The sequence below is a fragment of the Megalobrama amblycephala genome, linkage group LG18, assembly GCF_018812025.1.
Source record: "Megalobrama amblycephala isolate DHTTF-2021 linkage group LG18, ASM1881202v1, whole genome shotgun sequence".
Lineage (NCBI taxonomy): Eukaryota > Metazoa > Chordata > Actinopteri > Cypriniformes > Xenocyprididae > Megalobrama > Megalobrama amblycephala.
In genome coordinates, this window is record NC_063061.1 from 9,956,431 (window position 1) to 10,079,787 (window position 123,357).

The window sequence follows — 123,357 nt, forward strand, 5'->3', positions numbered from 1 at the left end:
TCAGCTCAAAATACCCCATCGATTTTTTTTTATTAATTTTTTTAACTGCCTATTTTGGGGCATCATTAGAAATGCGCCGATTCAGGCTGCTGCCCCTTTAAATCCTCGCGCTCCCCGCCCCCGAGCTCGCGACTCTATATACATTGCATAAACAAAGTTCACACAGCCAATATAACCCTCAAAATGGATCTTTACAAAGTGTTCGTCATGCATGCTGCATGCATGCATAGGATCATATGAGTGTAGTATTTATTTGGATGTTTACATTTGATTCTGAATGAGTTTGAGGCTATGATCCGTGGCTAACGGGCTAAAGCTAACATTACACACTGTCGGAGAGATTTATAAAGAATGAAGATGTGTTTATGAATTATACAGACTGCAAGTGTTTAATAATGAAAATAACGACAGTCTTGTCTCCGTGAATACAGTAATAAACGATGGTAACTTTAACCACATTTAACAGTACATTAGCAACATGCTAATGAAACATTTAGAAAGACAATTTACAAATATCACTAAAAATATCATGTTATCATGGATCATGTCAGTTATTATTGCTCCATCTGCCATTTTTCGCTATTGTTCTTGCTTGCTTACCTAGTCTGATGATTCAGCTGTGCACAGATCCAGACGTTAATACTGCCTGCCCTTGTCTAATGCCTTGAACATGGGCTGGTATATGCAAATATTGGGGGCGTACATATTAATGATACCGACTGTTACATAACAGTCGGTGTTATGTTGAGATTCGCCTGGTCTTTTAAACAAATGAGATTTACATAAGAAGGAGGAAACAATGGTGTTTGAGACTCACTGTATGTCATTTCCATGTACTGAACTCTTGTTATTCAACTATGCCAAGGTCAATTCAATTTTCCATTCTATGGCACCTTTAAGAGTGACTGAATCTTCTCGGAAGAATGTCGGAGCCGCCCGATCGCGAATATATTGAATATTTACGATCAGAAATCCTGATGTGTTGGGGGAACACTGAGGACAAACGCGCACACGCTCATGAAATTATCATGTGAAACAATATCCAATTAGAAAGCGAGCTGACAGAAGACGAAAGCATAACAAACACAGTCATGGTGCAGCACAAAGTTAAATGGATTTGGACAGCAGAGATGGAGGATCAGCTTTTCGATTTGTGGCAGCAGCATGAGTGTTTATACAACGTGTCCTGTACCAAAATCATTCCAAACACTATCAATGCAGTTTCTTCCTGCCTATCGTCTATCATGTTTATTCTGAAGTCTTGAGAGATTTTGCGAGATTTCCCGTCTTCACAGTCAGGAATCTTATAAGATTTTAAAAATCTTTTAGTGTGTACCCAGCATAATAGCTGAATTCTTGATGAGAAACTACATTACCCATGATTCTTCAGAGAAATCTCCACCAATCAGAGAACTGCGAAAGGCAAATTGCGCCAAATGAACACTTCAGCGCTCACACACTTCAATGAAGCCAAAAATGACATTGGCTGCATCTGAAATCACATGCTTCCCTGCTATATAGTAGGCAAAAACAGTATGTGAAAAAAGTAAAAACTGTAAAAGAGTAAAAAAAAGTTCAGTGCTCATCCAATGGACATTTTACTATCCCATGAAGGCCATGGGAGAGGATTTGTGAATGGTGCTGATAGGCCACACGACAATTAACAGATGTAGTATGTACAGATTACATTCATAATATATAGAACATACTTTTTAATGGTTGCAAAATAATTACTTATTTGAAAGAAGATGCAATATATTGTTTCACCTTTGTCTTTTTGTCTGATTTTCAACCACTTTTTTTTTTTTTTGCTTCAAATCAAAGGATTTGGTTCACTTATAGGAAAAATGAATGAGAAAAATTCTTCCATGGCCAAGATCGCTGAAAAAGTGAGCCGGCACTATTGCACCTGCTCTCAGTAATACTCCATTCTAATTGGTCAGTGATCTCTCAATCCAGTGGTCTAATACCCTTTAAGTCGAGTTGGGAATATAGGCCCTGTCCAAATTCAACGAGAGCGTAGCATCCCATTTGTCATTTTAGGTTTCAGAAGGGTACTCTCGTCTTGAACACCCTCTTTGCGGTCGATATGAGTCATTGATGTGCACTTTGTGCAGCAGGCTTCTACTGGACAGTCAAAGTGCAGTTACGCCACGAAAGTGCAGTGTTTAAGGTGCCGTTTGGGACAGGGCCAGGGGCATAGCCATCATTTCAGAAGTGAGAGGGACAGAAATGTCAGGTGTAATACAGTTTTTATCTGACCTTTGTCTGACGGATTTTATTTTTTATCGCATCTGTTGTTTTTAATTCAGTAAGAAATCAAATACACTGCTGATATACACAGCCCCCCGCCCCCCCCCTATATTTTATGACAATTAACAGATATGCATTAAGTCCTCATACATTTTATACAATGTAAAAAAAAACAATCACATAAGGCAGAAAATATACCTGGAAACATTACAATTGTTTAATGTTCTTGAAAGAAGTCTCTTCTGCTCACCAAGGTTGCATTTATTCAAAAATGCAGTAAAAACAGTAATATTGTGAAATAATACTACAATTTAAAATAGCTGTTTTCTATTTGAATACATTGTGAAATATAATTTATTCCTGTAATCAAAGCTGAATTTTCAGCATCATTACTCTTCAGTCTTCAGTGTCACATGATCCTTCAGAAATCATTCCAATATACTGATTTGCTGCTCAAGAAACATTTCTGATTATTATAAATGTTGAAAACAGTTGTTCTGCTTCATATTTTCATGGAAACCATGATACATTACGTTTGAATAAAAGTGAGGGTGACCCATCCCCCCGTCCCCCGCGTATTCTACGCCAATGTACAGGGCCATAGTATTTAGTTTAGAGCACATGAATGACCAAGAAAAGTTGTAGTTACCTGAAAGTCACAAAAAGACAAAGATACAATACTGTGCACTTAACTTGTTTAATTAGGAAAATAACTACATTCTATGACGCATTGCGAATTGTAATATCAAATGGCTAAATTTACCTATTAATTTAAAAATGTTGATTATTATACATATAAAGAAACAATATATTTTATATATATTGCAATATGTATGTGTATATATATATATATATATATATATATATATATATATATATATATGTATGCAGCAGGCTAGTCCATTTTGCTGAAATTTCATTGCAGCAACTCAAAATGTTACTCAGTAGTTTGTATGGCTGCCATGTGCTTGTATGAATGCCTGACAACGTTGGGGCATGCTCCTAATGAGACGACGGATGGCGGACTGCCTGTGCAATCTCTGTAGGGTCCAGGTATTGCCTCATGTTACCAGTAGCGACACTGACCCTAGCCAAATGCAAAACTAGTGAAAAACAGAAGAGATTGGTAGGGAAAAAAATGTCAGTGGCCTCCACTATTACAACAGAGACACGGAGGCAGAGATAATAACAATCCAGGTAAGTTTTATTCACGTATAAGCAGAGCACAGGGTAATGGTAAGCAGATAATGGAATGTTGAGAGATGAGGAGAATATAATACTGTCCTGATTATGTCTTGTAGATGCAGATGATGGAAGGAACTGGCGGAGACACTCACACACACAAGCAGGTAAGTACACACGGGAAACAGGAGACGAGGGAGCTGGAGGAGACGACTGGAGCAGGTAGATATGGCGTTGGGAGTCCTTAAGGTAAGCATACATAAGTCGTAGTGCAAACGAGACCGGACAGTGAGTGTGTGTGAGTGTGGTGGCTTTATACTGGTGCTGATTGCAGTGCTGATGAGTCACAGGTGGCGGTGATCAGTATGCTGGTGATTGAGTGCGTGGGTAAGGGAGTGAGGTGGAACCTGACGTGTCTGTGACAGTACCCCCCCTCCCACGGCCCGCTCCTGAGGGCCGCGGACCCCGACGTCGTGGTGGTCTTCCTCTAGGGCGTGGGGCAGGTCTGTCTGGGTGATTGGCGTGGAAGGTCTGTAACAGGATAGGATCAAGGATATCATTCTTGGGAACCCATGAGCGTTCTTCGGGACCATAGCCTTCCCAGTCGACGAGGTACTCTAGCTGACCACCACGCGCCGGGAATCCAGGATTTCATGAACCACGTAAGCTGTGCCGTCCTCCAGGATGAGTGGAAGGGGGGGCTCGGCGGCTGCCACGTCAGGTTCTGTGGAGGGAACAACAGAAGGGTGGTGAGGTTTAAGCAGTGATACATGGAATGTAGGGTGGATCCTACTGTACTGTGCTGGGAGTTGAAGACGGTAGGTGACGGGGTTGATCTGCCGAAGGATGGTGAATGGGCCAATGAAGCGGGGACTCAGCTTCTTGCAGGGCAGACGCATCCTGATGTCCCTGGTGGACAGCCAGACCTTCTGCCCCGGTTGGTATACTGGAGCTTCGGAGCGCCGAAGGTCGGCTGTCGTCTTGCGTCTGCGCAGGGCTCTCTGCAGTTGGTGATGAGCTGAGTCCCAAACCCTCTCGCTCTCCCGTAACCAGTAGTCGACTGCGGGGACGTTGGAAGGTTCCCCATCCCAGGGGAACAGTGGGGGTTGGTAGCCGAGTACGCACTGGAAGGGTGTCAGTCCAGTTGTGGCTTGGCGGAGGGAGTTCTGTGCGTACTCGGCCCAACCCAGGTACTGGTTCCAGGAGTTCTGGTGGCCGTGACAGAAGGTACGCAGGAAGCGGCCTATCTCCTGGATCTTGCGTTCCGTCTGCCCGTTCGACTGAGGATGGTATCCAGATGACAGGCTGACGGTCACACCCAGGAGGGAGAAGAAGGCTTTCCAGACGTGGGAGACGAACTGGGGTCCTCTGTCGGAGACTATATCTTCAGGTATTCCATAATGACGAAAAACATGATTAAACATCAATTCAGCAGTTGCCATGGCGGTAGGTAGACCCTCCAGGGGTATCAGGCGGCAGGACTTTGAGAAGCGGTCTACCACCACCAGGATGCACGTGTGACCGTCAGACTCAGGGAGATCTGTGACGAAGTCCACTCCCAGGTGTGACCAGGGTCTCTCAGGAACGGGCAGAGGTAGGAGCTTGCCGGTGGGAAGATGGCATGGGCTCTTGGAGATGGCGCACTCCCTGCAGCCCTGCACGTACCTTCTGACATCGTTGGCCATGTTGGGCCACCAGAAGCGTTGTTTGAGCAACGAGAGGGTCTCATTGACCCCCGGGTGACCAGTGCCAAGTGAAGAGTGGGTATTGTGCAGAAGTGGAGTGCGACGTGCCCGTGTGACGTATTGCAAGCCTTGAGGGCAACCCGGCGGAGTGCGTGTGGAGGCATTGGAGGAGGGAATGGTTTCTTCGGACCACTGGATGGGGTTCACGAAGATGGACTCCGGCAGGATAGTTTCAGGATCCTCAGGCTTTTCCTCAGGGGAATGGAGGCGAGACAGAGCGTCAGCTTTGGTATTTTTTGAACCAGGGCGGTAGGAGATCGAGAAATTGAACCTTGAGAAAAACATGGCCCAGCGAGCTTGGCGAGGGTTGAGTCTTTTGGCAGCCTTCAGATATTCAAGGTTTTTATGATCAGTGAGAACTTGGAATGGATGAGTAGCTCCCTCCAACCAATGCCTCCACTCCTCGAGGGCAAGCTTGACGGCCAGGAGTTCGCGGTCACCGATGTCGTAATTGACCTCCGCCGGGTTGAGCTTGCGGGAGAAGAAGGCGCATGGATGGAGTCTACTTGGTGTCCCCTGCTGCTGCGAAAGGACCGCTCCCACTCCGGTGGTGGAGGCGTCCACTTCCACGATGAATGGGAGCTCTGGATTAGGGTGGACGAGGAGGGGAGCGGTGGTGAAGGCTCTTTTAAGGGTCTTGAAGGCGTTGGTGGCTTGTTGGGACCAGGACAGAGACTTGGGCTGGTTACGGAGTAGGTTGGTTAATGGACTGACGATGGTGCTGTAATTCTTGATAAACCGGCGGTAGAAGTTGGAGAAACCTAGGAAGCGTTGGAGTTCTTTGATTGAAGATGGAGTGGGCCAGGACTGAATGGCGGAGACCTTCCCCTCGTCCATCCGGATGCCACTGTGATCTATTACGTACCCCAGGAATTGGACAGAGGGCTGGTGAAAGGAGCACTTTTCAGCTTTGAGGAAGAGGTGGAATTGCCGTAAGCGTTGGAGGACCTCCGCAACGTGGTGGCGATGTTCGGCCAAGCTCCGGGAGTAGATGAGGATGTCGTCAATATACACCAGAACGAACTTGTGGAGAAACTCCCGGAGCACCTCGTGTATGAAATCCTGGAATACGGAGGGAGCGTTGACCAGGCCATACGGCATGACGAGATACTCGTAGTGTCCGGTGGGCGTGACAAAGGCGGTCTTCCACTCGTCCCCCTCGCGTATCCGGATGAGGTTGTACGCGCTGCGGAGGTCCAGCTTAGTGAACACAGTGGCACCACGGAGATGTTCCAGGGCCGCTGGGACGAGGGGAAGCGGGTAGCGGAATTTAACTGTGATTTTGTTGAGGGCACGGTAATCAATGCAGGGCCTCAAGCCTCCGTCCTTCTTCGCCACAAAAAAGAAGCTTGAAGCAGCAGGGGAAGTAGACGGGCGGATGTAACCTTGGTTGAGGGCCTCTTTGATGTATTCCTCCATGGCCTTCTCCTCCGGTATTGACAGTAAATGCGTCCCCTGGGCACTGGTTCACCCGGTAGCAGATCGATGGCACAGTCCCATGGCCGGTGTGGAGGAAGCTTGGAGGCGCGTTGCGGGCAGAAAACGTCACTGAAGGGGGCGTAGTCCGGGGGAACATCCACGGAGCGTTTCTCGACAGGGCTTTCGATAGAAGTGGCATTCATGGAGAGAGACTTGGAGAGTGGAGACTTTGGAACAGGAAGCGTTGGGAAGCAATCTGGAAAGCAGTGGTCGCCCCACTTCAGGACTTCGCCCGTGCGCCAAGAGATGGTAGGGTTGTGTTGTTCAAGCCACGGGCGCCCTAGAACCACGTCAGCGGTGGATTCCTCCAGAACCAGCAGATGTATCTTTTCAGAATGCAGAATGCCCACGCAGAGTTGAAGTGGTCCCGCACAATGACGGATGTTCTTACGGCTCAGGGGTTTGCCCGTGATGGAGTGGATCTGATAGTTAACCGGAGACGGGGAGATCTTGAGCTTGAGTTGTCGACAGAGGGCGCCTGAGATGAAATTTCCTGCTGACCCCGAGTCGAGGAGCGCCACCACTGGAACAGAGGTATTTGCAGCAGTAAGGATTACAATTGTCGTGAGTGGTTTCATTTTCTGAATGGAGGGGAAAATAGCACTCACCACGGGCCGAGGAGGACGGGTTGGGCATGTGGAGATAACATGCCCCGGAGATCCACAATATAAGCATAAGTTCAGGGTCAGCCTTCTTTGTCTTTCATTGGAGGTGAGACGTGAATGGTCGATTTGCATTGGCTCGGTGGCTGGTTCTGGGGAGCTGACGGGTTCAGACCGGCGGAGGAGGTTGGTGGCAGACGACTGGCCCTGGTGCTCGAGGAGACACGACTGCATACGAGAACCCACGCGGATGGCGAGTTGGATGAAGCGTTCAAGTCCCATTGAGTCCTCGTATGCAGCGAGATGCAGCCGCACGTTGGGTTCCAACCCTTGACGGAAAGAGGTGATGAGGGCTTGTTCATTCCATCCGCTGGTGGCGGCTAGCGTTCGGAACTGCAAGGCATAATCATTTACAGAGAGATTCCTTTGCTTTAGATTATAGAGTTTCTCACCAGTGGAAGAATCCTTCAGAGGTTTCCCGAAGACCTCACGGAAGTGAGAGACGAACGCCGAATATGATTGGACAACAGGGCCTTTCTGAGTCCACAGGGAGTCTGCCCATTGCAGGGCCTTACCTTGCAGTTGCGAAATGATGAACGCTATTTTTGCCGTGTCGGTAGTGTAGAGGTGCGGCTGCATCTCCAGGACCAGTTCGCATTGAAGAAGGAATCCGCTGCATTCCTCCGCCGATCCTGAGTAGGGCGCCGGTTTGGCCATGGGACTGGCGGTGAATGCTGGCGAAGGAGCGGTGACGGGGGGTGCGGAAGCTGCAGCGGTGGATGGTGATGGTGAGGATGGCTGTGGTGTGAGTGCTCGGCGCAGTGCGTCCACGAGCTCTTGAAACGGGTCGTTGGTGCTCATGCTGTGAAGTTGTTATGGTCCGGTCTTCTGTTACAACACAGACACGGAGGCAGAGATAATAACAATCCAGGTAAGTTTTATTCACGTATAAGCAGAGCACAGGGTAATGGTAAGCAGATAATGGAATGTTGAGAGATGAGGAGAATATAATACTGTCCTGATTATGTCTTGTAGATGCAGATGATGGAAGGAACTGGCGGAGGCACTCACACACACAAGCAGGTAAGTACACACGGGGAACAGGAGACGAGGGAGCTGGAGGAGATGACTGGAGCAGGTAGATATGGCGTTGGGAGTCCTTAAGGTAAGCATACATAAGTCGTAGTGCAAACGAGACCGGACAGTGAGTGTGTGTGAGTGTGGTGGCTTAATACTGGTGCTGATTGCAGTGCTGATGAGTCACAGGTGGCGGTGATCAGTATGCTGGTGATTGAGTGCGTGGGTAAGGGAGTGAGGTGGAACCTGACGTGTCTGTGACATCCACCTGTGAAACCACTCCTGTTTTGGGGGTCGTCTCATCGTTGCCCATCTAGTGCACATGTTGTTAATTTCATTAACACCAAAACAGCTGAAAATGATTAACAACCCCCTCTGCTTCTTAACTGACCAAGGGTGCGTTTCCCGAAAGCATCATTAATCAACTATGGTCGTAAGTCCCATTGAACTCTATTGGTAATGATGGAACTTGCGACCATGGTTCGCTTTGGGAAACGCACCCCAGCTCAATATCCCAGGAGTTTAACTGACTTGATGCTATTCTTTGATTAAAAAGTGTTCCTTTAAGTTTTTTTTGAGCAGTGTATATATATACACTGTTTTCTATTTGAATATATTTCACAAAGTAATTTATTCCTGTGATGGCAAAGCTGAATTTTCAGCATCATTACTCCAGTCTTCAGTGTCACATGATCCTTCAGAAATCATTCTAATATGCTGATCTGCTGCTCAAGAAACATTTAATGTGTACAATTGTACAAAATATTTGTGTACAATATTTTTTTTCAGGATTATTTGATGAATAGAAAGTTCAAAAGAACAGTGTTTATCTGAAATCTAATCTTTTGTAACATTATAAATGTCTTTACTGCCACTTTTGATTGATTTAATGCATCCTTGCTGAATAAAAGTATTCATTTCTTTAATTTCTTTTCAAAAAAATAAAAATAAAAATTCTTACTGACCCCAAACTTTTGAACAGTAGTGTATAATGCTACAGAAGCTTTGTATTTCAGATAAATGCTGTTCTTTTGAACTTTCTATTCATCAAGGAATCCTGAAAAAAAAAGTACACAACTCAGCATATTAGAATGATTTCTGAAGGATCATGTGACACTGAAGACTGGAGTAACGATGCTGAAAATTCAGCTTTGCATCACAGGAATAAATTACTTTGTCAAATATATTTAAATAGTACACAGTTATTTTAAATTGTAATAATATTTCACAATATTACTGTTTTTTACTGTATTTTTAATTAAATAAATGTAGCAAATGGTGAGCAGACGAAACTTCTTTTAAAAACATTAAAAATCTTAGTGGTTCCAAACTTTTGGACTGTACTGTATATATATATATATATATATATATATATATATATATATAGTATCCTGTACATGACTTGTATGTCATTTGAAGTGCTTCATAGGCTTGTAAATGTATTCTCAGTCTTATTTCATTCAATTTTGTTGTGAATGGCAGGTAATTTTCTACCTCATTTAATACTTTCAGGTGTATCAAGTTTTTTTTTAGACTAAAAAAAACATGAAAGGAAGACTGAATTAAAGAGTGAGAAAGGATGTGTCAGACGGCAAATGAATGAATCAAGAAAATAGAAGTAGCAAGGTGCGAAAAAGAAAGAAGCACAGTTTAAGAGACTCTTCACATCACCCTGAAGATAATTTGACTCATTTCTGAAAAGAACTGTTTTTAGATCAGTCTGAATGGCCCTGGAAGAAGAGTGGTAAATGCTTTGCACATTGCCAGCAGGTGTTCAGCCTACACAGAAAAGCAAAAGACCAGGAACGGGTCTGTCAGAATATGCGAGCACAGCGTCATTAATGAAAACCCTGAGGGAACAGGACTTCTTTTGGGTCTGATCTGGTCTGGTTGTTTCCTTTCTATGGATCACGTTATGAAATAGGTTTCAAAATCAGTTATAAAATGTAACTACACCCCCATTTTTGTGTTATTATGATCTTTGACCTACAATAAGCAAATGTCCTTTATAGCCAGTGGACTTTATAGTTATTATGCTTAAGTGTAAAAATGGACTGTAAACCTGAAAAATATGTTCTGTTTATTTTCATAGATATGTTCATTGGCACATTTTATTAAAGTGCTAATTTACGTGATCTCACCATTCACTCATTAGGTTCATAAACAATTAAAGTTTATTAAAAATTAAAAAGGCATGTTTGGACTAAGGAATCTTGAACACTAATCATGTCTGTTTAATTTATAAGAACTGAATCAATACTAATCCATCAATAATCACCTTTATCAATGCTGTTCATTGTCATTTATACATGACACATAATTTGTAAAGCATATGAAAGCTAAAATCATTATACATTATATGTGTTTATTTAATTGAAACACCTTGCTTCAGAATTATGTTTAACATATTGACCTCCAACTATGAGCCTCAAAGGCTTGGTAACCAAATAATTCACACAAATCAAATAACAGAAAATAAATCTGAATAAAACAGACATTATATAATTGAAATGCAAATGGTGATTGTCTTTTAAATGTTTTTAAAAATACATAACACCCATAGACTTGTGTGAGTTTTGACAGTACAAATGTAATAAGTATGCTAAGAAGACAATTATTAATCAATACATAACCCATATTTACACAATAATATGAAAATATAGGTGAATGTCATTTACACATTAGACTTTAGATGGAATTTCAAACATACATTATAAATAATAATAAATTATAATGTTTCTTTAAACATTATTAAAATTATTTTAACATTTTCTGCTTAAAACGTGAGTAGACTGTTAACAAACGACTGCGTTCCAGCTTTTTGTAAATTATGTACAAACTAGGCAACATATTCATAACTGTTCCCCCCCAAAGTATTATAGTTATATGAAAATAACAGTATTAACATAGCACAATTTCAGCTGTAAAGCAGCTCTTTCTATGGCATGTGCTCAAGAATCTCATTTAGTGGAGTACTGCCACCCTGTGTTGGGTCTTTATAGGCCTAACTCATTATAAAGTGCTGATTAAGAACATTTATTCATCAGTGAATCTGTTTAAGATAAATCTACTGGGAGATTTTGTTTGAAATACAATATGTGATGTCAAGAGTCAATTGCTGGAATTTATGGGACTCAAAGGGAGACTCAGAGAAGGATGTGTGATTACGTACTGCTATTACTGTAATAAATAGACAGACAGATGTCAGGGTTCTGTAATGTTCTGCAGGAAATAAGACACAGATGCAAAGGAGCAGACAAGGGGTTTTTATTAACAAGACTGATGACTTGAGACAGCAGGGAGAGTGAGGTGTGAAACCATTCAAACAGTAGGGCAGGGCAGAAGGCACAATGACGGCTGGAAGGATGACCACTGAGATCGTCAGTAAGTTGGCGATGACGCGAGTAGAGGGAGCTCCAAAGGAATGACCAGGCAGGAACACAAGGAACTCGTAGCTTGATGTAGATCTCAGATGTAGCACCAGTCTTGACGCCAGGTAGAGGCTCACAGAACCAGAGGCTTGAAACTTGAGTTAGATAGCTGCACCAGTCAGGCTGCTAGGCAGTTAAGAGTTAGTGGCCAGGGAACTCAGGATACAAGGCAGGAACACACAAATGAGACACAAGACAAGACAGACAAGATATAACAACATTTAAAGGTGAAATATGTAAGATTTCTGTCCGCTAGAGGTCGCTAGAGGCCTATTCAAAACAAAGGCGTAGCTTGATGACGGCAAGTTTGAGCATGGAATCTTGAGACATGTGGTCTTCACATCACAGCCGGTGGAAACAATCGGGATTGGACTCAGGAAGAAATCATGTTCATGGATGCGATTATTAACGTTACTGTAGTATGAAGCAGAGCAGGACCGAGTGTTGTGGGAGCTGAACGAGGCCGCTGGAGCAATTGCGCAACACACGCCTCACTGGCAGTGGAACTTTTATTATGCCACAGTCGTCGGCGCTGCTTCCGCTTTTCCGGTAATGAGTATGAGGTAACGCATCTCTGTTTATCATATTAGATACATTTGAGTGTGTCGACAATGATGTTATAACGTTACTCTGTGCGTTCGCTCGGCAGCTGCTATGAGACACTTGTTGCACACTGTAGTAAGATGGATCGGTTTTAGAATATCATATTAAATGCTGGATGGCTTGTGTTGATAAATGGCATGCAATTAATTTTAAAACGTATTGTATGATAGAAAAAATGCTGTATTACCGTTACTAAAAAATAAAGCTGCATCTGATTATGCTATGTTAGCTACTTGACAAAATAGTGTTTTTCTCTGAGGCATGGTAAAGCATGGTACTCGCAAAAAATCAAGAAAATTAGATTTAAACAATAAGACTAAACGTGTTGAGCTATATAACAACAATTAGTTTTCTGTCTATAAATGTAACTAAATAGTTCATTTGTCTATTAAAACATGTAAATATTAAGGCGTCTTTAGTGTTTCCATGGTTTCTACAAAATAAAACCGGAAACCGAGGGTAATGCGGGTATGACGCAATTGACAGGCGACTCCTCACACGTCCCGGAGCCTTGGTTAAAATTGCAATTTTCTCATGATTTACAGATAGTTGGAAACATTTGGGATATTTTAAGTACTCAAGTGAACAAAATATAACACTGGCCTAGTGGTTTTTGGATATTTTGGTTTTTACTGCAAAAATCTTACATATTGCACCTTTAAGAGAACCAAAAATAAGAACTAAGATCCTAGAAATAAAAAATTGGAATAGCAAAATAAAAGCAGGTCTCCCACTTAACAGGGAAAATAAGAATTGAAGGAGAAAATAAAAATAAAAGCAAAACAGGACTAGAGAAAAAAACAAAAAAGCACCAAGGATACTGGATACTTTGTACTGAAATAGATTTATATAATTAAGTAAGTAAATAAATAAATAAAAAAATAAAAATAAAAAACTACAGTAAGTGCTAAAATAACTTCTAGAGCAGCAAAGACATGAGGAAATGAGGCACAACATAAAGGGCCAAGAGCACATGAGGATCAGGTGAGCACAACTAGTGAAATGAGGTCTGGATAGGGGGTGTTGTAACAGCAAACAAGGAGGTGGAACAAGAGGAGCACATGGCAAACAAAAACAAAGTCATAGCCATGTGCTCAAGCACAAGACAAACAAATACATCTTACATTTTTCTTCAATCGCTTTTGCTCAATTCTCGAATTAGACTTTTATTTCTCAAAACAATAAGTTCTGGTCTCTGAACAATTAGTGTCTTGTTCACATTATATTTGGATTTATTATTGATTTAAGCAATTTGCATGTGTTTTGGCACATGTGTGCAAAAGAATAAGTACAAGTGTCTACAATTTGCACAATAACTAAATGCACATGGCTTGTTGATCAAAACTGATGAGTTGATTCTCAGTGAAACTGTCAAACTCTTCTAAACATTCTTTCATTGTGTGAACCATCACATGCAAAATACCCGTATCCCACTTCAATAGCACCACAAGTGTTTTGCAATACAATATGAACACAATAAGTACACTGTACTTATTTTTTATGTAAGTACATAGTAGATAAGGACACATATAGTGTGACCAAATGTCCATTTTCTTTTTGTGTACTACAGTATTGACATTACCTTTTTACCTACTGCTAAAATCTGTATCTAAAAAGCTGTGTGTGACACAAGAGCTTTCAACTGGACACAAACTAACATTCTTGTATAGTGTAACTAAAAAGTAGAAAAAACCTGCAATTTGTATATAACAAATATTTCCATAGTGAAAAAAACCCCCCAAAAAACATCTAAACATTTTGAGCAGTGTGGCTCACATGATGACAAAAACACTTGCTATTTTGGAGGCATTGGCCAATTTACTGACATGTTTTGAAGTATGAATTAAATGTTTTCAGTGAGTAACATTTCACAACTCACCAAAAGACTTCCATCAGAAACCAAATATGGACAAACTCCCATACCTGCTAGGAGAAAGCCCAGCAAGCTCAAACCTAGCCGCCAGGTATGTGAGGTCCTGTCACGACGAAAGAGCCTCCAGCGGGACAGAACTACCAGCACACCCTCATGCCGTTCCACACCCGTAAGACCTTTGTTAATCTTCGGAACACAAATTAAGATATTTTAGTTTAAATCTGATGGCTCCGTGAGGCCTTCATAGCCAGCAATGACATTTCCTCTCTCAAGATGCATTAATGTACTAAAAACATATTTAAATCAGTTCATGTGAGTACAGTGAGAAGCGATGAGAATATTTTTGGTGCGCCAAAAAAAACAAAATAACGACTTATATAGTGATGGCCGATTTCAAAACACTGCTTCAGGAAGCTTCAGAGCGTTAGCGTAGTGTCGAATCTGTTGTTCGGAGTGCCAAAGTCACGTGATTTCAGCAGTTTGGCGGTTTGACGCGATCTGAATCATGATTCGACATGCTGATTCATAACGCTCTGAAGCTTCCTGAAGCAGTGTTTTGAAATCGGCCATCACTATATAAGTCGTTATTTAGTTTTTTTTGGCGCACCAAAAATATTCTCATCACTTTATAATATTAATATTGAACCACTGTACTCACATGAACTGATTTAAATATGTTTTTAGTACCTTTATGGATCTTGAGAGAGGAAATGTCAATTGCTTGGATGACATGGAGGTGAGTAAATTATCAGGAAAATTTAATTTGAAAGTGAACTAATCCTTTAAGGCTGTTTCGATAAATGTGCCAAAGAGATTGAGAAAAACTGTAAACAAGGACAAAACAGACAAGACTGTCGGGGCAGGATCCTGACAGACAGACAGACAGATAGATAGATAGATAGATAGATAGATAGATAGATAGATAGATAGATAGATAGATAGATAGATAGATAGATAGATAGATAGACAAAGAGACGGATGGACAGTCAGTCAGACAGACAGACAGACAGATAGATAGATAGATAGATAGATAGATAGATAGATAGATAGATAGATAGATAGATAGATAGATAGATAGATAGATAGACAAAGAGACGGATGGACAGTCAGTCAGACAGACAGACAGACAGACAGACAGACAGACAGATAGATAGATATATAGATAGATAGATAGATAGATAGATAGATAGATAGATAGATAGATAGACATAAAAATAGACAAACAGATAGACAGACAGACAGACATAGATAGATAGATAGATAGATAGATAGATAGATAGATAGATAGATAGATAGATAGATAGACAAACAGACAGACGGATGGACAGACAGACAGACAGACAGATAGATAGATAGATAGATAGATAGATAGATAGATAGATAGATAGATAGATAGAACAGCAGACAGACAAACAGATAGATAGATAGATAGACAGACAGACAGACAGACAGATAGATAGATAGATAGATAGATAGATAGATAGATAGATAGACAAACAGACAGATGGAAAGATAGATAGATAGATAGATAGATAGATAGATAGATAGATAGATAGATAGATAGATAGATAGATAGATAGAAAGAACAGCAGACAGCCAGTCAAACAGATAGATAGATAGATAGATAGATAGATAGATAGATAGATAGATAGACAGATAGATAGATAGATAGATAGATAGATAGATAGATAGATAGAACAGCAGACAGCCAGTCAAACAGATAGATAGATAGATAGATAGATAGATAGATAGATAGATAGACAGATAGATACGTAGATAGATACGTAGATAGATAGATAGATAGATAGATAGATAGATAGATAGATAGATAGATAGATAGATAGATAGAAAAACAGGAAGACAGACAAACAGATACATAGACAGACATTAATAATGACTGCCTGTGAATCTATCTGTGGCAGTGTTTTGCAGTGCACACTTTTGTCCACTAAGGTGCGCCATATTACACTGTAGAACTGAAAAACCAAATGTCTGTATTTGATTTTTGCATTATGTAAGATATAATGTAAAACAAACAAACAAACAAAACTTTCGATTGTCAAATAATCATTAACAAAATCATTACATTACTATAGCCTCATTAATTCATCTCAAATCACATATTCATAATTTAGCTTATCTTTAATGTTTGTTGTATAGCCTACCAGATTGGATACCTACTCCTTTATTATTAGCCTACTCCTTTCATAATTTAACGTTAAAGTAATCAGAACTATAAAATATCACAAATGTAGCCTACGGAAATTAGGGTGACCAAAAATGTTCAACAAATCAAAACAGTTTTTTTATTAGCTTTTTCAAATTAGCTGTCTAGAAATCACTTCACTGAAATAAAATTTTAACTTTGTAACCAGGCACAATTTATTTTAGTATACAAAACTTAAAAAAAACTCACCCGTTCTTATTACACTATCGTTTAAGTAGGCCAACTGGCTTAAGGAATAGCTTTTTTAACCCCTCAATTGTTTTAATTAAAAAAGTGCTTTTAAAAGTGATTTTACAGGTCAAATTTGATTGGTAATTTACAGACCATTAAAAGCTGCAACATGGGTTATATAGAATGTGAAAACTTCACATAAGAAACATAAATTCGGTCGTGTCACAAGACCTCAGTTCAGGTCACAACACTTTTTAGCATTTAAAACAATAAACTATATAAAAAAAGAGCACTGACTGTATTCTCTCATTTGCAGTTTCTCATTTAGGCTACTATAGACGATCACCTTGGCCGTGTCTGGAAACCTAGTGAGCTGCCTACCTAGACAGCATTTTGGAGCCCCATATATGCGCGTTCTGATTGCTTTGTGATCAGGCAGCACACTAGGTTTTGAGTCACAGCCGCGTATGCTTATACCCACCCCGCCTCTCTCCAGCTGATGCCCGCGCCCTGTCAATCTCTATCCCAGCAGAGAGAGAGAGGACGGGGGGAAACCGAACCAGAGCGGGTCCGCGGGGGGAAGAGGCGCATGAAAACATCCATGGGTGGCTGTGTGGGCAGTCATCATGATTCTTCAGGCAGTTTAAACGAAAACTCGGACGGAACCGGAGGTAGGAAATGAAGCATATCCAGGAAATGCTGTTTTGGGTCTTGCGCTGCTTCCCTTGTCTCCTTCTCGGCTTGTTAGTGCTTTGAAACATCGTGGTGGGTTTTGCGTCGCTTTGTAAGACTCGATGGCACCTCTCGGACACGCGCCTGGCTGTAGAAACAATTAAGACTGTGATTTCGTGATTATGCAAATGTTTTCATAATTCTCCCCCACCGCTCTTTGTCTTTGGGCAGTGAGTCTTTTTGCATATAACACCTTCCTACTAGCTGGTTAGCTTTAGCTGTGTGTTATATATAAAGAGAGAGTGTGTTAGCTGCATGGCTAGTGAGTCTCTGTTTCTTTTCTTTTTTAGTAAAATGTGGTCATGGTTTTGCCTTGGAATGCAGAAACATCCCCCGTTATTCCCCATCCTTGTCTTTATCTCATTTATTGGAAATCATTTGGTTTCAAACATTGTTTGTTCATTGTTTATTCAGGTAATCTCATATTTAGGAGTGCTGTTGTACTGAATATCTGCATGGCTGTAATTTGGCCATGAAGCACAAGGCCGTGCTGATATTCAGACCAACAGCACGATGCCGAGTGTGATGTTGCTTTTATACAACTTGTATAACTTTCGTTTAAAAAATTAGCTAGTTAAATCATATTTTTTTTCTCCAACCAAAATACTTTCAAAAATAATTTCAGAGAAAACAATTTTTGTGAAACTATTTCCGTGATTGACTGAAAACTTCTGGAACGTGAATACGAGTGGAGCAGAGCAGCAAAGATTCCCCTCCCCCAGAATCGCATTCAGAACAATTGTTTTATATAATTTAAATAATTGTAATAATCATTCCAACTCTGAGAATAGGGAAGTTCACACCACATCTATAATGATAATGACAAAGAGGAACAATATCATTGGAATCACTTCCAGAACTATTTATTTCAAGCTTATGAACAAAAGCATTTAAAATGGCAGACAACATAACTGCAGCGTGAACATTATTGTTCCTTAGTGTGGACGCTAATATATAGTTATCATTATAGTCATCTTTATAAATAGTGGTTTGGTGTAAACAGGCCTTAAAGGGTTAATACACCCAAAAATTACAATTCTGTCATTAATTACTCACCCTCATGTCGTTACAAACCAGTAAGACTTTCGTTCATCTTTGGAACACAAATTAAGATATTTTTGATGAAATCTGAGAGCTTTCTGTCCCATTGACAGCCTATGCAACTACCACTTTCAAGTCCCAGAAAAGTAGTAAAGACATCATTAAAGTACTCCATGTGACTCCAGCGGTTTAACCTCAGTTGTATAAAGTGACGCGAGTGCTTTGTTTGTGCAAAAAAACACAATTTATTACTTTATTTAAAAAATATTAATTTCCAACATGCATTCACGCAACAACGTCTGCTCTCGCGTCAACACAACACGCATGCGTTGTGGTGGAACGTGTTGGAGAAGATCTTAATTTGAGTTCTGAAGATGAAGGAAAGTCTTACAGGTTTGGAACGACACAAGGGTGAGTAATTAATGACAGAATTTTCATTTTTGGGCGGTCTAACCCTTTAAAGGGCCGTTCACCATAGGATAAAACTACAATATCTATGACTATACCATTTTAATTGTATTATGTATAATATTCCTATTCTATGAGAATAGGACAGTCCACACCACAACTGAAACAACACAGAAGAATGATATTGTGTGAATCACTGTCCATCTTTTTATCGTTCGTCAGCTGGAAAAAAAAAACAATCTGAAAGTGATTTATTGTTCTTGTATGTTGTTATCATTATAGCCATGGTGTGGACTTATTCTAATCTACTATTAAACTGTTATAACATAAGTTTGTAGTTATAGTTATTTTTAAAACATTCTCGTCCCTAGTGTGAATGGCTCTCAACTCCACTCAGGTTTCTGCACGTCACATTAATGAGAGAAACCAGCAATGTTGGAGGGAGAGAAAACATGGATGGTTTATTTAAAAAAAAAAATGTTGTTCCCAACTCCTGTGTCATGGGCAAGTCTACTATAATATAATGAAAAAATAGTGATTGATTGCAAAAACATTATTTTGTCACAATAATATGCCACTATAACTAATTTTGAATGGCTCTGTCAGTGTAGATAATTTGTTTTTTTGCTTCATAATAGCTAGCAAGGGCTACTTGGACCAAATGATTCACTGATATTTGTGGTTTGTTTTGCTGGAAGAGAAAGACTAACATTTAAATGTGTATGTTTTTACTACTGTGGAACACTAGCATATATGCTGAATAACTTCAGATATAACATATGTGGATTAAAAACCACAAAACTGACTTCTGTTTCATCACAATGATTGAAGTCTTCTGAGTTTGTTTAGTTGAGTGAGACACTCGTGATTTCCCGCTTGTGTTACAGATGTTCCTGCTGATGTCACAATCAAACTCATGTTTTTGTTCGGAGAAGTGCTGATATACAGGAAGCTTCACTGGTCCTTGTGCCAAAACACAATATGGATGATGTATAAAACAATATATAAGATGTCAGCAATTACTGCTCTTCTCTTTCAGGCTCCCATATGGTGAACAAAAATAGCTTCTAGACAAAGCCTATGGGACTAAATTACTCATCATGTGTCATTATTGTAATGAGAGTGGCACCCTTAGATGAAACCCTGAACAGTTTCTGAAATTGACAGTTACCTGCAGACTTAATGGCTGCTAATTTTCCACAGCTCACGGCGCTTGATTTGGATGTCAGCAATTTAACAGCACCTCGGGGATGGAGGTAGTTGTGGCACAAGGGATTGCAAATGTTTCGAAGAAGTAATGGCTAAGTTTGGGTTGAATATGAAGTTTACTAAACCATACTAAACCCTAATGAGGCTTTAATATATAGGTGTAATATATATAGCATATTCTGCGTTCAAATACACGCATAAAGCTACATAATCGAGAGAGCATTTGTTTTCACTTTGTATTGTTGTTATTGTGGTTTATTCAAATAAAAGTAGACAAGAAAAAGAAAACAAGAAAAAAGTAGACAAGAAAAATGCAAGTGACTGCGCCGGCACCTCCATGTCATGCAGTAAGCGTGCTAATACTTTAGCTTCCACAATCCGCGGGTTAACGTTAGAGCAAGCTTGTTATGCTATGTTAGCTACATCACAAAATAGTGTTTTTCTCTGAGGCATGGTAAAGCATGGTACTCACAAAAAAATCAAGAAAATTAGATTTAAACAATGATTAAATGTGTTGTACTGATGTCTATGTCATGTCTATGCCAAATCATGACAGGAAAAAACGGATGCTGCGTTAAATTGAAAACATTAATCGCATGCATCAACACACTAATTTTGACAGCACTAGTTGTTACTACTTACATGTGTCAAATGATAAGCCATTTTTGAGGTTGTTTGGACTTCCTGCCTATCATAATTAGCACAAAGCGTCACTTTGCACTTCCTGTGGAGGTTTTTTTTTTTTTTTTTGTGACTAACCGACTAATACAATTTTGGTCTTATTGGGCAGCCATAGGTCTAATATAGTTTTATACCCCACTGACTTTCTAAGTACAGAGATTCTGACAAAAACATTCTTCAAAATATCATCTTTTATGTTCCACATAAAAAAGAAAGTCATACCGGTTTGGATTTGTAACAACATGAATTTTTATTTTTGTGTCATTTTTATTCTAGAGTGTTCTTGAGTGGCTACTTGGTGGTTTCTTTCTGGCTTATGTCAAAAGAGTCCATCCCAAAGTTTCTGTGATAATCTGGTCCTCAGATATAGCTCGGTTCCTTCTTGAATCTTCGTTTATGAGATTCGTTTTATCGTCCATCAGGTAAAATCGCTACTTGTAATAGTAAATAGCACTCCTCTTCTCCGCAAACCGCACAATTTAAGGTATCGTTAAAGTTCGTTGCACAGTGTGGGACAAGTTAGACGAGTTCAATTGAAATGAACTCTGGTGCAATTGCTCTGTTAGTGCGGTTCATTAGAATAAGTGAGAACGCTGCCATCCGAACCAAACCAGCGGACCGAGACCTAACTTTTCAGGGGGTCTCGGCCTGGTTCAGCTTCCAAGCGAACTCTGGTGTGGTTCGACTGAAATATGAATGTAATGGATGAAAGACATCTAAAAAACAAACAAAAAAAAAAAAAACAGGATATGATGTAACAAGATGCGACCCTAAAAAGGACCCTCGTCATAGGAGCTATATTTCCCAGTACAGTTCAGTACAGTTTTCTGTTATATCTTTAGGTTCGGTGTTAAAAATGTAGAGTGAACGCTAAGCGAACCATGCATAATTTTCTTTTTTGGTCCGGATCAAAAGAACCTAGAGAACCAAACTACAAGTGTGAATACACCCTAATATTAAGGGTTAGGGGTTTGTTTCAAAACCAACAGTTTATTTTTTTTTTTATCTTAATTCATTTAGCATTCATACATTACCACTCAGATATTTTTGTCATCTTAACACTGTTTCAGCACAGCAGTCTGTTCACTGCTCAAGTCGGGTGTTTTCTGAGCTGTTTGTGAGGTGAAACTTGAGTGTCTTTTCTGTCTTGCATTATGCAGTGTTCAAGTTCTCCAAGCAGGCAGACGCAGCGGTCCTCATGCCAGGCCACGCTTCACCTGGATCATTGGGTCGTCATGGAGATGAATGTGGAACGTGGAGTCGGCCTGACATCTTGGCCTGCTTCCTTTAATGATAATGTCTAGGTTTCTCCTTTTTTACCCTTAAAGGAAAATGTGTATATAGAGAGGATGTAAGGATGAAAAACCGGCTTTCTCTGACATATACATTTTGTCGGCATAAATATGCCCCCAGGCCTTTGTTTTTAATTAAAGTGAAATATGAATTCAGAAACTATAAAGCTATTGGCTTACAGATCAGTGAAGTGACCCATACCTGCCTATGTTAATAACCCAGACAGCTTGCCATTAATTTCCAAGAATTCCTTTCATCTTAGATGATGTTTTATTGTTGGCCAGCTAACAGAGAATTCAAGACAGCTGGAAGTTATTGAGAGGCATTTGCAAGGGCATTTCAGGCAGCACAGAAAATGTGAATTCCATGGCAGAAAGTGTTGAAACATTGATGTTTTCCATAGTTAAAGGCATATTTCACACAGAAATTAAAATTCTGTAAATTTGTAAGGATTAACTTTAAGTGAGCATTAGCAAAGTTAGTCTAAATATAAAATTAGATGAAATTAGCATGTAGAATTGAATATCAAATAGCAGCAGATACAATAAATCTCGAATATTGGCCAACAACGGTGTGTGTATATATATATATATATATATATATATATATATATATATATATATATATATATATATATATATATATATATATATACACACACACACTAGAGCTGCATGATTAGGCCTAATCATTAAAAGATCGCGATCACGATTCAAACAGTCGCACGATGTCCTTCTGAAATGTGTCTAAAATATTTGACAAAATCGCACTGGAACATTCAGATTTGCGTTTGTGCTGCCGCTGATCCAGAGAGAGCAGGTATTGTGTGTAGGTATGAAACCGTTTCACAAACAGTCTTTTCAAGCACACAGTATCGTTATTTCTGTGTTACAAATATTCATATTATCGCAGAAGTACTGGGATAAATGTTTATAATTCGGATAAAAGCACTGATGTCTATGTTAACGATCAAAATTTCAAAATAGAGCAAATCCCCCTTTGGAAGTTTGGTACTTCAAATAACGATTATAGCGATTACATCTTTACGCCACCAGGTGGCTACAGTGACTTAAAAAAAATGTATGTCATTGAATCATTCATTCAAGAGATTCATTCAAAAACACCTATTAATCAGGTAATGAAACATGTATTTATGAGCAGTGTTGGGGTAATGCATTACAAGTAACTTGAGTTACATAATCAGATTACTTTTTTCAAGTAACTAGTAAAGTAACAAATTACTTTTTTTCAATTTACAACAAAATATCTAAGTTACTTTTTCAAATAATTAATGCAAGTTACTTTTTCACATTTATTTACTGACAGCTCTCCTGTCTCCATGTTGAGAGAAATAAAGTGCAGAGGTGTTGTGTGGGCTGTGTGAACATGATGGTTATTGTAGTTCTAGACTAAATATAAACATGCATTTACTCATCTCACTTGCACAAACATTCAATATTCCTTAAAATTAATAAAAACAGTGAAATGCAATCTCAGAATATTATGCAAACCTATAATTAACTATATTGAATTAAACAAATAATCCTTGTATTTAATATCACTTTATTAAAGGATTAGTTCACTTTCAAATAAAATTTTCCTGATAATTTACTCACCCCCATGTCATCCAAGATGTCCATGTCCTTCTTTCTTCAGTCGAAAAGAAATTAAGGTTTTTGATGAAAACATTCCAGGATTATTCTCCTTCAGTGCAGCTTCAAAGGGCTTTAAATGATACCAGATGAGGAATAAGGGTGTTATCTAGCAAAACGATCTGTCATTTTCGAAAAAAAATGTAAATGTATATGCTTTATATAAACAAATGATCACCTTCCAAGTGGTTCCGCCAAAACCGCACTTTAGTATTCTTCAAAAAGCTTATGCTGTGTGTCCTACACCTTCCCTATTCTATTTATGGAACGAACGCAGCGGCAGTTCCATTTTTTCCGTAAGTAGAATAGGGAAGGTGTAGGACAGACAGCGTAAACTTTTTGAAGAATACGAAAGTGCTGTTTTGCCGATTGTTTCGCTAGATAAGACCCTTATTCCTCGTCTGGTATCGTTTAAAGCCCTTTGAAGCTGCACTGAAACTGTAATTTTGACTTTCAACAGTGGAGTCCATTGAAGTCCGCCATAAGGAGAATAATCCTGGAATGTTTTCATCAAAAACCTTAATTTCTTTTCGACTGAAGAAAGAATGACATGGACATCTTGGATGACATGGGGGTGAGTAAATTATCAGGAAAATTTTATTTGAACGTGAACTAATCCTTTAACCAACGTCTTTGCTTCTGACCTTCAATGATTCAATTCAACCATACTAATTAGCAAAAATTACTTTAGATTCGATTCAGAAAGAAGAGTGTTGAAGTTCCTCCTCCTGTATCCTATTCTTCTTTAATCCAGAATGGCAGCACAGCTGAAAGGTTTGTTTGAGCTGCGCCATCTACTGTAAAGGCGTAAATATGCATTTCCTTCGAGAAGGTGCTCACTGCAGAGCAAATGGGTGGAGCTTACGTTAGCTCCCCCTCGCTAGACGTCCAGCGAAGAGGAGCGAATGTACAACCACCCTAATCCTACCCTAACCCTACCCACAACTCTATCTCTCCACCCCATTCGTCAAGTCCAGCCCAGGTGAGAAAAAGTAATGTAACACATTACTTTCCATAAAAAGTAACTAAGTAACGCAATTATTTACTTTTTTAGGGAGTAACGCAATATTGTAATGCATTAGGCCCTACTTTTAAAAGTAACATTTTAACCAACACTGGTGACTCATTGAATCATTCATTCAGACCGATTATTATTTATTTATTTATTTTTTTAATAATTCAGATTAATTAAACATTTTAAATAGACTGCACCAATTAACATTTTGTCAGAACCTCCAGTAAATTACGTTATTTATGTTATTTTGTTTAGTTGTTTGTTTAGAATCATGGGAGAAACTCTGTTTGAAACAACAAATCATGATTCTCAATTTATCCAAAATCGTGTAGCATGGCTGTATGGTTAAGAATCAAATGAGGAAATAAAGTTTCTCCTTGAATTTGCCCTTAAGAGGACAGTTCTCTCATTCTGAGAAGAGGTGGAACCCGAGATGAAGATGGGTATATTTGTCTCCAGAGACTCACAGAGATGCGAGACGCCTCTGCCGGACCGACCAGAGGTTGTGCGATTCGACCCGTATGTCATGTGATCCTGACATACGTAGGCTACCTGAGCATGGCCTTTGAAAGGAGAACCATTCTTCCACTGCTTTCTTTCCACTGCCATCATTTTATCTTCTGCCGTACATGGCGCATCTTGAGAGAAGCCAAATGATAGATGATTTTCTCTACGAGACACAAAGCTTCTGCCAGTCGCTATTGAATTATTGACACCCTGTATGAAGTCTTGCCTGAGTCTCGACAGGCTGATCTCCTCGGTCGATGTTGTAGACTTAATTGCGTCGGGGTTTTCTTTTGTCTCGCCCTTTCCCCCCTCGTTCCCCCTCTCTCTTTCTCTCTCTCTCTCTGCATGATTGTGTATCAGCGGCTCTCACTCCCTCCCATGTGGAGGCCTGGCAGTACCGATAGTTCCCAGATGTCAGCACGCCCTCACACAAATGCTTCTCAGAGAGTCCTGTGGCCGACCGGCCTGATGGGAAATACATAGAGTATTAAATACCTTACGGATGAAGTCGGTTTCTCTGTGTTTTTATGGGGGGTGTGGTGGCTACGGTTTCTTTAATGGGCTTTTGATGCTGACATCAACGAAGGAAAAGATAAAAAAGAAAAATGAGGATGAAATGAAAGAATTCAGGCAGTCGAATCAGGGAAAATCGTGTGGGGGTTGCACCCAAGGAAGCTTTTTACACACACACACACATGCCATCACGAAATGTTCTGCTTTTGGAGCTTAATCCAGATGGTCCTCGTTTGGGATTCTTGTGAAAATGAAATTCACAATCCTGCAGAAAAACTAGGTTGAATCTGTGGTCTCCAGCGTTTCGCTGTGCTTTTAGTTTCCACTCTATAAAACCCATAAGGATTTGTTTGTGTTTAGGTGAAACAGGCCTGTTCAGGTGTTTTAACTCTTGTAAATGAGTCATGTTAGGTTTTGTTATGGCTGTTTCCTTCAACTGTATTTTAAGTGAGACCGCTATGGACTACATCAGGTGACCACATGCAGTCTTATTGCAGTTCTCCACAAGTTTACTTTTCTTGTAAAGGAATTATAGGGAAATAATTCAGAAGCCATTCATGAGCTGCAGCCTGTTTGACCTACTTATACTTTGCAGTATGCACTTAGGGTTTGTACTGTATTATTAGTGTACACTTGTACTGATATGTTCTACCAACACCAGTGTTATAAAATTGCGTCCTGATTCCCCTTTTTTGCACACAGTTTGTATAAATGTTTGCATCACCTTATTTCTGTCATGTTTAGTTTCTAGTCATAGTTTGCTTTGTACCTGTTTTATCTGTATTCAAGTTTAGTTGTCATGGTTTCAGATTAGTTCACACCTGTCCCCTGGTCCGTTAAAGGGTTAGTTCACCCCAAAATGAAATTTCTGTCATTAATTACTCACCCTCATGTCGTTTCAAACCCGTAATGGGGCGTTCACACCAGATGCGACTTGTGCGAATACGCGTGAAATTCACTTCACAACAGACGCGAATTCACGTCATATAAGGGGCTCTCCCTCTCCTTGAAATATGTGCCCCTCAGACTCTTCCACTTCTTTCTGCACACTTCCTCTGAATAATCAACTCGTCAGCGGGAAAGTAGTTGTAAAATACGGCAAATAAGCTCAATTTGCTGGCTTTAGCTAGCTTGTAGTCTCAATATGTATATAGCTCAAATTGAGCATTTTTTTTTTTTTTTTTTTTTTTTTACAACTTACCAGATTCTCCGACCTCCTCACTCACTTTCTTCCAAGTAAGATCCTTTTTATTCCTGTTTCTATAAAAGTATGAAGATGTATCGTACAGCTCCGGGTATCCACATACACCGACAATGATTTTGTCCTCCATTGTTGTTTCGGATTTCTGCCTCCGCTACGTCGTAATCACATCACTACTAGAGCAAGCTCCTAATTGGTTCAGATTTTTTAACTCGCGCGATTCGCGCGTCAAACACCCAAAATGCTCAATTCGCGCTGCAGGATGAAAATTCTGTCATTAATTACTCGCCCTCATGTCGTTTCAAACCTGTAAGACTTTTGTTCATCTTCGAAATACAAATGAAGATCTTTTTGATGAAATCTGAGAGCTTTCTGTCCCTCCATTGACAACTAACACTTTGACACTTTAAAAAGTTCATAAAGAATTGTAAAACTAATCCATATGAATTGAGTGGTTTAGTCCAACTTTTCTGAAGAGACAGATTGAATTTTGGCTTTTATTCACGTATAAACATTCATCAGCTCGCACATCAGTTGTGGTAAACAGAAGCTCAAGCATGCTTGACATGCGAGAACCAATGAAGTTCATTCTCGTGTGTTACACAGCATGTTTCATTACTTTCATTGATTTCAGCCCTCAAAAACTATTTTGGCCAAAACTGAAATTCATTTTTTGTTTTGCCTGAACCTTCGGTTGCTTAAAATTTTAGTTCATCACTATGAAAATTGTTTTATTTAAGTATTGTTTGTATTTTTAAAAAACAGAAGAAAATCTGTCATAGGCTCCTTTTTTAGTGTTTTTTGGCAATATTACTCTGAAGTAAACATGAGCCACTCTTTGACATTATTTACTAAGTACTATGATTTGGGACGCATATTTTAATCACCCAGAATATTTATTTGATCTCATTTGTTATGCAGGAATGTGTTGTTGATGAATGGGAATGGATTACTAACTTGCAGGGCTGCGTTTTCCCAAAGCATCGTAAGCCTAGTAGATCGTAGAACCATTGGCACCAATTTTGAGAAAAGCAGCCCATGTCAGTAAGAGAGTCCTGTTGGATCAGTAACTGCTGATAGATTCAGTGAGTTTGTTCAGTAAAAGATTCCTCAGATACATATATTTCCTAAATATCAGCTTATGTTTATATTTCAACAACGAATTAGAGTAGAAAACAACATATAATTAAAAAGTTGATAGAACAAGTGCCTTATGTGCAGTTTAAATATTTATATAGAACTCATTTTTTATTGGGGTGTTATTAAATACATTTGATTGATTAATTAATTATTAAATAAACTTTATAATACCCACATTACACATTTTTATACTACCCATACTACACATTTTGTCAGGAGTACAGTACTATGTACTGTAGAAATATTAAGAGAAGATATTCCAAACATAGCCATGGGCTTTTGCCACCTCGTCCAACCCACTTCATCTAAATACCCAATCAGCATTCACTGTGAAGGTGTCAATCAAACTTAAGCTCTTTGACTTCTCATACAAGAATCTAATAGAGAATAGTAGATTGATTGATTTGGAATCTCACAAAGGTTCAACATCCACAGCTTAAAGCCGCGTTCGTGCCATAGTAAGACGAGCAGCCGCTCTCCTGGGGCAGACTAACAGCATCATTTTAAATTCCACTGTGCCTTTCTAATGAATTAGATTAATGTGGTCACCCGTCCATTTTACTCTGCCGCCGCTAGTGCATCATTTACTAAACAGGAAATAGAACTGTGATGTTAATCAGGCTATAGATTTTCTGTCTGCAGCATGGATATATGTGCACCCTGAGGGAAGTCCACACGCTCCACAGCCTTCCGAGAGACAATGACAGTTTTTTTTTAAGGAATAGAGGATCATTGTTGCGGCTCTTAGCATATTTACACTGCAATTTGTTTGTATTAAGTCAAAGTGTATTTCTGTTGGAGTCATTGTGCTGGATGAAAGCTTGATCATGGAGAGCGTCTGTAACAATCGTGCTTTGTGGACAGTCTTATTTGCTGTCACAACTCTCTGAATACTTGCATGGTGATCAGCTCCCTCAAAGTAGCAAAATGTCACTGATTTGTTTTTTTGTTTTTTATGGAATATTGCACATGATTCCACGTGACAACTGCTGAATCACAAAAAAGAAATGGCATCTCTTTTGTTGATTTTAATCCACTCAATCTTAATTTATAAATTTCCTTCACTTATTTATGTATGTATCAATTCATTGACTTATTTTTTTAATTTATGTATATATTCATTTTTTACTTAAATTTTTTACAGCATTCATTTTGTTTAATTTTTTTTTCATTCATTTGTTTAATTTATTCATTCATTCACTTTTATTTGTTCATTCATTCTTTCATTGACTATTCATTAGAGATGCACAATATATTGGCCAACATGTTGGTATCGGCCGATATATGTTCATTTTTATTGTTATCATAATCGTCCCGTTAAGAACATTTGGCCGATATATTAAAGATGATAAATAATGGATTATTTCCTTCAGCTGACACTTTAGATGCGCACAGTCTGGCATGCTGGTTTTGATTTGCTTGATATATAATTTAAATCATTTCATAAAGGAAAATACAGTTAAGTGCAACATGTGCAGCGCAAGTCTGTTATATAGGCTACATAATATAATGAGAACATTATAATTGTGTGCTTGGGACATGGCTTTTAATGGTGAGTCTTTTGTTTTTTTAATCAAGCTTTCAAAAAATTATAAAAATTTTGATTTAGATTTATCGACCAATATATTGGTTATCAGCTTTTAAATATAAAGAGTTATTGGTATCAGCCAAAATTTTCATATCTGTGCATCCCTACTATTCTTTCGTTCTTTCACTTTATTCGTTCTTTTACTTCATTCATTACATTTATTAGGGCTGGGCGATATATCGCATGCGATTCTCACGCGCATTTCGTCAGTAAAGCCGGTTCCCTGATTACCGCTAAATCGCCATCACCTGCTTTCAAATGGAGCGGCATTTAATAGACAGAGCCGTAGATCACTGATAAGCCACGCAAAATCGGGTTCATTATCGAAGTCGATTCATCTTCGATACTGAACGCGATTTTGCGTGGCTTGTCCGTGAACTACGGCTTTGTCTATTAAAAGGCGCTCCATTTGAAAGCAGGTGATGGCGATTTAGCGGTAATCAGGGAACCGGCTTTACTGACGAAATGTGCGTGAGAATCGCATGCGATATATCGCCCAGCCCTACATTTATTCATTCAATTTAGTAACATTCATTTCTTTTATTTATTTATTTATTTATTTATTTATTTATTTATTTATTTATTTATTCTTTTAATTTCTTTCTTCTTTATTTGAACAAGATCCATAAGATCCACCCCCCCCCCCACCAGGACTCACTATCTTAGTTTCGATGCTAGTGAACTGCCTGCCTAGACAGTATTTTAAGGCATCATGGCTGCACTCCTGACAAGAACACTTTTCTAGAAAACACACGGCAATGTTGTGCTGTCTTTGTTTTGACCAGATTCCAGTGCAGTCTCCTTCATAGACAAGTGAATCCCACAATGCATTGCATGTACTTGTTTTTTCATTCAGTATCAGTAAAAACTATTTTTGCATTGTTGCTTTTGTAATGGCCTTTAGAGTGTCTCATTGTTAGCATGTGGCTAAGCTAACATCAAACTCTCTACTGAATAGGGCTGTTCTCCTGTCTAGACATGTTTCCTATGTGGAGCGTTTGAAATCAGTCACTTGAGGCAGATTTAAGATGCCCTGTCAGAAAGCTGCCATTGTAGTCCATTCACATGTTATTGACCAGAACTACCGCACCATCTTTTTATGTAAATGGATTCTCCTGTACTCCTTTTTTTTTTTTATCCATTCTTTACAGCTGTCACTAAGGAATCGTGGAAGCCCACGATTTTTCTTAAAGTGCTCCTGTTATTTGTATAATACCTTTCATGTAGTGTCTAATATGGCTGTTTGTATATAAAAAGCCTGCAAAGATCAAAGTGCACGATAAATGTTATTGTCTCCCAAAAGAAAGAACCTATTCTGAACTGCCTGAAACAAGTCATCAGTAATTCCAGTCATACGGACTTCATTGGCTGGCCGTGAACAATATCTGCTTTGACCCACCCTCAAACATTGCAGTTGTAGGCTGCATCCAAAAACTTGTTCTGCAAAAGCTCACTTGGTGCCTCGCTGCCTTACCAGGCAGTAACTTTGTAGGCAGCATTTGCGCATGAAGGTAACTCATAAAATTGATTTCGGACAGACTTCTGAGGCAGCGTAAAGATTTAATGATCTACAGCAAAATAGAACGAGCTTTGATGATAAGTAAGCAAATATTTAACGCTTTAACCCCTGAAGGCATTTTTAGAGTTGTGTTTTTCTGAATGACATTCACAAAAGTAAAGACTCATAACTCCAAAACTATAGCAAGGACAGTCAAAAGGTAGATATCATTTGATAGAAAACTTTTTTTTTTTTTTAATTTTAGAGAAAAAATATATTACATTTGGCGGTTCTCATGCTGTGAAACCACTGATTAAAAAAAAAATAAAATAATAAAAAATTAAAAATTTAATTATAATTGTACATATCTTTCTTATTTGACATGCAATAACTCAGGAAGGAAATAAGGTAGGACGACATTTCTTTTTTTGGTGAAGTTCCCCTAAATGCGGGCTGCATCTGGATCAAATTTTGTGGTGAAATAATCAGAAAGTTTAAAGTAAGTTACTGCATTTGTAACCAAGGTAGTCTATTTGTTTAGCCATTGACACCCCCCTAATTGTCATTTTTAAAATCGTTCCTCCACGATGAATATCTCATGATCAACTAAATGGATTATATTGATTTTGGACTCGTTTCAGTCGGAAGCATCCACTTTAAGTCTACGACCTAAGCATGTTTCATGAAGTTACGAGCGAAAACGTAACAAATACTGCATTCGTATATAATTTACATATGGGTCTTGCAGAGCTTCACGTACAAAAACTCGCTCAAGTTTAGTCAAAGCGCAAAACTATTATGCTTGTTTTTTTCTACTCCATGAGACCTTTCAAATGACATATGACACATGACTATCTGAGCTGTATGTTTTTGACATTGCAGTACATAAAGAAAAACTTTTTTTTTTTTTTATCAGCAAATAACTCAGCACTACTGAGGAATTAATCAAATTGGCTACATTCATTGTAAAGTTCAGACTGTAAGCTTTCAAATGACATCTTGTGTTGATCTAGGCAGTAGTTTTGAAAAATATAATTTTTTCGCAGCTCGGTGGCGCCCTCGGGTGGTTGATTAGAGGGACTACTCAGCACTCGTTAAGAGTTTATCAAAAAGCTGAGTTTATATTTTGTGTTATTCCTGTCAGTGGCTGCTTAGTAATTTGATTGAATTTTTTTTTGCAGGCGTTGGTGTAGCACCGGCGGTACACTTTGAGTTTAAAGGGTTAATTACTACGATAGTAATTTCTTGATAGAAGTGACATCAGAAGTAGAAAACATTAGTCAAAAACTTACATTTACACACAAACTGACCACCAATCGCAACTTTCAGATGCCATCTTTTATTTTTTAGCTAAACTGTCACGGAATGGAAAGCGTAGGATATCAAAGATAGTGAAGTATCTCAGGAGACAGGAAGTGAAGGATTCGGACATGCCTTGATGCCTTTCTACCTTGGAATGCATCCTCCGAAGGCAGCATTTTTTAAATTTCTGAGGCAGCCGCAGCTGAGGCATTGCTGTCAACATTTACAAAAAAGATGCCATTAAGTGCTGAGGAAGCCTCCGCTGCAAAAAAATTTAGATAAGGGAATAGGCGTTTAGTTTCCGACATGGGCAGTAAGCAGTACTCCAATTTCAACAGGCTGGCCCGTCTGACCAATCAGAGCAGAGTATTCTCATGGAAAGGAGGGTGAAGGGGTGCATTCTGGAATCCACTGCCGCTTCAGTGTATATCTTTTAAGTGATTTCTAATCAAGTTATTCTTATCCTTCTAAATATTAAATGATTTGAATGACTTCTTCAAGCAAATGCTAAAGCATTTATTTTACTTTTTATCTTCAAACACTAGAGAATAATGATGAATATTGTCTGAACCTCTCACTGAGAGAAAAGTACAACGTATCTGTATGTTTTGGGAAGAGCAAGAGCTCGGCCAACTTCAACCTCGAAGAAGCTATGTATCTGTGTATGTGTGCTGGTATTCTTGTTGCAGATCAGTATTGGTGAAAGATGAACAGCTGGCACCCTGGATGATGAAATTACTTGGTTTTCTCAACAAACTGGCACCCAGAAACGCATATCTGTGACCTAGGTCACTTCGCGCCTAAAACCAGTGTTCTGGTGTCATCTGGATAATCGCTGGAGATGTGCTTTATGTGTGGACATAAAGTTTATGTATTTCTTAGCCAATCAGAATCATTTAACCTGAAGTAATGACGTAGTTTAATGACTTGTTTAAGGAATAATTGCTGCGGAAATGTGAATACAATTTAACTCCTTGTAATTGTTGAAGCTGACTTCTGCTGATGAAACTGTATACTGCTCTTCAGTAAAATTTTCTTCCTTTTTTTTTTTTTTTTTTTAACTCTGACTCCTGGTCTTCATTTATCATATCTGGTCTTTGGGTCTTAATCCACTTTTAAATAAAAGTTTCCTGATAATTTACTCACCCCCATGTCATCCAAGATGTTCATGTCTTTCTTTCTTCAGTCGAAAAGAAATTAAGGTTCTTGATGAAAACATTCCAGGATTATTCTCCTTATAGTGGACTTCAATGTTCTCCAGATGGTTGAAAGTCAGAATTACAGTTTCAGTGCCGCTTTCGTTCTGTAAGTTGAATAGAGAAGGCGTAGGACATACAGCGTAAGCGTTGTGAAGAATATGGAAGCTGTTTCAGTTGGTTTTTTTGGACCTTAGATGCATGTAAACCTAATGTAGGAGACCTCTAAAACAAAAGTAGGAACATTTACGGGTTAGTTCACCCAGAAATGAAAATTCTGTCAATAATTACTCATCCTCATGTCGTTCCACACCCATAAGACCTTTCATCTTCAGAACACAAATTAAGATATTTTTGATGAAATCTTCAGACATTATTAAAACAGTCGACATGACTGCAGTGGTTCAATCTTAATGTTATGAAGCGACGAGTAGTCATGTCAACTGTTTTAACAATGTCTTTAGTACCTTTCTGGCCTTGAAAGTCGGTTAAATTGCTGTCTATGGATACCTCTTGGATTTCATCAAAATATCTTAATTTGTGTTCTGAAGATGAATGAAGGTCTTACAGGTGTGGAACGACACGAGAGTGAGTAATTAATGACAGAATTTTCATTTTTGGGTGAACGAACACTTTAAAAAATATCATAATAGGGGCACTTTAAATTGGTCACAGTCTCCTATTCGCAACGGAGAGGAAATTGCCTATAACTGGAACATGGTCTGTACTCTGCAGTAAACCAGCTAATATATTCTTTGTTTTCCCTTCACAAATATTTTTATTATTATGATTTAAATGACAAAACAATACATTATACACTGTGGAGCCAGGGGAACAACAACAAAAACACAATCACAAAGAAATAAGGCCTTTGTATCATTCAAAGATTTTGAAGACAGTACACAATTGAACAGTTTTAAATGCTTTTCTGTTAGTGCTATATTGAATAGTACAAAAAATAATTTTAGGAACAAAGTAGTATTTGTTGCTTGCTCTTTGACAACAGGAAGAGGTCATCAGCAACCAAGGAATAGCCTTGCTTCACAATGCAGACAAACAGGAAGTGAACACACATAAATCAAACTTTCCCCCTCTTGCGTTAGTAAGGTGCTGTATCAGACGACATGGATTGATTCTGGGTCATAAAAAGTGCTATACTGATTCATTGGCTGTGCCTGAATTATTAACGGCCAATGGCTGCAGGTTTATTCTTTGACGGTAGTTTTATGCTTGTTGAATGGCTCGTTTTTGTTGAACATCTCAGTGCTGGGTAGCATTATCACAGGCTTTGGTTGTTCTGCAACCTGCGTTCCAGACTGAAAGGTTGTATATAATAGCAGCCAGATGTTTTGCCCTATAAATCTCCTTTTCTCAAAGATGTCTCAGGCGCTCTGATGTAACTGCTTGGATTTCAGACCTTGGTAATTCTGCCAGTGCTATTGACTGGGAGTCTGTGTGTCTGTAGTCTGTGTGCTGGTTTATTGAGAGTTCAATACATCTCAGGGTTTTGCTTACAACAAATGCCATTACTGTGGTATATCTATTCTCAAAGGAACAGACAGGATGGTACAACGTGTGCCGCAAACATCCACTTCCTTTTCAGAGAGGGTATTTGTTGCTCTCCTTTTTGGAGCCTCAGTTTTAGGCTTTGTAAACTCAAACATTTAGGATTCTGTGAGGTTTTGAACATTGTAAATATGTCAGAAAGGTAACAGATTAAGTTTCAAATGCAAAAATTACAATCTAGGAAACTTTAAGGGGTTGAAAATGATGGAAGAAATCCACATTGCATATATCATAATTTTCCAATAAAATTGTATTTTATCTGGACATTTATTATTTAAACCATTTATTATAAAACCATTTCATTTATTATTATTATTATTATTATATACAAATTATAAATATATAATTGGCTTATTTAAAAATATGTTGCTATAAAATGTATATTTTTTTGCATAAAACATGCTTATTTTTAACTGAACTCTCTTATGACACCTATTGGCCTGAACGTATGAAGTTTGTTTACCAACTTCTTTCATATCACATCGAAGCTGTTTTTTTTTTTTTTTTTTTCATTTTTCATCCATGTTATTCTCGGTCATGCTTCATATTCATACATTCTTGGATTCAATCTCAACAGCTTTTCATGCATTGTTGGTGGTTTGTAATGACAGTTCAAATTCTCTTTTTGCATTTTGCAGTTCTCTCTTGGCTGCTGTGCAGCGGCTGTGACCGTCATGTGTTTGAGTTTGGCATTTGATGTTGTGCCTCTAGCAGGGATTCCTGAGTTTGGACATTTTTATTTGTCCAGTTGTATTTATTCTCTTGGACCGGTATATCAGAATGTGTGTGCGATTCATCTCACTGGACTGTGTTATTGGTTCAGGCTCCGCTGCGTCTGTAGAATGTAAATTGTGTCTTGTTATATGGTTTGCTTGTTTTGTTTAGGTACACTTTTATGTTTATACTGTGTAAGGCACCTTGAATGCTTTATAAAGATATATATAAATATATAATATAATATAATATAATTATTTATTTTTATTTTATTTTATTTTGTTTTGCTTATTTTACTGCTTGTCCTATTGTAGACTGATCACAGGGTTTATATTATATTATATTATATTATATTATATTATATTATGTACGTCACTTTAATCGAATTTCTAAAAAAGTGCCATTTTGTCCTTTTATGTAAAATTTTTACAAATTACACCTGCACCTTCATGTGTTATTAACCATGTGTTATTAATATAGTGCAAAATGATATGCAGTGCTAGTGCATTTTTGCTATTAATATGCTACATTGATCAAGACCCATATTTAGCCTAATCCACCATTCAAGGGTCCAATCTGGTGTAAAGCTGATGTTACTGGCAGGCTTCTCCCCAAACTGTTAACCCTCCTTCTGTTTTCACCCCATGTTGATTTTGCGAGCATAGACATTGAGATCAAGTCATGCTGTTTCAGTAAACGCATTCAGTTTCTGCCATATGCTATCAGCTCATCAAGGATAAATAGATATTAAGCCATCGACAAAGTTGTCGTCATTTGATAGCCGTAATAAATGTATTTATTCAACATGTCTTGTTATAGAATAATGCTGTTGTAGCGTTTTATAAAAGCATTAAAGCACTGGGACCCCTTCATTACAGTGCATTAACCACAGCTAAGAGAGTTTTAGGCATTCAAATGTACATAATTAGATTTATTACGTTAATGCTTAGAGCGATGGTACAGATCTTGAATATCTTATTGTATTTTGACGTCTTTGTCTCTGTTTTGCAGTTGCACTGGGGCGAAACCAGCCCCTGAAGAGAGAGAAGCCCAAATGGAAGAGCGACTACCCAATGACCGATGGCCAGCTGCGCAGCAAGCGTGATGAATTCTGGGATACGGCACCGGCTTTCGAAGGCCGCAAGGAAATCTGGGATGCACTTAAGGCGGCTGCCCAGGCCTTTGAGAGCAATGACCACGAACTTGCTCAAGCCATTATTGATGGCGCCAGCATAACGTTACCGCACGGTAAGAGTCACGTCACAGACCAGCGTGCTTTGATTTAAACCAGACACTTATGTTGACAAAAGCATTTGATGGTAAATACTTTGGTTTCCCATTATGTATTTAGATGGTTTTATTGAAATCTATTGAAAATATTCTTTTCTGTTTGTATTCTTCATCTATCCAGTTGATTTTTCTTTGTGCGCCTGCACTTGTGGTCATCATTTTCTTGTTTTAAAGGAATAGTTCACCCAAAAATGAATCTTTTTGTAATAATTTATTATTAACCCATTTATAATAAAAAAAAAATCTTTTCCAAGCTTTATAATGGGAGTGAATAGTAACTGATATTTTGAAGCCCAAAAAAGCACATCCATCCATCATAAAAGTAATCCATACGGCTCTAGCGGGTTAATAAAGGTCTTCTGAAGTGAAGCGATGCATTTTTGTAAGAAAAATATCCATATTTAGAACTTTATAAACTATCATCACTGGCTTCCGTACACAAGTCGATTACGGTGGATTGGTGAACTTTGACCTGCCGCATGACATATTGACGAATGCGGAAGTGCAGACGATGCTGCGAAACAAAACACAAATTAGAAGTCTAAAACAAGAATTTTTAAGGGGGGACACTACAGGCAAAAACCCTTTTTTTTTTTTCAGGCACCTGTCAATTTTGAGAATTTTTTGGCTTTTCATAAAGTGTTTTTTCAGACTGGTGGAAAGAAAACATCCAAAATACACTTTTAAGTGTATGTTTTATAGTACTTTATCTATTTGCGTCTATTTATCCAACATTCAGATTTTTGTTCTAGAAGTTTATGCAAATTAGCGCATATTTAATTAGATAACATCTAATTTGCATATTTAAACAGAACATTTTAGAAAACTTGTAATACAAAAAATTTTTGCAATTTTTAATGTAATCACCCAGCTGGGGAAGTATGGTGATATCTATTAGTTAATTTTTTTACCCTATTCACCTGGGGTGTCTCGCCTTGTACAGTGGCATGAAAAAGTATGTGTACCCCTTGCAGAATCTGTGAAAATGAGAATTATTTTAATAAAATAAGAGGGATAATAAAAAATGCATGTTATTTTTTGTTTAATACTGTCCTAAGTAAGATATTTTACATAAAAGATGTTTGCATTTAGTTCACAAGACAAAACAATAGCTAAATTTATTAAAATAACCCCATTCATAAGTATGTGAACCATTGATTCTCAATACTGTGTGGTTACCTGATGATCCACGACTCTTTTTATGTTTTGTGATGGTTGTTCATGAGTCTCTTGTTTGTCCTGAGCAGTTAAACTGAGCTCTGTTCTTCAGAAAAATCCTCCAGCTCCTGCAGATTCATCAGTTTTCAAGCATTTTTGCATATTTGAACCCTTTCCAGCAGTGACAGTATGATTTTGAGATTCATCTTTTCACACTGAGGACAATTGAGGGACTCAAACACAACTATTAAAAAAGGTTCAAACATTCACTGATGCTCCAGAAGGAAACACGGTGCATTAAGAGCCGAGGGGTGAAAACTTTTGAATTCAAATATCAAGGTAAATTGTACTTAATGTTTTTTCCGGGAAACATGCAAGTATCTTCTGTTGGTTCTGAAGGGCAGTACTAAATGAAAAGCAATTATATTTAAACAAAATAAGAAAAATTGTGACATCTTCATCCTGTTCAAAAGTTTTCACACCCCGACTCTTAATGCATCGTGTTTCCTTCTGGAGCATCAGTGAATGTTTGAACCTTTTTTAATAGTTGAGTTTGAGTCCCTCAATTGTCCTCAGTGTGAAAAGATGAATCTCAAAATCATACAGCCACTGCTGGAAAGGGTTCAAATATGCAAAAATGCTTGAAAACTGATGAATCTGCAGGAGCTGGAGGATTTTTCTGAAGAACAGAGCTCAGTTTAACTGCTCAGGACAAACAAGAGACTCATGAACAACCATCACAAAACATAAAAACAGTCGTGGATCATCAGGTAACCACACACAGTATTGAGAATCAATGGTTCACATACTTATGAATGGGGTTATTTTAATAAATTCAGCTATTGTTTTGTCTTGTGAACTAAATGCAAACATCTTTTATGTGAAATATCTTACTCAGGACAGTACTAAACAAAAAATAACATGCATTTTTTATTATCCCTCTTATTTTATTAAAATAATTCTCATTTTCACAGATTCTGCAAGGGGTTCACATACTTTTCATGCCACTGTAAGGTTCTATCTGACATTTTTGTCAAAATTGAGTTATTCACATATTCATGTACTGTGACAACTTATTTACATTATGTGATGTTTCTTTTTTTAAGTTGTGTACATTTTGGTACTTTTTTGTTCTATCTATAAAGTCGCACTCTAACTTGGTTTTATAAGGTTCTATCTGTGTGAGCCAATCAGCACTTCGAATGCACACGAGGACCAATCAGCGTTCTTTGTCATGTCGCTGCGATAGTGGAAGAGAGCGCATGAAAACGTTAAATCGTTGAAGAGAAGACTAAATAGTTTCACACAACAAGATGTTTATTAGAAACATCATGATGGACTATTTTATTTATGATCTTGTCAATGACGGCAGCCCAAATTCCAGGGAATTAGTCTTTTTGTTTGTTTTGCTGTATCTGTTGCTGAGGAGTTATTTTCAGTTAGACACCACGCTAACGTTAGCCAGCAGCGCTATTGAGAGGATAGGTCCGGGTTTTGTAGTCTCTTTGCTCTATTCCAGTCACGTCATTGTCATATGAGGGGAAAGTTATGTTTTAACCTTGATCCATCCTGTTTACTTGAATTGAGCTGTATAGCTATAAAGCTCTACGCTATGGCATACTGGAAGTGTATACTAGATTAAGTTAGATGAAATGTTAAATTTTACATTGTTGGTACAAAAAATGAGTTATTGCATAGTTGAAGTAATTTAAATATTTTAAATGTGAACTGTTTTCTTGCAGTTTTTTAGTCTTAAAATGTCTTAAATTTAAAAAAAAGTATTCATTTAAAATATGAAATGAATGTCATAAATACCATTAAATTGAGAAATAACTTTCTCATGTATGTCAACACAATGTTACAACACTAATTTTATGTCTTAAAACAAATTATTAGCAAACTGTTTGTGTTTTTTGAAAATTGCTGCTTCAATTAATTTTTTGGCAGATAGAACCTTATAATTCCAAGCGAAAAGTGATATATATATATATATATATATATATATATATATATATATATATATATATATATACAGTCCAAAAGTTTGGAACCACTAAGATTTTTAATGTTTTTAAAAGAAATTTCGTCTGCTCATCAAGGCTACATTTATTTAATTAAAAATACAGTAAAAAACAGTAATATTGTGAAATATTATTACAATTTAAAATAACTGTGTACTATTTAAATATATTTCACAAAGTAATTTATTCCTGTGATGCAAAGCTGAATTTTCAGCATCGTTACTCCAGTCTTCAGTGTCACATGATCCTTCAGAAATCATTCTAATATGCTGATTTGCTGCTCAATAAACATTTATGATTATTTTCAATGTTGAAAACAGTTGTGTACTTTTTTTTTCAGGATTCCTTGATGAATAGAAAGTTCAAAAGAACAGCATTTATCTGAAATACAAAGCTTCTGTAGCATTATACACTACCGTTCAAAAGTTTGGGGTCAGTAAGAATTTTTATTTTTATTTTTTTTAAAAGAAATTAAAGAAATGAATACTTTTATTCAGCAAGGATGCATTAAATCAATCAAAAGTGGCAGTAAAGACATTTATAATGTTACAAAAGATTAGATTTCAGATAAACACTGTTCTTTTGAACTTTCTATTCATCAAATAATCCTGAAAAAAAATATTGTACACAAATATTTTGTACAATTGTACACTTAAATGTTTCTTGAGCAGCAGATCAGCATATTAGAATGGTTTCTGAAGGATCATGTGACACTGAAGACTGGAGTAATGATGCTGAAAATTCAGCTTTGCCATCACAGGAATAAATTACTTTGTGAAATATATTCAAATAGAAAACAGTTATTTTAAATTGTAATAATATTTCACAATATTACTGTTTTTACTGTATTTTTAATTAAATAAATGTAGCCTTGGTGAGCAGACGAAACTTCTTTTAAAAACATTAAACATTTCCATTAACAGTGGTTCCAAACTTTTGGACTGTACTGTGTGTGTATATATATATATATATATATATATATATATATATATATATATATATATATATATTATTTATTTTATTTTATTTTATTTTATTTTATTTTTTTATTTTATTTTATTTTATTTTATTTTATTTTATTTATTTTATTTTATTTTATTTTATTTTATTTTATTTTTTATTTTATTTTATTTTATTTTATTTTAGAAGGTTCTATCTGCTATTTGACCTATTCCAAAAATCCCTGTCATTTTCATGTTTGAAATAAACTTGTTCCCCATATAGTTTTTGCTATATGGAATGCAAAAACTTTGAAGCTCAATATCTCAAAACTGCTCAGAATGCTCATAGAACCTTATAATTCCAAGGGGGCGAAATGTCGAAGGAGCTTGAGGTTTTTACCCAGCCCTATTTGTTTGAACCGCGAGAGTCGTCTACTCTCACCTGAGCTTACACTACTACCTCCTACCTACGTCATACACCAGAACTAGACTCTCTGGAGATTGAACGGAATGTGGAAAATTAAGTATAATGGGACCTTTACAGAGGATTTCTCAGTTTTAAAATCATGAGTGTTTTAATTATTGGCTGGTCAGATTTTGCAGCGCTAGTTGGTCATCTTTTTGGCGCATTAATGAATCTGTGATTACATTGTTTCAATGAGTTGTATTCTTCAGAGTATTATATCTGCTCAGAGGACCAGCACATTTCAACGCCAATCTATGAATCTTCTTACTTAGTAATCGGATCCTACAGACCAGTTGTGATTCATACCAAGAAATATATCGAACATATAGGTCAGTTGTTTCTTTCTGATATCAGTGTCGGATTTATGACAGATTTGGGGGCCGTTTACACGACACCATTTTCAACCAAAAACTGAAATCTTTGTCTGTCGTTTTGGCCATTCATTTACACGACAATGGCATTTTGGGGGCCTGAATATGCAAACTTTTGAAAACAGGTTTCAAAGTGCACGTTTTTGAAAACGGTACTGTTATCGTCTCCGTGTAAAGTACAAAATGTGAATTTGTGAAAATGAAGTTATGTGCATGCATATTGTGTGTTCAGTCTATAGGCTTGTAGCATTCCTTTTCAAAGTGACATCACCAGCTACTGGCCTGGCAGCATAATACAGTGTTTTTAGTCATTTTTTTTTGTGTATCCGTGTGAACAGGTGATCTGCTTTTCCTGTTTCCTGACATCGTTGTCATGTAAACACTTAGTAAAATGTATTTATTATACATAAATGTTTTCAATTCAGCCATTTCCTTTCTTCGCCTAATTCTCTGCTCAAGGTCCATTTTTCACTAATTGCATAATCTCAGGAGCCGGCATATTACGCTTATTAGCCTATTGGCCACCATTCAGACGTGAAACTATCATCATTTAAATGCATGTGAACTTCCCTGTGTTCCTCAGTGTGGTTTTCATTGTCTGTGTCTACATCTGCCTGGGTGCAGCTGGAGATTCTTGCAGGCAGTTGTCAGCGTCTCCTGAGAGCCGGGCTGCCTGGTGACGGCGTGGAAAAAAAAAAATCCCGCTGTTACTAGGCTGCGGTTGAGCTCTCCAACAGGACACATGCAGATCGAATCATCCCCTTCCTGTGAATCAAAACATACTTTTCCCCCTAGTCATTCCCACTTTTATTTTCCACCTAAGAATTCATATTGGTTGAGCAGTAGGTGTTGAAGCCAGAATGAACTGGAGTTTGAATTGCTGCTATGATCAGGTGGAGCAGCATTTCTAAATGCATACATTTACATTTATTAATTTAACAGATGGCTTTGTTACACAGTTCATTCACAGTATGTGTTCTCTGGGAATTAAACCCATGACCTTGGTGTTGCTAGCACCATGCTTGTGTTTTTCTGAATTTCACAGTAAGATATAATGGATGTTTTTTGATCAGTTTTTTTTTGAACGTAGGTAAGATTGATACACTCAAATGTATTCAAGACGTCATAACAATGTCAAGTTGTGAATGTAAAGTTTTACTTTACATTAAATTAGAACATTATTTAAAAAGTTATAAAACCATATGCAACCAACATGAATACAGAGTACATTTTTAGAAATTTGGCACGTTTTCTTCCACGAGTCTCAGTGATATTTGTCATTGACTCATTATCAGTAATGTAAATGGGTGTGAAGTTGAATCAGCTCATAAGAGCCATTCATTTGGGAATCTACCTATATCAATTTTCAATTGTACAGTCAAAAGCAGACAGTCTTGCCTTGCCTTGATACACCTATTATCATAGTTACATTACATGGCTTTTTTGAGTCATTAAATTGAAACCTTTCTTAAAAATGGTTGTTTAAAACCATATGAAACTAACATGAGCTCTGAGTACATTTTTATGATTTTTGCTCATGTACCACCGTAGATATCGAGGGGAACAACCCCCCCAGAGCTCAGTACTGTATACCCCCAATATTTGATATAATTGATGCTGCTCTGCTGTAGACTATTATGCACCGCTCTGTTTGTTTTTATGATGACAAAAATAGTTTTAAGTTAAATTTTTAGGCTGGTCTGCCTCAGTGATCTTAAAGCCTGCAACACACCAAGCCGACGGTCGGCCGACTAAATTTTCTCAGTGTATTCCACACCGTCGGCTGAAGTTGGTCTTCGTTGGCTTTTTTTTGGCCGATTCGAAATGTTGAATTGGCATCAGAGCTCGTGGGTCAGTTGGGCCATCTGATCATTCTGATTGGCTGTTCAGCTACTGCCACCTACTGGTACGGAAAGGCATTTCTTCTTACGCAGGCGCAGAACGGACGTGCTAGTCGAGCGTCGGTTTGGTGTGTCAGGGCAACTTTGGACCCAGACGCTGCTAACGTGAGCCATCCCTGCAGTCTGCTTTCACCGCCACTAGTTCGTCGGCGTCAGCTTGGTGTGTTCCGGGCTTAACAGTGCAGCACTGTCAGAATGAGTCAGCTGGCCAATCAGATCAAAGAAGGCGGGGCTTACTGTTCACAGAAGACGAGTGCGATTCAATGCTACACTTTTGTTTTAAGAGTATATGACCAGTAAATAGCTAAACATTTAATATTTGACGATTGTTTTATGATTAAAATATTCAGCGACCGACAGTAATATCCAGTGATGCAAACTACTCAACATTTTTATGAAATGTTGCTGTTTTGAATGGAAAACATGCTATTATTTGATTAATATATGATTAATGTAATTTATAACTGAATGTGACGAAACAAGAAACATTTTGCGTTTTTGACATATTAGACATACAAATAAGAGTCAATATATTTTTTAAAAATATTATTTGCAAATAGTTTCAATTGATTACTTAATAGACCTGGGACTTTTACCGTGCTTCTTTTTCATTATTCCCTTAAATTCCTTTCAATAAATGAATTACCCAATAACACCCCCGCCCCTAGGGAAAAAAATCATGGTTATGGCCTTGACTCAAAATGGGTGCGAAGTTAATTTATTGTAAACCGCAATGTACAATGTACATTTCCAGGTATGTATTTTTCATAAAACCACCGCTTCCAAAAATGTTCACCCCATAGTGGCCTTTTCAAAGCATAATCTCCCCTAACACCGAATGACCAGGTGATGTCAAACAGTAAAGCGTCCAGCAAGGTAGTCATAGTGCGTCAGCAGCGGGAGAAATTCCATCCACAGAGGTGTTCGGGGGGATCTAGAGCCGCTCTGCTTGTCATGCATATGGCCTGTGGTTGTTTGACATGCACTCAGGAAAGCAGTATAGGTGTATTTATAGCTAAGATTCACCCAGTGAAAAGGTCACTGATCGTAACCATTCTCCACTTTCTCTTAACCTCTGAGCGTGAGTAAACAGAGGTGAGCTGCTCTGAGTATTTGTGGTCAAGTTTATTTGAAAGAGCAGTGCTGCTTTGAGTCTTGTGTTCGTCAGTGGTGTTTTTTTGATGTCCACCTCTTTATTGGTATTGAAACACACGACTCTCATAGCGTAGAGACTGAGAATTTGGTGTTATAGCCCTCTTTGAATGTGTGAAGGTAGTCTTCACCACCGTAGGGCCTCTTTCCTGTAACTGCTGGGCTCATCATATTTCTTTATCTCAGATAATGTAAATAAAGATCTGCATAGCCCAGTTTTATCCTTAGAGGATCAAGTGCAGCTTTTTATATTCAAGTAGAATCACAAACGTGCTATTTCTGTGTTGATACCTGAAAAATTTCGGAATGTTAAATGAGAAAGTTATATCTAACGTGTGTCCTAACTAGCTATGAGAATCAATTTAATGGGGCTTTATTCATGAAACACATCCTTTCAAATTGCATTACTTTAAACTATTTTCAAAATAAGCTTTTTAATGATTTTTCAGTCATATTATAGGAGACATACACTAAATGCCATACAATAACATCCATGGGTTTTATTTAATAAAAAGAAACCGAATTTTACAGTGAATCAGACCAGTTATAACTAAAACCATTAAAAACATTTTTATTAGAAATGCTGATACTATTATTCAGGATGATATCTGCAGATACCCATAGTTTGATTTTCTTAAAGAAAAAAAAAAACTCTCCCAACTAATGTTGTAAATATACAGAGAACCATCTCATTTGATACATTACTATAATATTAGAGGTTAAAATTAATAGCAGAGCTCAAACTATTACATTCAACTGCTATTTATTTTCAGATATAATAATTACAAAATTAACAAAATTACAGTAGTTTTCATAAATGCGTGTCTTAGCTAACTAATGAACTGTGAACATTGGATAACTTTCCTGAGGTAAATGCAACGTTAAGTGACATTATTTACAAGCTGTTTTATTGACGTCTTTCCATGGTTGAAACACTGAGTGATTACATGAGACATGACGCATTTTCGTAAGTTGTACTGTTTCTTTCAACATACCTTTTGATGTTCATGCATGTTTTTTTTTTTTTGTGCTCTAACTTGTATCAAAGTGGAAGAAATGAGCGCTGGCGCTTGAACTGAGACACTACAGGGATCTGTCACGTCACGTTTAGGAGAGTCAAAATGACATTTATTGTTATTTTGACAAATAATGTTTGGTGTAGGGAAAACCACGGACCTGGCAACGCTGGCTTGAACTACGGGTGGTTCATAGGGTCTAATTAGGCCTTCTTTAATGTCTCTCTTTTTTTTTTTATACTGTTAATGCTTTATTGTTGCATTACCTTCGACAAACCTAAATTCAACATGAGAGATTTTCACACAGAGTATAAGTTGCAGTCTGACACGTTTTTCTGCCCCCTTTTGATTGACAGGATATAATCGGCCCTGATCATCGGCTGCCGATGGCCGATAGTGAAAATGATTGCTCTTACTTGTGACACACAAAACCGGGTGTGCCTCATACGTCCTGAAAAGTGAAGCTGCGGGCTCTTCGATCGCCCCCTGGAGGCTGGATGCAGTACAGGTCATAAACCCCGCCCGCTCAATGCAGACGAATGAGACTTAAGTTAAAACATAAAAATAAATTATCCTTCGAATAAAATTTTCCAAAAGATGGTTTTGGTCATTTAAGGTAGTTGTTATCATGCTGATTTATATTCAATTGTTCGTTTTTGTGATAAGTTTGATTTTAGCTAGCAATTTGGTGCTATCCGGTTGTTAAGTCTGACGTCACGCGGCACCGCTTCCGGGTCCTAACGCTCTATTTCATACCATAAGAAAACAACAAATGGTGCTAATATACACACATGATGTGGTGTAATACTACACAAAAATTATAATCATAACCTTTATCTCCATACCAAAATTCCAGATGGCCAGACACGAAGACTGTTGTGTAGACTGTAAGTATTTAAAATGTTTAACTTTTTTAAATGATTGATGTTTAATATGAATAAATAGCGCTCATAAACGGCCGTCGATGGCATTCTCAAGTGAAACGAGTTGAGGCTTGGTCCCGGAAACGGCGCAACTTAACAAGCGGATAGAAACGGGGCGTGTCATCGTGATTCACAGTTGATTGACAGCTTGTCTGAGGACTGTCGGGGCTTCGAGGGGAGAGTGAAGATAAATAAATAACTATTAATTTTCAGTTTCTGTGTTATTTCACACCGACAACATGAGCTGTTCAGCAGTAAACTGTACTAACTGACCTACAGGATCTGATGGATATCTGAGATTTTCTCGGTAACGTTAAATGTGGGCTTCATAAGCTAATTAATAAACGTTATTAGTTAAGATAACACGCCTAACGTTAGCCATGACAGAAAAAAGCAGGTGATCGTTATCTGGCAGTTACTAATTATTTTTATGGGTATAAAATGATAATTAGCAGGATAAAACTAATGATAGCCTACTCTAATTAATTATAGAGCACTGTCTACAGCAATCGATCTCCTGTAACGTTAGTTTAAACCTTTTATTTAAAATGGCAGGACCGTTTCTGACATTTTAGAGTTATTTCTAGTGGCATATTATATTGAGTTTATCTACTGAATTTGCTGTTTCAAAAATATTATTGCTCTAGAAACAGAATAGCCTATTATTTTATAGGTAGAATTTTAAATTATGTATAATTTATATAGCCTATTTAAAATACATCAATGATGACGCAGCCGTCTGGGCGGAAGTTTGATACCGCGACTCCGCTTCCGGGCTCCACTGACGATTCCTTCTGCGCATGCCCAGGTTCCAAACTGACGTTTTTGCGTAATCGTTTTGGCTTCAGTTCAATACAATGGAAGGAAGCGGCGTCGCGGCGTCCATCTTTTTTTACAGTCTATGCACAAAACTCATTAGAGTCATTAATTCGGGAATATACAGTACTGTGCGAAAGTTTTAGGGATGCTAGTATTTTCACACACACAAAAAAGTTTGAAGCCGTTTGCTGTAGCGTGTCGGTAGGAAATATCAGTTTACAATTTCCAAACATTCCTTTTGCCATTAATTGTAATGATCCAGTCGAGTCCATCTAGGATTACATGAAGAAACACAAAAATCTCAGACATGTGTACAAGACGCTTGAAGAAACATTCCTGCAGAGATACAGTATAGTGAAAAGTTTTAGGCACTTGTGTAAAAATGCTGTAAAGTGAGGATAATTTAAAGGTCCTGTTTTTCGTGGTTTTTTGAAGCTTTGATTGTGTTTATAGTGTGCAATATAACATGAGTTCATGTTTTGCGTGTAAAAAAAAAAACAGTATTTTTCACATAATTTACTTATCTGTATACCGCTGTTTCCACTGTCATAAAAACGGGCTGATGACTTCCTTGTTCTATGAAGTCCCTCCTTCAGAAATACGTAACGAGTTCTGATTGTGCCAGCGGTTCCTGTGTTGTGATTCGACAGCAGCTTAGCAAACCTTGCCCGGAAAGGTCACGCCTCTTACCATAACGTGGAGATGCACGCGCTCAGTGTTATTGTAAACATGTCTTTAATTTTAACCTATCAATTTGAGCCGGAATCAGACCCGGTGATTGGACTGCGGGATGAAAATAACAGCGTTTCGACGACATGGCGACAAACACACTCTACAAACGCAACTCTTGTGTATTCCTGTGGGCGGAGGTTAGTCAAAAAACTGTTTTAGTGACGTCATTAAAGAAGGAAGTAGAGGGATGTAGTCCAAACTGGCCGTTCGATGTAGGCAACTTCTGTTAAATAAAATATCTCGCTTGGCATTGCACTTTGAGCTTTAAAATTTTACAGATTTTATCTATACTCTAACAACAACATTACACACTAACTAAAGATTGAAACATGGGATCACGAAGAACGGGACCTTTAATAGATTTTTATCTATATCAATTAACTTCTATTAACTAAATCATATGAGTATTTGGTTTGACCACCCTTTGTCGAACTCCTTGTGTATTCAAAAATCTCACTGGATTATTAATGGCAGTTAATGGCAAAATTAATGTTTGGGAATGTAAACTGATTTCCTACTGACACACTACAGCAAAAGATATAAATAACTGGCTTAAAACATTTGTTTTAACCAGTTCCATTAAAACAAAAAACTAGATAAACCTATTGTCATGAGGATTACATTGCAGCTGTTATCAGGTACATGCTGTTTTCTGGGTCTCTTGTCAGGCTTTTGATACTGGGACAGTTACTGTATTTGACTGAGAGCCAAGAAATCGCCTCTGAAGCAGCTCTTGAACATTTATTGACTCTCACTGGCTGAATACCTACCTAAAGGCGTTTGTCAAAGGCACATTAATATGATGAGAGGGGTACTTAAGATTGTGATTGAATAGAGAAGAGGTTCACATGGAGGGAATAATGTGTCAGTGTCATCTCATCATCTTACATCCTTGTTTGGTCTTCACTTTGAGTGACACATCTAGGACATGAGTACCCTCACACTGTGGAGAATGCTGATTTGAAACATCTGCAAGGAAGCTGTTCGGTGTCCACTAGAGCTGGGCGACATTGCTTAAAAATATATTTCTATATTTTGCCCTTTGATCTCTTTCTTCAATGACCGGAATCATCATTTTGACCAAATTTCAATAAAACACAGTAAAAATCCAGTTATAATTATTATAATTAATGAATAATTGTTATAATAAAGGCTTGTTTTCCCTATTTACTTGACGCTAAATAAACACAAACAATATTTAATCATTTTCAGTTCTATACAACAATTTAACACAGATATATTTTTACGAATTTTGAATTTTAAAGCCCGAAATGGCAATTTATCTTTTCTTCCACATTGTGACATACACTGAAGTGAAATTAGTTATCAAAAAACAAAAATGGAGGGCGGGACTTGGTTCTCACATTATCTGCAGAACTGCTTTATAGATGAATTAGACTAATTTAATAAATTATCATCTTTACAATGGATCTGAATTAACACAGCTGAAGAATGACACTATTTTCTTTTAGAGCTGCTGTACAGCCAAAATGAACTCTGTTTGCATCATTGAATCATTTTCCTGTTATCACTGTAAAGCTGCTTTGAAACAATCTGTATTGTATAAAGCGCTATTTAAATGAAGGTGACTTGTCTTAACAAAATGATTGGAGAAGTTGTTTCACTGGAAGATCAAGTCATGACACATTTCCCTGGTTTCGCAGACAAGGCTTAAGGCTAGTTCCAGATTAAAAGTATGATTGAGCTGTTTTAACTGAAAGCAACTTGCACAGACACATCTCAAATATTTCAGTGACATCGTTTTGTCTCGAGATGCACACCAGTTTTTTTTTTTTTTTTCTAAGGAAAGTTTATAAAAGCTTACTGTAAATGTCCTAATTGAACTGAGGCCTAATCCTGGCTTAATCTAAGGCCTGTCTATGAAACCGGGCCATTGACTAAAAATACAAGGTCAAGTTTAAAATAAAAAAAAATAAACATGCATGGATAAATCTTTCACAACAAGAGCAATAACATGCATTTAAAAAGTAAGTGGAGTGAATTTTCATTTCATGCCTGCTTCAATGAAAAATGCAGCACGATATTGAATTGAACATGAGTTAGAAATTAATTAAACCTCATGAGCTTTAAAGCATCAAAATGTCTCATTACGCTCTCATATTGATAAAATGCAGAACAAGGAAGGATTGTAAAACTGGTCTGATGACAGACTTGAGGAAACTTAATTGCCAAATGATTGTGATTATTCTGTATTATTTTTATTACAACTTTTAGTCACCATTGTCAAAAATCGTTTTTGTGAATATTCAGTATATAGGCCTGTAGCCCTAATAGGCCACCACCAAAAATATTACATGCTGTTTTTCTAAATGTTTCTCTCAAATTAAAGTTGTCGTGATTAATTTCTGAAGTTTTTAGAAAACTAAACGGACTTTATTTTTTGGTTCTTTATTTCTTTTCACCTGTTCTACATTATGTTTATTGTTAAGCATGCAATGCAGTTAATTTTCTGCTGGATGAATTCTCATGTTTTTGTTGTTCATCAGCTGGAACAAAATATGAAAGTGATTCCAATGATGTCTTCCTTCTGTCATAATAATTGCGTTGTGGCCATTCTCGAATGATTTTTTTAAAAACTTTATGGTTATAGTTATTGTTCTTTGTGTGAACTGGCTTTTACACTGAAAAAAACATCAAGTAAAATGTACAGTTTAAGGTTTTTACACACATTTATAAAGTAAATTTCACATATGGAATTAAGTAAACTCTACTTGACTAAGTTAAGTAACATTAATAAAGAAAATAAGTTATTTTAACTTGGTCAATAAAAAGGTTGAGTAATTTCTCTTTAATTAAAGTTTCCTTTGCAAGAGTTCTTACTCAAACAATATAATGCTGAATTAAACTACGCGTTTAAAGTGTATGCTTTACTTAGAAACATCCAAGTAAATAATACAATGGATATTGTGTAGACACCATATCTACATAATAGAAGTAACATGGCACCTGAACAGAGACCTCAATACTTGGTACACAATATACAATGACGGTATCATTCGATGGATCGTTTTTGAGTATGAATGTGTCATTTTGAGTAGAAATGGCAAGTTACTGAACCTTACAAAAAAAAAAAAAAACATTGATAAAGCAGTGTAAATACAGCTGGAAAACAGCGAAAAATCAACCTCATTAATTATTCAAGGCCCAGTGCATGATGGGAACACAGGTATCAGAAAAGTTGAGTAGTTTTACTTAATTTTATAATGCTGATATTTACATTTTAATTACTACAAGCTTGGATTTAGTACTAATATACAATTTGCTTTTTTTTTTTTAATTCTTGCCTGAACTAACTTTTTCATGTGGAAATTACATTTGTTTTTTCTGTAGTATTTACTTCATCACAGAATCATTTTTATCAGTGTAGACAACAAAGCTAATGCAGTGAGTAACTGAAATTTTTAGTTTCATAGGTGTTAATGACTAGTTCATCCAAAAATCTGACTCATCATTCATTCCAAATAATAACGTATGACCTTTTTCCATAAAACACTATATGATAAAATTGAAATATACTGGTTGTTTTAGCTAGACTGAGGCATTAAAGTTTTAAGAAGGATGAAGAAGCGGCAACATAAAAGTTGTGGACAATATTTACTATGAGGTCATAAGATCTTTGTTTGGGGAACGAACCAAAGTTTATTCTCTGATATTGTTCCCCATCCTGTGAGTTGTTAACAGCTGCAACCAGACACATTGAATTAAACTCTAATTTGGGAACAAACCATTCAGGCTGGTTTTGTGAGCTGGATCAACAAATTCATTCACAAAATCTGAGCGCTATTTCTGCCATCAACTTTCATGAAAGTGCCAAGGAGAATTAGAGCTAAGCTGCAATGAATAAAGACTTCATTTCTGAAGGAAATTCACAGGACGGAAAGGATAATAGTACATTTGTATGAACTGCATCCTTCTTTTTTTTTTTCTTTTTTTTTTTTTAACCATGGATGAAATAGATTTCTAAATGAAACTGATTGAACTGTTCCTTTTATTTTTATTCTGGGTTCATCAGAAGTGCTTTGATCTGACGGGCAGGAAAGAGTTTCACCAGAAAGTTTCAAGCGAATAATCCAATCTTTTCATTACTGATACAACAAACAATCCTTAAAAACAAAACTTACTTGCGTCATCGTGATAGTATGAGTAGTACATAGTAATTTTCTCTGAATTCCATAGAGGTGTATCTCATTATGATTAAAATGACTTGCTTCCTCTTTGGAAGAATAGTGACGTAATTGTATTGTTACTCTGGTGTGAACTCTGTCCCATTGTCATTGATTCATTACTCCTACTTCCTCTTTGGTGACAGATCCACAGTCATTCACTGTGTCATGGGAATGCTCATCATGTGATGTGTTTCTTTGGTTATTTTATTAGTAGGATTTGTAGGATTTCAAAACAAACCTAATACCAGTACCAAATAATAAGTTTCCTACAGAATTGAGAGCATAGAGGATTTCTGATGGTTCTTAAAATATTATTTTAATAGAATAATAATATATTTTATCATAATTTAATTCTTTGTTTGCATTAACATGTGTATGCCTTTTAGAAATTAGTTTAAATTTGTGCCAATCCAAGGAGGAGGGCTTCCCCATCTTAGTTCCATCTTAGTCTTAGTTCCTCCCAAGGTTTCTTCCCATCTTCTTGAACATCTTAGGGAATTTTCCTCGCCTCTGTCACCTTTGAGTTACATACTGTGGTGTTTGTAAGACACTTTTGTTTTATAAAACTTATTTTGTAAGTACTTAATGGCCTTGTTGATCATGGACGCACAATAATTGATAACCATATCACCAAACTAAAGCAAAATTAACAAAACGTAAAGTTGTGTTTGGTTATAGAAAATAAATATGGGCCCAGGACTGAACCTTGTGGTACCCTGTTATTCTGTTTATCTTATCTATTGACAGAAGGACCCAAGATTGTTTGATAATTTGAGAACGATTCAAAGCATATTATCTTGTGCTTCGATGGATACAAGGAAATCTGACATTTCATACAAAGGGGTTGATAATCAATTTCATAAATTTGCTCATTTGAATAATATCCTAAAATAGTGCAGAACCTTAAATATTTCTTGATTTTATTCATTTTGCATCACGTTTATTTGTTTTATTTTTCAAAATCCTAACACTGTTTATTTCCAGGTATAAATTCCAGATTTTCAGTGTGATCTCAAACTTTTGGATTTAAAGGATTAGTTATAAATTTTTCCTGATAATTTACTCACCCCCATGTCATCCAAGATGTTCGTGTCTTTCTTTCTTGAGTTGAAAAAAAACTAAAGTTTTTGATGAAAACATTCCAGGATTATTCTCCTTTATAGTGGACTTCAATGGACTCCAAACGGTTGAAGGTCAAAATTACAGTTTCAGTGCCGCTTCAAAGGGCTTTAAACGATACCAGACGACTAATAAGGGTCTTATCTAGCCAAACGATTGGTCATTTTTGAAAAAAAAATACAACTGTATATGCTTTATAAACACAAACGATTGCCTTGCATGTGCTTCTGCTTTCCGTATTTTTCAAAAAGCTTAAGCTGTATGTCCTATGCCTTCCCTATTCTACTTTCGGAAAAAACGGAACTGGCGCCGCGTTCGCTCCGTAAGTTGAATAGGGAAGGCATAGGACATAAAGCATAAGCTTTTTGAAAAATACCGATCGTTTCACTAGATAAGATCCGTATTCCTCATCTGGTATCGTTTAAAGCCCTTTGAAGCTGCACTGAAACTGTAATTTTGACCTTCAACCGTTTGGAGGCCATTGAAGTCCGCCATAAGGAGAATAATCCTAATAATCAAAAAACCTTCATTTCTTTTCGACTGACGAAAGAAAGACATGAACATCTCGAATGACATGGGGATGATCAAATTATGAGGAAAATTTTATTTGGAAGTGGACTAATCCTTTAACTATATATTAGACTAATGTAGATTCTGTATTAGAATATTATGGTCTCCTGTTTTAAAACATTAGACAAGTCAGCAAAGAGGGACTAAATGTGGCTTATTTAAAGCATCTTTCTGTGTCATCTACAGGCGCTCTGACTGAATGCTATGATGAGCTGGGGAACCGCTACCAGCTGCCCGTCTACTGCCTCTCCCCTCCCGTCAACATGATCGAGGAAAAGAGCGAGTCGGAGACCATTGAGGTCCCAGAAGCTCCAGCTAGCGAGGGCCAGGAGTGCCAGTTGCGTCTCCGGCTTTCCACGGGCCGCGATCTACGCCTGGCTGTCCGCACCAGCGACAACGTCCAGCAGATGAAGCGCCGTCTGCAGACCCAGGAGGGCGTGGCGGCCACCAGCCAGCGCTGGTTCTTCTCAGGCCGACCGCTCACCGACAAGATGAAGCTGGAAGAACTGAAGATCTCCAGAGACTATGTCGTCCAAGTGATCGTCAGCCAGCCTCCCACAACCCCACCACTGCCGCAGAACCCCACGCCTGTGGAAAACTAATGCCTCGTTGGGGATTTTAACCGGCACACCAAGTGTGTATGTGAGAGGACATCACTAATGGTGAGCGTGGGCTGCAAGATCTTTTAGAAGATTTCTACGATTCGGGATTGGCCGTTTGAGTCTAGAGTGAACATCTCTAGAGGCTTCTCCCTTTAAATAACACACTGCCTTTGACTTACAGCTCTTCTAAGGGAGTTGAGCTTCAGATTTTCTGGTTAAAAGTCTCAGGTCTAGAAAACGGGAGCCCTGAATTGACCAATAGAGGTCCAATGAGTATGGTTTTGGCAAGGGAAACTTAATAATGCTTTGTTATCTTTCAAGATTATGGAGTTATACTCTTCATATTCTGTTCTTCTTTTCTTGTTACCAGAGCATATGTCTGCAAGGCAGACCAGAAGTGTGGACCTACCTGTGTCTGTCAGAACTTGAATTCTGAAACGGAGACACTTGGGGCCAATTGGACTTTATAAACTGCTATTGGCTTTCAGCAACAGGAGAATCACTTGTTGGACTCTTTTCTTAATTTTTGTTTTTATTAGAAACTCTGTAACCAAAAATATATAAAGATTTTTAAGAAGAGGAGGCTTGTTACATGTTGCAAAAAACAATGATAGTTCCCCCCCCCCCAATTTATTCCTCACCATATTCGATCCTTGTTCTTCATCAGAAAACCTTTCGACTACATAAATTCTTTAAACAGCATTCGTTTAATTCTTTTGTTTCAAAAGAGGGGAAGATTTTCAGTCAAATACACTAGTAGATCAGCTGTTTGACATTTGTCTCATTTTGGAACATGTGTTTTTACTTGTTGGCGGTCATCATATTTTGCAGATAGCTTTGTTCAGAGTGATATTACGATCGATATCCTTCACCAAGCATATTTGACTTTCTCACTCCCTGTCAAACTGTCTGCACAGAAGTGTGAAATTGGTATGGAGAGAAGATTTTAGTCATTACCTGCGCAACCATTCGAATTCCTAGTAATTCGAGGCGCTTTTAAGAATTTATTCAGCTCGGCCATGGCGCTACGCTTTGCCTCACGCATCCCGAGGATATAAAAGGGTGAGAAGGGGGTAATCATGTAATAAGAGTGTGTATACGCGTGAACGGGGAAGCTATGAGCAAGTGATTTAATAGAAGGAGAAGAAATCGGTATGGCTGCATATTTCCACGCCAGGAAAGGTGGGGTTGGAACAAATATGGCTGGGGAGGACACGAATGTAGCTCTGAATGTAGCTGAAAGAAGACATTCTCACAAAGTACTCTGTATACATGTTTTCTTTTATTATTTCATGTTTTGGCCTTTATGTTGAGAGGGATAGTAGGACAGGAAATGGGAATTGACGGGAGTCAGACTCAAATGAGCTGCACAGCTCAATATGTCGTAGCACGTGTGCTAACCGCTAGCACAGAACTCTTAAGTGTTTTTAAATGGATTCAAGACTTTGTCCTGATGAAAGAGAATTTCAAAACAGTTGCATATTTTAATGATAAAGAATGCGTTTTTAATTAAAAGATGATGAAACATTTGTACACCTCAGTATTGCTGTGTCTGATTTTGTTACAGTATTGTTATTAAATATATTTAAAATATAGTCATCAAAGATTGCTGTAAAAATAAATCTGCATTGTTTATCCTTTTGATCTTTCATTCAAAAAATTCTCAAAAATCTAAAATTTTCATTTGAAGTAAAAGAATTGAAAGTGGGGGGAAAATCACATTATGAAATAAATGTTTTTCTCCAAATGTTTTTCCACAATTATTGGCACCCTTTTATTAAAAACTTTTTGCAACCTCCTTTTGCCAAGATAACAGCTCTGAGTCTTCTTCTATAATGCCTGATGAGTTTGGAGAACACCTGACAAGAGATCAGAAACCATTCCTTCATACAGAATCTCAACAGATCCTTCAGATTCACAGATCCATGTTGGTGCATCTCGTCTTCAGTTCACTCCACTCATTTTCTTTACGGTTCAGGTCAGGGGACTGGGACGGCCATAGCAGAAGCTTCATTTTGTGCTCAGTGACACATTTATGCTTTGATTTTGATGTTTGTTTTGGATCATTGTCCTGATGAAAGATCCAACCACGGCCCTTAAAAGATTTCTAGCAGAAGTGGTCAGGTTTTGATTTTTTTTTTTTTTTTTTATCTGTTAGTATTTGATAGAATCCATGATACCATGTATCTGAACAAGATGTCCGGACTTCCAGCAGAAAAATAGGCCCAAAAGATTAAAGATCCAGCAGAATATTTAACCGTGGGCATGGGGTACATTTTATCCCTGTTTGCACCAAACCCATCTGGTGGGTTTGCTGCCAAAAAGCTAATTTTTTAGTTTCATCTGACCACAGAAGCCGGTCCCGTTTGAAGTTCCAGTCTTGTCTGACAACTGAATATGCTGGAGATTGTTTTTAGATGAGAGCAGAGGATTTTTCTTGAAACCCTCCCAAACAACTTTTGGTGATGTAGGTGCTGTTTGATATATTTTTTTAGGCTTTCCGAGACTCAAGACTCAACTAATCTCTGCAATTCTCCAGCTGTGATCCTTGGAGAGTCTTTGCCCACTCAAACTCTCCTCCTCACTTCACATTAGAGATTTGTAACATCTTTAGTTGATTGGAACTTCTTAATTATTGCCCTGATGGTGGAAATGGCGATTTTCAGTGCTTTAGGTATTTTTTTATAGCCACTTTATATTTTGTGAAGCTCAACAATCTTTTCTGCACATCTGCACATCTTTGGTTTTACCTGTTTTAATGAATGATTGAGGGAATTTGGCCTATGTGTTTCCTCATATTTATACTTCTGTGAAACAAGAAGTCATGAATGGGAATATACTACAGAGATATTTTACTCTATTGATGCTAATAGATGCTAATAATTGAGGCCAATTCACTTATTTCATTTATTCAAACATTTATTTCATAATGTGACCCCCCCCCCCCCACACACACACACACACACACACACACACACCCACCCACACACATACATACATTTTAAAATTTTTTTACTACTGTGAAAGTTTAGATTTTAGATTTTTTTTTTTGAATGAATGAATGAATGAAAGATCAAAAGGATAAACTATTCAGATTCATTTTTACAACCATCTTTGATCTTTGGCCATGACTGTATATACACTACAATTAAAAACTTTGGGGTTGGTAAAAAATGTTTTAATGTTTACATTAATGTTTAATTTTTTTAATGAAATAATTCTCTAATGCTCACAACGACTATTTATTTTATTAAAAAAAAAACACACTAAAAGCCAGTAAAAATGATAATATTGTGAAATGTTATTACAATTTTAAACAAAAAATATTTTTTATTATTTTTAATATTATTATATTTTACAATGTTCCTGTGATTGCAATTTTTGTTCCTGATGGCAAAGCTGAATTTCTGAATCTACGGTCAATTTTTATGCATCCTTGCTCAATAAAAGTATCAATTTCTTTCATAAAATAAAATAAAATCTTACCTACCCCAAACTTTTACACGGTAGTGTATAAAATGTATTATATTTTTAAAATGTGTGTGCACATATATGAATTTTAATAGAATAATGAAATATGTATTTGAAGCAATATTTCATATTTTTAAAAAAAAGTTTTAAATACTAAAATTTATTTATTTATATTTAACTGTTTGCTGATGCCTCTTGGTTTGATATTTCTATTAATGAATTATTGGTAATAACCACTTCTAGGTATAAAGCCTATTTATTTGATCCAGTGTCAGCAAAGTTGAAGCTTATGCTACTAAGGGTAACTATACTCAAAATTAAGTTTTTATTAAATATGAATAACATTTCATGTTTAATAAGACTGTTGGCTTGGATTTCTGAGGAGACGTGTGACCGCCTGTGCGAGCCTCAGCTCTAAATCAAGTAAAATATGTGCTTTATTCAGTTAAAAAATAGCTTTCAGTTAAATATGTGCTTTATTCAGCCCATTCAAAGAGTCCTTTGTGTTAAGATGGGGAAGTCGCACTTCACCCTGGATTTTCTTTATTTCCTGAGAGGACTGATTTTTCCCCTCTCCTTTATTACTTTGCAAGTTATGAAAGCTTTAGAGGTTTTTATAGATGTGTTGCTGTTAATAATTAATAAACTTGGTTTTTAGGTTATCATATTAGAGGAACTGTGGAACTATACACAAGAATGGCAATGCCGGTAATGTGTAATACATTTTAACCAATGGTTTGAAAAGAAATCTTTATTGCGGATACATTTATGGTACTGAAGCATCACATAAACTTCCTCCTCATTATCAGCATGAACATTATTGATTTGGAGGCAGGATTTGAGTGGATGTTAGAGCAATTGTGACCACTCTAGAAAATTTTAATGCGGATGTTCAACAATTTACCCATTTAAATTTATTTACAAACTATGCAACCATGTAATGTTCGACCTACTTTATCATGTCATAAAAATACATAGAGGTTTTGTGGCTTTAGTTTCAAATGTTTCAATGTGCCTTTATCACACCGTTATGCATTGTCATTGTTGTATAGTCATTATATTGAGGACCTTGGAATTCCCTTCCATTCCATTCTTCTGTTCTGTAGTTTGGTTTGTGGTCGATGAACACTACGTGGATAAAGGTACACACTTTCTCTAGTGGTCAGCGCTTTTACACATCACTCAAATGTGTAACTCACACTAAGACAGAGACTGTGGTGTAATATCTGAACAAGTGCTACTACTGCCTAATCGCATAATCGTAACATATCTTCATGTTACGATTATGTTCAAATTGACACGCTCTACATTTGCATTTGGCAGCAGTGAACCTAATTCATTTTCACCATTAACTTCACCTGAAGAAATGTAAGGGCCATACTGTTGCCATTCATATGTTAAAAATTTGTAGTTATATATTTATAAATTACTATGCTCCCATATTTATGCAATTCATAGGTTAAAAATATAATGAAATATTTTTAAATTACGATATATATATTTATAAATTTCTATATGTTCTCATATTGATGCCATTCATATATGTTAATAATAATTTTTTAATTACTATATGCTCCCATATTGATGCAATTCATGTTAAAAATATGTAATTATGTAAATAATAAGTATGTAAAAACACAGTCATTTATAAATATATTGTAATTTATAAACGTATAATTACACACACATAATTATATGAAAGGCATCAATATGAGAGCATATAGTAATTTATAAATATATGCTCTCATATTGATGCCATTCATGTGTTAAAAATATGTAACTATATATTTATAAATTATCATATACTCCCATATTGATGCCTTTCATATATGTAAAGAAAATAGGTAATTATATATTTCTAACTTACTATATATTTATAAATGACCATATGATCCCATATTGAAGCCTTTCATATCTAAAAAATATTTCTAACTATATATACACACACACACACACACACACACACACACACACACACACACACACACACACATCTAAGTATGTGTAATGTAAAGCTCATATTGATGCCTTTCTTACAAAATTGTATATTTATAAATTACAATAAAATAATATATATACAGTATATGTAATCACACGTGTGTGTGTGTGTGTGTGTGTGTGTGTGTACAAGCCCCTACATGGAAATCCCGAAAAAATGGATTCACCACTTTGGTTCCCACATCCCTTTGTTTAGCGCTTCTCACTTCTGTTTGCTGGAATTCACACTTCTGTGTAACATACATATATAAATGCTGCTCAGGTTCAAAACGACTTCAGTGAAAGGGAAAAGAGTCACCACAACTCATTCAGTTCAAGGTAAGATTCAAATAAGGTATCCTTCACATCTGGGCTGCTTATATGCACAGCAGTGTGGGCTATTATTTAGACATTATAAGAACATTATTTTTGAGAATGTTTATTAAACACTGTTTATGATTTCGCCGTTACTAACTTAACTTAATTGATATTTACTTCTATATTAACATCAACTTTTTCAAAATGTACACAATAATAATATTAACAATTCATTTTCCTTTATTTTTTAGATGAACAAGATTGTCTATATTCTGCAAGCTGTCCTTCAGTTGGCAGGCAGCACTTCACTGAGGTTCCTCAAGCCAAATGGTGACTATTGCTTAAATCTCATTGATTCTCATTCTGTTGATTATACGCAATGTTTGCTACATGTCAGCTAACTCTCATTAAAGTATTAGTAGTGTATTAGTAGACTGTTAGGGGTAGGGTTAGTAGAATAAGTTGACATGTACTTGCAAAGTTACTTATAGTCATTAGAATGTCTCTTGGTGAGCATCAAAATAAAGATGTTACCAAAAAATTGATATTTTAAAATAGATGTTTTAAAATATGTTCAAATAAATCATTTTTTTTTAAATCAAATAAACAGCCCTGGTGAACATAATGGCAACTTTATTTTGATGGTCCCCTTTAGACCATCAAAATAAAGTGTTACCATTAATGTTTCCCAGGGCTGTTTATTTGATTAAAAAAAAAAAAATACAGTAAAAACTGTAATAAATTGTGAAATATTTTTACAATTAAATTTTACTGTTTTCTATTTGAATATATTTTAAAATGTAATTTATTCTTGTGATGAAAATGCTGAATTTTCAGCATCATTACACCACACTGTAAAAATGTTGGTTTAACTTAAAAAAGTAAGTTACCTTGTTGTCTTAAAATTGAGTTCATTGAAATTAAAAATTTGAGTTAATACAATGAAGGCGATTGATTTAATCAAAAGAAACTTAAAATATTATGTTATATGAACCACATTAATTATCTAAGTTGACTTGACAAAAGAAAATGTTTTTTGTGTGTGTGACAGTGCAGTCACATGATCCTTCAGAAATCATTCTAATATGCTGATTTGGTGCACAAAAAATTTCTCGTTGTTTCTTGAAAACAGTTGTTCCTCTTAATATTTCATTGGAAACTGTGATATATTCATTGATGAACAAAAATAATTAAAAAATATATATTTTTTGTATAAACATTATAAATAATAAATGTAAAAAAAAAAAAAAAAAGATCAATTTAATGCGACCTTGCTGAATTATTTAATTTTTGAAAGTAGATCCTTTAATGTGTCATGAAATCCAGTGGCAAGTCTGATGAATGAGCTTTTCTGTTGCAGTTGAGGTTCTGGAAGTGTCAGATCTGTCCAGCTTGGAGGTGTCACTGCATTGTGGAGAGCAATATGAAGGACAGCAGATTCACTGGGAGAGGAATGGGGAAAGCATCTCCGAGACAGGAAACCGCATCACTGTTACGATAGATGGGCTGCGTGGCGGAAACTTCACATGTCACAGAGCAAATGGAGATCTCCTGAATCACACACTATTACTGGTCCATCCAGTCAAGTTTCCTAAAGGAGGAGTTCTTACAAAATCCAGTGATGGAGGTAAATAGGAAGAATATGTCTGTGTTCATAGTGTATTCGCAAAAGTACTGGAAGGAAACATGGCTATATGGCTGTATATCAGCACAGCTGTGGTTCGACCATAGCTAATCACAGTGTGCTGATATACAGCCATATCGCACGGCGACGAGTGTGATATTGCATTTATACAACAGTTCTAAGGCATGAGTGTGTAAATAAATAACAACAGTGTCTTTAAAACCCTCATTTGTGCAGCACCACTTCCTTCCGCCACAGATTCAAATCTCAAGTTGACAGTTTAACAGTTGAGCCTTTTAATTCTAAAATGTTTTAGAATCATTTTAGAATTAGTAACGAAGGACTAATTGAGTCGCTTCATCGAAGCTTACTGTATTTTGTTGAGTAGAGTATGGTATTATGAGAGAGAGATCGACTAAAGGAGTGTATTACCTGCATCTGATATAGCATTCATTCTTCAGGTCGATGTCCATAATATTATATCCATCATAAAAAATCTGTTTGAATGTCCGATGAGGAAAGGGATATCTTTGTCCTTTTAAATGTTAAGGGGATTTCCCACAGAAACAAACCTCCTTGTTCTGACTCACTCTTAAAGAGAGTCTTTGCCGCCATCTAATGGCGTAATAATGTAAATTTCACTGATACTATTGACGAACCCTTTCTACGGCAATATACGGCATTTATATAAAATAATATTTATTGAACAGCAATATTTAAATTAACAATAGCCATTATAAAAGACATAAACACAAGCAAACAATAAACACAATCAAATAAATAAAGACAAGCAAACAATTCAGTCAAACATACAAAAGTAGTGCTCTAGTACAGGATTTAAGTTAAATATAGCCTAAATATAAAGCTTTGCTCTGGAAAAAGTAATAAATTAATAAGACCAAAGATTGCCCTTTTGATATACCCCAAATGAATTATATCTCGTTTAACCACTATTTACATAAGAGCCAGCGGCAAATACCCACAGGACTGGCTGAGATTAAGCTGTTCTCTGCGGGTACATGAGCGCTGAACAGCCGCTGACGGCCTGGAGCTCGCATCTTTGAAAGCGTCTGAACAAATTGTAAATTAGGCGTTATTGAGTTATTTTGCTTCCATAACATGTCTTCTTTCAGACTTGTGGAAAGAAGTGTTTATTGCACTTTATCTGTTTATGTCTGTACAAAATCTCCACTTCAGTAGCTTTTAAAAACACCAAACTTTCCAGATTTATTCCTATGTATCTATATTCTGAAGCTTTTTACGAAGGGGTTTGTTTATATATTATTCGCCTGGTTTATATAACATTTTTTTCTGCCTGTTGACATTTTCTAGATATGTAAAAATTAACTTTACATATGATTTGTGTAACATAAACATGAATGTGAAACATTTTATCAGTATTTCTCACTGTATTGGACTTGAATAAAACTGCTCAATTTTTTTTGTCTGTCTAGAATTTGTTTCTTGCACTGCGAGAAACTATAATGGACAGTTTCATTGCTCTTGGAAGTGGCATCAGGAACGGAACAAAAGAGCCGTGGTATATTTCACAGCAATACGGTAATGATTCAGAATTATTCTTCTTCTGGATTAATTATTTATCAAGACCGAATAATCGATTTAATTAGGCTTATGTTGAAAGAGCAAATCAAAGCTAAACTGGGCATGTGTTTCTGCAGGAACTCTAGCCTCATCAACTGCACTCTGGACTCGGATATCTCTGGACTGACTTGTATTGACAAGGAATACTGTCCTTACTCCGAAGAGCCTAGGAGCATCAATCTCACTCTGTTCGTCAGAAACCTGTATAGGCTGGAGGAACACCAGAGGACTTTCTTCATCCGAGACATTGGTAAGAGCTTTTGTGCCCCCGGGTGGTCACTACATGTAATGGACTTCAGATTTGGGATCCATGCTGTTTACATTTACTGTGGACCCATAATTTATATGAACACAAATATATGATACGTAACAACAATTGTAGCTCAACTGACCAATTTTGTGGGCAGTATGTGTAGTTCAGTACAGTTCAGCATACTCTTCATTGAAACGAGTATTTATTACAGAAATAATAAGTGTTAACTGAATCTAATATTTCAACACTTAATTGCACGTTTACATTCAAATGGAAATGTATTTTAGTTTACATTTTTAATAAATGCAATTAGTTAAACTTACAAGGGCTTTTGACCCACTTAAGTATGATTTTATATGTAATCTTTATAATTATATTTTCTTTACTTATGGTAAACTAAAGTTACTTTAATGTAATTTCTATTAACTTGCATGTCATGTTTTTAAATATATTGGTAATTACACATATTTGTAATGAAGCTGCAATTTAATACATTTAAATTATATTATGTATGTAATATCAAATAACAGTACAAATTATAATCAAGTACTTAACATGTGCTTTAGTATGTTAGTCAACATTTATTAACACATAATGATTTAAAATGTACTTTAATGTTAAACTTTGTTTATTAATTTTGTCAAGGTGCACTTTTTAAAAAGTGCACATTAAGTATATTAAGAAACTGTCATGAAAATGAAGAAACTGCAATACAGTTTTTAAAAAATACCTTTAAGATTTGAAGTACACTACACATTCAATAGAATTAAGCGCACCTCTTTTGCCACAAGAGTATGAACTAGTTATTTATAAAATGATCAATTTGTTAGTCGTCAAGTCAAGTCAAGTCACCTTTATTTATATAGCGCTTTTTGCAATGTAGATTGTGTCAAAGCAGCTTTACAGTGATAACTGGTACATTATTTTGCCTGCACAGCAGCTCTTAAAGAATAGTGTCAATGCAGGCAGATCAAAGCACTGTTGAATATCAAATGTCAAGTCAAATGTCAAGTGTCCCCAACTAAGCAAGCCAAAGGCGTTAGTAACAGTTAAGTAATACTAGGCCAGTGGTTATCAACCTTTTTGACCCCAAGGCCCCCAATTTTTCACAATATATGGGCACAGAAAAATAATTACATTTCAGAATTCCAAAAGTTTTCCAGGATTCTTACTCTTTTTAACTCAAAAATGTATATCCCTTCCAGATAAATCATTTTAAGTAATCTTGAAGCCCCTAGTTTGTCCTGGTCCCCTGGTTGAGAACCACTGTACTAGACTGCTGATTTCCATTAAACCATTATTTCTGCCCTAACTCTAACCACATCAAATCAAACTCTCAGTCAAACCAGATAAACTTAACATCACCAAGATCGAAGATGATGAATTTGAGTGGTGCCCCCCTAAGACGTGGAGTTTCCCCTGCAGTTTCTTTCTTCTCTCCTATGAGGTGAAAGTGGTTCCCAACAGTCATGACTGTGATTACACAGGAAGTCGAGTTGAAGTAAGCCACTTTCCTTGATTTTTTTTATTATTTTTTTTATTATTATTTTCAAGATCAGTTTATTAGGATCTAAATATTAACGGTGTTCATTTCTGGTAATATAGAAAATGGAAACCAACGAGACACAATACAAGGTGAACATCAAAAGACCATATACTTTCTGCATCCGAGCTCAGGACCCACTAACTAATAAAGTCTGGAGTGACTGGAGTCACCATCATAAGTAAGTACAGTTTGAACTACAGTATTATTGTATATTTTATGAAAATATTCAGCTTTACATTCTGCATCTATTTTGTAACAGGAGAAAACACCGGCACACCTCGGAACAATAAAAGGTGTGTTGATTTTTGCTTTAATGACCATATTGATCATTTTTAGTTGATGTTATATTATCCTGGTGCTGTTATTTTGACATTTTTCTATTCTTTGTTTTATGAATGCAGGTCTCAAGGGAACACACCACTCTGCTTGACAATCTGCCTCCTATTCCTGACAAAATATTGCAGCTATTAATATTTATATACATTTTATGTTATTAATATATGCCACGTTAAAATGTATTTGTGCGATACTTTTCCAGATAATTAAAAATACACTATGGCTTTGGATTTCATGTTTTTTCTATATTTTATTTCATTTTATAGTGTTATTTAATGGGGTTTGTGTTAGTCAGGGAGTGTCATTCCTGCCTGTGTTATTTATCTTACTCATATATAATGTGTTTCCAATATAATATAATATAATAATAAATGAGCAATCACACAAGTTGCCATGCGATATGTCTCTATATCAGCACTTGCAACGAAGGAACGCTTCATTGAAGCTTATTGTATTAGTGAGAGAAATGCATTACCTGCATTTAGCTGATATTCTTCAGGTCAATCTTATAGTCATAATCACAAAATTAGTTTGAATGTCTGCTGAGGAAAGCGATATCTTTGTCTTTATCCTTTTAACAGTTAAGGAGATTTCCCATGACAGGGCTAGTCAATGCATTTGTAGGTTGCATCTTATAAAGGTATTGTTTAAAGTGAAAACAACGTCCTTGTTTACAACCTTGTTTCAGTCCCTTTCAATATAAAAGTCTTTGCTACTCACTCATAAAGACTGTCTTTGCTGCCATCTAATGCCGCAATAACTTTACTTTGACTGATTCAGCGGTAAATGGATTACAGGTGCTGGTCATATAATTAGAATTTCATCAAAAAGTTGATTTATTTCACTAATTCCATTCAAAAAGTGAAACTTGTACAAACCCGATTCCAAAAAAGTTGGGACACTACAAATTGTGAATAAAAACAGAATGCAATGATGTGGAAGTTTAAAATTTAATATTTTATTCAGAATACAACATAGATGACATATCAAACGTTTAAACTGAGAAAATGTATCATTTTAAGGGAAAAATAAGTTGATTTTAAATTTCATGGCATCAACACATCTCAAAAAAGTTGGGACAAGGCCATGTTTACCACTGTGTGGCATCCCCTCTTCTTTTTATAACAGTCTGCAAACGTCTGGGGACTGAGGAGACAAGTTGCTCAAGTTTAGGAATAGGAATGTTGTCCCATTCTTGTCTAATACAGGCTTCTAGTTGCTCAACTGTCTTAGGTCTTCTTTGTCGCATCTTCCTCTTTATCATGCTGCGCCAAATGTTTTCTAAGGGTGAAAGATCTGGACTGCAGGCTGGCCATTTCAGTACCCGGATGCTTCTTCTACGCAGCCATTATGTTACAATTGATGCAGTATGTGGTCTGACATTGTCATGTTGGAAAATGCAAGGTCTTCCCTGAAAGAGACGACATCTGGATGGGAGCATATGTTGTTCTAGAACTTGGATATACCTTTCAGCATTGATGGTGCCTTTCCAGATGTGTAAGCTGCCCATGCCACATGCACTCATGCAACCCCATACCATCAGAGATGCAGGCTTCTGAACTGAGCACTGATAACAACTTGGTTTGTCCTTGTCCTCTTTAATCCGGATGACATGGTGTCCCAGTTTTCCAAAAAGAACTTCAAATTTTGATTCGTCTGACCACAGAACAGTTTTCCACTTTGCCACAGTCCATTTTAAATGAGCCTTGGCCCAGAGAAAACACCTGCGCTTCTGGATCATGTTTAGATATGGCTTCTTTTTTGACCTATAGAGTTTTAGCCGGCAACGGCGAATGGCACGGTGGATTGTGTTCACCAACAATGTTTCTGGAAGTATTCCTGAGCCCATGTTGTGATTTCCATTACAGTAGCATTCCTGTATGTGATGCAGTGCCGTCTAAGGGCCCGAAGATCACGGGCATCCAGTATGGTTTTCCGGCCTTGACCCTTAAACACAGAGATTGTTCCAGATTCTCTGAATCTTTGGATGATATTATGCACTGTAGATGATGATAACTTCAAACTCTTTGCAATTTTTCTCTGAGAAACTCCTTTCTGATATTGCTTCACTATTTTTCGCTGCAGCATTGGGAGAATTGGTGATCCTCTGCCCATCTTGACTTCTGAGAGACACTGCCACTCTGAGAGGCTCTTTTTATACCCAATCATGTTGCCAATTGACCTAATAAGTTGCAAATTGGTCCTCCAGCTGTTCCTTATATGTACATTTAACTTTTCCGGCCTCTTATTGCTACCTGTCCCAACCTTTTCGGAATGTGTAGCTCTCATGAAATCCAAAATGAGCCAATATTTGGCATGACATAATATGATATTATTATATTATCTATATTCTATTGTGAACAAAATATAAGTTTATGAGATTTGTAAATTATTGCATTCCTTTTTTATTCACAATTTGTACAGTGTCCCTTGCTTAATTAGTGAGTTTAATCCTTCAACCAATTCGTTCAAAGCGCTAGTTTATTTACAAACTTTTTACTATATCATGAATTATATGATATATTCCGATTGTCAGATATGTGGAAGCAAATGTGTTTTGTCATTTAAACACCTTTAATAATGATCATGTTAGTTGATACCCTTATGAAAATTAACCGGGATTTTTTGGTGCAAACCATGGTTTTAAAAACCATGGTTCGAGTATCACAAATTAACTATGGTTGTATTACAGTTTAACCATGGTTTTTCAGGAAGTGATGTCACAAGGCACTATTTTAATGATTCTCACATTTGTCCTCCATCATAAAATAAGTGGAGAGAGTCTGAAAGATTTCCTGTCATGGCTGCACATCTAGTATTCTTTCAGCCACAAAGTACCTATTTGATAAGTACTTTTTATCCATTACAAATCAGTTTGAAATTCATTTTTACTGTGAGTAATGCAAAGGATACATTTGTAAGGAAGTAACATTATTCACCAAATGTCCTCATTGTGATCTTCCTTTTGATCTTGCCTCTAATCTTAAAAGTGGATCATTCATGATCTATTTGCCATTGTCTTCCTCATTGAAAGATGTCCTTGAAAGTCTGAAAAAGAACTCCCAACAGCCAATAAATAAAGCTGAATTGGTATGGGATGACACAATTCGTGACATTTTTGATGGTGACGTCATGAGAGATCACATTCAGAACAAAACATTTGGCCAGTGGGATTTGACTGTGGAATTGTGATGAAATTCCCATCTTTGAAACATCTCAGTGATCCCTCTGGCCAGTACAAGTAACAATCAATGAGCTGCCACCAGCTATGAGAAAAGAACATATCCTGCTGTCCTCACTATGGTTTGGCAAGTCAAAGCCAGTCATTGAGACCTTTTTAAATCCATGTGTTGAAGAGATGGAAGTTTTAAAAGAGACAGGACTACAGTGGATTGATGGTGATGAGATTCGCACTAGTAGATTTTTTGCAGTTGTAAGTGCTTTTGATGCTGTTGCCAGACCAATGCCAAAAGACAGCACACAGTTTAATGGCAATATGAATGTGACTGCTGTCTTCACCCCGGTGAGTGTGTAGAAAAGGGAAATGGTTTTGTGAACACCTACCCTTATGAATATTCTCCAGTAGAAAAATGGCAACCTCAGCAGCGGGAAGAGGATGCCTTAAAGGCCTCATAAGAGGGCTCTGCAGTGAGGGGAGTAAAAGGAATATTCCCATTTTTGTTTCGGCAATTTTTATTGCTGCCTTTGCAGCATAAACACATTCAGAGAAATATTAATGAATATCCTGACTCATCTGAGCTTTATAAAGGCAGTGAGTGAGGATCAACAAGAAGAAAGTGAAGAAAGTGTCTCCATCCACATCCATCCATCATAAACATACTCTACACAGCTCCAGGAGGTTAATAAAGGCCTTCTGAAGTGAAGCGATGCGTTTGTGTAAGAAAAATATCCATATTTAATAGGTTATAAAGTAAAATATATAGCTTCTGCCAGACCGCCTTCAAATTATGAAAAAAAACTGAACTGCCGTTGTGTCAGTTAAGCTTTTTACATAAGCAATGACATTTCCTCTCTCAAAATCCATTAATGTACTAAAAACATATTTAAATCAGTTCTTGTGAGTACAGTGGTTCAATATTAATATTCTAAAGTGACAAGAATATTTTTGAACAAAATAACGACTTATTTAGTGATGGCCGATTTCAAAACACTGCTTCAAGAAGCTTCGGAGCGTTATGAATCAGCGTATCGAATCATGATTCGGATTGCGTGTCAAACCGCCAAACTGCTGAAATCACGTGACTTTGGCGCTCCGAACCGCTGATTCAACACGCTGATTCATAATGCTCCGAAGCTTCCTGAAGCAGTGTTTTGAAATCGGCCATTACCATATCAGTCGTTATTTTGTTTTTGTTTTTGGCGCACCAAAAATATTATTTTCGCTTTATAATATTAATATTAATATACATAAACTGATTTAAATGTTTTTAGTACCTTTATGGATCTTGAGAGAGGAAATGTCATTGCTCCCTATGAAGGCCTCACGGAGCCATCGGATTTCAACTAAAATATCTTAAGTTGTGTTCTGAAGATTAACGAAGGTCTTACGGGTGTGGAACGGCATGAGGGTAAGTAATAAATGACATTATTTTCATTTTTGGGTGAACTAACCCTTTAACCCCCCGGAGCCATGTGGAGTACACGTTTATGATGGATGGATGTGGATGGATGCACTTTCTTCAGCTCATACTCGTTGATCCCGCTCTGTGCCATTATAAAGCTCGTATGCGTCAGGGTATTTATTAATATATCTCTGATTGTGTTCATCAGAAAGAAGAAAGTCATACACCTAGAATGGCTTGAGGCTGAGAAAAGCTTGGGGTAATTTTCATTTGAAAGTGAACTAATCCTTTAATAGTTGGTTGCTGTCACTTAACCCCCACTACCTAAACCACTGGTTGCTTTTGGTTTATGCTATATGCGCTCCTTATGAGTAACATTTCACGGCAAGCTATATAAGAGGCTGATCTTGCTTTACATTTTGCAATGTTATACAGCACATTTAAAGTTATGGGGTCCATTGTGGTGTATATCTGCATTTACATTTGAAAGTAATAATCATAATCTCATGCTGTATTTTCATGGTACACAGTAGTCGCTTTTCCACTGCCAGGCCAAAGGCGCGGTCGAGGTGAAAGGCGGAGCTAATCGTAGTCAGGTGATGGTCTACACGCTGAAATGGGTTGGGTTGTGTGACGTTTGATCAAGGGAGGTGTGTTTAAGGGTGGTTTTTAGATCAGCGCTGCGGAGCTAGCGGACCGACAGTGGAAACGCAACTTGATTTTGGCCTCGGTGCTTAAGGTCTGTGGCCATAGGCCCAGCCCGGCACGCTGTTAGCCCTGGCTCGCACTGGCCCGACAGTGGAAAAGCGGCTAGTGTGTTCCTGAACAGGTATGCTGCACATTTCTCCTTTGGCGTTACATCTTTAGACAAGCAGTAACAGCGCAAAGTTGTGTTCAGTGCAGTAGACTAACAGGAATGAGGCAGGTGAAAAAAACAATGAACATCTGTTTGGCACTCATTTCAAACACTGGCACCAAACCAACTTTCCGCTATTAACTGAACTTTTCATGTTATGGTATTGCGTCCCTTGTGGTTCTTCAAACGATTTTTACACTTTGTACACTTCTACAACATACATAAAATGTGAAAGCGCATTAATTCAGTTGCAATGCTTCAAGATGGGAGCTTTTTGTAAATTCAACATTTAAACCATGGTTACTGTAGTAAAACCATGTTTTGTTTTTTTTGTAGTTACTGTGTTTTTTACGGAAGAGGATTAGGGCCAGGCAATAATAAAAAAATAAAAACCATCTCGAGATTAAAGTTGTTAAATTTCGAGAAAATCTCGTTAAATTTCGAGAAAAAAGTTGAAATAAAATGTTGAGAATAAACTAGTTAAATTTCGAGAAAAAACTTGATAAATTTCGAGAAAAAGGTCGAGATAAAATGTTGAGAATAAACTCGTTAAATTATGAGAAAAAACTCATTAAATTTCGAGAAAAAAGTTGAGATAAAATGTTGAGAATAAAGTAATTAAATTACGAGAAAAAAGTTGTTAAATTACGAGAACAAATTCGTTAAATTATGAGAAAAATGTCGTTAAATTTCGAGAAAAAAGTCGAGATAAAACGTTGAGAATAAACTCGTTAAATTACGAGAAAAAAAACGCATTAAATTTCGAGAAAAAAGTCGACATAAAATTTTATTTCGACTTTTTTCTCGAAATTTAACACGTTTTTTCTCATAATTTAACGACTTTTTTCTCGTAATTTAATGACTTTATTCTCAACACTTTATCTCGACTTTTTTCTCGAAAGTTTTTTCTCGTAATTTAACGAGTTTATTCTCAACATTTTATCTCGACTTTTTTCTCGAAATTTAACGACATTTTTCCCGTAATTTAATGAGTTTATTCTCAAAATTTTATTTCGACTTTTTTCTCGAAATTTAACAACTTTAATCTCGAGATGGTTTTAATTTTTTATTATTGCTTGGCCCTAATCCTCTTCCGTAGTTTTTATATTTTGATTTTAAAATCGATTGTGTTTCGGGGGTGGAGGGGGGACAAATGTTAATATAATACACATAATAGTTTAATAATACACATTATATATTTAGTTAGTCATATCAAATTGCTTTAAAGTCAGCATGAAACATAAGTTGCGAAAGTCTTTTCTTCCCTATTGTGATGTATAATCTGAGTGAAATGTCACTTTAGAACTAGTAGCAATGACAGCTTGGGCTGCTTCAATAAAGTAATTAGTGTTTTAGTAGAGTAAAGTAGAGTATTATGAGAGAGAGGAATATAGAGTGTGATTACCTGCGTCTGTTAGAGCTTTCATTCTCTAGGTCAAGTCAATGTAACCTGCACTGAAGTTGCTGAAAAATCCTCTCCACTAACACACACACTGTTACTCAATAACAGGTACACCAATATTATTTATTTAAAATATTATTTATTGAACAATTATATTTAATTATCAAAAACAGCCAAGTTTGTACAGCAGCAAACAATTCAGTCAAAAGTACAAAGATTAAATAAAAAATATAAAGGCATGGAGGGAGGGATGCCACTTGTTTCAGGAACTCTGGAACTGTTGTGGTAAAGTTTCCATTTCATTTGCACTATTTACATATTCCTCCCCATGCCTTATTCTGCGAGTCTTATTCTTCATGTCTTATTCTTATTCCTGAAGAAAAAAACAAAACAAAAACAAATCAAGGTTATAGTCTATGTACATTACAATTAGAATACATTTCTATTCACAATACACAAACTAAATATAAAAACAAATACATAGGCAACATTCTTAAAGAACAGAAACTGTTTGGGAAAAAAATTGTGAAAACGTTTTTAAAATCTTGAAAAGTGAATCTATCTTCAAAATCATTTGTAGCTGATCTTAGGCTCAGTACCTTAAACCATTCATGTTGAAGGATTTCCCTCAACTCAATCCGCCGGCTTGGGTTTTCCTGCAGGAGGGATTGAATCAGGTGGCAGCATTCTGTGCAGAACAATGGAAGAGCATCAGATTATTACTTTAAACTTTGTATTAACATGTAAGATTTGACTATTCTATACGGTATGTTCAGAAAATAAGGAAAAATTTCTGATTTATCCACATTACCCAACTTTTATAAAGCCATCTTGTTGTGATGAATGCCATCTTACCGTTTGACAAGCCAGGTTTAAACCAGATGTCGTCATCAATCATCTGTGTGTCTCTGGGTTTTGGAAAGTGTCCACACACCAGCAAGAACAAGACCACTCCCAGAGACCACACAGTAGATGGTTCACCATGGTACTTGCCCGTGAAGTACTCAGGTGGACGGTACTTTCGAGTGCCTGAAGGAAGGAGATTTTGTTTGATAGGTAAGCTTGAAATACTACAGCATGTTCTCTCAGTAAAAAAAAAATCTGATGTAATTTAATTTTTTTTAAAATGCTGCTTCAAAAGTGAGATATAGTTTACTTTAAATGTTACCAATTTAACTTGTGACTAGAACTTAAGTCCCAAACTACAGGTCTAATGCACAATACATACCACCGAATCTTTCATATCCGGATTCCTGCAGGAGATCCCCACACCCGAAGTCTATCAGTTTGACTTCAAGTGTTTCCGTGTTTATCAGCAAGTTCTCTAGCTTTATGTCACGATGGAAAACTCCACGGCGACAGCACATGTCAGCGGCCGTTGTTGCCTGCTTCATAATGAAACGTGCCGTGTCCTCACTGATGGTGCCGCCATGGAACCTAAACTTCCACAGATCTTGGCAGGGTGAAGGACGCTCCAAGACCATGATGTATTGGTCAGGTTGGTCTTGCCAGTCCAGCAGCTCAATGATCTCTGGAACTTTTGGGCCCCTGTTAACAAGCATCAACAGGCCGACCTCTAATGGAAGGGGTGTGGGATGACCGGGCTAGAAGAAAGATCATGTAGATTTAGGTGGTGCTGTCAGTGTGTTTACACATTTTAATTTGAAAACGGTGGAAAAACGTGTCGCCTACTTACAATGTAGATGTATTTCATGTTCCGTGGCTTTCTGGAAAATTTCACTGCCACCTGATGAACCAAAAAAAATTTTTACATTTCCAACATATCAATTGCACTAAATAGTAAAAATAATAAACAATAAAAGGATTTGAAATGGATATAGAGACAAAACAATTTGTTAGCTAAATATTGTAAACCCTAACGCTCACAATAATTAATTGATTTGAGTAGGACAAACTTAAATTATACAAATTAGGTCCGTCAAATTAACTTTTTGAGTATTTAACACTTTTCTTTTCTTTCAAGTTCACAGAACTGATATATTTTAAGTAAACTGAACTGTTTCATTCTTTTGAGTTTTATGAAATTATTTCTTATAATTTTGACAAATTTAAGTTTAACTGAAACTGGACTGAGATTTCTATTTCCCAGCATGCTTTGCCCATGGCACTAAAATGAAGTGTTATGTTTGTTTTTGTTTAGACTGCCTCCATTTTTCTTGAGTTTTGCCATTTTATTTGGGTTTACAGTGTAGAAAAATTACGATACCTCACGGCCATCACTCAAGCGTTTCCCTTCATAGACGGATCCGAATCCTCCCATACCAAGCAATCTGCCGATTTCATAACGGCTCAGAATGTCGTCTGTTAAAAGATGAATCATTTTAGTTGACATGAAATGTCAAGCATGGACAGCAGTAAGTGTAATCTACTGTAGAAATCCAAAGCAGGGAATGTTAAACATTTAAGTTATCATTAATATGCCTGAACATTATGTAGACTTTATGATGTACAGCGCTCTAATAGACAGATTCTCAAATGGTCACTGGATTTACCCTCAGCGTGTCTCTCGCTGACGCCTGCAGTGGTCTGATCCTCCACTTTCTGACCCTGACCTGAACTGCAGCTCCAGTGAAGAGTGATCAGCTCTTTAAAACTACTCTTCCTCCTCCTCTTTCTCACTGGCATCTCAGTGTCCTCACCAACACTAACGGGCTGATGGTTTTCAGCCACAATATCAGATGTTGTTCTCTGATGGGAGTCGTACACCTGAGCACTGTGAGAACTTCGTTTTCTCTTTCGGCCAGTGATAAGAGATGTCCGTTTGGTTTCATCTGTGTTTAAAGATACATGATGTGCCGGAATAAAAATCTGATCATGATTTTGATCTAACTTTAATTGATATTTGATCAAACGTGATGGTGTGGATTTTTATAGCATATTGTAATAAATGACACTTCATCCTAAAGAACAGAAAAATTTCACCTAATTTATGAATTCGGTTCCACACTCATATCTAGCAGAAATGTATGTAGACTTTATGATGTACAGAGCTCTATAAATAGATTCTCAAATGGTCACTGGATTTACCGTCAGCGTGTCTCTCACGTGTGACGCCTGCAGTGGTCTGATCCTCCACTTTCTGACCCTGACCTGAACTGCAGCTCCAGTGAAGAGTGATCAGCTCTCCAAAACTACTCTTCCTCCTCTGTCTCTCCTGACTATCATTTCCCTCACTAACAGGCTGATTATATGCAACACACAAAAACAGGTATCAATGTAGGTGCCTATAACATACATTACACATAGAAGAGATCTGACCTCAAAATTCTTCCAAATATTAATATATATAATCAGTCATTTGTAGCTTAGACTGACTGGACTGAGGTGAACTGGAGCTGGAGGGGTTTGAACCTGCTGATCTGCAGGAGGAAGAACTTCAAGACCACTGGAAAGAGGTTCCTGAAGACCATGATCCTCTAGAGCACAGACACTGTACCGTACAGAATTCTGATCTAAAGAAGGGGATATTGAATAAAAGCATGTTTTAATCAATAATAATTATTAAACATTGCATAATCATATTGGTGATTCTTCAGTTGAAATGTTTTATATATACATATTTAACTTATATATATATATATATATATATATTTTTTTTTTTTTTAAACAAGCCTTGTTTAAATATTTATGTCTTTGGAAAAAATCTGACCAAACTTCAGATGTATTTTGATATAATGTGTGAAGGTGTGGATTTGTAACATAAAATTAATGACATTCTCAAATGCACATTGATTTACCCTCAGCACGTCTCTCATATTTCACAGTGGTATCTTGAGCTGAGCTGCCACTCCAGTCACATAGATAAAGAGACGGCAGCTTCTCAAAACTATCCGTCCTTCTCCTCTTTCTCGTTGGCATCTCATTTTCCTCAACAACACTAATGGGCTGATGATGGTCATTAGCCGCATCGGTGCTAAACGTCGAGGATGTGCTGCGGTAAGAGTCGTACACCTGAGCGGGAAAACTACGTTTTCTCTTCAACATTGCCATGATAACAAATGTTGACTCGGGTAACTCTTATACAGCAGAATGAGCGACGAGAAGACTGAGAGAAAACTGACGCTGCTCAAATTAAATTAGCACACACAACGCTCTATTCCATTATGGCGTCATCACATTCCTGAGAGACGCGTTCGAAATCGAATGCGCGTGAGACTGAACTCTTCTCACAGCTGAGAAAAGGCCTGTTTTATATTCTTCTTGCTATATTTGTTGTATAGGTATATTTAGGAAAATATTTCTAATTAAGGTATCACTTTAACCTTTCACTTCGCAATAAAAACAACCATTCAAAAAATGGAAATTTCATCAAAATCCTACACAAATTTTGTAATATACTAGTATAGCTTAGTTAAGCATTGCACATCCAAAGCGATACATACAATAGCATTGTTTTCAATTTTAGGGAGTTAAATGAAATACTTGAGTTTTGGAATATGGCGTCAACAAGGCGGAGATCTGAAACCATTCAGCTGCTGGAAGAGAGGCATCCAAACATAGGCCTCTGAATTGATAATAAATTATAAATGTGTTCAGCATTCTGCAACAAATATTTTTTCCAGATTTTCTATACTATTTAAGTCGTAAAGTGAGCAGGATATATTAAAATAAAGAGGCAGGCATGTATTCATGATACTAAGTGGGGCAGCCGGTCTCAGAGCCCTCCCTAGCTCTACAGCGCCCCACACATTTCCAATGTAAATCTGTGGTGAAAAATGGAACTGCAGTGCGCTGCAGATTTCTGGCTGTCCCACTTATTTTCACACGTAAACCTCGCTCCAGACCAAAACGATATCAGCAGATATGTGTTTAATTTAATTTAAACGTGCTCATGTGAATAGCTTTTATATATAATTCTGTTGCGTTTGTTTTATGTTTGTTCTGAGAATAGACATTACTTTTTTCCTCCTGAGGTATTCTACAAAACGGATCCGCAACGTTTGATCAGATGCATAAAGGCCCAAGAAATGTCCCAAAGTGCGTTTCCAAAGCTTAAAGTTATTCATTCAAGTCTTCTTGTTAGCATGATATATGATAAATGCTTTTTGAAGAATAACATACTATTTTTAATCATTTTTCATCAGTACAGCCAATTTCACGTCTGTGTTGACCAACATGATATTTGCATCTAAAATACCTCCAAATAAGTTATATATTTTTTTCAAACATATACTAAAACCGCAGACCTTTCAACACTGAGTGAGTGAGTGAGTGAGTGAATGAACCAAACACTCACTCACTCACTCACTCACTTATTACTCACCATCTCTTTCACTCACTCACTCACTCACTCACTCACTATCTGTTTAATGAATAATGCTACAACCAGGAAATCATATAGAGAAACACTTTGTCCATACCACCGTCACAGTGAACCACCCCGTCACACCCCGTTTTGTTAAAAGTTTATGGAAAGGAAATGAAATATTACATAAATTAATGTTGAATGATGTTCTTGTTGTGTGGACTAATCAGATAAATGTAACTTTATTTGTATTTTTTAAGTGAATTAATTTTTTTCAGTACAAACAATTGAGGCCATTGAAATGTTGAATTCATATTTCAAGATTAAAAATCTAAGAATCTTTTTTTTTATTATTAAATTACAGACACTCTATTGATGGTTTCCAAAAAAGGGACATTTTACTATTAAGAAAACATTAGATTTCTAAAAATCTATTTCTTGTTTTACTACTCTAATGGCATACATATTGTCTATGACGGGGTGGTACAAGAATGGCTTCCTTGCCTGAATAAAAAGGATAATATTAATAAAGATTTTGTGCCTGAGGTGGGAAAATATGTCTTTTGGAAGTTGTAGGTTTGTTTAAAAAAATTGCAAAGTGGAAATGGCACCCGCCGTTTCGTAGACTCTTCTACATCACTTGCAATATTCTAAAACAACACTCAGAAGCAATAAATACTACATTAAGCAATTCTAAAATGGCATTCTCTGCGTTTGTTGTGTGGATACTGCTCTGTCAATCATCATTAGAGCGCCACCCTCAGGCTAAAGAACGCAAGTACACAATTCTGCCAAAAGTGTCTGATGTGTTTAGTGATCATATAAATCTTACAAAAATTATCATCATAAACTAGCACTAAGACCCTGAATCTGCCCTACCTAAATTTATGAACCACTACTGGAACTTTCGTTCTGTGAATCACAAATTTGAGAAATGATCTTAGATCAAATGTAAGATAACATTTTATAAATGAGGCCCCATATTAAGGCTTGAAATATTTAAGTAGGCTATCTTAAAAGTTAGGCCTTCAAGAGACTAGTATCCCTGGTAATTTTTCTTTAAAAAAAATATATATACAGTACAGTCCAAAAGTTTGGAACCACTAAGATTTTTAATGTTTTTAAAAGAAATTTCGTCTGCTCACCAAGGCTACATTTATTTAATTAAAAATACAGTAAAAACAGTAATATTGTGAAATATTATTACAATTTAAAATAACTGTTTTCTATTTGAATATATTTCACAAAGTAATTTATTTCTGTGATGCAAAGCTGAATTTTCAGCATCGTTACTCCAGTCTTCAGTGTCACATGATCCTTCAGAAATCATTCTAATATGCTGATTTGCTGCTCAATAAACATTTATGATTATTTTCAATGTTGAAAACAGTTTTCAGGATTCCTTGATGAATAGAAAGTTCAAAAGAACAGCATTTATCTGAAATACAAAGCTTCTGTAGCATTATACACTACCGTTCAAAAGTTTGGGGTCAGTAAGAATTTTTATTTGTATTTTTTTGAAAAGAAATTAAAGAAATGAATACTTTTATTCAGCAAGGATGCATTAAATCAATCAACAAAAGATGTTACAAAAGAAATGTTACAAAAGATTAGATTTCAGATAAACACTGTTCTTTTGAACTTTCTATTCATCAAAGAATCCTGAAAAAAAATATTGTACACAAATATTTTGTACAATTGTACACATTAAATGTTTCTTGAGCAGCAGATCAACATATTAGAATGATTTCTGAAGGATCATGTGACACTGAAGACTGGAGTAATGATGCTGAAAATTCAGCTTTGCCATCACAGGAATAAATTACTTTGTCAAATATATTTAAATAGTACACAGTTATTTTAAATTGTAATAATATTTCACAATATTACTGTTTTTTACTGTATTTTTAATTAAATAAATGTAGCCTTGGTGAGCAGACGAAACTTCTTTTAAAAACATTAAAAATCTTAGTGGTTCCAAACTTTTGGACTGTACTGTATATATATATATATGACTGATGTATTAACTTTTCCTTAAAGTGAGGTATTAAACATTAATCAAACTTGAGGGCTGACGTCAGACAAAGTACACCCAAACTATTGTAAAACCATTTTAGTTTATTTTACATTTAGGCTACAAACATAAATCCAATGCCCACATTTGAGTACCGGCTGAAATGCAGTTACACAAAATGCAATACTGTTTACATAAGTTAATATCTACCGAACTTGATGACTTAACTAAACACATACTTTGTGTTTAAAACGGAAGGGGGGAAAATACCAACAAGCTTCAATGTTATGACTTGGTAGATGGGGAAAAAAAAAAAAAAAAAAAAAAAGTCTGTCAGGCTACTTTGATATGACCTCTTTTTCTCCCTGTCATGTGACTGCTTTAGTGAACATAAACCATACATCACATTTGCATTTAAAAAACAAAAACATGCATGTAAACAAACGTTCATCACTGTTCATTTGGAGAATTGTTTTTATCTGCTGATGAAGCTGCAAATGCATGTTCATCTCTAAACCTCTTTTGTGCTGCTTGAAATAACATCTCTTTGGAATTTAAAGCCATTCAGACAAAGAATTACACAGCCAGCCCCTGAACTATTGCTTCTTTTAAGACATGGCCAGTGTTTACACCTTGTAAACATTTCAATCTTTTCATGGACAGAAAACAGAATTACATTTGCATCATATTCTCTTTCAATCAAGAATGTCCAAATTTCAATTTACCACCAAAAGAAAAAAAAAAGTCAATTATAGGAAGAAGAGCGTGTCAGGCAGGAAGTGAGGTAAGAGGACCATCATGCTTGCTTTAAATGCAGTCGATGCTATTAGTTGTTGAATGCTTTTCATTGACCTGTTGAGGTAAATAGTGTTTTGAGTAGGACAAGTGCTAGAATCTTTTTTGTCCTCCAGTAACGACCGACTATAAAGAGATGTACGATGAACGACGCGAGATCCAGAGAAGCTGATCTGTGGAGCAGCAGTTGTTTGGGGAGGACGGGGTTTCCGGCACCAAACCTTTCTAGACTCAGCTTCTCCTCGGTGCTGAAGAGGTCATTGATTCTGCCTCTTTGAGAGGTACCTGTTGGACAAGGACACAATCATTAGGGTTGTAAAAATTATTACATTACACATTTTATTAAATTAATTGCATGATATGCTTATTAATGAATCCAATTAATCACAATTAGTCACACATTTTCTTTTGAGGGTTTTATTCCATCAAATACTGCTAATTCAAATCCATTTCAATGCTGCCGTCTTCCACAATAATGAAGAGACAAAAAGGGTTTTGTTTTTCATATTATTAAACAGAAGTCTATCGCAGTGATATTTTAGTATCACTGATATACTATTATAGTTTTTGTTAATATTTTAATTTTATAAAAATAAAATGTATTTTCTCATTTATTTCAACTTTAAAGTTGTGATGTATATTTTGTGTGTGTGTGTGTAATATATATATATATATATATATATATATATATACACAGTCCAAAAGTTTGGAACCACTAAGATTTTTAATGTTTTTAAAAGAAGTTTCGTCTGCTCACCAAGGCTATATTTATTTAATTAAAAATACAGTAAAAAACAGTAATATTGTGAAATATTATTACAATTTAAAATAACTGTGTACTATTTAAATATATTTGACAAAGTAATTTATTCCTGTGATGCAAAGCTGAATTTTCAGCATCGTTACTCCAGTCTTCAGTGTCACATGATCATCATCATGTCATTCTAATATGCTGATTGCTGCTCAATAAACATTTATGATTATTTTCAATGTTGAAAACAGTTGTGTACTTTTTTTTTTTCAGGATTCCTTGATGAATAGAAAGTTCAAAAGAACAGCATTTATCTGAAATACAAAGCTTCTGTAGCATTATACACTACCGTTCAAAAGTTTGGGGTCAGTAAGAATTTTTATTTTTATTTTTTTGAAAAGAAATTAAAGAAATGAACACTTTTATTCAGCAAGGATGCATTAAATCAATCAAAAGTGGCAGTAAAGACATTTATAATGTTACAAAAGATTAGATTTCAGATAAACACTGTTCTTTTGAACTTTCTATTCATCAAATAATCCTGAACAAGAATATTGTACACAAATATTTTGTACAATTGTACACATTAAATGTTTCTTGAGCAGCAGATCAGCATATTAGAATGATTTCTGAAGGATCATGTGACACTGAAGACTGGAGTAATGATGCTGAAAATTCAGCTTTGCCATCACAGGAATAAATTACTTTGTGAAATATATTCAAATAGAAAACAGTTATTTTAAATTGTAATAATATTTCACAATATTACTGTTTTTACTGTATTTTTAATTAAATAAATGTAGCCTTGGTGAGCAGACGAAACTTCTTTTAAAAACATTAAAAATCTTAGTGGTTCCAAACTTTTGGACTGTACTGTATATATTACAAAATACATTAAATCAGTATTTTTTGTCAAAATTTAGAATTTTTTGTTTGGTCTTTTAAAGTGTCTTGTTTTTGCAATAATGCCACATTAGTTGCCACTAATAGACAAGACTTGCTTGTGAATTCAATAATTAGAATAAGAAATTAATTTTAAATAATAATAAAAAAAAAAACAGCAATAAGCAGATATGAACAGGAGTGTATGCGTTTGTGTGATCATGTTCGTTCCACATTACATTTGTGCTCTAGTACCAGGCCTTCATTTATGTGTGGAAATATTCAGATTTATGCTGGATTTATTTATTTATTTATTTTTTGACTTTTGACTTTCTAAAATAACTTGCTTGTGGCCTGGTTACTAACTTTCTTCAAAATATCTTCCTTTGTGTTCAACAGAACAAAGAAATTTATACAGATTTGGAACAACTTGAGGGTGAGTAAATGATGAAAGAACTTTCATTTTTGGGTGAACTATCCCTTTAATCCCCCGGAGCCGTGTGGAGTACGTTTATGATGGATGAAACTCAAGAAAGTGCATCCAAACAGGTGGTTGCCGTGCACTGCCATTACAAAGCTTAGAAGCATCAGGGTGATTATTAATCTAACTCTGATTGTGTTCATCAGAAAGAAGAAAGTCATACACACCTAGGATGGCTTGAGAGTGAGTAAATCATGGGGTAAATTTTAAAATGAACTAATCCTTTAAAATTTTGTGTTGATGTGCTATGGAAACAAATTGCTGACGAACATACCGTTTTCGCCTTGACTTAAACAATAACTGTATAAAAATGATGCATTTCCTTTAGAACAAGCACTCTTGACAATTAGTGAATAGATCACCTTGCAATTCAGTTTTGATGTGGGATGTAGTTTTGTACTCAGTCGTCATATAAAATATTTTGTAACATTATAAATGTCTTTACTGTCACTTTTGATCAATTTAATGCATCCTTGCTGAATAAAAGTATTAATTTCTTTCCAAACACATAAACAAACTAAATCTTACTGACCCCAAACTTTTGAACGGTAGTGTGGTTACAAAAGCTTTCTATTTCAGATAAATGCTGTTTTTTGAACTTTCTATAAAAAAAAAAAAAAAAAAAAAAAAAAAAAAACATTGATGATAAATGTTTCTTGAGCAGCAAATCATATTAGAATGATTTCTGAAGGATCATGTGACACTGAAGACTGGAGTAATGATCAGCTTTGATCAAGAATAAATAGCATTTTATAATATATTCAAATAGAAAACAGTTATTTTAAATTGTAATATTTAACACATACATACATACACATTAAACAAGAAAATCAATATTTATAAATAATACAATTTCACCTTATGGCATTGCAGCATAAGAATCATAAAAAGTCAACACTCTACATCTCTCCTCGTTTCTCAGATCTCATTTGTAGCTTTTATTTTCTGTGTTTGTGAATTATTTATATAGTGAATACAGTATTTTCTTTGCTTCACCTTTCCCAGTGCTTGTGGTTGAGACCTGAGAAGTCTTCCAGTTTAGCGATTTCCTTCAGATACAGAGACAGCTTGTAGAGCTCTTTGTCTTTCTCACGGTTTAAGTGTGCCTTCATGAACGGTCTGATCTGTGATCAATACATGGAGAAGAAGAAATTTTAAAACCATTTAATACAGTTTCTTATAAAGCAGGCACGAAAATAACAGACATTTATTAGACGCAATGCTAGTGGTGGGAGTAAAAAAAAAAAAAAACATTCTCTGATACTGAAATGATTCTGAAGATTTTCACTTTTGATTCTGGATTTAATTTTTAACTGCAGCTGCTGGGTCGATTACTTACCAATTGTAGTTGGTTACTAATTCCAAATTACATGACAAAAATTGTAGTTAGTAGTAATGTAATCGATTACATTACACATATTAGGTAATATAATCTGACTACTTTTTAATTACTTTTGACCTAACTCGTTTATCACATTGAATTGAATAGGATAATCTTACTATATTAATATAAAACTACAAAGAGAAAGAAAATGTATTCCATTCTTTGTCATCAAGAACATGAAGTGCATTAAACATTACGTCAGTTTTTAAATAAATCATAAAAAAAAAAAGTAAATTAAAATAAATAATTTTAAAATAATAAAAATGGGTATGAAAGACAAAAGCCTTCAAAAGACAGTAATACATGGTTAAATGACATACTGAGTGTTATTTCAATTAATAATGTGTTGATTACATATGCAATGTTGCAATGTTAAGAAAACACTCCTTAAAGGATTAGTCCACTTTTAAATACGCTTTTCCTGATAAATTTACTCACCACCATGTCATCCAAGATGTTCATGTCTTTCTTTCGTCAGTCGAAAAGAAATGAAGGTTTTTGATGTAAACATTCCATGATTTTTCTCCTTATAGTGGACTTCAATGGGCACCAAACGGTTGAAGGTCAAAATGACAGTTTCAGTGCAGCTTCAAAGGGCTTTAAGCGATACCAAACGAGGAATAAGGGTCTTATCCAGCGAAACGATCGGTCATTTTCGAAAAAAATACAACCGTTTATGCTTTATAAAAAAAATATCGCCTTGAACGTACTTTCCGTTTCCGCATTCTTCATAACGTTTACGCTGAATGTTTTACACCTTCCCTATTCTACTTACGGAACGAACGCGGCGCCAGTTTCGTTTTTTTCCGTAAGTAGAATAGGAAAGGTGTAGAACATTCAGCGTAAGCGTTATGAAGAATGCGGAAGCGGAAAGTACGTTCAAGGCGATATTTTGTTTATAAAGCATAAACGGTTGTATTTTTTTCGAAAATGACCGATTGAAACTGTAATTTGGACCTTCAACCTGTTGGTAGCCATTGAAATCCACTTTATGGAGAAAAATCCTGGAATGTTTTCCTCAAAAACCTTCATTTCTTTTCGACTGACGAAAGAAAGACATGAACATCTTGGATGACACGGGGGTGAGTAAATTATCAGGAAAAGTGTATTTAAAAGTGGACTAATCCTTTAAAAGTGAAATGATTTCTGTAAATCCAGTGGTCAAATGCATCGTGGCCCCCTAAATTTTGAATATAATTATAGCCACCTGACTAGTGGCCACTCTGTGTGTGCAATTTCACAAAACTAGAAGACTTTCTGAATGTATATGCTTTTTATAGAAAGGAAAATTTAAAACATGAAAAAGTTGTGTGAATAATATGCAATCATGTAATCAATAAAATAGTAACTGTAGTCTGATTGCGAGTATTTTACGTAATCCAGATTATATGTAATCAGTTACTACCCAGCACTGCACTTATATATGTGCCAGAGACAGCCATATTGTGCTTGCTGTCAAATATCTTGCAAAGAAGCATCTTCCATAAAGTTCGAAAAGGTCAAAGCAAATTCCTAGAACAATCACAGACTTCACTGCACAGGATATGTGCTGTAAATATTTCCAATTAATTCCCTACTTAAATCAGAAATAAACTGTAGCATACCTTCAGTCCATTCTGTGGATTCATGAGGAAGTTTCTTCCAATGTCATCAAACATAATAGTGTTCTTCCGGTCGTAGAACTCACTATATTTACCCCATATGACTCCCAAAGGCTTCACCTGAAACATGACATGCAGACATTATGCACTAACAGAACGTAGAGACAAGGACGTGTTGATTTTAATTAGAATATGTCTGACCTCTACAACTCCTCTTTTAGGTGTGTGCACAGTGATCATGGCTGCACTGTCCAACATGAAGGTGATCTTGTAGTTTGGGTTGTCCGTCACCCCCAGCTCCTAAAAGACCACAGTTATAGCAATATGTTAATGCCAGTAATGGGGGCCGTAGGGTTTGTTTAACTATTTATCACTAGAGTACCATCATAACCTGAGGCACATTCAACACTTGAGGGAAAACTGCACATTTCAGTGGAATACACTTTTAGCACATCAGCATATATAAAAGCTTTATGATTGAAGGCTTCTATTCTAATGTGGAAAACAAAACAACAAGGACCTACTTTCATTTTAGCATCAATCCACTTCATACTTGTTGCAGCTGAAAAGGAATGAAAGAGAAACAAAAGATCTGAGTGCTTGAGCGTCTTGAAAAGAATCTGCAAATCTTGACTAAATGGATACTTACACCAGATGACAATATCATAGTCCTCGTATGCTGATGTAAGAAACTCGTGCAAGTACGGTCTCATCAGCTCCTGACCCGTCTCTGCGCATGACTTATGATCTACATTTAAAGAGAGAGAAAAAAAAAAAATGCATATGCATATACGTAAACACACAGTTGCAATTGTCTTTTCTTCTCTATTGTGACATATATTCAAATGAAACAACTCCTCGAACTACACAAAATGTAGGGCGGGATTTGGATTTTGTCAATGGGGAATTAACTGAATAGTTGTGGTTTGCCACTGCTGTGATGTCATGTGAGTGACAGGTGCCCCGCCCTCATGCCAGTAAACACGTCATCAGATAAGAGATGTTGCTGCAAGGGTTTTTTAAGGATTTGTTTTTGGCAATTTTTGTCTTTATTATGATAGGATAGTATCCACCTTATTTCTGACAAGCCTACTGCATTTTGAATTATGGGTGGAACTTCCGGTTTGAAGAACTTCCATTTAAAAAGACTGAAATGAATCGTTTCAAATCATAAGGTTGCCCTACAAATAAAGCTTATCCGCCAGTTTGACTGAATGAGCTGTCAATTTTTCTTTCATGATTTATTTTCAGACATCATGAGAATAACGTAACACTTAGTATTTTAACGTGACATGTTATAAGAAGAATATCTATGGCAAGAGATCTTTTTAGTCGCTGCTTTCTATCCTCGTGATTAATTTCATTTGTCCCTTTGGCTTCCATTGTAATAGTATGAAAAAGGACAACATATACTGCACATTTGTGGTCTGTTCTCCCGATATAATTTACGATATATCCCATTAATAATTCACTGGAATGCACGAAGAATCTCGTTTTTCTCTTCAAAGCCTCACGTCTCTTTCCAGGTTTGTTTTCATAGGTAAATACAATTTATTTTCTCTAAAAATTACAGAAATCACTTTGAAATAGTATCACGCAATGCTGAAGTTCGTGAACATTTTTTATTAAGGCAACGTATACTACATAATACAGATATGTATCACTATAGTTATATTAACCCGTCCGTTATTGCTGTGGAAAGAATCAAGCTTTTTCATGGCCTGTTGAAAGTACCTTGTTGATGCTTTTACACTTTTAAATGTCCTTTAAGTGTTTGTTTGTTGAAGGGCGAGTAGAATAATGTCATCTCATTATACCAAGTTTAAAATAAAACATTATTGCATTCATAGAGCGAGCCTTTCACTGACTGTTTACAGCTTAACGGAAGTTACACCCATAATTTGCAAAGCGTCATGGGGCGTGGTAATAAGGTGGATAGAGTGGACAGGAAGCAATGTGGGAGAGAGAGAGGGGGGTGGGATCAGGGACTCGGGCCGCCCGAAGCACAAAGGCACTATGTCAGTGCGCTGACCACGAGGCTATCGGTAACAAGGGTACATTAATTAAAAATAAATACCGCAAAATTGCATATATATATATATATATATATATATATATATATATATATATATATATATATATATATATATATATATATATATATATATATATAAAAAACAATTTTGATTTCATGACAACTTGAATGCTTGCTATTGGCTAGATGGATTTACTCAGTACTATATACAGTATCAGATGCAAGACTCACCAAAGAGCGTATAGTCAATATCTAGAACGAGCAATCTTTTCCCTGGTCTTGGGGGATTTAACTCGTCAACTTTATAATCTTTCACTCGACGAGCTATCTTGGCCAAATTCTCCTCTCTGTATGAAAGGAAGACAAATACAAAACATTGAATCAGAAAAATTGGATAAATAAACTTGTTTCCAAATGTATGATAGTGGCACAAGAAAAAGTAAATGTTTATTAGTAAACATATACAAGTATGTTTGGGGTCTGTAAGATTTTTTAAAATTAATTTCAAAGTCTCTTATGCTAACAAAAATTGCATTTATTTATTTCCTGCATCATTACTCCAGTCTTCAGTGTCACACGATCCTTCAGAAATCATTCTAATATGCAGTTTGCTGCTCAAGAAACATTTATTATACATTAATATTTTTATGGAAACGGTGATGCTTAATTTTTTCAGGATGCTTTCATGAAAAAAAGCTTCAAATAAACAGCATTTATTTGAAAATGTGTAATATCAAAAATGTCTTTACAGCCTCTTTGATCAATTTAATGCATACTTACTGAATAAAAGTACTGACCCCCAACTTTTGAATGTGGAATAAATGAATAAATAACTGGGTTTCACTGGCCTGTTTTCAACCTCAGTCACTTCCTCTTCAATGTCAAAGTCATTGACCACATCATCATTTTCTGGTGGAGGTGCCAAGACATCTTCCTATGGAACGTTAACTCAAAGGTTATGAGATTTTGCATTGTACAAAGAGCAAAATGTACTTGAAATAACATAACATAAAATCATAAAACAATTGTATAACCACCACAAATTACACATACACTACCCCCCCAACTCAATAATATTACCAACCAAACTTTCCTCTCTGGTGCCCATCATCATAATTTTGGTATTGGGCTTCAACTTCAAGTCACCCAGTTTGACATCGTCATCTGCTGGTTTACCTGACAAAAGAAGAAAGTTAAACAACATTTATTTTTTTAACTTTGCATATTTTGTATCAGATATATGCCTGGTTTCACAGACAAGGCTTAGATTAAGCCAGAATTAGGCCTTAGTTCAATTAGGACATTTAGGTAGCTTTTATAAACATGGCTTAGAAAAAAAAAAAAAAACATTACTGGTGTGCATCCTGAGACAAAACAATGGCAAAGACCTATCAATATCAAGACAGGTCAGTGCAAGTTGCTTTCAGTTAAAACAGCTCAACATGCATTTAGTCTGGGACTAGGCTTAAGCCTTGTCTGTAAAATCGGGCGAGAGTTTCTGTTTTTAATGTCGCTCACCTTTCACTTTCAACCCCAGGAGCTTTTGTCGTTCTGGAAGAACTCCCGTGAGTGATTTAATGGACTGTTTCAGATCCAAGACGGTGTCCTCCTCAGACAGTGTGCTAATGGAGTACTCCTGCCCACCCCACTTGATAATAACTGAAACAGACATGCTGGTGGACGAGCTGTGAAAGGTAGTTTTGTGTTATTTGCTCATCTTTGTAATGATTTTTGAAATCAAATAAACTGCCAGCCTGTCAGAAACACTTTATGGAGTGCATCAGCATATACAGGGGTTGGACAATAAAACTGAAAAAGCTGGTTTTAGACCACAATAATTTATTAGTATGGTGTAGGGCCTCCTTTTGAGGCCAATACAGCATCAATTCATCTTGGGAATGACAAAACACCCCAAAATGGCTCAAAAATATTTAGATCTGGTGTCTGTACAGGCCATGGGAATGTAAACTTCATTTTTACATTCATCAAACCATTCTGTCACAAGTCTTGCTGTGTGTATTGGTGCATTATAATGCTGATACACGGCACCCCCTTCAGGGTACAAATTTTGAACCACTGGGTGCACCTGGTCCTCCAAAATGTTTCGCTAGTCCTTGCCATCAAGCACAGTAGGGAATGCCATGATATTGCAGCCCAAACTATCACTGATCCACACCTGTGCTTCATTCTGGGCAGCAACAGTCTGGGTAAGACCAAACCCGTAAGACTTTCGTTCATCTTCAGAAACACAAATTAAGATATTTTTAATGAAATCGGAGCGCTTTCAGTCCCTCCATAGACAGCTACACAACTGACACTTTGACGCTTCAAAAGGTTCATAAAGAGATCGTAAAAATAATCCATATGAATTGAGCAGATTAGTCCAAATTTTCTGAAGAGACACGATCGCTTTATATGATGAACAGATTTAATTTAGGATTTTATTCACATTGATCAGCAAACATAAACAGAAGCTCAACTGAACCTGCTTGACACGTGAGAACAAACCTCATTGGCTCTTGCGTAAAGCAGAACGTATACTTCCTTTTTTTACACGTACAGTCGAATGCACAGCCTTGCAAAGTATACTTCACTTGCCTCATATGCGTACACCGGTGTTCGGCGCATGCGCATTGTGACAAATCACAACCCATATAAATATCTTTGTATTCTTTCATGATAGAGTTGTAAAAATGAGGGAAGTGCTCGTCTGCGGCATAATAAAAGCTCCACTGCTCTCGAGACATGTCGCGCGTGTCTCTCATTAGCAATCACTCCAGCAGCCTCGTTACGCTCCAATGGTTTTCAGCCACAACCTGCTTCATACTAGGGCTGGGCGATATATCGCATGAGATTGTCACGCGCATTTCGTCAGTAAAGCCGGTTCCCTGATTGCCACTAAATCACCATCACCTGCTTTCAAATGGAGCACCATTTAATAGACAGAACCGTAGATCACTGACAAGCTACGCAATATCGCATTCATTATCGCAGATGAATCGCCTTCGATAATGAACGCGATATTGCGTAGCTTGTCAGTGATCTACTAGCCTGGGTGCCAGCCCGAACCCCGCCCACAACATTTTTTGGACGGGAAGTTCGGTCTGGACTCGATCCATTGTGGAGTAATTATGCTCGGCTCCCAGAAGGCCGAGCCAATCAAATTGCCAGGGCGGGCTTTAATCGATGATGGACAGGCTATCTGCGGTTATGTAACCACCCACGTCATCAAAGAGCGCTTGGGTTGAATTGGTTTTCACCAACGATGACTGCAGCTGGAGAAGTAAGATGTTTAGATTCTGCTATCACGTCTGTAATAAAAGAAATCGACAGCGCATTAATTTTAAAAGACGAACAAAGAACCGCAATCAAGGCATTTGTTGATGGGAAAGATGTGTTTGCCGTCCTTCCAACGGGATTCGGCAAAAGTTTAAGTACAAGTTCAACATATGTCACTTACTGCGTTGCTCTGATTGGTTGTAGGTCTATCCAATTGAGTGCAGAGTTTTTTTTTTTACTGGTTCGGTTAAGACACGCCCCATAATTCAAGTGCAATGGAGCAGTATCAGACTCACATTCTGCCTAGAATATGAGTATGACGAAGTCAGGCTAGTGATCAACTGCTCTGTCTATTAAATGCCGCTCCATTTGAAAGCAGGTGATGGTGATTTAGCGGCAATCAGGGAACCGGCTTTACTGACGAAATGCGCGTGACAATCGCATGCGATATATAGCCCAGCCCTACTTCATACTACAGTAATGTTAATAAATCTTTAAAGTCCCCCTGTAATCAATAATTTTATCCATTAAAACTCACCTTTGATCACCATAATGACACATTTAAACAATTTTTCCTGTAAAAAAAATCTTCATGTCTTAAAGGATTAGTTCACTTTCAAATAAAATTTTCCTGATAATTTACTCACCCCCATGTCATCAAAGATGTTCATGTCCTTCTTTCTTCAGTCGAAAAGAAATTAAGGTTTTTGATGAAAAAATTCCAGGATTATTCTCCAGGACTATTTCAGTGCAGCTTCAAAGGGCTTTAAACGATACCAGACGAGGAATAAGGGTCTTATCTAGCGAAACGATCGGTCATTTTCTAAAAAAAAAAAAAAAAAAAAGTAAATGTGTATGCTTTATATAAACAAATGATCGCCTTTGTATGTGCTTCCGCTTTCAGTATTCTTCAAAAAGCTTACGCTGCATGTCCGCCTTCCCTATTACTTATGGAAAAAATGTAATTGGTGCTGCGCTCGTCCCATTAGTAGAATAGGGAAGGTGTAGGACATACAGAGTAAGCTTTATGAAGAATACAAAAGTGCGGTTTTGGCAGAAGCACTTGGAAGGCGATCATTTGTTTATATAAAGCATATACATTTACATTTTTTTAGAAAATGACCGATCGTTTGGCCAGATAAGACCCTTATTCCTCGTCTGGTATCGTTTAAAGCTCTGAAGCTGCACTAAAACTGTAATTTTGACCTTCAACCATTTGGTGCCCATTGAAGTCCATTATAAGGAGAATAATCCTGGAATGTTTTCATCAAGAACCTTAATTTCTTTTCGACTGAAGAAAGAAAGACATGAACATCTTGAATGACATGGGGGTGAGTAAATTATCTGGAAAATTTTATTTGAAAATGGACTAATCCTTTAAAATAGCTTGAATGTAATTCTACACTCTTGCCTTATTTATTATATGTGGATATGAATATATTAATTAGCCCCGCCTAAACTCACTCGCACAAGCTCAATAGATCCACTCGGTGAACTTACTGAGGTAAATGCTGCACAATGCTATCGCTTTTTACAACGCCAGACACATAATGGTAATTAATATGATTAGCCTTTTGTTTGACTACATTATCAAACAGCTAATAATGTGTTGCTAATGTTACACAAACCATGTTCCCATTCGTGAATCAGACAGCTGCCTTTTAACAATCAGTATCCTTAGAAACGCTTTGAACACCTTAACGTCAGTGGAGAAAGGCATATAGTTTATCATAACATACATCATACACCCGCTATATTGCCAAATCGATCTACCTGATTTTTTTTTTTTTTTTTTTTTTTTTTTTAAATCGCCAGTGAGACAATTAACACTGCCCAGAAAGCTACTAAAGACGTATTTAAAACAGTTCATGTGACTACAGTGGTTCAACCTTAATATTATAAAGCAACGAGAATACTTTTTGTGCGCCAAAAAAAACAAAACAAAATAATGACTTTATTCAACAATATCTAGTGATGGTCGATTTCAAAACACTGCTTCATGAAGCTTTGAAGCTTTACGAATATTTTGTTTCAAATCAGTGGTTTGGATCGTGAAAGTCACAAGATTTCAGTAAACGAGGCTTCGTTATGTCATAAGTGTTTCAAAATTTCAATGCTTCACGTGACTTTGGCAGTTTGATACACGCTCCGAACCATCAATAGATATTGTTGAATAAAGTTATTCTGTTTTTTTGGTGCACAAAAAGTATTCTCATCACTTTATAACATTAAGGTTGAACCACTGTAGTCACATGACCTGTTTTAAATACGTCTTTAAAAGTGTTAATTGTCTTGCTGGCGATGCAGGCCTCACTGAGCCATCGGATTTCATCAGAAATATCTTAATTTCTTTTCTGAAGATGAACGAAGGTCTTATGGGTGCGAAATGACACAAGGGTGAGTAATTAATGATAGAATTTTCCTTGAACTCACCCTTTAATTTCTGCAGCTGAAAACAAAGAAAACAATAAATTATTAAAATGTTTACGACACACTCTTAATCATGTCTGCGCTTGAGTGCTGATTAGACTATTTATTATATATAGGCAAATAAAAGCTCATTATTATGGTCTATAGCTTATTAACAAACACGTGATTAATCGACTAATGGCTTAAATGAACGACTACTAGTCGACTAGAAAATCTTCAGTCGAGTGCAGCCCTAGTAAAAAGTGAAGTATACTTTGGCCTTAACACACAAGAATGAACATCACTGGTTCTCGCATGTGAGTCTAAATTCAATCTGTTCATCATATAAAGTGATTGTGTCTCTTCAGAAAATTTGGACTAAACCGCTCAATTCATATGAATATGTTTTATGATCTCTTTTTGACGTGTCAAAGTGGTAGTCGCTTAGACTGTCAATGGAGGGACAGAAATTGTTTCAAAGATGAATGAAAGTCTTACAGGTTTGTAATGACATGAGGGTGAGTAAATGATGACAATTTTCTTTTTTAACTAACAACTAACCCTTTAAGCTTTAAACCCTTCCACACCGTAACTCTCACAGATGTGGGAGAGACAGTGAAGGTGAACTCTGAGAACAAAACATGTTTCACATTGCCCACAGCCCAAGATTTGCACTGTTGGCACCAGTGAAACCAACATTTGGCACTGGCATGATTGACCAAAGGTTTGGCTATAGTAGCCCAACCATGAATATATTGACTCTTTGGAGCTCAGATGAACAGTTTTGGTGGAAACAGGAGAGTCGAGGTAAAACTCTGATATGTTTCCCATTATGTTGTGTGGATTTCAGTATTTTATGTATAGCTATGCTATTGCTCTGCTAATTCAACCTTCACAATCTGCTAAATGTAAAATCAGTGAAGATTGGCCACCAGGCATATACAGGTGTGAAACCTCCAACACTCCAGAGTTTCAGTTTCATTGTCCAACCTCTGGAAATGTTACCTTGGCAACGCTACACCAACATCAGCAACAGAAGATTTCCACTGGTCAATACACAAGACAAATGGGTCAGGTGCTACATCACTGTAAAAAATGCAAATAACAACCTCAACTAAAAAAATACAATCTAAGAAAATATAAGCTAAACATATGGCATGATGATCACAGAGCATTATTACATCTCTAAGTGTTTGTAAAAAAGTAACTAACTAGTTGATTTATTTGTTTTGCAATTCTTTTTATTAAAGACCTCGATTAAGGATGGATTGATCTGGCATATTGCATTAGTGAACAAGCATGCATTAGCTTCATTAGCATTTAACTCATTAAGTTATTTTGCATGTAATGCAACAATGAGATCTGATCTGATAATCGTAATCACGCCATTGACTTATAAATTAATTCAATCTAAATGATCTAACGTTATACTAAACAGACAAAAAGAATAGAGAGGTTTCTCACGTACATAAGATCCAGTTCATTCAAAGCTCAAACTGAATACTGCAGGTACCACTAGATTTGCTTTGTTCTTCTTCTCAGTCTCTCTGCTTTTGACGGCCTGACTGCTGCGCCTACTGCCACCTGCTGTTAAAAAGTAGATAGAATGCTATTTTTGCTTTCTTAATAATCTTTTTTCTTTTCTTTTTAAATATAGACATTATTTGTATTTAACGTATTGGGTTTGAATTTACGATATGGCGACAAAATAAACGCATTTTCGGGGAGTTTTTGTGTTTGTGAGCGGCAGTGAGTTCGAATGCGCGAATCGGTTCTTTCAAACAGTTCACTTAAAGGAACCGACTAAAAAAGCGACTCGATTGGTTTGCGTGCAACAGTGCCCGACCACTTTTGTTATATCGGTTTTGGTTCCGGAAATATTTTCCCCATTAATTTGTAGATATAAAAATGTATTCCAAAATTGCATATATGTACAAATACTTAAGCATATAGCTGACGCGATTTGCTTGTTGGATTCTCTGATTGGTGGAGATTTTTCTGCAGAATCATGGGTAATGTAGTTTCTCACCATAATTATCGATTATTAAAAAAATGTTGAAATAGTGTAAGCTGATTGCTTCAACAGAAGCATATACCATCGATTAACAACTTCGTTGCTCAAACTATATCTTTCTTTAAAGGTTTGTAAGTTATCGTTCAAAATCAATTCCTCTATGGAGAAAGTGAATGGGATTTTTTTAACTTCCGGAACACGACTGATGCACTCATATGGGGACCGCGAATCGTTCAGACCAGTTTTATGAACCCGTTCAACTGATCCAACTCACACGGAAGTGACGTGCTGAAGCCGGTTAAAGTGGTTCTTCGCTTTGGAGAAGAGTACATTTTCAGAATTTGTGCCTGTTTTTACCTCACTTTATCCGCAAAAATGGGTGATCCCGTCGCCGAGCACACGTCACGACTTCAACGACAGGTCAGCTTTGCTTCAAAACATTAATAGCTTTGTTCATTTAAAAGTTGTGTTCATGTTACCATGTGTTTCTCATGTTCTGACGTAAGAGACTGAAACACGCATGCAGGTCTGACAGTCATGAGCGTTTAACGCACTGTGACTGCAAATTCGGCTGACATTAAAAGTATGAAGAAAATAAATCATGACGTACTGTACTGAGGGTGCCTTAATTTCTAGTGAGCTGCAAACCTGGGGTGCGTTGAGGGCTATTTGTATGTACATTAACAAAAAGTACACAGAAATTCTTAAATGCAAAGAATCCTCATTATGCTTGTGAATGTGGTGGTTTTTACCTTTCTTTAAACAGAAAGGCTTTTTTGGAAGTAATCACATTCATAGTCAAAGTGAAACCAAAAGAACTTTGTAGCATAATAAACTATGGTAGTGAGTTTATTATGCTATTATGGTAGTCACGTGTCACAATATTAATGCCATAATCAGTTTGCACTTTGAAGTATTTTCTTATAACTGAGATATGTGGTATCTGATGTTTATGATCTTTGTCCCTTGCCTACTTGAGATTTTCTGTGGTTTCAATTTGCCATACAGGAAAGAGAAATCAAGTTACTCCAAGACGAAATCGAGAGGCTGCGAGATCCACAGCAGCTGAACTTCACGTCTTCACAGCTGGATGTGTTGCGCGAGGAGAATTCCCGTCTGAAGTACCGCTTAAACATCCTGAAAACAGTGAGTGTGATGTGCTTTTCCTTTAAATGAGATGATTGTGATCTTTGTAGTGTGACCTTCACTACAAATTTTCAATGCATTTTCTGTGCAATTACATTTAACACATTAAGATATGTCAACAGAGTTTACACGCTAATGTAAGAATAAAATCTAATCATTTGGGCACGGTATGAGACCATTTTATAGAAAAATTTTACTGTTTGTGGAAATTTCTAGTTCATTCCTATGGAATGTTCTGTAAAACTTGAATTTGCAAAGCTTTAATCTGCACTGAAATGATGTGTTATGGCATATCAGTTATCAGACGAAATCAGAGATTTTTTATTTTTTTTATTTATCAACATCCGCCAAAATTAGTCAATTTTATTGCGCATACTTATTTCCCTTATTACCACAAAATGATATAACGTTTTGTCATCATCTTACACTCACTTAAAGTAAATCTCACACAGTTTCTGCCAATCTCATGTTAATCTTGAGTACCTATAGAGTAGTAGTGCATCTTTCATATCTCCGAAAAGTCTTTAGTTTTATCATATTTATAAAAGATACATACGCTGTACCGAGTCTTTCCGAAAACAGCCGAGCGCCTGGCGGCGTGCCGTGTGAGCGGAGCTAAAGAGTCACGAGCACGCGCAGCTTTCGTGTAGCGATCGTCTGCAAGCTATCGATGGTTTAAACACACACAATACACCATTGCATTATCCATGGATAACTTTTGAATCACTATAATGAATATAGCGTATAGTGAATGATGAATAATGAATTTATGAATTCACTACGTTCGTATTGTTTACATTTTATGCGCCTATTTCCAACAAAACAGACATTTGAAGCAGTTTTACTCACCACCTGCGGTTCTGACTCATGACCAGGATCATTATAGCTGTGACCGCTCCATCTTTCAGTTTCAAACGATCTGTAAATCCAGCATAGAACTGTGCCTTGTTTATAAAACCATAAACGCTGATCCTGAAGGCTTGAGCAGCCATGGAAAAACAAGAGATATTCTCCATTCATTTTAACCAATAAAAAAGTGATTGCAACTATCAGTTTCTATGGTTATTTTAATAACAAATATTGAGAGCGCATCAATGTAATGCTTGAGCACAAAACTCTCTTTGGGAAGCAAGGTTATCTTTCCCTCACAACCAAAAACACACTTCTTTGGTGATATTGTTGATTTCGTGGTCTAAAAACAAAGTGACAAATCTTTCTCGAGCAAGTCGTGTGCAGGGCTGCCAACTTCCTTAAAGTCCCTGTAAAGTCATTTTAAAGTATGTGTTCTGAGTTTGTCACACCGCAGAAAAACATGTTATTAACCACCCAGCCAAATTTGAATGATTAAAAAAATCTGCAAGTAAATGAAATAAGTTATCAAAATCTCTCTGCTCTCAAACGCTGGGGGCGTGTCCACTGTCGACGCTGAAACCACGCCCACTCACGAGAGCTGTAGTCTCAACTTACTTGAGTCTAATGAGTCAAACATACTGATGCATATAAAAAGAATCATGTTAGAGGGTTGCAAATTTTAGTAGAGTTACTGTGGACTACCTACTAGTTATAACATCAGCACACACGGCAACTTAGACTTAAGACTGGGCATGTACTGCAGACTGGTGTCGAGTCGACAGATGTTGGCGCCGCGAGACGGGAGGATGAAGGCCAGGATGGGAGAAACTCTGTCTGGCTCCATATCATATCATCGGTTGTCGGTGGGACGGTAGGAAGGCCGAGGCGGTAGGGGGGCTGAGGTCTGTTCAGTCACATTCACCAAAAACAGCGGATTATCTGTGAATCCCAGCTGAAAGTTTGAACGAAGTTAGAACGATATCACTTTAGAGACTAAATTAATCCACCCCTTCATATCATCGTTTTAGTAAATTTAAATAAGGAGACCGAGCTGTATTGTATATTATAACAACCATGTAATATGCATTTGCGTGAGGAAGGCATTACTAGCTAAATGTGCAAAGGGCTGTATGACTGTAATGACACTCGAGATTGAGCGGGTGAGCTGCTGTAGCGTTAGAGGCGGCGCCACGCTCGGTGCGTCATCGACAGTTATATAGTGTTAGGGGCGGGGCCATGCTCAGGGGCTCCAGTGCGTCTTTGGACCCCCGTTTTAGTTCCGCCCAAAAAATCCTGAACAGAGACTTGGTGAAAAACTGTTTAACGCTCTAACTTCACAATTAAGCATTACACAATTCACAGTCTTTGTAATGTGTTTCAGCAATACATTTGTAACATTTATAATGTGTTTAGAAATAATTCTCAGAATTGACCTTACAGGGACTTTAAAGCCGAACGAAGCGCGTTGGTGGGCGTGCTCTTGCTCTCTCGCTCTGGTTGATGTGTGTACGTGCGCTCTTCCGGGTGAAGTGCCCATACAAGGAATTCTGCCCTTTATTACATAATAAAGGGCCATACTCGAAAAAATTTTCCAAAGTTTGTGAGCAATCTGAAGAGTATTTTTGGCTCAGAAATACTTTTTTTAGCTCGTTTTTTTTTTTTAAACTTTGGCCATGTTTAGCATGAGAATCCAACTCTTTAACAGTGTAAATAAGTCAGAATGCATGAAATAGCATTAGACCCCCCCTTTAAATTAAATGTAATCTTTAACAAATCTCAAAGTATATATCTATATTTTCATACTCAGTTACACTTTAGTTCAATAGTCCACTTTAGACATTCTATTAATCAAGTAACTTTGTAACTACATGCCACTTAACTCCCATTAGAGTGTTAGTAGACTGTTAGGTTAGGTTTAGTAGAATAAGTTAAAAGTTACTTGTAGTGTTAACAGATATTAAGCAGACAGTCTACTAATCAACCAAAATTTTAATTGGTGCATTCATATTAAAAAGTAACCTTGTTAAAAAACAAGCTTGATTTCAACATATGCTCTTTTTGGTCTAGAGACAAAGTTTTGGGTTGTGACTGAATGCCACAACGCGACGTTCACAAAAGGAGAATCGGTTTCTCTGTGACATGTTTGCTACATTTGCTTGAATATTTATTATAAATCAAGTGACAATCAACAAACAATTCAGCAGTGCTAATATTGTTTACTAAAACGAAATGGAATTAAAATTGTTACACTTCATTTTAAACATATACATATATATATGTATATATATATATATATATAATATTATGAAACTATTCTTAATGCATTAATTATACCTTGCAATGCACCTTATAATGCATTGATGCATGATCTCATGGGTAATTGTTACCACAGTTATAATAATTCATTTTAAGCTAAGTAGAATTATTATTAAAAAAATTACAATTAAAATGAAAACTGAAAATAAAATAAAAGGGAGTTCAAAATATGATTAAATACTATAATAGTTCACATGGTCAGTTTTTGGGATTGGTAACCGCATTTACTAACAGGTGTGAGTCTCGAAATGTCTCTATCACACTACTTACAGTAGTGTCTCGAATACTGTCTGTATGAACGTGCAACGAGAGTCAAACCAGTTTTCTCCTTCCAGTAACATTAGTGACAGTGACCAAAGTAATATCAAAGATGGCAACATCCATAAAAATTATTATTATTACTTTTGATATGACAAGAGTCCAATCGAGCTGAGAGTTCATCCATCAAATCTTCATTAACCAACGGCAGCTTTTTAATCTGGGTGGATAGCGGAGCATTTGAATCGTGCATTAAACACAGAAGTGACGGGAGCAGCTTCAGCGACTGGATCTAAAACCTTCAGATCACACACAGCTCATATCTACATCGCTATAAGTTACTGAAACCAAACATGAAAACCCACAACAAACGGTAGATACACGTTTGTGCAGCACAGAGCGGCTCTCTCGCACTGACAGACAACTAGTCGTCCAGTCCTGTTTCATTCACGCAGCGCGTGTTTTCCGAGAATGCGGTTATGAGTCCTCAACATGTACGGTTTGTAAATTACTGAACGGTGTGTGAATGTAGCCATATTAAGGTCTAAAATACAGGACTGACAGCCGTATTCTGTTGCTGTCTGAACTTGGCCAATCTGTTTCCACTGTGTTTCCTCAGAGTTTACAGGAGGAGATGAGCCAAAACGGCAAGACGATGTTGAACATCAACCAGCGTTTGCAACAGATCTTTGGGGAGGCCATCAGTAGCGCCTACCCTGACTTAGAGAACCCGCCACATGTGGTCACCCCCAACCAGCAGGCCAAGTTTGGTGATTATCAGTGTAACAGTGCCATGGCGATGTCTCAGGTCGGTTTCATTTGTATTATGTCTGAATTTTCATTTTTAGGAGAACTGTTCTGGTGCTCCCCTTATGTTGCTTCAAACTTTCTGTCAAAAGAAGAATGTTCTTGTGACTTGTTTCTTTTGTTCAGTTGTATGGAATTATTTTTGTAAATGTGTGTTTTTAAGATGATGAAAGCTAAAGGACAGAAGGTCAGCCCCAGGGAGATAGCAGAGAAGATTGTCCAAAACATTCCAAACAATGAGTTAATTGAGAGAACAGAAATCGCAGGGCCAGGTTTGTTCAGAACATCATAATCACCAAGATCATTTTTTCCCATCCTTTTAAAGATTTATTGTATATAATCAAGTACATATTGCATTTTAGGGTTTATCAACATTCATCTCAAGAGAATGTTTGTCTCTAAACTTCTCTCAAACCTGCTTGTGAATGGAGTTCAGCCTCCGCCATTGGAGAAGAAAAAGAAGGTAGGTGTTTCACTGTAGTGATGAAATGCATCACAACATAGTTCTGTAAAGCAGTGTGTTATCAAGTGGTATTTACCCTTTTGGTGTCTTTCAGGTCATTGTGGACTTCTCCTCTCCTAACATTGCCAAAGAGATGCATGTCGGTCACCTGCGGTCCACCATTATTGGAGACAGCATGTGTCGACTCTTTGAGTTCCTGGGTTATGAAGTGCTAAGGTTGGTGTGTATTAGTTGTGGAGCTCATCTGTGAGCTTTCATAAAATTTAAATCTCTGTTGTAGAGGTCGACCGATTGAACTTTCTCTTTTTCCCTATAAAAACATAAACTTGTGGTTAAATGTTGTGAAAATTATATTCTTTTATTGCGTTTGTGTTGGCCAGCAGTAATCTGTGTGTTCATTAGTGCTTGTGTGCATCTTTCATCCTTTTGTCCTTTATCTGTCAGGTTGAACCATGTTGGAGACTGGGGGACACAGTTTGGGATGCTCATTGCTCATTTGCAAGACAAGTTCCCAAATTATCTCAGTGTTTCCCCGCCTATCAGTGACCTTCAGGCTTTCTACAAAGTGAGTACATGCTATATACAACCTGCAGGGATGTGCTCAAAATTTGGTTTTCGACTGCTGATCGTACCAGCCGATGTTTCACCAATTTTTACACTGCATTACTTAATGTTATTATTATTATTATTATTATTATTGTTAAATCAGGTCAGCTGATAAATGGTGGCATCAGGCGGTCTGTAAAAATAGTTCTAAGACTGGATTAATGATGCTGAAATGAAAATTCACAGGAATACATTACATTTTAAATATATATTAAAATAGAAAAGTTATTTTAAATTATAATAATATTTCACAATATTACTGTTTTAATTGTATTTAATTGATCAAATATATGCAGCCTTGATGAGCAAAAACATTTAAACAATCTTAACCCCCCCCCAAACTTATGATTTTATATTTGTATCTGATATTATTTACCCCAAAATGAAAATTGTCATAATTTACATCATTTAAACCCATGAGACTTTGGTAAACCTTTATATTTCCATTGAAACCTCCATCCTTTGAAAGTCCAGATAACCATAAAGGTCATAAAGGCATCATAAATAAAATCCATATGAATCGAGCGGTTTAATCCAACTCTTGTGAAGAGATACGACTGCACAGATTTAATTAAGGGTAAACAATAATCAACACTCAAACATTGAGCACATCACATTAGGTAAACACAAAAGCTCAAACATGCATGCATGATGCTCAAGAACCAATGAGGTTTGTTCTAGCACGTGATGCACGGCACAAGCTTTCATGTTTATCATGCTGTTTGTTCTTGTCATTGTTTATATGTGAATAAAAGCCTAAATTAAATCTGCTCATCATATAAAGTGATGGAATATCTTCACAAGGCTTGGATTAAACTGCTTTATTCATATGGATTTACTGGGCTTTCAATGGAGGTACAGAAATCTCTCAGATTTCATTACAAATATCTTAAATGTCCCATTTTTCGTGTTTTTTTTTTTTGAAGCTTTGATTGTGTTTATAGTGTGCAATAGGGCTGGGCGATATATCTCATGCGATTGTCACGCGCATTTCGTCAGTAAAGCCGGTTCCCTGATTGCCGCTAAATCGCCATCACCTGATTTCAGATGGAGCGGCATTTAATAGACAGAGCCGTAGATCACTGATAAGCCACGCAATATCGCATTCATATCGCAGATGAATCGCCTTCGATAATGAACGCGATATTGCGTGGCTTATCAGTGATCTACGGCTCTGTCTATTAAATGCCGCTCCATCTGAAAGCAGGTGATGGCGATTTAGCGGCAATCAGGGAACCGGCTTTACTGACGAAATGCGCGTGACAATCGCATGCGATATATCGCCCAGCCCTAGTGTGCAATATAACATGTGTTCATGTTTCGCGTGTAAAAAAAAAAACAGTATTTTTCACATAATTTACTTATCGCCATCACCATCGTATACCGCTGTTTCCACTGTCATAAAAACGGGCTGATGACTTCCTTGTTCTATGAAGTCCCTCCTTCAGAAACACGTAACGAGTTCTGATTGTGCCAGCGGTTCCTGTGTTGTGATTCGACAGCTCTGAGCGCTCCTTGCCCGGAAAGGTCACGCCTCTTACCATAACGTGGAGATGCACGCGCTCAGTGTTATTGTAAACATGTCTTTAATTTTACCCTATCAATTTGAGCCGGAATCAGACCCGGTGATTGGACTGCGGGATGAAAATAACAGCATTTCGACGACATGGCGACAAACACACTCTACAAACGCAACTCTTGTGTATTCCTGTGGGCGGAGGTTAGTCAAAAAACTGTTTTAGTGACGTCATTAAAGAAGGAAGTAGAGGGATGTAGTCCAAACTGGCCGTTCGATGTAGGCGACTTCTGTTAAATAAAATATCTCGCTTGGCATTGAATTTTGAGCTTTAAAATTTGACAGATTTTATTTATACTCTAACAACAACAACACACTAACTAAAGTTTGAAACATGGGATCACGAAGAACGGGACCTTTAATTTGTTTTTTGAAGTCTTAAGGGTCTGGAACGACATGAGGGTGAGTGACAGAAATTTCATTTTTGGGTTAGCTAACTCTTTAAGTCTGCATTTTGTTACACTTTAAGGGTCCATAATCATGTGGTCATGTAGTTAATGATTAACTGAACATATAATAAAGGAATATTAGCCATTATTTATGTAGTAGTTAAGCTTGAACACACCAGAAATTGTCTTAGTACTGCCTACTTAGCCATAATTACTGGCTTATTCTGGTGAATAAACTTGAACATCACTCAATGAGTGCCATACAAATCAGTAATTAATGTAATTATACTTATAGTATAGGGGTCAAATGGTCTTTAATGTACAATTTTAGCAATTTATTAATCAAATCTGTAAAAGCAACACTAATTAAACGTAATGATTCATATTGTTCAGTTTACTTAATAGATGGTAAATCACAGAAATATTACATTATGTAATTTATTTACTGCACACACACAAATTAAAGGGATAGTTCACCCAAAAATGAAATTTCTGTCATTAATTACTCACTCTCATGTTGTTCTACACCAGTAAGACCTTTGTTCATCTTCAGAACACAATTTAAGATATTTTTGATGAAATCCGAGAGTTTCTGAGCCACACATAGGCAGCAATCATTGTACATTTGGAGGTCCAGAAAGGTAGTAAAGACATTGTTAAAATAGTCCATGTAACTACAGTGGCTCAAGCTTAATGTTATGAAACGACGGGAATACTTTTTGTGTGCAAAAACAAAACAAAAATAACTTTATTCAAGGTCTTACGGGTCTGGGACGACATGAGGTTAAGTAATTAATGACAGAATTTTCATTTTTGGGTGAACTAACCCTTTAAGTTGTAAATCATGGCCAAAAGGGTTGACACTTTATTTCAATAGTCAACTTTAGACATTCTGTTGACTATAAGTAACTTTGCAACTCCATGTCAACTAGCTCTCATTAGAGCATTAGTAGACTGTCTCCTTTATATCTGTTATTTTGATGCTCCCCAACAGACATTCTACTGGCTATAAGTAAATTTACTAGTACGTCATTGTCAACTTAATCAACTATCCTAACAGTCTACTAATACGCTAATTAAAGTTAGTTGACATGTAGTTGTAGAGTGGCAAAGTAATGTCTAAAGTGGGCTATCAAAATGAAGTGTAACTATAAATGGCATTTATTGTACATCCCATTAACCATGCTTTATTGGCTTATTTCTGCTTATTTATCCTTCAAATACTTGATTGATTGGATGTAAATAATGCTAATATGCCCTTTATATATATGTTCAGTTAATTATTAATTATTGGTTTGTTAAAGCTTAGCTACCTCATAAATAATAGCTAATATGCCTTTACTAGTTCAGTTAATCATCAACTAGTGGTGTGTTAATGTTAAACTACCGCATAATTATGGACCCTTAAAATAAAGTGTTAACCAAAAACTCTCCTATAATTTCCTGTTCCTTCTATACTGGCTCTGTCATAATAGTGAAATAGTGTCAAAATTCACAAAAAAGCACACAAACTGCAAAAATCATCTGTTTTCTGCAGGTCTGTCGAAACACTTTGTGCACAGTTCATTTGTTGTGATGCATTTGATGCTTTTCTTATTTCTTGCAGAACCGTTTTGCTTACCCAACAGAATGTTTGCTTGCTAAACTGATGTTACACAGTAGAGAGAAAAAATAAAAGTGTAATTTGACAACCTTTACCCTTTTATTATTATTATTATTATTATTATTATAATTATTATTATTATTTTTTTGTTTGCATTGTGTCTCCACATATATGTAGTGTTTAAATAGTTTTTCATGTCTTTTTGCAGAAGGCTTTGATGGAATCTTGGTTTCACAAGTGCTAAGAGCTTTGACCCTGTTCAGCTGAATGTTTTTCTTTTTAAAGCTTGTTTCTTTTCTCATCTCTATCAGGAGTCTAAGAAGAGGTTTGATGAGGATGAAGAGTTTAAGAAGAGGGCCTACCAGTGTGTGGTTAAACTCCAGACACTTAATTCTTCACCTTAATTCTTAATTATTTTGCAAAGAGCATTTTGCTGTCCCTTGGTCAGACTTCATCAAAGGCTCCTTCTCATGGAAATAATTTTTGACCTCATCTGTGAAAAGAAAACTGTTTCCCGAAATGGTACGTGTTATATATCACTTATAAATGATTAAAAACAATATTAATAGAGTTATTAAGATTGATGTGGATTGGAATTGGTAAAATGTGCACAGAAAATCTGAGAATGTCATTCTCACTTTATCATGTATTGAGTAGACCAAAACCTTGCCTCATTCATGCTGGTACAAGTGTGTGGTTAAACTCCAGAGCAAAGAGCCAGACTTCACAGACAGTGATGTTTCTTGTGTGAGATACCTGAGAATGTCTCTACTTTATCAAGAGGCATTAATGCTCTTGTTACATTATTCTCTGAAACAACAGCCCGCAGTGTGGAGAGAATATCAGCTGAACCAGCAAGAAATGACAGTAAAAAGTACTGTCATTTCCCCCACTTTATGTATCTAAGGATAGTGTGAATTGTTCACTGCTAAAGGAAGCAGACAAAACATCAAAGATGCAAACAACTACCGTTAACAAATCAGCATATTAGAGTGATTTCTGAAAGATCATGTGACACTGAAGACTGGAGCAATTCAGATTTGTTATCGCAGGGATAAAATACATTTATATTAAAATTAAAATACAAATATATTAAAAATACAAATATATTAAAATACAAATTTAAATAATACAAATATATTAAAATTGAAAACAGTTAATTTAAATTGTAATAATATTTCACAACATTTTTGATCAATTAAATGCTGCCTTGGTGAGCATAGAAAGAAACTTGAAAAACATTAAAATATCTTACCACTTATTTTATAGTTTTTATATTTAGAATATAATAAAACATTTTATTTATTGCATTCACAATTGAAAAATATTAATAATTAAAAATACATTAATATAAGTACAAAAAAATATATATTTGATTTAAATGCGTTATGAAAATTTAAATCATGAGCGCTCCTTATGACATGAGAAACATTTTCCGTGCAAATATTACAGCAATTATTATGTGTGTCCCGTATTTCTGTCGGTTGAACCAGAGATTCAAATCATTTGTGAATTATTCTTTTACGTTGTTCCTTTCTTTTCGGTGAGTTGGCCAAACGCACTTGCATAGCATAGCTGAAACTATTTGGATTCGTTCTGACTGCTCTGTCATTGAATCATCTGAGGCAGTTGTTCAGTTGTTTCACTAGTTTGAACTGCACTGCATGGCCAAGTGGATAACGGAACACAAGCTCAAAGGAGTTGCGTTTACTCCTGTTACTGGACAACATTATTAAAAGGCACTGCAGCATCCAATGAGAAGCGATTCAATTTAACACACACCTCTCTGTTACAAACCACAAACTACTTGATGATTAAACTAGTTTTAAATCGGATGAAACAGCCATGAACAAAGTTAGAAGACTTTTAAATTCCCCAAATCACCACCCTTACAAACATTTACAGGTACCACTAACAGGACTGTATTTACCATGGTTTTGGCACAAACGTGGAATATTTATATTGAATACTATGCTATTAATATAGTCATTTATATTGTATTAGATTTATTACGTGGGTAGGGGAAAATAATTAATTTTTGTTATAAAATTATGGCAATTTTTTTGAAAGGTGGGTGCATAGTTTCTATCTGTGTTTAGGCTATTTTTTTTATTAGCATATAGATTCATAATATCATAATATCAATTGACAGTGGTAGTGAGTAGCCAGCATAGTTTAACCTGTGGTTACTAAGTCAGTCTCACTGTCAGAATATTTTCATTTAAGCCTATAATAATTTGATAATTATAAATAAAATAATTCTTACCAATATGTGACCCTGGACCACAAAACCAGCCATAAGTCGCACGGGTATATTTGTAGCAATAGCCAACAATACATTGTATGGGTAAAAATTATCAATTTTTCTTTTATGCCAAAAATCATTAGGATATTAAGTAAAGATCGTTTCCATGAATATATTTTGTAAATTTCCTACCATAAATATATCAAAAAATTATTTTTGTGGGTGGATATGCATTGCTAAGTACTTCATTTGGACAACTTTAAAGGCGCCCTCAGATTCCAGATTTTCAAATAGTTGTATCTCGGCTAAATATTGTACTATCTTAACAAACCATACATCAATGGAAATTTCAGATGATGTATAAATCTCAATTTCAAAAAATTTACCCTTATGACTGGTTTTGTGGTCCAGGGTCACATATCTATGAGCTTGTATAATTCATATATTTGTTACCTAGGAAAATAGTTGTACAAAGCTGTAAATGATCAAGTATCTGCATACATCATTATATCTGCATACTGTTGGGTATCACGTTTCTAGGTATATTTTAGCTTACTTATTGAAACTGTTATGTGTCTACAGCTCCCCGCTATTCCCACCCCCCAAAGAACCCCCGGACCACTTCAACTTTTCAATTTGATAATCCGGCCCTCAAATGAAGCTAATTGAATAGCCCTGCTTTAGACTCTTTTAAGTAATATTTTATAAGGACAGTAAAGGTCAGTATATACAGTGCTCAGCGTAAATGAGTACACCCCCTTTGAAAAGTAACATTTTAAACAATATCTCAATGAACACAAAAACAATTTCCAAAATGTTGACAAGACTAGGTTTTATATAACATCTGTTTAACTTATAACATGAAAGTAAGGTTAATAATATAACTTAGAGAACAAACTTTTCAGTTTTACTCAAATTAGGGTGATGCAAAAATGAGTACACCCCACTGAAAGTCTCTGGAGCAAAGCTAAATTTTAGACTACAAATGTCTAATTTAACAAGAATTCAACCACAGGTGAGTCTAATTATTCATTACACAGGTGTCCAGCAGACAGTTGACTATAAAAGGGTGTTAAAACCCCTTCCCATTTCATGCTGTCAGCAATGGCACCGCATGGAAGAGAAATATCACAAGACCTGAGAAAGAAAATAACTTCTTTACATCAGAAAGGTGAAGGCTACAAAAAGATCAGCAAAATTTTACTTATCAGTCAGAATAATGTAGCAAAAAGTGGTACAAATATTTAAAAAAGATGGAACTGCAACCATCTCACAGAGATGTCCAGGTCGTCCACAGAAGTTAACATCTCGACAGGAGCGTCTTCTGATGAGAAAGAAAATCGGCATTCAAGTTCACAATACGGCGTACACTGCAGAGGAATGGCATGCATGGGTGCTGTCCACAAAGGAAGCCTTTCCTAAAGCTCAGGCATAAAAAAGCCCACCTAGAGTTTGCCAGGACCCATGCTGACAAAGATGAAGACTACTGGGACTCTATACTCTGGAGTGATGAGATCAAGATAAATGTTTTTGGAACTGATGGCTTCAAAACTGTAACTCACAAAGATGAGGAATACAAAGAAAAATGCATGGTGTCTACAGTAAATCATGGTGGTGTCAGTGTCCTTATGTGGGGCTGCATGAGTGCTGCTGGTGTCGGGGAGCTGCATTTCATTGATGGCATCATGAATTCACAGATGTACTGCTCTATACTGAAAGAGAAGATGCTAACATCAACTCCGTGCCCTTGGTCATCGTGCACTTTTCCAACATGACAATGATCCTAAACACACATCTAAGGCCACTGTTGGATTTCTGAAGAAGAACAGGGTGAAAGTGATTCAGTGGCTCCTGATCTGAACCCAATCGAACACCTATGGGGAATTCTGAAGAGACAAATTGAGTGTCACTCTCCATCCAGCATCCAGTCTCTAAAAGAGCTAATTCTTGACGAATAGAAATAGATAGATGTTGCAAAATGTTGCCAACTTCCTAATTCCATGCTTAGAAGACTTTGTGCTGTCATTAAAAATCATGGATGCCATACAAAGTACTAGATGTAGTAGTTTTTGTTGTGGGGTGTACTCATTTCTGCATCACCCTAGTTTGAGTAAAATTGTGTGATAAAAATATGTAATCTAAGTTATATTATTATAAGTTAAACAGATGTTATATTAAACTATTAGTCTTGTCAACATTTTTGAAATTGTTTTTGTGTTCATTGAGATAGTGTTTAAAATGTTAATTTTCAAAGGGGGTGTACTCATTTACGCTGAGCACTGTAACAGCATCTTAGTAGCAAGTTAACAACAGTAGACTCAGTGTCCATACCAAGTGTGCTGCACAAGTCCTGAAAAGTGAATCCAAAGAATCACTACTGTGCAGGATCCACCTCAGGATCACTGCTGCGCAGACTCAGGCTCTGAGCAGCGTAATCGGCAACAACTGTTACTGGGATATTTTGGCTTCTTTTTGTCTGAAGTGGAAGGAAGAGGAGACATGCTGTTTTTTTAACAGTCTATGGTCCATAGAGTTTATACCAGTAACTAGAAAAAATTAAAGTCATCATTTACTTGCATTACATCCAGATAGGAAAGGGAAACTACAGGGATTATGTATTTTTCTAAAGTAGTGAAGCTTCTGTTCCAAATATTGTAATTAATTTAAGAGCTTTCATGTTCGAGAAGGTTTCATATTTTAAAAAGCTTTATCTGCCATTTTGATTTAATTCTTTAATAATTCCAACATTTATAAGCTGAGACATTCCTCACACATTTGTTCTCCTCTTCCTCTCAATTTCTGTATTTATTGCAGAGGAATTTTTTTTTTTGGGTAAAACAAGCTTGAACATTTTAAATCTGAAGAGCACAGATGCCCTTCACCACCATTCCAGCGACACCAGCTCTAGACTCTGATGTGACAGCATCTACCTTTAGCCCTTAATCAAAACTCATTCCCCCACTGAGGCTTGTCTAATGAAGGTCAATTAGTATTTTTTTTTCTGCTGATGCTGTCCAATCAGGCTTTGCTAAATCAGGAGAGTGTTGCATTTGATTTCCCTGTGGTGTGACTGTTGTAATTAAACCGTCTTGTCCCTTCCGCTTCTGTCCGCTTTGCTGATGCAGAGTTTCAAAAGATCTACGACTGCCTGGAAATTCGCATAGAAGAGAGAGGAGAGTCCTACTACCAGGACATGATGATGGTCGTGGTGAAAGAGTTTGAGGAAAAAGGTACAGATGGAGTGTTCTTTGACTCTTTCATAAGTGTGTTGTCTTAGAAACTTTGATATATGCAATGTATCTTGATTTGAGAACAGATATGACAACGATAGTCTATTGACATTTGAATAAAGGTTAATAAGTTGCATTATTTCCTGTGTTTATGTATTTCTAATTGAAACTGGAAGTGTGGCCGAGACATATCAAATGGTTAAAAGTTTATTTTAGGAACTTTTTGGGATACACTATATGGGCTCAAAGATGACACACGAGGATCTGGAGCCACAAAACTCCTAGTTTGAATGGGAAGTGCATACATTTTTTTTGCATCAATAGATTCTCAAATCTTTCGTTGTTCAAACACATAGGCAGTCCCACCCCAAACCCAAACTCACACTATTGGTAAGGTCACTGGGCTGCAGTTCCAGACTGCAATTCTGTTTTGTGCTGCTAGTGGTACCAAAAAAAAAAAAAAAACAGACTTCACTTCACTTCACTTCAAGATGGGACTAAAGAAAGTGTGTGTGTGTTTGTTTTATTTTTTTTATTATTATTTTAATTTTATTTTTTTAAATAATTAAAAATATATTATTTTAATTGTATTATTAATAAAATATTTGTTGTTTATTTATTTTAGTTGATTAATATTTATTTTGATTGATTTATTTTATTTTCATTTATTTTATTTGTATATGTTTGTATTATTTATTATTTTTAGTTGATTTTTATTTTATTAATTTTTTATTTTAGTTTTTTTGTTTATTACTTTTAATCAGTTATTTAATTTTTTTAATTGATTTAATATACTATTTACTTTCATTTTATTTCTTTTCTTTTATTATTATTTTTAATTGCTTAATATTTGTTTGAACGTTTGTTCTTAAGAATGATTGACAGTTGAACAGTCCCAGTTATCCTTGCAAACAAGGTTTACATTGACATCAAGAGTTAAAGATTGTATAACATTGCAAGGTTATGTAATTTTTTGCACTAGTGTCATGTACTAGTGGCTGTACTTCCAAAACATTGTGTTTAATGTTTACTCTGGTGCAGTGCAACTGTAAGTACAATACTGTAAATACAATTTTTGTTTGTTTTTTACAAACCGAGGGACGAGTATTGCCAATCGACAATAATTGAGCCAGAACATTCCGTTTAAAAAAAGCATTGCACCTCTGACCGCACATGTCCAGTGGGGGGCAGTGTTGTTTCAAGATTGATTTTAGCCCCTCGCTCTACTATACATCCAATTTCACATTCACATTCTTCTCTCTCATCAGGTCTGGTGGAGTTGGACGAGGGCAGGAAGATAGTGTTTGCTCCGGGCCAGTCTATTCCCCTGACGATTGTCAAATCAGATGGAGGCTATACTTACGATACCTCCGATCTGGCTGCCATCAAAAATCGTCTGTTTGACGAGAAAGCTGACATCATCATCTACGTGACCGACAGCGGCCAGGTGCGTGGGTGTACGTCTGGATATATGGGTTTGTAACGGACAGTGTTGGGGAAGTCTTGAACGGCACAAACCTTCCCACAGTTATCTGATGCGCATGAGGACACATGCAGCAGGGGTCAAGGCCGCTAGGCGAGACACAAAAACACCCCAGAATTCAAACGGCTGTATGTTTATAAATGTGTGCAATAGACTCCTCACCTACTCAAATATTAATGCGGTCTAGGTCATGAAATGCAGTCTGCTCACATCTCTATCAACACTGCTAGTTTACAATTCTGCTTTGCTTAGATAAGAAAGATGCTTTCTTTGGCTAACATTTAATGAAGGATTTATCAGGAGGATCTCGATCCAAACTGTGTAGAACTTTTTGTTTATTTGGTGTGTTACTTGTATTAATGGTCAAATAACTAAATGTTCTTGGTGTTTTTTCTTCTTCTTGGCATTAACTGTGGTGTTCGACAGGCAATGCACTTCCAGGTGATCTTTGCTGCTGCTCAGTTGATAGGCTGGTACGATCCCAAGGTCACACGGGTAGAACATGCAGGTTTTGGCGTGGTGCTTGGAGAGGACAAGTAAGTGCATTGATCAGTATAGAAGTCACCTTTTTGTCTGCATCATGTTTCCATCTGGATGATCCATAGTGCTAATAATTTCATTATTGATTAGTTGAGCATTTGTGCGTGGCCACAACAAACCCGTGGTGTGACCTTAATGTAGTTTAAATGCATTTCTATGAAATACAAAATGTTTACACACACTACGGTTCAAAAGATTTACTTTCTAACTACATTCTAATTCTTTTATTCAGCTTGGTCACATTAAATTGATCAAAAGTAACAGTAAAGACGTTTATAATGTTACAAAAGATTTCTATTTTGAATGAACACTGTTCTTTTGAACTTTCTATTCATCAAAGAATCTTGTATCAAAAATTTATTCTTGTTTTTCCACAATAATATAATTTTTTTCAAACATCGATAATGATAAGCAATGTTTCTTGAGCAGCAAATCAGCATATTAGAATGATTTCTGAAGGATCATGTGACTGAAGACTGGAATAATGATGCTGAAAATACAGCTTTGCATCACAGGAATAAATTACATTTTAAAATATATTAAAATAGAAAATGGTTATTTTAAATTGTAATAATATTTCTCAATATTACTATATATTTGATCAAACAAATGCAGCCTTGGTGAGCATAACACTTATTCCAGAGACATTAAAAATCTTCCCAAACCTAAACTTGAGTTCATTCTTATAATGCAAGCATTTCTATTTTGCAAAGCAACAGCAAAAGTGTAATTAAATGTCACCATCGGTGCGAAACTTTGAAAACTTCATGGAGCATGTAGCATAAATGGAATGAATTCATTTTCATTAAAACAATATTTGTTGTTCAGTATCAGATTTGATGAAATGCAAATAATAGTATTTTTATATGAACGATAACTGGATTACTGCAAGATTAATGAAAAATAATAACACTTCGGTGATCAGAGGAGATAATGTATATGTTAGTGTTTTTAATCTGCTGCTTTTCAACTGTGAAAGGATTGTCATTTTTATATTTTAAACCATAACATTGTTTGAAGGGTGAAACCTTGGCAAGGTACCCAATAAAATATTTAATATTTGATTAATCAAAGGAATAATCGAATGATTAATCATCAAAATAGGGGTTAGTTGCAGCGCTAGTGGTTCATGTAGCATTAGTTTTAGCTGTAATCGAAATATTGTATTGAATGATGCATTTAAAAAGCACTGTTTCCACATTTCCATGATTCTTTTTTTATAAACATGAAATTTCCATCTCAGGAAAAAGTTTAAGACACGTTCAGGGGACACAGTGCGATTAATGGACCTTCTGGAGGAGGGTCTGAAAAGATCCATGGACAAACTGAAGGAGAAAGAGAGAGATAAGGTGAGCCCTTCAAACTCCAAGGAAACTGGCATCTTCTTATGCCACCTTGAAAGCTTTCATTCAGATCCTTTTGTGTGCCTGAGTACTTCAGCTCAATTCAGAAGAGATCAATGGATCTCAAATGAGACCAGATGTGCTAATGACAATTACTGGCTGTATTACTCACAACTCCTTTGTGCTCAGAAATGAAGAGCATCCTAATGCCTCACTCACTTGATTGATATCTCACAAACGAGTGAGCTTCTGACAGTAGAGGAATTTGAAAAAAGACAATTATATTGCTTCAGACACAAGTAAGGAAAGTAAATGTCCTCGAAAAGCCTTTCTTGGAATAGTTAAAGGTGTACACACACCATTTTAAAGTTTTTTGTTGATTTTATTATTTGATGGATGTTACCAAGTATATAAAAAGATTTCCTTTCCCTAAAGTGAATCAGACTTTTGCCAAGTGCCTTATTTGTCAGGAATATTGAAAGTAACATATGCTGCATTAAATTAGGCAGAAAAGTTAGCAGGCGTGTAATCGTGCAATGTTCCTGTGAGCATAATCAGTTTGAACCAGTGATGTAGGACAGAGCCAAAATTTGATCTGATCTGCTGATCTGAAGCAATTTTTTTTTTTAAATCACTCTGAACACTAGTTATCTGTTCATTCCCCTTTAATTGGAGACAAATATGTATAAAATCTAATAAGGTATAGTCACATTTTTGTTGCTCAACAAAATTTTGTGCTTTGAAATCCAGTCATTTTCAATAGGAATTCACACAATCTGGAATGAATGAATGAATGATGCATTTATATATCTGGAATTTCATAAGAAATGAAAAAGTTCCCCATGCAGATTTTGCTCATTTTCAAGTTAGTCACGCAGTGACCAACAGAAAGCTGCTTGGTTTGTGACCGTATCTTAAGATTATCTTATTTAATCCTGATTGCCTATTCAGCACATACTTGGTAACTTGTTTTTCTGAAGGTGGCAAAAGGTCTTGGCTGCTCCAACCTCAACATTTTGAAAGCGTGTGTGTGTTGCAGGTGCTGACCCCGGAGGAGCTGGTAAAGGCTCAGCGTGCCGTGGCCTTTGGCTGCATTAAATATGCAGATCTTTCGCACAACCGCATCAATGACTACGTATTTTCCTTCGACAAGATGCTGGATGACAGGGGCAACACCGCGGCCTACCTCCTCTATGCCTTCACACGCATCAGGTAAGCCCTCAATGTGATGGATATATTTAACCACATCAAATGAGCCCTGCTGGGTATTGATCTGCATCAATGATGTGGTACTCGTTTTTTTGTCATGTCTATTAATTTTTTAAAGTATTTTCAAGGGGACCTATTATGCCCTTTTTCAAAGTCTTGATTTTCATTTTGGGGTCTATTAGAATAGGTTTTCATGCTTGAATGTTCAAAAAACACGCTATTTTTCACATATCTAGTATTTTTGCAGCACCTCTCTTTCTAGTCTGTCAGTAACGTTCAGTTTAGTTCCTGTCTCTATGAAGCCCCTCCTTCTGAAAAGCGCAGTGTGCTCTGATTGGTGGGCTGGACCAGTGTGTTGTGATTGGTCAACCGCTTCAAGCCTGTTTCAGAAATGTCACGTCCCTTAACATAACCACAAGTTTCAACACACCTCTAATGCAACTCAACCAGGCCTCGCCCCTTTATTTTGCATATGACTTGGGCGAGAATCATTTAAATGAGGAATATTGTGACGTGTTCATACCTGGATAAAAACTCAAAACTACAGTCGAGGCATTTCAGGGAATTCAGAAACTGTGTTTAATGATATAGAGAATAACTCGCTTTGGAGTGACTTTGTGCTTTATAACTTTGCAGACTTTTTTCATGCTCAAACAGCAACATTACACAGTAAAGATTGTTTAAAATGTAAAAAAGTATAATAGGATATCTTTAAAAATTCAATTCAATTTTGTTTTACTTGTTTTCTGTATTAAAGTTTATTTGATATTATCTATCTATCGATAAATCTGTAAATCAATCAATAAAACGGTAAATCGATCGATCGTTAAATCAATCAATCGACCGATAAATTAATCAAATACTTTTATCTTTAAAAGTATTTAAAAACATTTTTGAAAAATGATAAATACTTGTTACTTATTAGTCATTAAATTGATTCTTTTCTTGAAAATGGTATTAGATATATATTTTTAAGTCATATGAAACAAATATACAAAAATGACATTTCCACTTTCTTTATCATGGACACTCTTATGTAGAGCTGGTTGCTGATTAATTGGTGAAAATTGGGGTACAGGTACATCAGGTACAGTACATATTTACATATTACACTTACACAGTACATATTTTTTCAAATCTCAACTAAAACTGTAAACTAATCTGGGAACACTGTCATATAAAACATACGATAATATAAAGAGTTAAAATGAACAGCAAACTATCAAATTTAACTGCTGTTTATTTCTAGATACAATCAACGCTTGTATATAGGTTTGTTGTATACAAACATTTAAATCGCACATACGTAAGGCAGTTTCTATATTTAATGAAATTATGTGTACTCAAATTCATAGTTTGAATATAAGCATTTAGACATTGGCTGTCAAAACATGTTTTGACATGACAGATTTATTCAAACATTCATAAATAATGAAGACATCACTAACATGTTATGTAAAAATGTGATGAATATGTAATGCAGTGCATATATTTAGCAAAGTGCTCCTCTCTAGAGTTATTTTTTTCTAGTTGACTAAAAACCTATGAACATTGAATGGCTTTTTTCTGTTCTATATTGTCTTCTACAGTACTGACCCATCTTCACCTGCTTCAGGTGAGGTCTTCTGGGCTTTGATATACCCCTTCTGGGACATGTTTATATGGGTCTGTGCTGGAAACGGTGGCCTGATTGATTCCCACATGGGTGTTGGGAAACAACTCACCAACACTGTTGAAATGGCCCTTCCAGTTCATTCTCATGGGTTGTTGGTTATTTGTTCTCTTGGCAGTTGTAACCATGATGCTGTGTGGAAATGGTATGTGTGTGGGACTCTGGGGCTTTGAGATTGTGTGCCCATGAATGAATGCATGCATCTGCTGTGCAGTCAGTGTTTTTCTGGCTGAAATGTGTGTGTTTGTGACAGATCTACTTCTGCTGTCGCCCGAGTGGATGCTCGGCACAAGTGCTCTATTATTCTCACTCTTTATCACCTTGTGTATGCTCTTCTGTCTCAGTAGGGCTGTTGACCTGATGTCAGGAGCGTAGGGTACCACAATCCCTCCTGTCTCATGGGTCCCTTGCATTTGGAGAGCTTTTTTCTGTCTCTAATTGGCTTTTCAAAACAATTGGTTACAGAAAATCATTTTTGGGTGAAGTGGAGGTGGAAATCAAAGCCATTGACAGGAGAACAAGCCAAAAAATAATAATTGGCCATGGCAGCAATTGTTGGGGATTTCAGTTTTTGATTTCTCAGAACGCATCCAATAGAACCTGCTCCTCTAGTTCTCTGGCAGAAAGGCCTTTTAGACACTTCTTTTTTGTAACATGTTTTTCTTATTTATCTGAGCTGTTGCAACAGTTAAATGACACTTCTTTCTTTCTTTTTGTGCACTTTTAATTTTTGTTTGGCCATTTGCATTGATCTCATCCTGTGTTAATCTCAGTAGTAGACCATTTAAAGGAATAGTTTGTTTGAAAATGAAAATGATGTCATCAATGTTCTTCAAAATCCATGCATTTCTTCTATAAAACACAAAAGAAGAAAGTTCTAGCTGCTTTTTTCCATACAGTAAAAACATACAGTGACTGGTGGCTATCAAGATCCAAAATGGACAAAAAGCCATCATAAAAGTGCTTCAAATGTTTGTTAATGGAAATAAAAACTAGTATAAGCGGGAAAAACTGAAGCTAACTGAAGTTTTTCCTTTTGCATTTTTCGTGTACAGGCAACAACACTGTCGAAACGTTCTTCGAAAATGACTAAAAATGCCAGGCCAGGCCAGTAGTTGGCGATGTCACTTTGTAAACACTACGCGCCTATAGACTGAATATGTAATACGCATGCGCATGACGTCACCGTTTTCACAAATTCACGTTTTTGTAGTTTACATGGAGACAATAACCATATGAAAACTCGTTTTCAAAAGTTTCCCGTTTTTAGTTTACATTTACATTTACATTTATTCATTTGGCAGACGCTTTTATCCAAAGCGACTTACAAGTGAGGAATACAACAAGCGAGTCGCCATGACGAGGCAAATAGACAAGAAGTGCTCATAATACAAGTTATAGGCAGTGCTTAGATCATCATAAGCTACAATAGAGAGGGATTAGAGGAAGTGAAAGGATAGGAATAAGAATTTTTTTTTTTTTTTTAAGATGAGGTTAAGTGCTCACGAAAGAGATGGGTTTTCAGCTGTCTTTTGAATATTGCCAGGGATTCCGCATTCCGGATGAAGGCAGGAAGATCATTCCACCAGCAAGGGACAGTGAATGAGAATGTTCTGGAAAGTGATTTAGTTGAAAACAGTGTCATGTAAACGGCCCCTAAAATACATTTTCATGTCCTCAAAATTGTTAAATACATTGTAACCAATGTAACCTTACAAATTACAGAGAAATTTAACGGCATTAAGCATTTTTAAATGATACACAGTAAGCAGTGTAAATTTTGGCAGCTCTAATATACTAAAACAAGCAAACAAATAAATACTAAAACAATGAGCAAGCAAAAACTAAACTAAATTAAGAATAACAAATAAAAAAAAACAAACAAAAAAAAACACTGAACTAAAATAACCCCAGCATATTCAAGTCAGTTCTCTCATGCCTCACACCCGAACATGATGTGCCAAGTTTGACCATGCAGAAATGTATAATATCGTTTATAAGACACATTCTTCTTCTGTTTACCTCCAGGTCTATAGCTAGACTGGCTAACATCCAGGAGGCCGTCCTGCGCAAAGCAGCCGAGACCACAGAGGTCTTACTGGACCATGAGAAAGAGTGGAAACTGGGTAAGTGCATCCTGCGCTTCCCTGAGATTCTGCAGAAGATCACAGACGACCTGCTGCTTCACACACTGTGCGACTACCTCTACGAGCTGGCCACCACCTTCACAGAGTTCTACGACAGCTGCTACTGCGTGGAGAAGGACCGCCAGACAGGTGGGTTCCCTGAAGGAGCACGATCCAGAAGTCATTAATGTTCACAGTGAGCGGAATCTATCTGAAAAAAAAGTGTAGCTGGCCCAGAAATCCCCCCCCCCATACTGAGAAAGAAAAACATCCTCAGTGCCCAAAACCTTGAGGTTTTAATGGTTAAATAAATCCATGTACTTTGGAGTATGTGGTTTTTGCTCTTTAGAAGATGTGTCAGGTGTGTAATTGGTCCAGAAATATATTTAGTTTCAACTTGTAGGCCAGGATAAACTTTTATACTGTAATAAAAGATACTAAATAGAGGAGCTGTAATTTACATATAATGTAATAACTTTGTTTTTCACAGTTACAATATGTTTTAATGAAAAACAAATGGTTTATTTGAACAGGGAAATCTAATCTAGGACAATATCAGATAGAAATCCTTTAGTTTTTTTTTGTTTTTTTTCTCCCATTTGAATCTCCTCATTAAAAACTAGTTACTTAGGCACTGATGAAGCTACTGTCTTCTTTTAATATAGACTAATGAAATTAGCTGTACTAGTTTGAAAAAGACTGCTGCTTATGGGACTTTTGGGTTTCTTTTGTTTAAAATCTCATGGATTTAAAGATAAATTGTAATTTCTGCTGCACTTAATGCAAAAATAATGACAACAATATAATTAAAACAGTACTATCGTATTGGGTCACTTATGCGTCTCACATTAAACTAGGGGAAAAAAAGTACATCTTGAAAGAAACGTCTTGGAATGCTATTTGCTGGAAGGACCTCATGAAAAATTATTGAAAGAACAGAAATATATTATTGGCTGGTCACATTTGAACATTTTTTACATTTTTAATGTCCAAATGTGACCAGCCAAAACTATAATAAAGGCTTTGTAACTTTTTGTATTAGAAGTGCCTTAGACTTATTTTTCTAATGTTTAGGGGGGGAGGGGGGAGTATTTTAAGATTGTTTTTTCCCCCCTACAAGTTTAATGAATGAGCTTTAATGACCAAGACGTGACAGAACATCATTGATTTGATTGAAATGAACCTGCCTCTTTGAAAATGGCCTGTTTGACTAATGACTGCTCTAAATCGTTCTCCTCAGGGGAAGTGGTCAAAGTCAACATGTGGCGGATGCTCCTCTGTGAAGCCACCGCAGCTGTGATGGCCAAAGGTTTTGACATTCTGGGTATCAATCCAGTTCAGAGGATGTGAATTGGTCAATGCCTTCCTCCTCTGAACACAAGACCTTTTACTCAAAAACATCGATGTCCCAACGGATTCTTATGGTATACCAAATAAAAGTCATTGAACTGTCCATAACAAAAACTTTGATTTCCTGGTCATTTCTCCTCACATAAATGTCAGGGTAGCCATCTGGACCCTGAAAACTGCCAAAAAGTCAATTTCTTCAACCTTTCCTTTCTATATAACAAGTCTGAATATTATGCTGCGTTCCAGGCAAGGTTGGACGTGGGAATATCCCAAATTAAATGTCCCACTTCAGACCCAGTCAATCATACGTCAATCGGTTCCATTCAATCATACGTAACGTTCACACGTTAACCACATTATGTCACCATTACAAATGAGAGCATATCGTGTTTTGTGTCAGTTAAAGCAAAAACAGAATAAAAACGTAAAATCGCTTTGAAATAGGGCTGTCAAACGATTAATCACGATTAATCGCATACAAAATAAAAGTTTGAGTTTGCCTAATATATGTGGGTGTACTGTGTGTAATTATTATGTATATATAAATACAAACACATCCATGTATATATTTGAGAAATATTTACAAGTATATGTATTTATTTATTTATATTTTTATATAATTTATATTATATATAAATGCATTTTTTTGTACATAAATAACATATTTCTCTTAAATATATACATTAATTTGTGTGTATTTATATATAAATATAATTTACACACATTACTCACACATATATTATGCAAACTCAGACTTTTATTTTGTATGCGATTTAATCGCGATTAATCATTTGACAGCCCTACTTTGAAAACAGCTTGAAAGTGACGTTAAATTACAACTGTGGTCGGGGTTGATAGATGTACCCTGAGTTCACACGCCGAATATCCAAATTTGAGTGGTGTTCCAGACATAATTTCCTGAAAGGTAGGAAAAATCCAAATTCCGATCTGTCTGTAACGCAGCATTATTCTAGTCTGGCAATAAGAATTAACTCACGTAATTTTGGTTTACCTAAAGCAGAGTTTTCCAAACTCGTTCCTGGAGGGTCACTGTCCTGCGCTGTGTACGAAATCGCCCCTTTTACCCTTAAAAAGTAATCCCACAATGCATCGCAATAACAAGTATACCACTGATATATGCTCAGTGGCTGGAGAATACCCATAATGCACTGTGATAGTCGCGCACCAAATGAATTCCCGCGTCTGACCGGAAGATGGTCTCGCAGATGAATCCTCCATCCATCCATTTTCCAGACCGCTGGTCCAATGTGACTACAGCGTAATATTATGCAGGTATTCACTCCCTCCCTCAAGTGAATTATATTAGTGGATTAATGTAGGGAATAGTGGATGAGGGTATAGGGGGTGATTTCGAACACAGCCCTGGAGAGTTTAGCTCCAACTTGCCTCAACACAACTGTCTGGAAGTTTCTAGTATGCCTAGTAAGACCTTGATTAGCTGGTTCAGGTGTGTTTAATTGGGGTTGGAGAAGAATTGGACACCCCTGACCTAAAGATTTTACAACAACAACAACAACAGCATTACTCATTTGGCTTTTGGACTTTTGATTCCACAATATGCACAAAATATTGTTCTCCCTTGAATTGTAATGCAATAAATCAATTTCTAATGTGTTTATATTCACTGGTGTATTTCTGTATCTGCTTTCACTAGAGGCTTTCGGAGCAATATTCAGTTTGAGATAGTAACTTATTTCATTTAAGAGTTTTAATAGAGTTCACTGTTTGTTTTGCTCATGCCATCAGGATTAAATTAATTGGGAGTGATAAATGCAGCATCCACACCTGATAATCTGTATGAAGATTAAGAGGAATGATTTAATTCACTCGTGGGGTCATTGGTTATTTACTCTTTGGATGTTCTGCAACTGGGATTTTCTTGATAATTTCAAGTCTGAGATCAAAATGAAAGATTTGGACACTTAATTACCTTGTTGAGTCTAGGTGAATCCATTAGTTTTCTTCTAAGCAACTCTAAGGCCATTTGTACTTCATGGGTTTATTTTCAACCCCTGACACTAAACTGTTGTTGAATATTGTTGAATTTGAAATACATTTATTACATTGTATACTACA

At 36.4% G+C, this 123,357-nt stretch overlaps 5 protein-coding genes across 9 annotated transcripts; 3 read left to right on the plus strand and 2 right to left on the minus strand.

Moving 5' to 3' along the window:
* Window positions 1-17,097: 17,097 nt before the first annotated feature.
* On the plus strand, window positions 17,098-56,707 carry ubtd2 (ubiquitin domain containing 2). Of its 2 annotated transcripts, XR_007181233.1 has the most exons (4): window positions 17,098-17,314; window positions 36,911-37,147; window positions 54,752-55,227; window positions 55,538-56,707. XR_007181233.1 is itself a non-coding variant. In XM_048165828.1 (3 exons), exons 1-3 carry the CDS (start codon window positions 17,143-17,145, stop codon window positions 55,165-55,167), a joined length of 825 nt encoding a protein of 274 aa, XP_048021785.1. In that variant the 5' UTR covers window positions 17,099-17,142; the 3' UTR covers window positions 55,168-56,707. The 2 variants fall into 2 exon arrangements, 1 of the variants encoding a protein (XP_048021785.1); XM_048165828.1 differs by having other exon boundaries at window positions 17,099-17,314; window positions 54,752-56,707.
* Window positions 56,708-60,834: 4,127 nt separating this feature from the next.
* On the plus strand, window positions 60,835-66,524 carry il12bb (interleukin 12B, b). The gene is made up of 9 exons (XM_048167546.1): window positions 60,835-60,954; window positions 61,185-61,263; window positions 62,294-62,560; window positions 64,012-64,117; window positions 64,237-64,409; window positions 65,753-65,913; window positions 66,018-66,136; window positions 66,218-66,251; window positions 66,360-66,524. The coding sequence occupies exons 2-8, from the start codon at window positions 61,185-61,187 to the stop codon at window positions 66,246-66,248; spliced, it is 936 nt and encodes a 311-aa protein (XP_048023503.1). The 5' UTR covers window positions 60,835-60,954; the 3' UTR covers window positions 66,249-66,251; window positions 66,360-66,524.
* Window positions 66,525-72,882: 6,358 nt separating this feature from the next.
* LOC125252390 (aurora kinase-like) lies at window positions 72,883-77,721 on the minus strand. The gene is made up of 10 exons (XM_048165644.1): window positions 76,894-77,721; window positions 76,472-76,608; window positions 76,184-76,337; window positions 75,649-75,927; window positions 75,363-75,457; window positions 74,832-74,882; window positions 74,364-74,739; window positions 73,991-74,164; window positions 73,735-73,823; window positions 72,883-73,508 (listed from the first exon to the last, which is right to left on the minus strand). The coding sequence occupies exons 1-10, from the start codon at window positions 77,144-77,146 to the stop codon at window positions 73,503-73,505; spliced, it is 1,614 nt and encodes a 537-aa protein (XP_048021601.1). The 5' UTR covers window positions 77,147-77,721; the 3' UTR covers window positions 72,883-73,502.
* Window positions 77,722-80,499: 2,778 nt separating this feature from the next.
* Window positions 80,500-95,971, minus strand: ublcp1 (ubiquitin-like domain containing CTD phosphatase 1). 4 transcript variants are annotated; one of them, XM_048165647.1, is made up of 12 exons: window positions 95,501-95,971; window positions 95,038-95,047; window positions 89,863-90,029; window positions 89,434-89,520; window positions 89,193-89,274; window positions 88,576-88,691; window positions 86,959-87,057; window positions 86,834-86,871; window positions 86,511-86,609; window positions 86,313-86,429; window positions 84,321-84,448; window positions 80,500-81,495 (listed from the first exon to the last, which is right to left on the minus strand). In XM_048165647.1, the coding sequence occupies exons 1-12, from the start codon at window positions 95,514-95,516 to the stop codon at window positions 81,468-81,470; spliced, it is 987 nt and encodes a 328-aa protein (XP_048021604.1). In that variant the 5' UTR covers window positions 95,517-95,971; the 3' UTR covers window positions 80,500-81,467. The 4 variants fall into 4 exon arrangements, with proteins under 4 accessions (XP_048021604.1, XP_048021603.1, XP_048021606.1 ...); XM_048165646.1 differs by having other exon boundaries at window positions 89,193-89,278; window positions 89,429-89,520; window positions 95,501-95,969; XM_048165649.1 differs by having other exon boundaries at window positions 89,193-89,278; window positions 89,429-89,520; window positions 95,038-95,078; window positions 95,501-95,968.
* A 211-nt stretch (window positions 95,972-96,182) lies between these two features.
* rars1 (arginyl-tRNA synthetase 1) lies at window positions 96,183-121,374 on the plus strand. The gene is given in 16 exon segments (XM_048165650.1): window positions 96,183-96,466; window positions 97,055-97,192; window positions 101,238-101,426; window positions 101,589-101,697; window positions 101,788-101,888; window positions 101,983-102,104; window positions 102,333-102,453; window positions 106,374-106,497; window positions 108,358-108,372; window positions 111,433-111,537; window positions 112,806-112,984; window positions 113,447-113,556; window positions 114,804-114,909; window positions 115,943-116,115; window positions 119,813-120,060; window positions 121,151-121,374. Coding segments are annotated over 16 exon segments (1,995 nt in total). The 5' UTR covers window positions 96,183-96,421; the 3' UTR covers window positions 121,261-121,374.
* The last annotated feature ends 1,983 nt before the right edge of the window (window positions 121,375-123,357 follow it).

Coding starts and splice junctions, on each gene's coding strand:
- ublcp1 (XM_048165646.1), bottom strand. Junction 89,279..89,428: donor GCACCAGAGAGGAAAGTTTG/GTTGGTAATATT, acceptor AACGTTCCATAG/GAAGATGTCTTGGCACCTCC. Junction 84,449..86,312: donor ATCCACAGAATGGACTGAAG/GTATGCTACAGT, acceptor TATTGATCACAG/ATCAGACCGTTCATGAAGGC.
- LOC125252390 (XM_048165644.1), bottom strand. CDS start 77,146: ATGGCAATGTTGAAGAGAAAACGTAGTTTTCCCGCTCAGGTGTACGAC. Junction 75,928..76,183: donor ACGTGAGAGACACGCTGACG/GTAAATCCAGTG, acceptor CTTTAAACACAG/ATGAAACCAAACGGACATCT. Junction 75,458..75,648: donor CAGCGAGAGACACGCTGAGG/GTAAATCCAGTG, acceptor ATCTTTTAACAG/ACGACATTCTGAGCCGTTAT.
- il12bb (XM_048167546.1), top strand. CDS start 61,185: ATGAACAAGATTGTCTATATTCTGCAAGCTGTCCTTCAGTTGGCAGGC. Junction 64,410..65,752: donor TTTCTTCATCCGAGACATTG/GTAAGAGCTTTT, acceptor TCAAACTCTCAG/TCAAACCAGATAAACTTAAC. Junction 66,137..66,217: donor GACTGGAGTCACCATCATAA/GTAAGTACAGTT, acceptor ATTTTGTAACAG/GAGAAAACACCGGCACACCT.
- ubtd2 (XM_048165828.1), top strand. CDS start 17,143: ATGCCCGCGCCCTGTCAATCTCTATCCCAGCAGAGAGAGAGAGGACGG. Junction 17,315..36,910: donor AAACTCGGACGGAACCGGAG/GTAGGAAATGAA, acceptor TCTGTTTTGCAG/TTGCACTGGGGCGAAACCAG. Junction 37,148..54,751: donor CAGCATAACGTTACCGCACG/GTAAGAGTCACG, acceptor TGTCATCTACAG/GCGCTCTGACTGAATGCTAT.